This window comes from Harmonia axyridis, chromosome 5, assembly GCF_914767665.1.
Source record: "Harmonia axyridis chromosome 5, icHarAxyr1.1, whole genome shotgun sequence".
Taxonomy (NCBI): domain Eukaryota; kingdom Metazoa; phylum Arthropoda; class Insecta; order Coleoptera; family Coccinellidae; genus Harmonia; species Harmonia axyridis.
In genome coordinates, this window is record NC_059505.1 from 33541069 (window position 1) to 33655990 (window position 114922).

The following is a 114922-nucleotide window of genomic DNA, read 5'->3' on the forward strand; positions in this document are numbered from 1 at the left end:
CCTAGTGTCATAGGTTGTTTCACGTCGTTTGGCGCGCTTGAAGTTTGTTTTCTGAATTTCTGATATATTAAGGTATTTATTTAAATATATTTTGAGTGAATATAAAACGTTGATTCACTATAAAACATAAGAAGTGCATTATTTCTGGAGAAATGCGCGAATCGAGTGAAATATCGTATCTCTGATATGTTTTCATTTCCGCGCGCTTCATATCAGATTTGATAGTTCATGTTGGAGACAAAATTTGCTTACTGAAAATGACATATGCTCCCTCTATCTATGTTTATTACTCTGAGGATTGATTACAACCTGTTTATAATGAAGCTGAACTATCTGTTCATAATGAAGCTGAACTATCTGTTCATAATGAAGCTGAACTATCTATTCATATCGTACGTTCAGTTGGCGTATGCGCCAACTCGAGATTACATTTTTAAGAAATTATTCACTTTACAAGACTTTACTAGTGTACCAGGTGATTTTTTTAAGTTGAACCAATCAAAAATTTCGAAACGGAAACATTTTATGGAAATATGTTTGATTGTCCCAAATTTATTGTCTAGTGAGAGATCTCAGAATCCATTTGAGCTAGAAAAAAAATAATGGCACATTTTAGGACTTGATTTTCAAGAGAATTAATTAAGTGGAAACCGCAACCTCACAAATTCAACTGTTTTCATGCTATAACAGAAAATCTGAAAAGTTCTCATAACTTCTTTTTTACTGGTTCCATTAACATAAAACAAAAACATTTTACAGATACTTTTTTCAGTAGAATTCATTGATGTTATCATTTGTTTTTCATTGCAAGCAGCTTTGAATTTATAATGAAAACTTGTATCTTTTTGAATGTAAACCATAAAAATTTCTTCAAAATAAAATCCCTTATTATCCCTTTTCAAGAAGATATAACAAGATTTATTACTTTCTTATCAAATTATAGAAATCATCAAAAGTTTCAGTTTCACACGGCAAAAGTTCCTATCTATTATAACCTGTGAACTTCAGATAAATAAAATATTCGGTGGCCTCCAAGTTCCCCGGATTTAACACCTTCAGATGTAGTGCTGTAATTTCCCTCCATATTAAGATATCGTAACAAGAGTAAATGTTCAGACAATATGAGGCAACATAAGAGTGTTCGTAAACATTCTCGGCAATTAAGAGGGGTTACCACCAGGTGATTTTTTGGTACCCATTCATTTCCCCTCTGGCGCTCCTGCGATGACCAAACTTTGTGCGGTGTACGAAGTTGTATAGGGTGTTTTTTTCGAGGTATATAACTTTAAGTTGGCATTACTGTTCAAGATGGCGACCGATTCAACAGCTGTCAAATGATTTATTCTTAGTTTGGTTTGGCAATTCATCATGAATAGACTCACGCCTGAACAACGCTTGCAAATAGTGCAATTTCATTTCGAAAATAATGGTTCTGTGCGGAATACGTATCGCGCACTACGTCCATTAGCGATGAAGCGCACTTCTGGTTGAATGCCTACTTCAACAAACAAAACTGCCGCATTTGGAGTGAAGCTAATCCTCAAGTGTATGTCGAAACACCGTTAAATCCAGAAAAACTGACTGTTTGGTGCGCTTTATGGGTTGGTGGAATCATTGGTCCGTACTTATTCAAAAACCATGATGGCGTTCTCGCCATCATCGTTACAGTCAATGGTGATCGGTATAAAGTCATGATTACTAACTTTTTCATTCCTGAATTGAACAACCATGATGTCTAGGAGCTGTGGTTCCAACAAGACGGCGCAACATGTCACACAGCTCGTGCCACAATCGATTTATTGAAAGACACGTTTGGTGACCACCTAATTTCACGTTTTGGACCTGTGAATTAGCCTCCAAGATCTTGTGATTTAACACCGCTAGACTACTTTCTGTGGGGCTATGTAAAGTCATTGGTCTATGCGGATAAGCCACAAACCCTTGACCATTTGGAAGACAACATTCGCCGTGTTATTGCCGATATACGGCCACAAATGTTGGAAAAAGTCATCGAAAATTGGAAGTCCAGATTGGACTACATCCGAGCCAACCGTGGCGGTCATATGCCAGAAATCATATTTAAAATGTAATGCCACGAGATTTTCTCGCGGATAAATAAAATTCATGTCAATCGAATAATCCATAGTTGTTTTAATACAATTTAAAGTTCTATAGCTCTAAAAAGAACACCTTTACAGTTTACATTCACTGCATCTTCTTTCTTTTTTCGAAGCAAATAAGTAGTGGGCAGTACTGTACGACGACCTTCACGAAATAATAAGTTTACCTCTTTTGCAATGATCTTCAGTGAATTTTCCTTCACGAATACTCTATTTTTTTTTGCGCAAAACGATAAGTTACCAAAATTTTTATTTTTTTTTTCATTCGCATTTGAAAATTGAAAATATTGACCTTCCATAATGTAGATTATTGTTCAAAGAAATTTTGTGAAAACCCCATAAAAATCACTGGTTGTAATAAGAAAAAATCTCTAATTTCGTTTTGAACTGAGCAGTCACGTGGTGGTATTCCTTCTTGATGAGAAATATAGCTTGCAGGTAGAATCACTAGAACTAATAAAAAAGTCGAAGCAGGTGTAAAACAACGTTTACAACACTGGAGTCTACTACTCCCTCGATTCCTAAACTCTAAAAGTATCATAATGAAGTTTATATTTTATTATCTTCTTCTAACATTTAAAATTGGAATATCTTTATTCACATCGGCAATCTGATGGTACATCATCTATTTGTTTTTGGGGTTCAACACATGGTTTCACTTTAGGAGCTGAATTGTGACCTATAACATTGAATCGCTTATCAGGTGTAACTAGGTAAGTGGGATCAGTACAAGTAACGTGAATGGATAGATTCAAGGGATTATCTGGTTTAGAAGTATTATTGGCACATGGGGTTCTTATCTCTAACACCGTACAGAAATCTTTTCCTACATCCTTCCCTGCATCTTTCCTTTTAGCTGCTTCCTCATCTTCAAGACAAGAAGATTCCCCAGTAGCACAAGGAGCACAGTAACCTTCTTCTTCCTCGGGTGGTATAGTTACTGTCATATTTTCTGGTTCTGAACAAGGAGCACAGAAACCTTTTCCTTCCTGGGGTGGTATAGTTACTGTCATATTTGCTGGTCCTGCTTTATTTATAGTTCTTGTAGCGTTTATCCTAGAACTTTCAGCAGAAGGGTTAAGCATTATGTTGGGCACGTTAGGGTATGGGTTTTGTAAGTAGGTGTGGGTAGCATGAGCAGCGGGGATCCTGGTTGGCTTCTTGGTGCCGAGTATTTGTGTTGCGTTATAACGTGGAGGTACCTGGACATTCTTGGGAGAAGGAGTCATTTGCCTATAAGCGTTAAAGGAATCCATTCTTACCCCCTGAGTCCAACCAATTGAGCTATCAACGTAACTACCACTCACAGAGTTCATATCTTGTCCCCATACTGAGCTTATGCCAGTGCCGTCGTTTATCATGCCAGTCGTAGTAGGAGTACTATAAAATCTCGGTGCTTTCTTTCGGTGTGCTGCTACCTCTTTCACGTCTAGAATAGGCTGTTTATCGTTATAAGTTGAGTAATTTCTGGATGGGGGAGGTACAGCACTCCTAGGATACGTTTTATGGGCACTTGGTGCTATGTTTACCTTCTTCAGTTTCTTTGGAATGGCGAAATTCTTCCAAGGTCCTTGATCCGAGTACTCACCAGAGGTTAAAAAATCGGAACCTGATGTAGTTTCTGTTGGAAAGCTTGATGTTTTAGTGTAAGTACTGTTGAGTGGAGGTTGGTCATAAGTGGTGCCAAATTGGGAGAATTGTTCGAAACCCACAGGGGGGGTGACACAAGTATCATATCTCAGATCTCTCATATGGGGCGGGGTCACGTCTCTGGTAACATTGGGAGGTGATGGAATTGCAGATGACTGAAAATTGGGACTGAATGTAGTATCTTGCATGTTTCTCCTGCTAGCTACGAAAGTTCCACCCAAGTTTTGGGGACTAGTTCGTGTTCTTGGTGTACTCGGTGAGATACCTCTAAGGTCGTCCTGGCCTCGATACTTCCTCAGTGTTCCTAAAGTAGTTTGATCCATTGTACCATCAGGACAAGGGCAGGTCGATGGTACATTTTGCCTTAGTGGAGCTGTTGTTATTGTGCGATCTTTCAATCTTCTGTGAATGGGTGGGTCTTGGGGTTCACAGCAATCTGGATTATTATCTTCATCCATACTTATGGATGGAGGATGAATAACGATGGTTGGAGCATTCATGTTTCGAGGGTTATAGGGCGATGTTCCCTCCTTTGCTTCCCCACGGCTACGGGCAGTGAAAGTACAATAATCTGCCATTTTTGTTTGAAAGACTGGTACTATTCTCTGAATTGGCCTCTCGATGATCTATAAGAGAGATCGTTTCGGGATTTTAGGTGCATTCACAGGAATTTTTGATGAATTTTGAAGTATGCAGTGACATGTTTGGAAAATGACATAAAGTGAGGAGAAAAACACAGAATGATTTTACATTAGTCGAATTGAACGTACAATCGATGGAATCTAGTGAACCAATCGAAAAGTTCATTTACATTGCAACAAGCTCATTTGAAATTGGATGCAAACTGAGCAAAAACAATATTAATAGTTTTAAAAGAGATATTTTTTTCTTACAAATGATTCTTTGATATTACCTTACAAAATTCATGAATTTAATTCTCGAGCTGAAGCATCGTTGTACCATGCAGCCTATTTTTGTAAAGAGTTTTAGGTGAAGAACATTCATAGTTTTTTGTAGAAAAGCTCAAGTGGGTTGAATTTGTTTATTATTTCCTTTCAATATTGAAGCTGATGAAGAGTTTCATTTTGAAAAATATTTATATTATTTTGGCGAGTGTTTCTCGAGCCAAGTAACGAGGTGCGCCCTCTCCCAGGGGTTCAGTGTTTCGTCCCGAGATCACTAGCGGAGTTAGGCAATCCAGCAATACACCTTCTCACACCATCATCATGGAGAGGTGACTCTGTTGCAACGCGATGATACCTATAAATCCGTCGGGGCCAAAGTATGTGTGGTGCGAAAGCCCATAACGGCATCTGTGAGTAGACAGAGTCACTACATTATAAAAAAATAAAAACAACTGAAAACCTTTGAACGTACCTGAGAAAAATGTTTCCATAATACCTACCCCAGTTTCAGTATTGTCAAAAATTCAGTTCAAATCTTATGGTATAATGTGCATCCAATTTTTTGAAAAATCTGTGGAATGAAGTAAATAAAGCAAATTTTTGTAATTAAAATTTGAAGGGGTTCACTTTTTATTAAACTATTCCGAATATACGCAAATTATAAACCAAAGAGAAAGACGAACTCCGAGAACTTTTTTTTATGTATGTACATCATTGTTTGAAATGTTTGAATGAATGAAATTTTTGTGATACAGTTTTCAATTCTGACTACAGGAACTGGAACTAATAGCTTTGTAACCTTTATCAGGGGTAATAACTACTGATCTATCTGCACAAGAAACATTAATAGAAAGTACAAAAGGCATTCCATTAGTACTTCCAGGAGATCTGTGAGGAGTTCTGATCTCCAACAACGTATCCAGGGGTTCTTCTACATCACCTTGATCGCAACCTCCTCCACATTTGTCAGGTTGAGGTTCTGCAGATTGGCAACCTACATTTGACTTAGCTGGACACGTCTGAGTGTTACTAGAAACCAAGTTTTGTTTGCTGCACGTCCCATCATTGCAACCTTCAGCTTCTTTCGGTTTGCTTCTTTTACCGCAATGGTTATCTGAGCATCCAGTACTAGTTCCTGTTTTACGCCTGCAACAAGCAGGTAAATCGCTCTGACCAGTAGGTGCTACAGACGCCTCTGCTGTTTTAGGCCTGCAACAAGCAGGAAGTTCGCTCTGGCCAGTAGGTGCTACAGCCGAATGAGGACGTTCGTAAGGCGTTGATGTTTGTGGGTATCTTCTTTGGGCTGTTGGTATCGGAGTTGGTCGCCTCTCCCTTATTGATGACATTTCAGGGTCTGCAAGTCTTGATAATGGTGATTGAGGATATGCTCTTCGAGGGACGCTGGTTTGAGGGGCAGAAGCCTGTTTGTAAGAAGAAACATAGGGATTTTGAGCGTAGTTGAAAGTGTAGGGTTCTTGGACAGAAGGGTTTCTGTATGACCTTGGAATCATTCTCACATTTCTTGGAAGGGTTGTCGATTGCTTATTATAATTGTAAATATCTTGGGATTGTCTACTGGCCCTTGCATCATTGCTCCAACTTTGATACGCTGTTTGCTTCGGAGTGCTATAGTATTGTGGTTGAATGTTATCATAAGTATGATAATTTCTTGATGCACGTGGTACGTGTGTTCTTGTATAATGAGAAGTGTTATACAGTCTTGAATCTCTATCAGCACCAACCACAGAGTAATTTCCACCGCCTGTTGAGCGAAATGTATCGTTGAAAGAATTTGCAAATGATTTGGATGCTGCGTAACTTCCACCCCTTGTTGGTATAGGCGATGAGGTAATACTCGCATCTAAAATCTTTCTATCAATAGGCCTGACTTTGTTCATGCAACAAGCCGGCACTTTTTCCTCAGGTTCCACTAGGGTGTTATTTTGATCCAAAGAAGTCCTTCTTGCACTTAAAATTGTCGAGAAGGTGTTGTCCATCTCCTCACTTTCTTCATCCGTTAAGCTAGAAGCCTCATCTGTGTCCAGAAATGAGCTATTTGCTTGTGGTGTGAAATGTTTTTCGAAACTGCTATTTGCTTGTGGCGTGAAATGTTTTTCGAAACTGCTGTCTCCTTTGCTGCAACATGACGGCAAATTGTGTTTTCCTCCTTTTTTATTTCCCATGCTGGATGAATCATGAGGTGTTTTATCACTGGAATTTTAGGTACAAACTTGAAAATTTACATAACGATGTTTAAGTGAGGTTCCATATTTCAATGTACATACATTGAAATATGGACATGTCTTTTTCCTGTCATTATGGCTGCGTCAAGTAATTACCAATTTTATATTATTGAGTTTTATGGTCAGCGAAACATATAATTTTCGGTGTTATGCACCTGATGAATATTCAGTACAATTATTTATTTCGCTCTTCTGAAGGTCAACACTCACTTCTTCAGATTATCTGACGGTAGTTGGTCAATAATCAATGAAATGTGTTCTTTGGTTATATCATCTCGAATTGAGAACAAAATGATTTCATCATGTATCTATTGATTATTGATTAAATTCTGAGGTTTATAATGAATTAGTATATTGACCGATAAGTTTGAAGAAGCTTAGAGCAGGTATGATATGAAGTGTTAACTGGAGTCCAATAATTCTGAGATTTACAAAGAAATATTTATTGCTTTAGTTCTTATTTTGCCATTCATTTAATTGATTTCGTGCCAATGATATTCATATGAATCTCTTTACATGTATTTTATTTTTTAGGGAAATAATATTTAAAATACATAATTGTCAATAAATCGTGTTGATTGATTTTAATGTTAAATAAATTAATAGATAAGAAAAATTATTGAAATAAAAAATGCAATTTACATTTTAAAGCAATGATTCACATAGTATGAAACAACAGGGGAGGGGAATCAATGGAATTTAAATTCTGATGAACAAGTATTGATATTATTGTTGAATTAATGATTGAGTTTTTTGAGTTTTTGTTTGTGCCTATTACAATAACAGTGTTGTGACTCTGTGCTTGCCCGAGAGATGACGTTGTAGGCTGTGCACATTTCTCTAAATCGGCACCAAGATCTATTGTTAAATATATATAACTTCTATTTCATCTATTTTTTTCCAAAGTTTTCAATAACGAAATTTACGCCTTGTCACCAGTACTTGTACTGTATTAGAGGTCAAGAATAAAGAAGTAAATAAATAAATCCAATCTGGACGTCCAATTTTCGATGACTTTTTACAATATTTGTGGCCATATATCGGCAATAACACGGCGAATGTTGTCTTCCAAATGGTCAAGGGTTTGTGGCTTATCCGCATAGACCAATGACTTTACATAGCCCCACAGAAAGTAGTCTAGCGGTGTTGAATCACAAGATCTTGGAGGCCAATTCACAGGTACAAAACGTGAAATTAGGCGGTCACCAAACGTTTCTTTCAATAAATCGATTGTGGCACGAGCTGTGTGACATGTTGCGCCGTCTTGTTGGAACCACAGCTGATGGACATCATGGTTGTTCAATTCAGGAATGAAAAAGTTAGTAATCATGGCTCTATACCGATCACCATTGACTGTAACGTTCTGGCCATCATCGTTTTTGAAGAAGTACGGACCAATGATTCCACCAGCCCATAACGCGCACCAAACAGTGAGTTTTTCAGGATGTAACGGTGTTTCGACATACACTTGAGGATTAGCTTCACTCTAAATGCGGCAGTTTTGTTTGTAGCCATTCAACCAGAAGTGCGCTTCATCGCTAAGCATAGTAGTGCGCGATACGTATTCCGCACAGAACCATTATTTTCGAAATGAAAATTGCACTATTTGCAAGCGTTGTTCAGGCGTGAATCTATTCATGGTGACCTTGAAAGTTGTTGAATCGGTCGCCATCTTGAACAGTAATGCCAACTTAGAGTTATATATCTCGAAAAAAAAACACCCGTTATAAATAATAGATCTCAATTCTCAATTTATTGATACTGAGGACAAAATATTCTAAAAGAGTTTTTATTCGATATCAATTCTTCTTACTGAATAACAAAGTTGTCGAACTAAGAAGTAACTGTACTTCTTAACCTGATATTCGGTACATTAGAAACAACAGAAGTTCCTGGCAGTGTACGATATATTCCTTTCTGGGGATCTGAAATTTTCTTAGGTATATTTTGGAGCGTTTTCTGGTAATTTTCCATTCTTGCATTGGTGATAGCATTCCTATTTGGTGATACAGCTCTAACCATATTTGGAACGACACTTTGTGATTTTTGAGCAGCATCATTTGAGGATTCTATCTTTGATGTACTAGCAACGTTTGACGATGGAGTTTTAGGGTAGTTCCTCACTGGGTAGTATACATTTTGCATTTGATTGTTTCCAGCTGAAAGATTTGGGGTCTGATGGGCGGAATAGGATTGATTTGCCCTGGTAATGTTACTTCTTTTTGGAGTAACAGGGCTCCTTCTTGGTACACTGTACTGCTGATACATTCTAGCCTCCATTTGGGGAACATCAGATTGTGGTTCTCTATAATAATCATCGTAATAGTCTTGAGCATTTTCATAACTGTTACTAGGATTGTATTGCATATTCTGGTATGTTGCATCAGTCATGACATTGGCATAATTGCCAACATTCGTGGGCCAACTCATCCGTTTACTATATGAATCTTTTTGATACGTATTAGGATTCTGGTTATCATCCAAAACAGTTAAATCTGATACACCAAGTCTATTGAACTTCATCTGCTTTCTTTGAGAAGGAACTCTGGCTACCCTTCTTTGACCTGTGTTTTTATCCAGCAATTTATGCAACTCTGACTCAGTAAAACCAAGAGATTTGTAGTAATAATATTTTGCACTCTCTGAGATGTCCGGTAAGTTTGGATTCTCAGCTTGTTGGTAAGGCGCCGATTTAAACTCTTGCTTCACCATATAATTCTGGGGGTATGAGTAACGTACATCATCACTCAATTGATTTTGGTAGTTTTGGGGATCTTCTTCTTGATCCTGCTGGTAAAGGTACTGCTTCATGTACTCCTGGTTCAGCTGGGTTCTGGAATCTTTATCGTAAAAGTAATCAGATAGGCTTTTCAGGCTTCCCTTGGAGCTTTTGTCATCCAATATGTAGATGGCATTCTCGTCTTGGTCGTTTGAATCTATTGGGATTTCTAGTATGTAGTCCTGCTTGCCTGACACTGTGCCAGCAGGGATTATTATGCGTTTCATGTTCTAAGGTTTTTTTTAATACTGGAATTTAGATTAAATCTTGACAAATATATTATGTCATGTTTCAGATCTATGATTCAATCTTTGGGTGAATTGATGTTCATTTCTATAATCTCATGTAAATAATAAACGCTTGATAAAAAATTCAAGGTATGAATTTTCGTCACGCATTACCGTGTTACGCATGTGTAAGCTGATGATAAGCTGATTTTTTAAAAGCGAAGAACAAGGAAGCATAGCACCACGTTCATTAGAAGAGTTTTTTGTATTTTATGAAGATGCCTTATTTACATGGGTTTACGGAATATGATCAATTTTTTGTGCATTGTTTTATCTCCCACCTTAATCACAAAATCCCAATGTTCAACTTGTTTTACATGGTTCCTCGTTGACCGTTTCCAAGTAACTTGCAGTTTTTTGTTCTCAAATGCGTAAGCAAAATTTTTTGAGAAGATATTAATATGAATCAAATACATGAGCGAAATGCCAACTCGATAGGCTTGTAGAATAGATCATTAAAAACTATCTTGATTATTAATATTTAACTTTAACACGTTCGAGTTCAAATGTAATTACTCTAAAATTCATTGGAAGCACCGATGAGTAGCTTTTGTATACTCGTCCATTCCTGCGCCCTTGTAAAGCACAGAATTGTATACAGGGTGTTTCAAATTAAGTCGGTACCATTGCTAACTCCGTTATTATTGATGCTCCGATGTCCGTTAAATAGGCAAACTAGTAGCATTTTTAGTGGTCTTCCCGATGCCAAAAACAAAACAAAAATTGGCAGTCGCGTTGTCATAATATTTCATAAAATGATATTTTTTTCAATGGAACCCCCTTTATTTTTTCATGCATTTCTATTCGTAATAACATTCTCAACAACAAAGTTCATATCACCTTTCTTCCTAAAGTGGAAAATTAGCGACTTATTTTAAGCACTAAGCTATTTGATATTAATAGACAAAACGATAATTTCTATCTTAAAGCCATTCCGCTAGCCGCATTCATTTTGTGAATCAATAGTGTCAATAGATGGGCCCAAATATGTGTTCAACAAGAAGGCAGTGTTTTTGACCATTTACCTACTCGATATTTTATAGCGCTTTATCAAATCAGTTTGTCATAAATGTTTCCTATTAATACAACTGTCTTATTTTCACCTTAACGAAAAAAAGTCAACTGAGCTTTATTGTTGAGAATGTTATTACGAATCGAAATGCATAAAAAAATATAGAGTGTTCCATTGAAAAAATATCATTTTATAAAATATTGACACCGCGACTGTCAATTTTTGTTTTGTTTTCGGCATCGAGAAGACCACTAAAAATGGAACTAGTTTGCCCATTTAATCGACATCGTAGCATCAATAATAACGGAGTTAGCAATGGTGCCGACATAATTTGAAACAACCTGTATAGGTATAAATGGGGCATATTTTAGGCCGAAAGTTATCGTGTGTTACCGTGTTTACGTCCGGTCTGACGGACAGCATTGATTTTGGCTACATATTCGTGATCAGTGAGCCGAACTTCATGGTTTGAGAACTTTTCTGGCTCAACATTCAAAAAATAGATACATCGTGACGAAATCATTCTCTTAAACAATGCAGGACGTTTTTTGATGAAATCGACAAAACGTCCTTTGTTAAATTTGGTGATCTTAAATAGAAAAAAAACATTTTACATGAAATTTAAAAGATGCCTGAGAGGAATAACAGAAGTTCCTTCGAAGGAAATTCAGATAAATAAGGCAGACCAGAGCGGCAAATTTTATTTTGCTGGGGCGCCAAAATGTCAGGCGGTGACTCTAGTGCCACTTGCCCACATACCTCAACAATCGATTTAATGAAAACGAAATTTGGTAATGAAAATATCTGAAGAAATGATCTAGCTAATTATCCTTCGAGTGATTTTAACATTTGTGGTTTCTTTCTTTGGGGGTCAGAAGTTCATGCAGATAATCCCACAACAACTGGGCAATTAAAAATCAACATTTAACGTACTATTGATGAAATAAAGCGGACTTTATGTGACTTTTTCTCTGGTCTTAATTTCCACTAAACATAAACGCTCAATTTTGAAAACAGTATGGCAGCATCTGTCATCTGTCAGCAGTTTTTTCGAGTATAGGTACCCGCGGCAAATCTTGCAATGCTATTGCCGCCATGAAAAATTACAATACCTTCAATAAAAAGTAATTATATGGTGTGATGAAATGGTCTTGTCAAATACCATTCGGGCATTTAATTTTTCCTGGAAAAAAAATTGAAAAATACAAACAGTAATATTTTTTCAACAAGAAGCATTATTGCTACTAGCACTATGCTCCTTGTTAAAATATTAGTAAACAACGTGTTTTGCTAATATTTTTCGGAAAAATTACATGACAAAATTAGAAAAGTTGGTTGATGTCTGAAATTAATTGTAAAAGCATACTATTGTCTGTTAAGCCATCAAAATATTATGCTGTATGCTATCAAAAATTAGATGCCCTTATATTACTTACGAAAAGATGAACAATTATAGGTTGACAGAATGTAGTACGGAGAAGTTGTGTTGGTCATTAGAATGATGTTATTTTCTATAGAAAATGGCATAATGTAACCTTTCAAATAAAAAAAAAATCGGTTCACCGAATGATTTAAGGTTTTTTTTATTTAAATTGTAACATCGCTATAGGAAAATGCATCATATTACTGATCTGATGTTCATTATACTCGATGTAAAAAGAACTGCGTTGACGTTAGTTTCTCAGAATTGTCGTCACGAAAAAATTTGAAAAAAACGACTGGAAAAATATGAAACAGATGAACAAACATAAGTCGAGGTCCCAAGGGTTCATCCACATTTTTTTGAGGTTATTAGTTTAACACAGTTTTTATTCGATCCGATGTGAATTATTCATCAGTTTTTGCGCCTCAACTTTCATTAATACTTACCAATTACACTTTCCACAGATTCGCAATTAATCTATCTTCTTTTTTTGAGTTAATGGGTTTAGGTTGTGAAGCCTTGACGTGTAAAAAAATTGAGAGAATAATACGTACAGAGTCATAACGATGTTGTTCATCTTGTGTTTTATCTGCTGCTGTGTTCTATTGGGTCGATTAATCCGGAAGAAAAAATTGAACAAACTTCAACTGTACAATTACATTCTCCCATTGAACTTGTGCTCATCAGAGGCTATTACATTTTTATTATACTATTGAAAATATTTGCTCGATAAAAAAATTATATCTCGATTAATGTTATTATCGAATAAGGTTGAGTAGACTAGTCATAAAGCGTTGACGCAGCTTTGTATAGCACGTGTAATAAGCGTTTTTTTTCTTTCATTGGGAATTGTCGAAAAACTTGTGATAATTACTCACTTGTTTGTCAACAAGTTGTCTAGTGAATATTTTGATTCTACCCAGCATGTAAAATGTTCAATCTCAAGTCAAGTATTTATTTATCAAGTACTTGAATCATATGAAGCTACTTGATTTTTAGCAGTTTTATTGTGTATTGTTATTTATCAATAACAAAATGATGAAATGAGAAAGAACCTTGCAAAAAACACTTTTATTTATTAAACTTACTGTATAAAAAACCGAAAATATCAATTTTTATGAAATAGAAACATAAATTAAATCCCTATAAATCATTACAGCATAAAAAAATTAAAAACGTTTCTTGATATTGTGAAACCTCCATTCTTTGTTTGATTTCATAATTTTCCATTCAGGATCTAAGACACATAAGGCATTGTATAGATTTGTCGTCTAACCTATTGCGGGTTTTTGTAACTCTAAGAACAGCTCTGGAAAATTGTCTTTCAACAGGAGTTGAAGATGCTGGCGTTGATAAGAAACCATTGGCTATTTATTCCAAGTTTGGAAAGATATTTCTGAAACTACCAAAATCTACCAATAGATTTCATAGAAATGTGAGAAAACTACCAATAAAGTCACACTGGCGAATGCTTCAGTCTCTCGGTGCTCGAGGAATCCCCTTATTCAGTCTGAGCGCGCACGAAATTGCAGAAATATAAGCCGTGCGACGCGTGCATATCAAGCTCAAGTAATATCAAGTAGCTTGATGTCAAGTCAAGTAATAAATATCTAAAATCGAGTCAAGTTAAGCTCAAGTATCTAATTTTTCTCGAGCTTGATTTTCAAGTCAAGTAGTTGGTTAAAATGTCAAGCTACTCGGCTTGATGAATCTCTAGTTCTAAGCCGTAAAAACAAATTTCTTCCTGAAATTCGACTTTCTTCGTCAACTTCAAGAGCTACATTGCTACAGAATTTTCGAATAAAAGGATTCATTTAGAATAGCCCGCTATCGGAGATCAAATACTTGGGTATTACCATTGATCAAAATCTGAGATGGGATAAACATATCAACAACGTTGTTAAGAAACTAAGAGGCCTATTGTATAAATTCAGATATCTAAAAAAATATCTAGACATTCCCCACTTACGACAACTATACTTTTCGCTGGTGCAGTCTCAGTTAACATATGGTATAATAGGATGGGGAGGCGCGTATGACACCCACATGAATAAAGTCGAAACTCTGCAGAAGTGGATTTTGAAAATTATGTATGGTAAACCACTGATCTTCCCAAGCAATGAGATCTATCAATTATCAGGAATGCTGGAACCTTATCAATTATTCACAATGGAAATTCTTACAAACATTTTCAACGGAAAGCTTCCTGTTAATTTGAGGAACCATCCCTATTCAACAAGAGAAAAGACGTCACAGTTTGAGAGTTCCATAGCCTCTAAAAGAGTTGGCCAGCGAAGTGGTGCATACTTGGCTCCACGGATATATGCAACATTACCAGAGAACATCAGAAAAATAAAGAATTTTAGTACTTTCAAGAAGCAGACAAAGCAGTGGATATTCGAGACAGGCAGAGAAGTCAATTTCAGAATAATAAATAGCTCATAGACGAGATAGTGAAAAATGATGGAAATGGAAGAGACATAACACCGGATGTGACAGACATTACTCCCGACAGTGACACTTTACTCCCGATCAAGACGTTTAACCTGGCAATGAAGATTATTTAAGAAATTTAGAATGATTTTTGTTTTAGGTTGTAGGATTAGTACTAAGTTGAATCATCACGAACAGACATAATATGTCTCTGTGATTATTGTTTATTCAAAACCTAAGGTCGAATAAATTATTTTATTTATTTATTATTTATCAGGGTAGCTATCACTTTTGAAGCTGCCATCTTTTGATATTAGACACTTAAAAACTACGTCATTACTAAAAACGGAACGATACACGTTCAAACAATGCATTGAAATTGTTAAAATTCACTACAAAAATTTGAGCTCTTTGTGCATCGCTCGAGAACAACTGAGAATATTGCTGCTGTAGCTTGATGAGTTGACGAAAACCCAGGTTTATCAATTCCTGGTCTATCTTGGGAATGATGCATTTCACAAACGGCATTGCACCGTATTTTGCAAGAGACTTTTGTCTTAAGGCGTTTAAAGTTCAGAATACAAGAACGAGCTGGTCGATTACCAGCAACGTTGTATCTTCGCTGATTGTGGTCCTTGAAATGCATCAAAATGATTCGAATTTTCATCGAAAAAACATCTCAAGTGATACGACCCATTTCCACCTATAAATTTATAAGCAGAATTGTCGCTTTCGGTGCTCGGAAAATCCAAAGAAGATTATCAAAAAGCCCCTTCATCCTCAACTTGTCACTATTTGGTGCAGTTTCTTGGATTGGTGGTTTGATTACACCTTATTCTTTCGAAAATGAGGCTGGTATAGCTGTTACGGTGAATGGATTGAGCTATCGAGCTATGATAACTGATTTTTCATGAATTTAAAGATATATAGATGTAGATGAAATTTATTTTCAACAAGACGGCGCTAATTGCCACACAAGCAAGAGGTGATCATAATTGGCCACCAAGATCTTGTGATTTATCACCTTAAGACTTTTTCCTTTGAGGCCACGTGAAGGTTAAGATGTATGCCAATGTTTCACAATTGATTCAAGCCTTGAAGATGGAATTCTTGAAGTTATCGACTATATACTGCCGCAAATATGCGAATTGGCCATGAAAAATTTCATGAAAAAGACATGGTGCTATCATTTCATACCGTAAATGACATAGCTTCTTTTTTACAATGACATAACCATTCATTGATATTATTTTCTTTTTAATATCAAAGTGAAATATCTTATTGAAAAATCCTTTACAACTTCCCTCTAACTTTCCTTTTCTATAGACAAATTTGAAAGTGGACTATCTGCATTGACTACATGGGATTTGAAAATGTCTCAAATATAAACATTGCTGAATGGACTGCGTTTTTGAAGAAGAACCTTGAATCTGTATTCCCCAATAAATGATTTCTCTATTTTCGTAACGCAAGAAAGTATGTATGAATCATTTTATGTGTGTTTGTAATCTCTTCCATTCAGAATATTCGTATTTGTTACAATAATTCAGTAGACTGTGTCGTGTTCACAATAAATTAATTAAACTAACGAAAATAAAACTTGCGATTTCTGTTATATAAGTTAGATAGATAGATTTCTCAATTTATTCTCGGATGCCAAATGTGACCCAGTTTCATAAAAAAATATATTTCTTACGGTGGCTTTTCCGTTGAAAATTTTTCGAGGATTATCACCAAAATGATATCATTTTCATTTACTCATTTACTCCACCCACACATAGAAAAATATTGTTTTATTCTCTACTGATAGGATTGATTTTATATACAGGGTTAGAACTATTTAGAGGGACACTACAGGGATATCGAAAACCATTAGAATTACAGGGTGGCTTAAATTACAAAAAAGTTGCGTTATTTAGGGATTAGTGTGTAGGTGTAAACAGATCTGAAATATTCAATATAGAGATTCTAAAAGTGTCATCAGTTTTTTTCTTATGGACGTCATAATAAAAATTCTTCTAGTGGTTTCGGATTTGAGCCATTCAAAATTTTAAATTCTCAATAACTCGGAAAATACCGATGTAACTTCTAATTGAACTATTTAGAGGACCACTACTGGGATATCGAAAACCGTTAGAAAGGCAGGGTGGCTTAAACTATAAAAAAGTTGCGTTATTTGGGGATGAGTGTGTTGGTGTGAACAGATCCGAAATATCTGCATTGGTTCCCGTGATATCCCGAAAAAACTGAACATCGAGATTTTCTTTTTTTCTGCTTAACTCATTTGTTTGTGGAGATAGCTCCACGAAATTTGGTTTATAGCCATTATCCAATATAGAGACTCTAATGAAGTCGTCAGATTTTTCTGTTTTCCATTGTTTCAGAGACGCGATGGTCAAGTGATGATTTCACATAACAACTCTTCAACTTTGCGAACCTAGACTCGTTATTTTTGTAGAGTGTGATACATTATTGAATTCATAATTTCTTTCTATATCATCTCATAAGGAAAACTAATATGGCGTCCATTAAAAAAAATTGACTATCGCGTCTCTGAAACAATGGAAAACAGGAGAAATCTGACGGCACCATTAGAATCTCTGTATTGAATAACGACTTCAAACCGAATTTCTTGAAGTTATCTCCAGAAACAAATGAGTTATAAAGAAAAAAAAAATCTCGATTTTCAGTTTTTTCGAGATATCTCGGGAACCATTGGAGATATTTTGGATCTGTTAACACAAACACACTAATCTCTAAATAAAGCAACTTTTTTTTCTAATTCAAGCCATCCTGTATCTCTAACGGTTTTCGATATCCCTGTAGTGCCCCTCTAAATAGTTTAAACTCTGTATAGGTTAGTGTTTTGTACCTATGTATATGTATGTAAAATAACCAATCAAACGTTCAGTATATATTTCAAGAGGAACTAGGAGTTGTTGTAATGCAGAAGGTTTTTCAACTTAACTGACAATTTTTCTCGAAAGATATAAGCAATTGTTTTGATCCTGCGTCTGTATTTTGCTTGAATGTTCAATCTATTTATCTAATGTTATTCTTGAACTTTGTGATGTTTGAAAACTCATTGTAATTAAAGATATCAATTTTATTCACGAAATATTGATTCAGAAATGTTATTTACCAGAGATTCCAATAGTGCGTCAAGCACGAAACCTAAATCTTCCTAAATTTTTCGTACAGGAAATTACCGAATATTTTCCATCGAATCCTTCGTATTGGTTGCAATAACCCAGTGGAGTGCGTCGATCTTCACAATGAACCAATTAAACCAACGAAAACAAAACTTACGATGTCTATTACATAAGTACGAGTTGAGGAATTTCGATTTTGTTCTCGGACGCCAAATGTGACCCCGTTTTTGTGGACTGTCCTCAAATTCCTGCAGGCTCCCCTCTTTTCCGATCTGCACCTACCCGCCTAGGCAGGACGACGCACAGAAATATTACGCAAACCACGTTTTTTTCGAGTACGAAATTATCCGCAATTCTTCTCTTCAAATTGGTGGGGTTGGCTGTGGTTGAAGGTAGACTTTTGATCATTGAGAAAACACCACAGCAGGACTGTGCAATTTAGTGTAGTCGCAGGAACAGATCGGTCTCAGTTTGGCATTTACTGGCGAAACGGTCGGTCGCCAGTTTGATTGGTCAACGAGAATATCGGTAGAGTTATTCCTGCTGGGTGCATCCTGAGCAGTTGCTTGACTGTGGCTTCAGACCTTTAGTGATGGCTTTCGATTACGCCATGGATTCGGAGTTCGTGAGGGAGATCAGGATGGAGATATCCAGGATTAACAACACGGTAGGAGGAATTCTTTGGATGAATTTTTTTTTTTTGGATTTTGCAGGAATTTTTTTATATACAAGTTTGGAGTGTTTTAAGGCTAAGATTTTCATTGATTGTCAACGAAACTGACTACATTTTCAAAATTCATGATATCAGCAATAATATTGATGGTTTTTAAAAAAATTTAAGTTTTCGCAGGAATTGCAATGAAAGTTTCACTATCAGTTTTGAACGAGAAAGAAGCAAAATATTCGAGAAAATTCAAAATAAATGGAAAATCACCTTGTTTCACGAAAAATTCAGCTGGAACTTTTCCAGGAGATTCAAAGAAAATTCCCAAACAACTGTTTAGAATTATTTGAAGCTTTACTCTCATGAAACCATGACAGAATCATGGAATAAATAAAAATTTACTAAAAATTCAGATTACCTACAAGATTCTTGCAGGAATTGCCATGAAAATTTGATTTTTACTGCTTTGAACTACCTTGAGTTCTGTTTTCATGAAATCGTGACAATTCAGAAATTCTAGGAGTTATGAAATAAATCAGATAAAAATATTTTTGTCGGGATTGTGATGAAAATTTTGTGATAACTATTTCGAAGCACCTATATTTTGAATAATTGTGAGAACTTCAAGAAAATTCTTCGAAATTGAGGAATGAGTAAAAATGATGTAGAAATTATAAAGAAAATTGTTTCGATTGGTCTTAATTTTTATGAATTATCTATGAAATTAGTCAAAATTTAAAAAAAGCTGTCAGCTTCGCTGTCGGCAGTTTGAATTTCATTTTAAATGTTAGAATTTAACATAATTATAAGATAATTGAAAATAAATGAATTTTTCAATTAATAAACCTCTTTTGAAAAAAAAACTCAGTGAGCTCTAATTCGTCAATATTATCACTTTCTTTTGGCATTTGAAATTCAACAGAAAAATCGGTTTTTATAACTTATTGATAATAATAATATATAATAATATGCTTTATTTATCCCCTCATGAAATAATACAAAAAAAGTAATACACATGATTGCAATAATTTTCCAAAACCAAAATATTCCTTCATAAACAAAAATTTATACATTCTTTACAAAAATTGAATAATGTGATTTATTTCTGTTGGATAATAATAAAGACAATTTGGAACTAACTGTAATTATTTTATATTAATATTCCCTCTGTAACCATTTAAGACGAATCTTGTGAATGGTTATTTGACTTGAACCTTATAGTTTTAGAATCCAATCCATAAATTTTAAAACCTGAAATTCCAGCATTCGAATAAAAAACATTTCTTGAGAATTATAGCGATCTAAAAATTATGAAATTGATTATAAGATACGTATAATGATATTGAATGCATTTTTTATCGAAAAAGTCAGAAATTGTTCAACTCTGATTTTCTTCTAGTCGTAAAACCTTAAGAAGGTTTTAATTATTTAACAAATATAATTTCTTAGGTTTTAAGTAAAATTTTAAACCTAATCCGAGCTTGAGAAGTTCTTTATCGAATCGGAATAAAAATTTAATGAATACTAGAGATCTCTATAATGCGTTAAGAACGAAACTTCTAACGATTTGAAGTAATGAAAAAGTAAATATTTGCTTTCGCGTAGTTTTTTATGAATTTTTTATTTATATCTAAATAAATCATTTTTTTTATTCACCTTGGAAATCTTCTTATTCGAGTCGGAATAAATTTCAGATCATTTAGAACATTTAAAAAATTTTTACCCCTAAGTTACTGACGTAGTATTGTTTTGAATTCTAACTTAATACGTATAAATATCATGCATTCTGACTTCTTCAAGAATTTTTGCTTCCTAATACACGAATATTGTAGAGTTGCCGGAAAAAATAACTGAATTCTGAAATCAATTATAAATTCTTTCTAAGCCGCGAATTCTTCGTTATGTTTTTTTTTACTGCAAACTTCTGCCTCGAACTGATTGATACCTTCGTAATTCACCAAAAACACACATATTTTTTATTATTTTTTTCATTGGAATTTTTTAATTTTTATTCTTTCATAGTTATTTATTCTTTCAGTTCAAGCCAAGCATGAGCGCGAATAATTTTTTATGTTTTTTTAATCGGAACTTATTTATATCGAAGTGATAATATGAAAAAGAAAAAAGAGTCGCTCATGGTTAAATGAGGATTATATGTATAGTGATTATTTAATGAAAATCTTTCTGGTCAAAATCCAATTTTGTTATAAATTCGGATTTTTTTAATTATGTTACCTCTTCAGCACCTCGAAATTTCTTTATAATTAATTCTTATTATCCGAATAGAGAATTTCATCATCTGAAATGAATTGTATAATAACAATAATAGAATATAACGCGAAACACTAGCTTGAATTTCCTTCTCGCAAAAGCTATTAAAATTCATATTGATACTCAAATAATTTTTAAATCGGCTTAGAATTGTTCGAAAGCAGCTGATGTGATACCATTGATTGTGTTCATAGAATATCGCCTACATATCCATTGTAACTTTTCATGTGTCTTTGCTTAATGAATTGAGTTCGAATTTTCGAAATCATTGACGTTGGGAAACCGTCTGAAAATAATTTCGAAATGGAAATTATCGGAATGAATGATACTGACGCCTGTACAACATTATGATTTCCTTTGTTTTATTGAATGAAGAAAACTGATGATTTTCGTCATAGAAAATTAGTAAATTGGTTATCATCATAGACCATTTTATATCATTCAATGTATTAAGATCGGGAATCGAAGAAAACTTGATAGATTTTCGGGAGGAGGCAACTCTAGGAAAAACTTGCAGGGATGGATTACACCAAAAAGTTTCTTCGAAACTGTAATACTAATCATCTGATCACAGAATGTTGTCTTGGAATTGCAAGTCAATTATTACCTACTTTGATGCACCTGTTTTCAATAGATGGAAGACTTTTTTTTCAATGACCAATATTGTGTTAGATAGTTATTTGGGCTGTTTACATCATCTGTGCGGTTGGATGTTTCCGACGTTTCGGCAAGCATTCACCTGCCGTCCTCAGGGTGGTGGTCCTGAGAAGGACCGATTGGGTGGTTCTGAGACCAATATTGTTCTATATATTCTTCTTGGACGCTCGTCTCCAAACCGATTGATTTAACACTACACTCAATTAGTCTCGGGACCAACCAGTAAAAACACAGGTTTTTTTTTTAAATTTGACTTTATTCGCCAACAAGTCACATGTAGTGGATACATGTACTCCAACATCTTTTCTGTAGATAGATTCGCCAATGCTTCCGAAATAGTTGTCAACTCTAGCAATTACTTCTTCATTAGAGCCAATTTTTTTTTATCTGGAGCATCTTTGAATAATTGTTGTCGGTGGAGCAATGCCTGAATAACACTTATTGAGCTATTGCTTTACTTGCACCGTATTTTTTCATAAAAAGACAATGTTTTATCAATACACGAAATTCGTTTTTTCCATTTTTCAAACAACAACAAATGTAGCGTCATTTGAGCTTTGATATATCGATCAAGACTCAAGAGGGAACATCACCACGTGTCTGCTCAGAACAAAACGGAATTATGGATATTTCTTCTCACAAATCACCGATTTCCATGGAATTTTTACATAATTTCTCCAAACAATAATCTACACTGTAGTATTTCAATATTCTTAATTAGAAAATGAAAAAAAAATTATTGTCGTTTTTCGCAAAAGAATTGATGATATAATAACTAATAATAATAATAAGCTATACAAAGCACTAATGATTTCAAAAATATTCGTAAAAAATCCTACAAAAAATCATCACAATATAAGAAAAACTCTAATATTTTGAAAATATATAAGTAAAATACTTCCTTTCGACGAAAGTTGGACCTATTGTAATATTCCTAACTTCTACTAATCTTCCAAGCCTTCAGGCAACACCGCAAATGAGACTTTTTCAGGGGTCTCTAGCGTCAAAACTAGCCTATAGAAAAACTTTTGCCTATTCGTGTAAAGTTTCAGATCCATAGAATATTTAAACAAAACATCGGAAAAAACCTAATATTTCAGTGGCAACCGATCCCACCGAGTTGAAATTTTGCGTGTATTCGAAGACTAACAATTTCTAGTGTCTTCGACACTCAGACATGAGGTTATGCTCTTTTGAGCTTTTCATGCGCCAGATGTGCGCTCTCGGAGCCTGAAAACTCCTGACTTCACCTCAGTGCTTTACTAATATTAAAAAGATGGAAACTTAATGAGGTTAACATTAATTCCGATTTATTATTGAAACCAACAGAACGCTTGGGTAAATATTAGACAGTGCTGACATCTAGACAGATACCTCCCGGTATTTCACCACTATCAAACGGCCTTCTTGCACAACAAAACGAACATTTATTTTACATTCTTTACTGGATCGGCGTGAATCAGAAATACCGCTCGATTGAGAAAAGTATCCATAGCTTCAGGCAGTCTAAACTCTCTTATATAACGCTTTGAACTTGACCCTTCACAATCGTTGCGTTTCGAGGACTAGAATCTTGATATTCGGACCAATTTGACTTAACCAACGATTAGTAATAAGCCAATCTTTTATTATATAACTGCTAGAACGTAGAAAAGTGTATGCCTATCCGATGAATTCATTCATTATTCGATTCTACATATTTATAATAACTCATAACCTACATTTGTACGTTGCAAGATTTGGTATAATTTTTACCAGTTCTAGTGGCAAGAGGCTAATAGCGTTGTGAAATTTATTAGGAAACTGGTGGAAATTTATTGATGTTTTGCAATTTACAAGACAAACTTGCACAGCGTCTGTTATTCCATCTTATGGCGATTGATATCGCTCGTCTAACCGTCTGAGTTTTTGAATGCTCGTTCCCCGAACAGATGCTATATTAAGTCGTCACAATGTCTGGACTTTTCGAATTTTGAGGCGAAAATGGACCCAAACGATAAAAAAATAATGTGTTGTTGAAATGTTGGATTTAGATGCGAAATTTCATGTTGATCGAGTCACGAAAACAATGAAATATTCGAAAAGAATATCGAAAAAAAAACAACGAAGATTCATACAACATTTCAAGCTGATTACAATTAGAAAACTCTAAAAGAAGGGGTTTCAAATAGAAATGAAGATACAATTCAAAATGGTTATAATGCCAACACGGTGTATGATTTTTTGACATTCCTTATGTCATTTATGTTCAGTAGATTATGCCATTTAATCATGAATAGATACATGCTTCAACGACGTTTAGAAATTGTTTAATTGACGAATCTGTCCTCAAATTCGATTCTGTCCGTCCAGCCGTAACCAGTATAATTTCTGAACTAAGAGGCTCAGAAACTTGGTATTCCAAAAATATCTTCGGATCTCGAATACCGTGATTGAGTTCCGTAATTATGGCATTTGAACATTTCGTTTTTCTGTTACCTTCAAAACTGCACGTTCGATTGGAATGTAATAGTGTATTAAGATGTGAAAAGACAATTTCAAGCTTTATGCGAATATTTATGATGATCACTTCACCAGAATTAGAGAAAATTTTAAAAGAATATCGAAAAGAAATATTAAATATTCAACCACAAAACCAACAGAGTTGAGATTTTAGGTGTTGATATAAAATATCAATTTCATTATGTTGATCAAGTCACAAAAACCATAGAAAATTCATTAAGAATATCGTAAAAAAAATCACCCGATATTTCCGTGACCACAGAACTGAGGATATGATCTCTTTTCTGATCTCATTAGAACCATAGAAATTTCAAGAATATTGGAAAAGAAATACCCAATATTTTATGACAACAGATTTGATCGAGATTAAATTTTGCACGTATATCCACAATATGGATTTCAAACGTCGTGTCTTCAGAACCATAGAAAATTCAAGCAGAATATTGAAAAAACTTGATACTTGTGATATTGATATAACAGATTCCACTGAGTTGAGATTTTGCAAGTGAAAATTTGGTATTATAACATTTAGTGAATATTCAGACTAACAGTTCCAAGTTTCAAACTTTTTGAATCAGAATCATAAATAATTCAAGAATAACATATAAAAAAATGAGGAAAGCAAATTAGCGAATAAATGATGATCACTCAAAAGCTTTTGACTTCAAGTCAGTTTTATTAGAGTTGCAGTTGAATATCCTTTAAATTACAGGCTATAATACTTTGAAATTGAAGCAAAAACAATATTATCATATTCATTAATTGTCATATCTTCAATGATCGTAATAAAATATAACAGCATAATATATTATGGCTAACAGACAATTGATGATTTATTTCAAACATTAACAAATTTTTCTTATAAAAAATAACCTTATGCTGAAAGGAATAAAAGTGTAAATCATTCTAGAATTAGCGTGCAGTATTTCTTCAGAGTACTTGATATTCTGCCAAGGATCCATTTCCATTATTTTATTATTTAATCATCTTTAATCTTTTAGAGGTTGCTGAGAATAACAAAATATGAATCAGTCATTGTTTTTCAATATTTTGTTTGAATTTTCCATGGTTCCGACGCTGTCAACACGAAAGAAATGATTATTACCTCATAGTAATAAACAAAGATAGGGGAAGCATATGTCATTTTCAGTAAGCAAATTTTGTCCCCATCCCCAACATGAACTATCAAATTTGACATGAAGCGCTCGGAAATGAAAACATATCAGTGATACGATATTCCACTCAATTTGCGAGTTTCTCCACAAAGAACGAACTTCTTATGTCCCATAGTGAATCAACGTTTCATATCAACTCAAAATATATTGAAATAAATACTTAAATTTATCAGAAATTCAAAAAACAAACTTCAAGCGCTCCAAACGACGTGAAATAACCGATGACACTAGGAGAGCAAAAGTTGCCAAACCTTGGATTTCATCAGGTAGATACAGAAAATAATAAATATTCTGCATACTATAAATTCGACAATTAGGAAAAATATCGGATTTCAAATATTCAAATTTGCATATTTAATCGGAAATCACTCAAATGAATATATTTAATTCAATATAATATACATTCACAATGATATAGTAAAATTGTGGATTTGAAAATATATCACAATCCGACAATTTAATCTAACCATGTTGGGGACATGTAAAAATTGCGGATACTCGCTCTCTATAGTTATTTCTGTTTGATTATTACTTAGTTACTTCCAAAATTTCCACCCGATCGTATCTGTGATTTCAGAAATATTTTTCTCGAATTTTCTATCTGTAAGTCACACCCTATTGTTTGAGACCATTCCCGGCTCTTAATTCGAGAATAACAGACATTGTAAAGAGATGATCGATCTGTTCTATATTCTATATGGAGAGCGCTCAAAAATATCTCTGTATTTTTCTCACGAGTTATTTGTAATCATTCTGGGCTTGTAAATCTGTGTTTACGCCTTGAATAAGCTTGGCAGATTGGTTGGAAGATAAACCAATGATTCTTTGCTCATTTCTCATTGGCCATAGTATAACAAACATGACTAGAATTACGATTAAATTACGTGAGAGTAAATTGTTCTCATCGCATTGTTTTCAGCTATTATAATGAAGTCAACTTCCCTGAGTAATTCGTTGGTTGTAGAGAGATTGAGGTAGTACCATATTAATTTGTATTGTTTTCTTTGAAAGCTCTATTATCAATTTTAGTGAGATGGTCATTTTTTGGAGTATTAAACAATTTGTTGCATTATCTGAAACTTAAATTACTTGGAGTAATTGATATCACCTTGTTTGTTTTCATTAATATTATAAAAATTCACATACACAATCAAAAGTCTTGTGTAATGAGGCCGTAGAATATTTTTAGTGATTATTCCCAATAGTAAACCTTTGGAATCGTAAAAAATATTTCCCCAGAAATTTCAAATCGATTTATTATGTATTCTCAACGAATTGAAGGATACAATAATTTTGAAGTTTGGAATAATATGTATTGTTATGGCAATACTGAATATTTTTCTGCAATTAGTTGTAATACTTTCATAGTTATGAATACTAAAATTAATGAAAAAAGAGTGATACAGAAGGTTATGCTTTATAGTAATGGAAAGATAAACGCTTCAACAACGATCAGAGATTATTGCATTGTTTTATCAAAGTCAGTGCTCATTCTGTGAATACTGAGAGAAAAGAAATGGCAGTCGTCACCTAATGAAAAAATTGTCACCGGTTAATATTTCTGAATTTTACATATTTTGTAGAATATGACCTCCTTAACAAGAATGTCTATGGGTCCAACTCAATCATATGACTAGTTTTCGAGATACAGGGTGTCAAAGTTGGAAAATGGCATTTCTTGTAGGGAAACACCTTGAATGAAACACTTTTCAGCGACAAATATTGTGCACCCCTAGGGTAATATTTTAGATTGATTTTCAATAAAAATTATTGTTAGATTCGGGGTGAATTAAACCGTATTAAAAAAGTCGTCCAATTTTTTGTCATTACTCTTAGTTCGATTACACTATTATAATGTCAAAAAGTATTCGTTTTGCTATTACCAGTTTTTGAGATACACAAGGTAATTATCAAGAGGGCGGCCGTTATTACAAAAGTACTGAAAAAATTGTATTGTATGAAAATTTCATACAGAGTAACGACAAGAGAAACGTTGGCGTTTACTTATTAGCATTTTGTTGTTGTAAAATGAAATACATTGTACAGGGTATCCCAAATTCTATGCTCACTAAATGAGTAAAAGTGTTTCTTTCAAGATGTTTTCCTACGATAAATGTTACTTTAAGGAAATGCCATTTTCCAACTTTGACACCCAGTATCTTGGAATCTAGTCATAGGATTGAGTTAGAGGTCATATTACTATTTGTGTGAACCACATTCTTGAATTTTTGTGAAATCTGATTTTCAAAGTTAAAAATGTAGGAAACGAAAACTCGATATTTTAATGATTGAATATATTTCAGAGACTTGATATGAAAATTTGCGAACAGGATATTTTTCAATTCATGAAACAAGTTTAAAGGATATATCGAAAAAAAATTGAAATTTTATTGAAAATTGAATGAGAATATGCATTATTCAAAATACTACTGATGACTTTTATTGTTAATTTCCGTATAGATAATTCAACGCGGAGTTTTGATGAGGTGATTTCACAGATTAAACAAGAGTATTGGACCAAGTTTGTTCCATAGTGACCACATCTTTCTTTGGCAAAATATTGTTGGGTCATAACTGAAAGGTGAAATAACATTCACATTAATGACCTTGCCTTATAGGTATTGTTTTGCAAAACTTGCTTTACCTAACTTTCACCTAAGATGATGACCTGAAATTGAATAAGCTTTTGATTTCAGATGATGAGTAAGATGAAATATTTAATTATTTATGGTATTGCATTCAGAAAATTTCCGGTTTTATTAATCAATTCAGATGCATATAAAGTGTGCCGATTAGATTCGAGAAGCAGTTGAATATACAGGGTGTTTCCTAAACATGCGGCAAAAATTCAGGGGGTTGTTCCTTGGACTATTCTAAGAATATTTTGTCCTTTGATGATTTTTGAAAAACCTATTTGTTTCGAAGATATAGGGGAAACAAAATTTCAGATAATAACATTTCATTATGAAAAATTACATGAAAATTCAACTCAACCTACAAAAACTGTTGAAAATGACCACCTCTAGCCAGCATACAAGCATCCAATCTTCTCCTCATTGACTGCCGAACCCTTAATTGTTGTTGTTAATTGCTAATACATCACAAAACGAATTCAAATGAAAACCGTGTTTAATCTGTATTCCTTTACCATCTGCACTTATCAATTTTTAGTCAAAAAACTGGCCGTTTTTAGTAATTGGAATGTTGTTAAACAAATTTAAAAATAAATTGTACCTACTTAGTGAACACAGTGCGGTACGCATTTTTATTTAAACTATTATTAATTTTAAAAATATGAAAAATGTTGTTCGCCCTGTATCTTCGAAACAAAGAGGTTTTTCAAAAATCATCCAAGGACAAAACATGCTTAAAATAGTCCAAGGAACAACCCCCTGAATTTTTGCCGCATGTTTAGGAAACACCCTGTATATGTAGAAATCATTTGTGGCGATATCAAAAGAATACGGTGGAGGTGGTGAAGTTTCCGAGTAAAGAGATGGTTTGACCATTCTTTCAAACCTCACAATGGATAATTCCAGGTGCTGTTAACAAAAACGACAATATTTTTTTCGAATTCTAATGAAAAATAATTTCTGATAATATTCAATTGTCGGACGTAGATTTTTTTAATAGAGTACAAGAATTTTCCTTTGGCAGAAAAGTAGAGACTCAACAATTTTATTTCAATTTATTTTTTGATGAACATAACAGGTGTTTTTTTTTGAGGTATATAACTTTAAGTTGGTATTACTGTTCAAGATGGCGACCGATACAACAGCTGTCAAGTGATTTATTCTCAGTTCGGCAATTCATCATGAATAGACTCACTCCTGAACAACGCTTGCAAATAGTGCAATTTTATTTCGAAAATAATGGTTCTGTGCTGAATACGTTTCGCGCACTTCATCCATTTTATTTTGTTTAGCGATGAAGAGCACTTGAATGGTTGAATGGCTACGTCAACAAACAAAACTGCCGCATTTGGAGTGAAGCTTATCCTCAAGTGTATGTCGAAACACCGTTATATCCAGAAAAACTGACTGTTTGGTGCGCTTTAGGGGCTGGTGGAATCATTGGTCCGTACTTCTTCAAAAACGATGATGGCCAGAACGTTACAGTCAATGGTGATCGCTATAGAGCCATGATTACTAACTTTTTCATTCCTGAATTGAACAACCGTGATGTCCAGGAGCTGTGGTTCCAACAAGACGGCGCAACATGTCACACAGCGCGTGCCACATCGATTTATTGAAAGACACGTTTGGTGATCACGTTTTGGACCTGTGAATTGGCCTCCAAGATCTTGTGATTTAACACCGCTAGACTACTTTCTGTGGGGCTATGTAAAGTCATTGGTCTATGCGGATAAGCCACAAACCCTTGACCATTTGGAAGACAACATTCGCCGTGTTATTGCCGATATACGGCCACAAATGTTGGAAAAAGTCATCGAAAATTGGACGTCCAGATTGTACTACATCCGAGCCAGCCGTGGCGGTCATATGCCAGAAATCATATTTAAAATGTAATTCCACAAGATTATCTTGCGGATAAATAAAATTCATGTCAATCGAATAATCCATCGTTGTTTTATTGCAATTTAAAGTTCTATAGCTCTAAAAAAACACCCTTTATAATCCTTGACCATTCGCACTATTTTTTAAAGATTTTCTGTATGTTAATTTGTTGTTGATTTTGCTAAATCAAGAGGATGTTGTTATATTTTATCGACTTCGATATTCCAATTTTTTTTGATACCCTATGAAACTTCCGTGAAGTTGAAATTTAATATTTTCTTCAATTTTCCTGGAAGGCATTGTATTATGCCACTGTAAAGTCCTCATCTCCGACTCGGATTTTTGTTGGCACAAGTACATTTTTTTTATGAAATATTACTTAGCAACGTGTTTTTTCGTTTTTTTTTGGAGGAATTAGATGCCCTCATGATATTACTTACTTATTATTATTAAGAGCTTGGTACTGAAGAGAAATGACTAGACTTCTTGAATAACTTCTCAACTATTTTTGGCTTAATAAAGTATATCATATTTTGAGCTGTGTAATGGATCAGTTGATGGCAACCATTAATGGGATAGTTTAAAATTGGAGTAGGTACATTAACTACTTTTTATTTCAATGCTATCGAAATGTTTGATTCAATAAGCAAAAAATTGTATCTAATTGCTTACTATCAACCGGAAACCTTGACTTCCCATAATGATCTTAAATTATATACACGTACGTTTTGTTGAATTCTTCACTATGACGTTTCACATAAAAGAAACACATGATCCTATTGTCTGAATAGAAATCCTGACAAAATATCGTAAAAATCCACAGAAAAATTCGAAAATTGAACGATCCAAAGAACTTATGACTAAGTACTACGTTGTTTTGCGGACATTTTGACAATTTCATACACAGGACTTCTTGTTGTATTTGTATATAAATTTCTACCGTTGTTCATTTGGGAGAGTTTTTTCCCTTCTGAATGACACTATTTTCCTTGATTTGATTATTTGAAACAGGTATTTCCTCTTCTCTCTTTTTCTTGTTGGAATTTGAATTATCTTTTTTAATTCTCTATTCTCGTGCGCTTTTAACGTCTCTATTGTCTTTTTTATTTGTTTGTTCACTCTTTCCTCAATAGTTTCAATTTTTAATTCTTCTCTGATTTGTTGGTTGGTAAATGGTAATGTATCATGAGGCGCAAAACGCTGTTCTGATTACTTTATTTAGGGTAATTTGTAACTCAATTTTTTTATTGTCTTTCGTATTACACCAGGTTCCTCCTGCATTTATAATGCTTGGTAATAGCACTATATTTATTATCTGTTTTCTGAGGAAAGTTCACTTTTTGGGTTGAGCAGCAGGTAGAGTCTCCCGTGCAATTGCCTTGCCTTTTTTCTGTTTTCTTCTATCTGTTTGCTTCAGATAGTAGTAGATGAAAATTCTTTAGAATAATAGTAAATTATTTTGCTTAAATATTCTGGAAATCCCTTGTCTACGCTCATATTCTCGTTTGTGTTAAAATTCTTTAAATCGAATGAAATTTCAGAGAGTCCAGAATCTAGAGAAATACCGAAAAATCTAAGTTCATTAAGAATCTGCACATAAATAATAAATATTCCAGTAGGTCGGCGATTCTCAGAACTATTTTACGAGTTTTTTTTCCGCTATGTCAAATCAAGATTGTCGGCACACACTTTAATGAAAATGTTCAGATCGCGGTTTCCGCATGTGTCCTCAAAAGAATTTTCTGAGCAATCATCTTTTCATTTGTCAATAAATTCAAAATTACTCTGCAACATCCACCATGGCGTTTCATAATATTAATATTATCACCTTTATCGGATGATTCAGGAGATGATATTAACTTTTTAACTCTTTACTGGCCAGTAAAGATGTTGATGAGCGCCGAAACCAGTGGCCCGTGTAGGAATAATCTGAGGTATTCCGCTATTTTCTTTGGCAATCCTCCGAAAGTATTGGACGCGTAGAAAATTTGTTATTTCTGTAACTTATCAAAAAACGTTTATACATTTCTGCAGAACCATATACTTTTCAGAAATTTCCACAAAATCAATGGAAGAGTTTTCTTTGGATAGACGCTCTATTAACAAACATTTTAGTATTATTTAAAGATACCAAAATGATTGATCCCAAGTCCTGGCATCCTTTAAACTAAGCCACCCAAGCATTGCAAGGTTGCTAACTGAAACAATAGAAATTTATTTTTAATTAAATCACATTTTGTTCTTTATAGCCTTAGAGCTTCGCTCTCAGTGTATAATAGTTTCTAGACTTCAGAAAAAGTTAATTTTTAAGACTTATGGGACTTCGTTTTTCAATGTTAATTTGCAGAATATAGGTTGACGTCAGTTTGACAGCCATTATGTTGTCTGGGACCGTATTCTGGACAAGTGATCTTTCAAAACGTATACGTACTTTCAGTGCTCTGAACATTGAATGTAAGTATACGTTTTGAAAGATCATTTGTCGAGAATACGGTCCCTGCCACTCTGCCAATCATAGAATTGGTCCTGAGAATCTTTTCTGTATTCGAAAGAAGGTTATAATTTTAATATGCTCTGGGCTGTCGACATGAGTCTTGTGTATCATATTTCAATATTAGTTAAAGACTCGAAATGAAAATAAATGTAATGAAAATTAAAGAAAAATGCAAAGTTAATCTTCATATTTTCTAAATCAAAAGTATCATGGAAACGAAAGACTATTTTCTGATTGGATAACATCTGGTGGGCCAAATACTGAATTATTTATTGATAATACAGTTTTTACCACAAAAAAACCAAGTTTCAATTAAATCATAATTTTATTTTCATGAATAATGTTCAAATAACCTTTTTTCATCAACGATGTGAAAAACAGAATAACTTCAAATTCACTGTATATTCTCTCAGTATAAAGTCATTAGAATGGAATAAGAACACACTTCGTCTAAGAAATTTTTACCATTATTTATCAATTATAAACTTTTTGTTTATTATAATTGAATCAAAATTACCACAAAGACTAATAATTGCTACGCACGTGTCCACATACTATAATCTAACATTTACAAATCTTGATGATAATTTATCTCTACAAAGGAATAAATTGTTTACTTCCGACAGAAAGATCTGTAGCTTCGTTTTATTCATATGGGGGTAAACCCCATGACGTATCCAAACCCAAACAATAATTTCATGTATTTTGCTCGGAAAAAAATCTTGAAACGGAAGAAAATATAATTATTATGTATCATTTCTTATTATGACTCATTTAGAGGTACATTTCGCATTTTACCTGTCTAGTGAACTCGTGTTTTTGGTGAATCCCATTATATAATTAGGTATATATACCTACTGAAGTGTCATGGCCGAATATACAGAGTGTTTCTCATTTGAAATTTTTCTTAACAATATATTTGTTATAGAAGAATATAATTTTGTAAATTAGTATTTAGTATTATATTAACAAAATAAAATTTTCTGATTAATTTAATAACTGTGAAAGGTGAAGAAACTATGATGAAGGAATCTAATCCTACTTATTTTGTACGGTCTACAATATTCTTATTGAAGATCCAAACGAAGAAGACCAATTCTGATTATCAAATATTTCGTGCAATTTTTCTAATATTAATATCTGAGCGCTTTAAATTAAAAATACATAACAACCTATAAATTTCAAAATAATTTGAACTAACTCGTATATGTAATTGATATGGAATAGAGCAAGTTACGCAGAAATGTTGAATGATAATGTTTCATTTTTATTTTGTTAACAATTACTTATTACTTTTTATAATCACTTATTTGCAAAGCTGAAAAAATAGTTTATAGTGAGAGGTTTCAAAAACTTCTATCAATTCAAGGTCGACCTAAAATTCCTAAGATATGAATTCTCAAGCATTGACTTGAATTAGGGATTCACGGCTTGACTTGATTTTCAAGCTACTTTTTCAATCTCAAGTCAAGTATTTATTTATCAAGTACATTAATCATATCAAGCTACTTGATTTTTAGCAGTTTCATTGTGTTATGTCACATCAATAAAAAATTATAAAATGAGAAGGAACCTTGCGAAAAACACATTCATTTTAGTAAACTCATTGTGTAAAAGAACCGAAAATATCATTTTTTCGAAACAGAAACATAAATAGAATCATTATAAATCATAACAAAATAAAAAATAATAAAAAATAAAGTTTCTCAATATTGAGAAACCTCCAGGCTTTTTTTGATTACATAATTTTCCATCCAGGATCTAAAACACATGAGGCATCTTATAGATTTGTCGCCTAACCTATTGCGGGTTTTTGTAACTGTAAGAACAGCTCTGGAATTGTATTTCAACAGGAGCTGAAGATGCTGGCGTTGATAAAAACCCTTGTTCATTTTGGCCAAGTTTGGAAAGATATTTCTGGAACTACCAAAATCTACTAATAGATTTAATAGAATTGTGAGAAAACTATTAATAAAGTCACACTGGCGAATGCTTCAGTCTCTCGGCGCTCGAGGAATCCCCTTATTTAGTCTTAGCGCGCACGAGATTGCAGAAATATATGCCGTGCGACGCTTGCATATCAGCTCAAGTATTATCAAGTAGATTGATATTGAGTCAAGCAATAAATATCTAAAATCAAGTCAAGTCATATTCAGTAGGTATGTAGTTTTTCACGAGCTTGGTTTTCAAGTCAAGTAGTTGGCTAAAATGTCAAGCTACTTGGCTTGATGAATCCCTAACTTGAATGTATAGTCTCACCAGTATATTTATAGGAAATGAAGTTGGATCGGATCATAAAAATTTCATATATAATTTTATATAATATCGTGAAATTGATATGAAAGATATTAAATAACAAAACATGTTAACGATTCAATCTCTATTTTAAGATAAATCACAGATGAGTGCACCTAAAAAGGTTATTCACCGATAAATTCATGATGGTTTTCCAAATTATCAATTTGAGATTTCCAGTTATAAATTAAGAATTCTTAAGAACTGTAATTAGTTTCAGAATTCCCAAGAAAGGTACACAAAATCATCAATTTTTTACATTGATGGGTGATGATGCTTCGATTATTATTTTGGTAGACCTGTATGATGCATAGGAATTTATTTTTTTATGTTTTTTAAGAAAAAATAAATCATTACAATCATAAAAAATGTTTCCATCATTTTCATGAGAGAACTTGTTTCCAAATGTCTTCTTCCAATTCTACTTCAAACTCAGGTATTTATTCTACCAAACTCACCTTGAATTCCTATATTTGCTGTCTTTCGTAACAGCAAATAAATCTCTTTCGAATCTTTTCTTAGCTTCATTCACACCCAAACTCAGATTCAAACTGCGTAACCCACATTCAACCTCCAATTACAGGTAAATCACATTGAAGATACCCTTCTGAAATTTAGATAATCACAGGGTACATATATAACCTCCAATATCAATTAGTTTATTCAAATTGGCTGTGAAATATTTGAGCTTCTCAGTAAGAAGGTCAATTTCCGAACACCTCATTGATTTGTGCAATGCAGGAATTAACATAGATCCAACTGTTAAAAATGTTTAAATCCGGTTTGAATTGAAATATACATATAGTTTTCAGATCATTCCGATAACAAGAGACTTCATCGGGTATCCGTACTGATCGAAATTTATTCAAATTTGTCAATTTCTATTAACACTTTTTGTGTGAACAAGCAATATTATTTTATGGCATTGAAGAAGCGAGTTGAAGTGTTTGATTAGACGAAAAATATCGATGATCTTGGATTGTCCAAATAGCACTTCAATATCTTGTGTAGCAATCCATGATTTTTACAGATTCTTCTGATTTTTCTTCAACATATTACCTTGGCTTTTTTGTTTAGTTAGAAGACATCAAGCAAATGACATCTTTCAATGACCTCTTTAACTTCTGCACTTTCGCCAACGGATATAAAAAATCGCAAAACAATGTTTGAATACTTTTCCAAAAATCTCAATTGGAGTTAAATATAGTAGGTTAAACAAAAATCTTTGTTTTAGTTTTTAGGAAATCTCTTCTTGTGAAATTTGTAATATTTTACTCCAACCAAACTGAATTTTAAGAGCTTAAAATTTTTCTTCTTGAATATTCCAAAGTTCCATTTTAGGGTATAATAAAGCTGAGAATGTTTTTTTTTCAGGATATCCCTGGATTCGTGAATTTTGCTGTTGACAAATATCACACAATTCTTGGCAGGATAAGCGGTAAGTTTGCAAAATAAATTAATTAGTACTTATTTATAATAATACCGCATGATCAGCAGTGCATGCAAGTGGTTCTCGAAATTATAGACATTTGACATAACTGTTTGTAAAATTAGGATTCAATTATCCAGCCTCACATTGAACATTTAAAAAGATATTTCGTAGTCTGTCTTTTTGAGAGTTCTCTCCGAACAGATCATTTTAATAACAATAATCAGTTTATTGTTGAAAAATTAATAAATACACATAGTCTCGAACTCCAATATCTCAATAAAATACAGAAACTGTAGAAAAAAATAGTGAAAACAATTTAACAAATATTGAAAACTTAACAGCCTATAAAATTAAGCTAAATATGTACTGAAACAAAATCGTGACAATTTCTGTATTTTTAGAGTCCAGAAATTTTAGATTTTTGCTTCCATATAAAATAGCTATAAATTCTAAGCTTCGTGTAATTTTTTTAATAATCAAAATCAAAGAAAATTAAAGCAGATTACCAAAAAAAAAATGAGGAAAATAGTGATTTGGAGCCAACAGCTTTGTGCGCTTGTTTATTCATGTGCCTTTAAATACTACATAGACATATATAAAGTTCTGCGGAATAATCCTAAAGTGTATTAAAACAAAATACAAAAAAAGTTGATCTGAGTTTACAAATTACGATCTAATGAAGCAGGTACTCAATGTGAAATGGAATAACGAAGACGAGTGTTTTGAAGACCTTGGTATATAATAAATTAGTTTGATTATGGAGAAGTTCATTTGCGTTAGTTTTCCTTGATTTGAATCTTGACAGCATTCTACATCCCAAACATGTTTTTCATCTAAATTAATATATGTGTAGTAGATAAATGAATGAACACTGTTACAATTTTATGGTAATTGTATGGTCTGATGGTAATTCAAGGATACTTCACATATAGAAATAAAGAGGAAATCATATTCAATTTGAAAAAACTTTCCAACCAAGAAATCCAATAAGAAAAAGTAGCAATCGTTAAATATTTTTTTTGACCATTCTACAAAGCTGACTCAATCTAAGAGGTTTGAAAAAAACTTAATTTTTCTCCATATAAATTAGACAATTATGATTTCCAGATCCTAGGACATCTGACTGGCCACTAATGCAGAGTCCAATACCAACAGTCCTTATGGTTTTAACTTACATCTATGTGATATTATTCCTTGGACCAAAAATGATGGCAAATAGAAAACCTTACAAGCTGAGGGAAGTACTAATTTTATATAATGGAGCACAAGTACTCTACAGTGCCTTCATGTTGTATGAGGTGAGCTTTAGTTTTTTTCTTTTTAAGTTTATTCCAGAGGATGTTTGCGCCGTTTGAAAGCTAACCCTACGCAATTTTTACAAGTCCCCAACATGGTTAGATTACGTTGTCAGATTGTGATATATTTGCAAATCCACAATTTTAGTATATCATTATGAGTGTACCTATATTATATTGAAAGAAATATATTTATTTGAGTGATTCTCAATTAAATATGCACATTTGAATTTTTGGAATCTGAAATTTTTTCTAATTGTCGAATTTTTAATAAGCAAAATATTTTTTATTTTCTGTATCTACCTGCTGAAATCCAAAGTTTGACAACTTTTCCTCTCCTAGTGTTATAGATTGTTTCACGTCGTTTGGCGCGCTTGAAGTTTGTTTTCGGAATTTCTGATATATTTAGGTATTTATTTCATTATATTTCGATTTGATATGAAACGTTGTTATACTATGGGACATAAGAAGTGCGTTCTTTTTGGAGAAACTCGCGAATTGAGTGAAATATCGTATCACTGATATGGCAAATTTGATAGTTCATGTTGGGGACAAAATTTGCTTACTTAAAATGACAAATGCCTCTATCCTCTATCTATGTTTATTACTCTGAGGATTCTACTAATTTATTATCCCTTCCCCTCATAATAGTTACTATGTTGATGATAACGATTATTAACGTATCAATCGGTAATAAATTAATATAGGATCCCACCACTGGAGAGCTAATTTGAATTAACTAATTCCGGATATGAATGTCGACACAAAAATAATTTTTCAAATGACATTTTCATAGATTGAATACTTCGGCAATCGATCAATCATTGGCTTCGAATTCAAATGTTAAGGCTGCATTGATCTTGAACTAGACAAATCAGCGAACATTACCCACTGAATCGGATATAAAAAAATTCCTTCCGATTTTCGAGGTCGATTTCAAGAAACATGTAATGATATTATGATGGCAATATACGTCGTGCGTTCACCATTCCCATGAATATTTAATGAACATTGGAAATTGTTAATTGATCCAATTTAGGTGTAGGTGCTTACCGAAAAAGGATATTGCGTATTTTATCTTAATTACTCACTAATGGTACAATTGTTTTCGAAAAAACGAAGTGTATGTTGTCATCACAAATTTAATTTCATTGAACTATCATAATTTCATTTTCATATATTTGAATAAATTTACAAATTGAAATAGTTTCAGTAGAAATCTCACACTCATCTCGAACTCGAATTCTGATGCGACTTTTGAATTCCTAGAATTGCATATCAACTTTATAATTTCCCTTTTTTTTCGAATTCAGAAAAAGCTTTCTCTATTTCAGTATCGTGATGAGTTCATTACAGTTCTGAAAACAGTGCTGTAATGAACTCATTACAGCATCGTTTTCAGATATATTTTTCGTTTTCTGGTTATCTATACTGACTTCCAATCCTATCAAATTTCAACAAACGTCAAAAATTGTCAATATAATATACAATACAAAAGTCACTAGGATATATAATCTGAATTATTTATTGAATTTTGACAATATTTCACAAAACTTGAGTGAAATAGAGAAAATATCGTCTAATACTCGTTGCAGAAGGCAATTCCAACACAAGCTTTCGCATTCGTGTTGGAATAGGAGATCATTCTGCAACTTGTGTTAGAATATACTATTCTCTAATTCTGTGGTTATTCCGTTCATTCTTCCACATCTTGTAGAACAAAATCGTGCGAGAATATATCAGAAACGCACAGTTTTCATGGTTATATTTTATTATTCTATGTTGGCACTCCGAACTTTCCGCTACGGCTTTATCTGTCAATTCATCAATTTGCCTTGAAGAAATCAGTTCTGCCAACCAACATTTTTCAATGCAAAAATCACTAAATTATATTTATGGAAATATTTCATTAATTTCAATGAAAATGCAATGAATTAGAGAAAATAATGTATAATACTCGTACAGAAGGCTCATTCTACCACTCGTTCATTCAAAAACTCGCCACTTCGTGGCTCGTTTTTGAATTTTGAACTCGTGGAAGAATATCAATGCCTTCTGCACTTGTATTATAAATAACTATTCTCTATTTCAGTATAGTAATGAGTTCATTACAGTGCTAAAAACAGTACTGTAATGAACTCATTACAGCATAGTTTTGTGGTTGTCTATACTGACTTCCAAGCCTATCAAATTTTAACAATAATTGTCAAAATAATACAATTTGGATATAGTGAAATGATTTGAAACATTATTCGCAATTTCTCTTAATTCTGGTGGTGTTAAATCGATTTTGTCAGACATAATTCACGAATTTAACGTGTAATTGTAAATGATTTCAGAATTTGAAAAGTACAATTCATATTCAAATTCCGTAATTTGTCAATTTTCGTAACAGTCACATCAATTGCCAAGATACAATACAAAAGTCACTAGGATGAACAATCTGAATTTTTCATTAAATTTCGACAATATTTCATGAAACTTGACTGAAATAGAGAAAATATCGTCTAATACTCGTTGCAGAAGACAATTCCAACACTCATGCGTTCGAAAACTCGTTCCTTCGTCGCTTCTTTAGAAATTTCGCATTCGTGTTGGAATAGGAGGCCATTCTGTAACTTGTTTTAGAATATACTATTGCGGACCAATTATTGTAATATTTACAATTTATTGTATTCTTAACTTGTTCTATGCGTGACAACCAATCTAATGACTGTCAAACTAACAACGACGTATATTCTGCAAATTTTCATTAATTGCCAAAGTCTCATAACCTTTGAAACATTACCCGGATCAACAAAATGAAAAAAAATTAATACCGGAAATCCACTCCATATAACATATTTTAATGACGAATTAATTTCTCTTTATTTATTCAAGGAACAAAATACAACAATGTTTTCAAACAAATTAGTTATTTAAAAAAATCAGTGAAAAAATATGTACATCAAAATTAATTGAGCAGTTTATTGAACCGTAAATAGTGCTGTTAACCATGACAGGAGTATACTCATTCATTAATAAAAAATACAATAGATATTATACAACAATGTGGCGCGAGTTTCTGTCAATGATGTATCGTATACATATATTCATTGTAATGATCTCATGACACTACTGCGTCCTTGCGTCTGACCTTGTCTGAACGTAGATATTCGTCCTTGAATAGAAAGTTGTATGCGGAAGCTAAGAATCCATTAGATCTTGGTTATATAAGGAAGTAGTTGTTATGTATGACTTGCATTGATCTTGAAAAGTAGAGGAAGGTTATTTCAAGGTGATCTATATGGATTTTTTGAGAATTTAGTAGATTTTGAGTTAACGTTTATGATTTATCCATTGAAAAAATTGAAAAATCCTATACAATTGGCAATATGTTACACTGTATAATAAATTGACATCATTTGTCATATTAAAGGCTAGAAATTTAGGAGTTTTCCTCATAAATATGATCATGAATGTTCGTCAGAATAAGAAGTTTTCAATGTTTTTGAATCATATACGAATATTGAGGTCATATTTCCATTTCATTGTATTTTAACTTTCTTTCAAAAATTCTAATTCGAAATAATATTTTTTTTAGCATCTAATGAGTGGATGGTTTTGGGACTATAGTTACAAGTGTCAACCTGTGGATTATTCTAACAATGATAAAGCTCTCAGGGTAAGTAACTCAGATGCGTTCATTTGTAAGTCTGGAAATTTTAAAAATGTACCTACTGAAAACAGAACTGTCTAAGATAGTATCTAGTAGAATATGAGTTACATTTTTGAGTTGCAATATAAAGTTCCCTTTGAAAAGTACCTAAGATACTAATTTCTTCACAAAATAGAGTACCTTTATTGAGATAGTTTCTTCAAATGTAACTTATATATAAGAATGAATTTACTAAGACATTTTCTTCTGGCTCATTTATCTCTGAATTGTAGATAAATGAAACTTTCTTCAATATTTGTATCATACCTAACATAATTATATCAGGTGTACAACTTTGCTTCCGCCTTGCAATAGATGGCTGTATTGGTGAGTAGTAGTCGAAATGAATAGATCGTATATGTCATACAATAAGCTTAATATTTGTTAACATAACGGCATCGAAATATTAGTCGATTTGTGTCTGCATCATAAAGTTATTTACGATTAAACATGTTAGCTTACGAGCTTAACTCTTGTCACTTGCGGGAGGTTTTAATTTTCTGCTTCAATATTGTCAGTTTTTTACAACTATCTAACAACTCTAAGAAAAACTGTGAGTTATGAAGAAATTTGTGGTTCAGACCCATCGAATGCTCTCAAATACCTATGGTGAGACGGCTTTTAGTGGAAGAACATGCCAAAAGTGGTTTCAACGCTTTCAGAAAGGTGATTTTGACGTCGAAAGAGTGGAACGTGGAAGAGAGAAGGTTTTCGAAGATGCTGAATTGGAGGCATTACTTGATCAAGATTCGTGTCAAAAGCAACAAGAATTGGCAGGATCATTGGAAGTGACGCAACAAGCCATTTCAAAATGCCTGAAAGTGGGAATTATTCAGAAACAAGGAAATTGGGTGTCGTAAGAGTTGAAGCCGAAATATGTTGAACGGACTTGGTTTGCTTGTGAATAGCATTACGATAATCCCAAGCTCCAAAAATCATGGGGATATCCCGGCAATGCTCCCACGTCGACGGCCAAACCGAATATTCACGATTCCAAGCTCATGCTCAGTATTTGGTGGGACCAGCTCGGCGTAGTTTATTATGAGTTGTTAAAACCGACTGAAACAATTACAGGCGATCGTTATCGAACGCAATTAATGCGTTTGAGCCGAGCATTGAAAGACAAATGGCTGCAATACAACGAGAGACATGATAAAGTGATTTTACTGCATGACAATGCTCGACCGCATGTTGCGAAAGTTGTCAAGACATACTTGGAAACGTTGAAATGGGAAGTTCTACCCCACCCGCCGTATTCTCCAGACGTTGCTCCCTCGAACTATCACTTGTTTCGATCAACGGCACACAGCCTGGCTGACCAGCACTTCCGGTCTTATGAAGAAGGAGAAAATTGTATCGATTCGTGGATTGCTTCAAAAGATGACCAGTTTTTTCAACGCGGGATTCGTACGCTGCGCGAAAGATGTGGGAAAGTAGTAGCCAGTGATGGTCAATACTTTGAATCATAAATGTTTAATCATTTTTTTACAATAAAGCCTCGAAACTCGAAAGAAAACGGTGGAAGCAAAGTTGTACGCCTATGTGTATAATTTGATTTTTTTCTATTTTCTGAATATCTATCCGTTAAGTTTGAGCAATATTTACAAACATTTTTTTTTGTAGATGGCAACCTTATGTTGGTGGTATTACATTTCGAAACTATCGGAATTCGCAGACACGCTATTCTTCGTCTTGCGCAAAAAAGATAGCCAAATAACATTTCTCCACCTATATCATCACAGCCTGACGCCCTTGGAGACTTGGATTCTTGTGAAATTCGTCGCTGGTAAGTTTGAATTGTGTACTCAACCCGTTTATTACCTCTATTACCCAATATTCCATATATAAGAAACTTATGGAAGGTGAACTAATTGAAGAGAGTAACGTAAAAATTTCTTTCGCTTGTTGAAAACGAAATATCTGTACAAGTTTAATTGGTTGATCAATGTGGAACGACACAATGAAATTGAGCTGTTTCTTTTCTTTGAATTAATCGAATGTGTTGTCATTCTACAGTCTATTAACAATCTAACGAAAGACCAATCCGGGTTTCCCAATAAGATTCGAATAATTATCTCTGCATTTCCTGACGATTTGTGTGGTCTAGTCAACGAACTTTGTACAATGAATTATTATTATAAAGTGGGGTATAAATGTATACGATATTATTTATTTCCTTCTCATCAATCATCACTAAGTATTATTTCCAATCAATGAAAATTTTATTCCAAATTCAGTATGTTTCCGGTTTTAAATGGTTGATGTGAATCCTTATTTCATTTTTTGAAAGGCTAACATAATTATCTTCTCAAAGAAGAATGAATTTTTTCTCAATATACAAAAATCAACTCAAACCAGTCGCTGGTGAAGCAGAATCCTTTCGATATATTTTTCTGTAGATGTCGATTACGTAATTGAAATCCGAATAAGTCTGATAATGGGTATAAACCTATGCTGCCTTGTTCTAAACTACTAAAAAATCAGTCTTCCACAGTACCACATTACACAAGAGTCCCCACAAATTATCGCTAGTAAATACCACTTTGTCAAAATTTTGGGATATGACGGTGAGTCTGGATCGAGATGTTGAAGGTTGAGGTTATTTATTGTTGATTGAAAAAAAAACACTGTTTTTAATGGAAAAAAATACAGTGCAAGCGAAGTAATGGCTGAACAACAATGGTCAGAAGTTGCTGACTTCAAAATGGTAAAAGCACCACCGACGATGCTCTGGTCTCCCAAATTCAGTAATTTCAGAAAATTCCACAAAAGGAAGGAAAGAAATTTAGCTCTAATGAAAAACAGATTACCGAGGTTGAGTCCTTTTTCGAAAGCAAAGAAAAATCTTTCGTCAGAAAAAAGGTATTGAAAAGATAGAGTAGTTGAATCACCCTTAAAGGCGATTATGTTGACGAATATAATTGTAGAATTTGGGGAAAACGTGTTTTTATTTCATCAATAAGGCCCGGGATTCATAAGAGAAGTGTTTCTTTATTTTCGATGTTATAACAAGTATATTCTCTAGGTTTCAATTTACTCAAGCTCCACCTACACAGTAAATCTGGAATACCCGAGGGAATACCTACCAAAGGAACAATTTATGTCCAATTCCGAATATTGGTGTTTGTTTCGAGTTTGCGCATGATAGCACAAATTCCAAGAGAACTGGTTGAAATTCAATCGGAGTATCCATACCAAATTTCACTAAGATTCCGGGAATTTCACGTTTGCGCGTGCTCAACGTGCACATTGAAGAACTTATTTATTTATATTTATTTATTTATACGGACAAGCCATTTTACATAATATTAAAAAACCAATAAAAACAAATTCCAATAAAAAGAAACAGTGTTCAAAATATAATATCAAAAATAAACATGACTTTTTACAAGCTTTGAATTTTCATCTACCGATCAAGCCTTGGGACTCGAAGTATCGTTTTAGTGAAAAAATTGTTGTAGAGAATGGATCCATGTCACAACCATTCGCTGAACGAACTGCTCTATCGATTGGAACTGAAATTTGTATGGCACCATTTGTGATCCTGATAGGATATCTTACTAAATTTCATCAAAATCGAAAAATATTTGCGGAAGTTTGGGTGTTTAAAATATAGTCTCATAGTCTAGCTGCAGTCGAGGCACTGAGCTCATATATCATTGATTTTAAGAAGGTATTGGGGTGGCGAAGAAAACTCAACGAAATAGTCAAGAATATCAAGGTCTTTTCAGTCTGGGTTTCCGGCAACTCGGGAATAAGAGAGAATGAAGAGGCCAACACACTTGCCAAAAAAGGAGCAAAAACTCCGGCCCAGAACCTTTTTATAGCGTAGACAAATGTACCTACAAGAAAGAGTTTCAGGAGAAGGAAAAAACCGAAAGACAAACATTCTGGTGGAATCTTCCTGGTTTGGATCACTCCAAAGGGTTTAATCGAAAATTTGACACTGGGAGATCCAAGGAATATCTAGATCTTAGCAAAAATATACTGCACCTCCTCACTGAATTCCTCACAGGGCATTGTCGCTTCAGGAAGCACCTCGTGAGAAAATGACGAGTGCAGATTCTGTGGGGAGGAGGAATAAACTCGGGATCACCTGGTGACGGAATGTCTCGCCATCACTAGCCATCGCAAAATCTGCTTTAGACACGAAACTTGTAGATGTGAGAAATTAGCCTCGAAATTAACTTCCTGAATCCATCCCAGATACTGGAGTTCATTAGAACTCTGGAACTGGAAGGCGACCTATAGATCACGTTATGGAGAAAATAGCTCTGATGGGGTGCACAAAAAATCATTGAGTCCGGCAGACCCATATATTAAACCAAAGTTGATCAGGATGGTTTGGAATGTTTTTTGCTGTGATTAAATGTTTAAATCCCAGAGCTTTCTCTGCCTTTGGTACACTTGCAAGCAAAATGACAAATATCAAATAATGAAATCAAAATTCAAATGATAATAGTTGTAGACTTACACGTAAAAGTGATAACTTATGAAATAAGTTTCGGAAACGTAGTATGAGATAATAATCCATTTAATCGTCATCATTATATTCGATTCAACCTTGAAATGTTCGTTTTTGCTAGATATTCAAATCTAGGTATATGTAATGCCCTAATTCTTCTTGTTCCCACTACTCAATTAAAAAAATGTCTGTATACCTACATATAAAAAACACTCAACAATTTCATTGAAAGATTAATATATGATCATGTAGAATTATTATTTCACAACTAAAATTCATCCAAAAAATATAATAATTAACTTTTGGTCAGGTTGGCTGCATAATTTACATGGCGTTTGGCTCGAACTTGAGAAATATACAGGGTGCTCCATCTCAGACGAGCCAACCCGTATGTTTTTCATCCCATAGTGATTGGAAAAATTTCCCGAAACAAGTCGAATAATTTTGTTTGGGGGGACATCTTTTAACGTATATTTGGAGATTGAACGAGCAACCCCCTAAGGGGGGTGCATTAAAATTAGGTTTTCCATACACTGCTGTTAAGAGGCTTGCAAGACGTTTCAAACGAAGTATCACTCAACCTCTCTTACCTATTCAATTTTGAGGGGTTGAGGCGTCCCCTCTTATAAGAGGTTTCTCGTTCAAGCCTCAAATATACGTCAAAAGATGTCCCCCAAACAGAACCATTCGACGAGTTTCGGGAAATCTTTTCAATCACTATGGGATAAGACATACAGGGTGTTCTGATTTGTTTCCGACAAACTGAAATGGGTGATAGATCATATCATTTTAAGCAAAAAAGTTCCTATGAACATGGGTCCGGAAATGCTTCGTTTCCGAGATACAGGGTTTTAAAGTTGAAAAAATAATTCGCGTTTTCTTCAATATGTTTTGACTGCTTCGAAATGCTTTCATGAAATAATTCCTATTCAAATATTAAATTTAAATTCATGTTGAAAATTGAAGGCGAAATGCATGCGGATTTTCTATTGCCCACTAATAATAGAAGTGGTATGCTATGTAATTGTTGTTTTTAAGTTTTCTGAATATTCTGTTTCCTGAAATATTGCGTTGTTGGATGCTTTACGAATACTGAGTTTTTATTTTCTTCGAAGGTCTGTAAAATCCTATTTCTCTGTAGATGATTTCTTCTTTGTATGCTTCGTTCAGGCCTTTGGTAACCAATACCATTTTCCTGTATTTGTTGATAAGCTATTAACTTAGTTAACTATAATTATAATTAATGACATCTGAACCTAACACACTTTAAATCCGTCATTGTGTATAGTCATTTTAAATCTATTGCCGCAACAATTGTTGAATGTAAAACAATCAATCATTCGAAGATGTCATTTGTGCATTCAACAAAACGGTGGACATTTCGAACACCTTCTTTAAAAATTATTATGTTATTTTGTTTTGTTCTAAATTGTTACTTCTAAAAAATATTTAATTTAAAATTATTACAAATTTGTTTCTACATGTTTTAGAGATTACAAAAATATGGATTTGGCTTTAAATGCGTTTTTCTCTGAAACGGTCGCCCCTAGCAACTTAAATGAGTTATACCTTTTTTAACTAGAAAAGTCAGGGGAATTGATTTTTTTAGTCCAGAATGACGTACAGGGTAGCACAGAAAAGTTGGTACGGTTTAAAGAGGACGAAATTATTGCCTGTGGCGCCCTCTAGAAAATACAACCAAATCGACCACAAATTTGAATTTCTCACCTCAAAAAACCCTATGTACCAACTTTCATGCAATTATTTGGAATCAGTCGAAAGATATTTAAGAAAACGCGAATTTTTTTTTCAACTTTAACACCCTGTATCTCGGAAACGAAGCATTTCCGGACCCATGTTGATAGGAACTTTTTTGCTTAAAATGATGTGATCTATCACCCATTTCAGTTTGTCGGAAACAAATCAGAACACCCTGTATATGGGGTGGCTCGTCTGGGATGGAACACCATGGTATTCGTGTAACGTATGGCAACAATAGTTAAACGTGAAATCTCAATATTTATTCAACTTTAACTAGCGAAATGGCATTTGTAGTCAGACATCTCAAGCGGTTGTTGCAAACATCGAACAACCTTTGAGGCGCACAGAACTACGAGTGCAGATTGACGCAACCTCGTTTGGATTTTATCGCTTGGTTTTATGAAATCAAATAGTTAACCATGAATTCCCGCTTGCGACAATGCCCGGCTAAGAAAAGAATCTTACCATATAGCATGTAAACTTTCTAACTGGTTTCGAACGATTTAGTTCTTCAAGGAGATAAATAAACGTGAAATACGTTAGGAAATCTTTTCAAAACAAAATATCGGATCTGTTAAGAGATACCTGATGCGATGTTTAGCTACAGGAACAAACCGAAAACTCTGCCCATTTGAAGAAAAAAAGGTGCTGTTTCATCAAGACAATGCGCCGTGTTACAAATCAATGAAAAGAATGGCAAAATTGCATGAATTGGGCTTTGAATTGCTTCTGCATCCACCGTATTCGCCAGATCTGCTCCCCAGCGACTTTTTCCTGTCCTCAGACCACAAAAGAATGCTCGCTGGAAAGAAATTAAACATCAATGAAGAAGTAATCGCCGGAACTGTGGCCTATTTTGAAGCGAAAGACAAATCGTACGATAATCTATAATCACTAATTTCCCCTGGAAGGCAACTTTGTTGAATAAAAAAATCGAATTTTGCCAGAAAATGTCTTTTACTATGGTAGACCGGGGACTTCTCAATTGGCCTGTTACAGCCAAAATGAATTTTAATGTGTTTAATTGTTTTCGTTTTTATTAGTAATGACTGGATATTCCTTTCATTAAGACAAGCCGTGTAATTTCATAATGTGGTATTTGAATGTATTGTAATTTAGAGGTGCACATTGTAAATGAATAATAATAACAAAAACAAGAAAGATCGATTGGTCCAACTCAATCGTATGACTAGTTTCCGAGATACAGGGTGTCAAAGTTGCAAAATGACATTTCTCTTAGGAATCATCTTGAATGAAACACTTTTGCGCGACAAAAATTGCTACCCATAAGCATATAAGAGAAATTGAATTAAATATGTATGAATTTTGGACGAACAAAAATCTATAATAATTTTACTGTTAGTAAACTTCGACTGATTTCATTTTGGTTACAGGAGGACATGGAACATTTTCTAACCTTATCAACAATATGGTACATGTTATAATGTACTTTTATTACATGGTTTCCGCTATGGGTCCTGAGTACCAGAAATATTTGTGGTGGAAAAAGTACATCACCACCATTCAATTGGTAAGTATAAGGTTTTCCAATAAGAAAACTCTACGAAAAGGATATAATGGCAAAACTGTTTTTGACATTCCTTATGTTATTTGTGTTCAGCAGGTTATGCCATTTAATACGAGAAATATACACGCTAAAAAAATGTCAAAAATTGTGAAATTGTTTCATCAAAATCAGCGTTCGTTTGTAAATACTGAGAGAAAATTGAGAGGAATTCATGAATGACATTATTCAGTTGATCGACTCACCGTTAATCGTATTGTAGACAAATTTCAAATAGTCGACCAACTGAATAATGTCGTCCATGAATTCTTTCTAAATTTTTCTCATTATTCACAAATGAGCAATGATTTTGATAAAAGATAAAATAATATAATAATTTCTAAACATTGTTAAAGCGTGTGTCCTTCCATGATTAAAACACATAACGTTTTGAACACACTTGACATAAGAAATGTCAAAAAATAATACACAGTGTTGCCATTATCACCATCCTATACATATTGGCATACTTTAGGCATGATTCATTGCGAAAATGTGAAGTCAATTATCACTTGAGTCATTTCAAAAATGAAGAATTTCATCTCAAATTGAGTAGTGCAAAAGGAAATTATGTATTACATTTTTTCAAGCTTAATTTTCCAGTTTTTACTCATTTTCACATAACTCACGTGAATAAACACCTCAATTGATCATTAATTCTAATTTTCTCGCAGTCCCAATTCTTCTTGGTATTCATCCACTCAGCACAGCTACTGTGGTCAGACTGTGGATACCCTCGTCTGATTGGACCTTTACTATGTCTCCACTCAACGATATTTTTCGTTCTTTTCTCCAACTTCTACCGTCAGACCTATAAGAAGGCCGAACAGAAGAAAATGAAGAGCATCAATAACAATAAGAGCGACTAAATTAGTTAATTAATCTGTAATGAGGTTTTTTCAGAATATCCAAAGGGAATAGTTTTTAAGAAATGCTGACAGAAGGTAGAGATATGAAGACCTTCAGGGGGGGAAATATTATACAGCTTCCCACAAACCGCCATAAACAAAAATATCTATCTATTGTTCAAATTGTTTCTTTCCTCTTTCTTCAGGAGAAGAGTTTAGAAACAATCTCAAATTCAACCTTTTTTCAAATTTATTTTACAACTTTATGAATCAGTTGAGTTTCAATTTTGATCCAATGAAATGTTTTATAATGTAAAAATTTTCATTCATCTTAGCTGAAATGAAGGGGTAATTTCAAAAAGTTATCTTCATTTCAGTTTTCAAATATTTACGTTCATTATCTTTTCAATGATATAATACGGTGGTTTGTATATTTTTTTACGAAATATTCCTCTAAAGATATATTATGCATAAGTACAACAAGTGAGAGACTGTAGTTGTATGTATTGTAAATAATAGTTGTAAAATTATGTTTAAACCTAGTCATGTACCCTATGAATGTTAATGAGTTTGTACCAGTTATGAATTTAGTATCAAAACCGAAATTTCAAGCAGCGCAAAAGTAAAAACACAATGTTCAACATCGGGAAGAGATCAATCTATTTTTTGTCCATCTTAACAATTCTTCTGAAGTGAATATATATTTTCATTGATCTTTTTATCGATCTCCATGATATTTGCTCAAAAATGCATGAATGCATTCTCAATTCAATAACTATTAATTGTTTGATTCGATTTACCTACATATCAGTGAATCAGTGTTACTGGAAAAAATGTGGTTTTAGTTATTATATGTATAATGTTTTAGTATTCTTTTCCTATTTGTCATTTGAAAATGTTTCTAGATAAAGTTATGATGATAATTATTTTATGGGCCAAAATGCTTTATTTGAACAATAAACAATTCAAAACATTTTGTCGTATTCCAAAATAAAATAATTTCATTTTTCTGTTAATGGTACGTAGTGAAGTTTGATATAACATTTCTTTACTTTGTCTATTTTCTTTATAATTCTTTTATTAAATTAACACTTGGCGAATTCTATAGAGATTTGTTATTAAAGACACATTGTCTGCAATATTTGACTTAGTATAATTGTAAAATTATAACAATGATGGCCTGTAACTCATTCAAACCAAAATCAAGTATTTTTATACAGGGTTCCTATAAACATTTTCATCACTTAATTGTTTGGCAATAGTTTCATGCAAACATATTTTATCTGAACCAAATAAGGATTTTTATAATGTATTCTAACGAATAAATATGAATGAATGGTACTCTTTTTATTTATTTTTTCCATTGTCGTCTCGATTATCCAATAGAAAAATAAGGTATTTCAAGGTATATTTGATGATCTTTGAACAAAATACAACCTGAAACATAAACAGTATCTAGTTTACTATCTTCTCTCTAGAATTTCAGTGGCTTTGTTTTCAGGTATCAATAAGTATGTTCTAAATTTTTTTATAAAGAAGCTTTATCTTACAGTTTAATTTCCAATTTATATGTTGCTCATGCCTATGAAATAACAGCTTTTCCAATAAAAATGATACAATTTGAATAACTTATGATGGCAACACTGTGTATTATTTTTTGAAATTTCTTACGTCATTTGTGTTCAGTTGGTTAATTCATTTAATCATGGAAAGATACACACTTCAACAATATTTGGAAGTTGTTTTATCAAAGTCAGTGTTGATTTGTTAATACTGACTACTGAGAAGAATTTAAGAATATTTCATCAACAATAATATTCAGTTAATACACAAAAAGTTCGATAGCAAAAAGTTTTTTTTAAAGCTAGTTTTGGCGTTAGAGTCCCCTGAAAACACTCATTTGTTCTCCCTGGTTAAACAATACAAAACGTTGGATAATTACCATTACTATGAGTAATCAAGATGTGAACAGACATTAATATGAGAAACTATTAAAATCATTGTTCTTTGATGTTGTTACATTCAGTTCCTTTCAAAAGAAAGCGTAAGTTATATTCGAAATGTGCCAAATTGAAAAATATTTCAATCATAATAAGTGAAAAACTGTGGATAAATTACAAATCCTTTCTTTGAGAGAAACACTCCGTACATTTTTTCGAATGTGATGTAGAATAAGCTGTAGAAAAGTATTCATAAACATTTTTTGATTTATAGATCACTAAGGCGATTTGTAACCATTTTCGAATAATTGATCATCAAAAATTGGGCTGGAACACACTGTATAAAACATCAAATGTAATAACTCCAAAGAACAATGTTTTTACTAGTATCTCATAATAATGATTGTTCACAATTCGATTACTCAGAATTGTGAAAATTATCTAGGATAACGTTTTGTATTGTTTATCAATGAAGAACAAATGAGAGTTTTCAGGGGCCTCTAGCGTCAAAACTAGCCTATAGAAAACCTTTCGCCTATTGAACTTTTTGTTTGGAAAAATTATAACATCAAAAATTCAGCCAATTCGACAGGAGGCCATTTTCTCTCAATATTCAAAAACGAGCACTGATTTTGATAACACAATTCAATAATTTCTAAACCTTGTTGAAGCGATATCTTTCCATGGTTAATTGGTATAACCTATTGCTATTATATCCATTTTATATATTATTTTTTTTTAGTTTCCTTAGATTTCAATCCATTATTTTAAACGTCCTTATATTATTGATCAGAGTTCTATTTTCGTTTTTTTAGTGTATTTAAGGATACGACAGAGAGAGTGAAAAACGAACTAAAATTTAAATTAAATTTATTTTCATAGTATTTATAAAAGTATTTACAACAAATAATATTAACTGTCTATTTTCATATTTAACATTAAGTAAAATTGCATATCTAAAGCCTAATTTTTTCTAACAATTCATCAACCAATATAAACAGAAAATTTTTAACAGTAGCACCCGTGTGAAACAGTTCACTCCAATTGGTAAAATATATAACTTTGCTGAATGAAAATTATCCTATGGAATGATAGCGAGATAAATAATTTAAATGGAAGATTTAGTCATTACTTTTCAAATATCGAAAAATTATATATGGCAGTATCTATTCCTGCTGCAATCTACATATATAGATGTATTATCACATTCCGCTAATTCTCTTTCACAGGCTGTATAAAAAACTTCGTTCTATACTTTGATAGAGAGAATTAGCAATTAAAATTGGATTGACTAAGTAACTGTGATGTTTCCTTTTCGATTATTGAATGTCAATTGTCAAGAATCGACTACTGCTAACATTACTGCTTTCGATCTAATCCGACTTAAAATTACTATAAAAATTTTCACATGAATTTGTATGAATAATATTCGTGATTTGTTCGAGTGATGATGAATGGTCTTCTGCACCTCGATGATGCTTCTACGTATATAAATGGGACATTTTCAGCACTTATGTTAAGATTTTTGAAAAACCCGGACAATTCCTGAACCTTTATATTAATTGAGCAAATTCAATGTACTTGACTCATGTTTCATCTCAATCTAAGTATAAGGAGACCATATACTTTCAAATAAATAACAATTTTCTATCTTTCAATGTGACTTCATCCTGTGATGTATATCGGCAGTACCGTTAACGTAATATTCGCTAACAGTTTTTCCTACTTTACTTTGTTCTATGTGTCCATTTTCTTTCGGCCTTCCATTTTTCACGGGAGACTCGGCTTTGGCCCTTGAATTCTTGTAGGACTTGTTGTAGAATTCCTTGAAAAGGAAGAAGAACATAACTGCGTGTAATCCAATCCACCACACAAAAGCACGTGGATAATTGCAGTCAATAAAGAGTAACTGGAAGGCATGTACCATTATACCAACAAACTGGACCTGAAAAACGATGTTCATTTTAGTTCAAGAAATTCGTCTTGCAATTTCGATTCACAAAAAGAATGTTTGGCACAAGTTTCAACAAAATATTAGAAAAAAGTAATTTATTCAATTTACCATTTGAAGGGTAGTGAGATATTTCTTCCACCACAAATATTTCTGCATATGGGGTCCTATAGCGCTGACCATATAGTAAGAGTACATAATTACATGAACAAAAGTATTCAGAAGACCGAAGAATGTGCTATGTCCACCTGAAAAACACAAAGAAATTAAATAACATGAATGAATCTATCATTCTTGTTGTGTGTATAGATCAGATCAAATTGAATGTAGGTTGCACGACTCAATTGGCTAAAAAGTAGGACAAGTTTGATTTTCTGTTCTATAAACTGCTGAACATTTCTCAAGGAGATCGTTCACCATATTAGCAGATTTGCTTGTTGGTAGATTTACCAACGTCAATTTTCTTCACTTCTTGACGTTTTAGAATTAGCTTGTCCAGAGGGCTAGTTCTAGACATTTGCACAGTATGAGTTCAGCAGTGTTTGATCTGCAAAGTTTGCAAATCTCATCTGCTGACAGGATCATGCTCAGCTTGTGACAGTTGCACAAGTAGAGGTGTATATATCCAGCGAGATTATTATTCCTGAGCATCCCTTGGTGAACTGTTGACCTTTGGTGTTCTTTTCCAACCCCACAGGAGGGCTCCACAACTCATTCCAGTAGAAGGTAAGGCTTGTTCTTGCACAGTGCACAGTCACATACACACATACCAGACTCATGGAACCCCAATGGCGTACTTACATGATATAGCAAGTTTGTTAATCATTTTAGCACCATGGGTCATGAAGAACAAACTGAACATTTAGCCAGAAGGAGTTCTCTTCAACCTACATTCTGTGTGGCATTTGAAGGAAACCAGTATAGATCTGCCTTGCAGTTGTCTATATAAAAACGATCTTATCGATTTTTCAATATTGCAACTCACCTGGTGTGAATTTAACTCCAAACCAAACAGACATGGGCATAACACCATGATGGATCACGTGGAGTGTACTAACTTGATCATGCTTCTTTCTCATAACGAAGAAAAACTGAAAAATAAATGGAAAAGTAAGAAATACGTATCTACAATACTATGCATAAAAGGTATAAACGTTTTGAATCAAATGATATCTTAAAATACTACTTTCAGGGTATTAACTGTTATGAAACAATGTATACATAGAAAAGATTCATTTTCAACCAGGGTTTATCATTACTAATTGGCAATATTGCAAATATAGTCTCTTGAGCCCAAAATATGAAGATCTAACCCATATCAACCACATACAAATTGATTCTACGTTACTAGTTTTAGTGTACAGAGTACTTATAGTTTGAAAGTTTCGAAACAAAACACCCTGTATCTCAAATAGGAGGCATTTTATCTGGGTAATAAGGATTATATCTTCATATTCTGAGCTGAACATGAAATATTTCCAATTACTTCTGATACACCCTATATAATTGGAAAAAACCATTCGATATATCCTATAACTTGCAGTCGTAAATACGAATTTTCACAAATACATTTCAATTTTGTCATTTTATAAGGTGTTTTTTTTCGAGGTATATAACTTTAAGTTGGCATTACTGTTCAAGATGGCGACCGATTTGATAGCTGTCAAGTGATTTATTCTCAATTTGATTTGGCAATTCATCATGAATAGACTCACGCCTGAACAACGCTTGCAAATAGTGCAATTTTATTTCGAAAATAATGATTCTGTGCGGAATACGTATCGCGCACTACGTCCATTAGCGATGAAGCACACTTCTGGTTGAATGGCTACGTCAACAAACAAAACTTCCGCATTTGGATTGAAGCTAATCCTCAAGTGTATGTCGAAACACCGTTACATCCAGAAAAACTGACTTTGGTGCGCTTTATGGGCTGGTGGAATCATTGGTCCGTACTTCTTCAAAAACGATGATGGCCAGAACGTTACAGTCAATGGTGATCGGTATAGAGCCATGATTACTAACTTTTTCATTCCTGAATTGAACAACCATAATGTCCAGGAGCTGTGGATCCAACAAGACGGCGCAACATGTCACACAGCTCGTGCCACAATCGATTTATTGAAAGACACGTTTGGTGACCGCCTAATTTCACGTTTTGGACCTGTGAATTGGCCTCCAAGATCTTGTGATTTAACACCGCTAGACTGCTTTCTGTGGGGCTATGTAAAGTCTTTGTTCTATGCGGATTAGCCACAAACCCTTGAACATTTGGAAGACAACAATCGCCGTGTTATTGCCGATATACGGACACAAATGTTGGAAAAAGTCATCATGTAATGCCACAAGATTATCTTGCGGATAAATAAAATTCATGTCAATCGAATAATCCATCGTTGTTTTATTGCAATCTAAAAAAAAACACCCTTTATATCTCATTCTTTCAAGAAAAGAATGATCAATGTAAATATTTTCTTTCCTGCTAATTGAGATTTTCGGTCTTGTCGTTAATTATAATGATTAATTAATGACCAATTTGTATTGGATAATCGTTGTGAAGTAATATACTAATATTGATTGAAAAAAGAAACTTTCTAAACTTTTCTCTACTGACAATATCACAATTCACCTTTTAGTAAAAAATTAGAAAATTTAAAAAAAGCATGCCCACTGTTTAGTAAAATTCTTGTTTCAGAATTCTCAAATTATCTGGGGAGTTGACTTAACTAGCAAGAACTTCGATGTTTTAAAATTTTAGGAGGTTAAAATTTCCTTTCCTACTAACGACGCCAAAAATTTATCATCGACAATGATAACTGGAAAGCACTATAAGATATTCCCCACAAAACATACTATTTATCAAGTGAAAATGTGCTCTAAATTCAAAGTTAAAGTACTGCGAGGATCATTAAAAACAAATCAATCCCGATGAAATTCAATAAAACGATTCCATTATTCTTTGAAAATGGACTTCATACGTGACATACACAAAATAGTGGATAATTCCACTATTAGCTCAATGGAAGAATCGGTAAGTGCAGGAATATTTTCAAGAATCTATTTGAATTCAATGAATAATAGTTTTTTAATACTCCTATTGCCTTGGACAAAAAGTATTGAGATTACGAAAATCTGAAAAGTGATATTAGACATATACAATTTCCCTTCTTCTAGGAAGCTAACTTCAATTTAGTGCTAGGCCTCATTTCAAACACGATCGAAATTCTTTAACTCATAGGAAATATTTCGAATGAAATACTTACGGTGTCAAAAAATTCTGTGAATTTCGAGAAGTAATACCACCAGGACATGTGTACCATCTGAAAAAAAAAATTATAATTTTAGAGCATGAGTTGACGTGTGGAAGTGAACAAAACTCACCATTATTGTGCTAGGTTTATGTGTGTAGTCCACAGGTTGACATTTCCAATTGTATTCCCCTGTGAACCATCCATTGAAGCCAATCTATGAAAAAAGAGTCAGCAAGTGAGTTTTAACGCAGCTTTTTAAGCAGCTCAATTTTTTATTGACCAAAAAGCATCTAATGTTTCTTCAAATGGATTTATTTTATTATTATAACAAGTAAGCCAACTGAACTGACTTTTGGTTGTCTATCACCAGATAGAGTTTCTTGAATACCGATATAAAACTTTTCTTCTCAATATTCAGTTAACAACTAGAGTTTTTACATGAAACATTACCAATGTAGTTCAAACTTCTTTCAAAAAGAGCAATTGCGTAAAAGCAAACTTGAAAAATGAAAAAAGTCAGGAGCCTTTGATCGCTCATCGTTCATGTAACAATTGCACCTTTGGAGGCCACAGAACTGTCGGTATATAGTCGCTTCAGTAGTCAAAGAAAAATTAGTTAATTTCTGGAATTATAGGATATCTGTAGTTCTAGTTATGTTATCAACACACAATTCTAACGAAGACTGAAGTGGTTCTTCTTTATATACAGGCAAAAAAAAAAAAAAACATTCAGCCTTTCTTAAAATATTCTTCTAGAATTTTTTAAGGTTGTGACCTTGTGATTCATTTGAAATTTTGCAACTTGGTTGGAATTACTATTTCATCTGAACATTCAAAGTTTCAACACCGTCAAATGAGGTAATTTTATGTTATATTCTTCTTGAATTTTCTATAGCCATATTTACTGAACCCCTAGTCGGATTGAGCCTATTAACAAACTCAACCTCGACTTTCTAGGTTTAATAATACATCTATTTTAAACTTCATCGAAATAACACTAACAAATTGAATTCTGTACTCACCCCTAGGAACAAATATAAACTGAATATCACTTGTAGGAAATTATAAACTATCAAAACTTTTCTTAATTGGAAGGGTTTTCTGTTTTCCATTAGTTTAGGACCAAGAACCTGAAATAGGAACAATTATTATCTTTCTGAACAGAATCTCAACTATAAAATGTTTCAGAGAAAGAAAAAAATTAAGGTGGAGAAAAATATACGAACCTTTACTATGTAAACGTACGATAAACATATTCCTAGTGTATAAAAAGGACTTGACATGAACATCCAATCCGCTGTTCGTGGATCTGCAAAAAAACAAAATAAAGTATCCCTATAGTTCATTATTCATAGAACATTTTAACTGATTGAGAAGGAAGGTTTTTATAATTTTTTCAGGAAAATTATGATGAATTCTATTTTACTACTTAGGTTTTCAGATTTTTGCTTGATCGTATCTATGATTTTCAAAGTAACATTTCAGAAAACATAATATTCGAATATTTATTTTACAAAACGTAAACTCTCGAAATTTGAAAAGTGGTTTGAAAAAATGCATGTATTTTGAAAATAAATGGGGAAAAATCATCAGAATTTTTACAAAAATGTTATATAAAATATAACAGCATGGATAAGGCATTTTCTTGGAACCTAACACTAACCAATTCACAATATATTCGCTATGTACGTTATCGGTAATTAATAATAAATTAATACCCATTGTCTTATCGTCTAAAGTGTTAAGTGATAATTAGGAATACTCACCTTGGTATTTGTTCAGGAAATTGTTAACCATAGTAAACGGATTATAAGTTACAGCCATTTTGTCTTCTGTAACAATGCAAAAGAATAATTATTAGAAAGATAAATTTCTAATAAGACGTTGTCATGTATATTTATTGCACAGAAAATATCACAAATCGTCCAGAAAAGAGTGTACCTATTAATAATATGCATAGAATATATGTCTCTTATGATTGTTGTCAATTTCAGTTTATTCTATTGTGGTTCCAAAAATGTACTGAAATTGAACACAAAATAAATTTGAAATACACAATCATCACAGAACTTTATATTGATTTTTCGAATGTATGATACAATTCATTATCAATATTTTCTTTTATTTCTTTAAATCTATGGATTAATGATATGGGTATGAAAATTCATAAATTTTTCAGAAAAGTATCAACAGAGAATATTATGATTATTTTTATTCGTTCACATCACGAATAATTCAATAATTTCGCCTGTAATTCACGTGAAAATTGGACTGTATAATGCTGGAATGACAAAATGTAATTCATTCGCTATTCAAAAATCGGTTTCAATTGTAAGTTAATTCCATTGTAAATGTTTGCCTACGATTGATAAATCCTACGATTGATAAATCAGTTTGGGACAGGTGAATCAGGTAGAAATCACTGAGTTTTATTTGAAAAAATATATGCTGCCGATCATTCGATTTTTCAAAATGAATAAAATTCAAAAAACCTATGATGGATATGATTTGATAGAATAAAACTGCTGAAATTGAACAAATATATGAAAGTATTCATTATACGAGTGTTCAATATTTTATTCCAATGAAATGATTTTTTTTTATAAATGAAACATCTGAATAAAAATTATTCTACACGATAACTTTCGTAGGTAAAAACCAAGTGCTTGAAATTATCAGGAAAAGTTTGTATTAATTAATTCATAAATCCACCCAACTGTTTAGAAGTAAAGACATATAAAATTTCATTTTCCTGACAATTTATAAGCTACATGTGCGATCGAGTTGAAATTATTTGGATGAGGATGAGGTATTCCAGCTACAGCCAAAAATAATAGTCAAAGATGTAAAATAGCAATTTCAAGCTTTGTTAGAACCATAGAAAACTCAAGCACAATCAAGATAAAAAAGTTGAATTTTAGTTCGTATACCTACTACCACTAGAACATTCATGCAAATTTTCAAAAGGATTGTATCAGTACAAACATAGAATTATATACCAATCATCAAAACAGAAAAGATTCTGACTTTTTATGTTTTTTTTTCCACTTCTATTCCACAGTTTCAGTTGCCATTCAATTTTTCTAGAAATAAATGGGATCAAACAATTGAATTCTGAAATTCTTGCGGATAATCCTCATGGCCTACAAGAGAATATCTTGAAATTTGGGATAAAAATTATTTGATATTTAACATTGAGTTAAGTAATAAAGGAATCGAGTTTAAATTTCGGAAATAAGGTTATGAAACTACAAACATTCATAAAATCATGAAGAATTCGAAGGAAATTCAATACTATTGAAGAAAAATAAATAATATAGCGATCCAGATAGGATGCTCTGAACAGTAAATATGTAATATTTTTATTTCCTGAGAAAAAGAGAATATACTTTTTCCAGTCCAAATGAAGGAACTCACATAAAGAGGGATGAAATATTCTAATTTTTATCGTTCGGAATTTTGTACAAAATTGGTTGCTTTCAAACATTGATTCTGCATGAATTTTAGAAACGAAGAACAAAGAATTCGAGTTGAAATATCTAAAATAAGATTATAAAAGCACGAACATTCATAAGACCACAAAACGAAAATTCAAAGAGAACTGAATACTTTCTTGTAAAAAGAATAATATAGTGATTTTCCTAATAAAAATCAGGTAACAATTTTTTCATTTCCTGAGAAAAAGCCAGTACATTTTGTTGGGTCCAAATGAAGGAAACACACACATGCATAAAGAGGGGTGAATTTTTTTATTGATCGAAATTTCGAACTAAAACTGTTTGCTATCAAACATTGATCCTGCATGAATTATCTAAACTAAGAGCTGAAATTTCTAAATTAATAAGATTATAAAAGCACAAACATTTATAAGAACAACCCAAAAAATTCAAAAGAAACGAATATTTTCTAGTAAAATAAATTATATAGATCCAGAGAGGATGTTTCGAATATATAAACATTAATTTTTTGTTTGTTTGAAATAGTGAATTAATTTTTCTGAGAACAAATGAAGAAAAGACACAATATATAAAGAGGGATGAAAGATTTTAATTTTCATTGATCGAAATGTGGAACTGAAATTGGTTGTTATTAAACATTTATCCTGTATGAATTTTTGAACTAAAAACAAAGGAATCGAGTTGAAATTTCTTAAATAAAAAATTCAAAAGAAACTGAATATCTTCCGAATATACGAACCGTAAATATCTACGCAAAAAAAAAATTTCCAAAAAAAGGAGACAAAATTTTTTTGAATCCAAAGAAAACACACATACACAAAGAGGGATGAGAGGCTCTAGTATTTACCGATGCAAATCACTATCCGAAGCTTGTGTTTTGCCGAAAAAAATGTTTAACGTGAACTCACCAGAAATTGTATTCCCAAAAAGAAACAAAACTCCGAACAGTAGGCTTGGAACACCAGTCAATGAAAGAAAAAAAATTACAACTGACACCGAATATTGACTAAGTTCAAGAGCACACACCTGAAGGTGTACTCTACCGTATCTTGCGTCGGATTGATTCGAGAATACAATGGTCTAAACTTTAATACCTATAAATATGTTAAAACATCCAATTTTTTCGAATTCCTTCCGGTATTCTCTACAATCTAAATGTAATATAAATCAAGGTGAACGATACCGGTGCTCATTGCAATACTGACGCGATTTGGAATCATTTGAAATCGATTCTTTTTATATATTCATAATTGTTTCGGAATCTAGCCCGGGCGTTAGGAAGCCATGATAAGGAGCCTGTTCTAACTGAAGTCTGACGTTTAGATCTCCACATATCTCAATTCTCAAGGTGGAAATCCAATTTTTAACAAATTCTCGCTGAGATGAATAATTGATAGAGCGAAATGTTATTCGCATAGCCTGTTTTTGGAATCTCATCAGACGTGGAAGAAATTTTAGAGGCTGGCTCGAGGTGGATGCATATTTTGTTTTTCGTCATTTCTAATTATTTCCTCAAATTTCATGAAATATTCATATTCACAGATTTTAGTTCAATTACTTTGGCGTCGGGTAGAACAATATTTTTCATGAAAAAAAGTTCATATAAACATATATCCTAAAATGTTCTGTTTTCGAGGTAGAGGGTGTTGAAATTTAAAGAAAAAATCAGTTTTTTTTTCATATAACTCTAGTATTATTACATTCATTGTTTTAATTTTTAGCCTGTTCTAACTGAAATCCGATGTTTAGATCTCCACATAATATCTCACTTCTCAAGGTGGAAATCCAATTTTTAACAAATTCTCGCTGAGATGAATAATTGATAGAGCGAAATGTTATTCGCATAGCCTGTTTTTGGAATCTCATCAGACGTGGAAGAAATTTTAGAGGCTGGCTCGAGGTGGATGCATATTTTGTTTTTCGTCATTTCTAATTATTTCCTCAAATTTCATGAAATATTCATATTCACAGATTTTAGTTCAATTACTTTGGCGTCGGGTAGAACAATATTTTTCATGAAAAAAAGGTCATATAAATATATATCCTAGAATGTTCTGTTTTCGAGATACAAGGGTGTTGAAGTTTGAAGAAAAAATCAGTATTTTTTCATATAACTCTAGTATTTAATTATTTCCTCAAATTTCATGAAATATTCATATCCAAAGATTTTTGTTAAATTACTTTGGCGTCGGGTAGAACAATATTTTTTATGAAAAAAAGGTCATATAAACATATATCCTAGAATGTTCTGTTTTCGAGATATAGGGTGTTGAAGTTTGAAGAAAAAATCAGTTTTTTTTCATATAACTCTAGTATTATTACATTCATTGTTTCAATTTTTAGGTATTGAAGTCTAAATAATGTAGTGCTTCGAATTAGGTAACAATCTTCAGCTAAAATAATCCAGTGGCGTAGATACAGGGATGCAATGATCCTTATCCTATTGAAAATCTACGCAACTGTCTTTTTTTTCGAGAAAATTATTCCAATTCTGAAATCAACAGAGTTTTACTAAATAAAAAGATCAGTTGAATTTTTTCCATAGAATGTACCTTTTTCGAAATAATCGAATACAAATCAAACACTATCCTCAAAAATAAATTTTTAAATTTTCCCATTAGTGATCAAATTTGGCGTAATTATTATAACTATAATCATTATTTAAAGCTTTTAAATGGCATTCAATTGAAGATTTACAGAAATTGATCTGGGTGTACCGAAAATACGAGATATTTCACGGGAATTTTGGGTTGGATCTCACACACTCGTTCAATATTCTTTGTAAAACTCTGCTAATATTATGGAAATGCTTAAATTAGGTCTATGTAACTCTCCATGACTATCTATAGGGAAATTTGAATAATTCATTTGTGTAGATAGTGTTTTCTTTGTACTCGATTTTACCAAAAACTGTACATTCTATGAAAAAATTTCGAGATACCTTTTTTTCGAGTAAAACTCTGTTGATTGAAGAAATTGAAATGGAATGAGTTTTTCAAAAAACATACTGAGGCGTAGATTTTCAATAGGAAAAGGATTACCGCATCCCTTATCTACGCCACTGAATAATTTTGGCAAAAGATTATCACCTAAATCGAAACACTTATTACCTAGACTTCACTTCCTAAAAATTGAAACACTGAATTCACGGCTTGACTTAATTTTCAAGCTACTTGGCTTGAGCTTGACTTGATTTCAAGTCAAGCTGTTTTATTTTGTAGTGTCACAGTGTAAATAAAACAATGATGAAATGAGAAGAAACCATTCTTATTTTTTAAAATTATTATATAAAAGAACCCAATATATCGACTTTCTTGAAATAGAAACATAAATTAAATCACTATAAATCATAAGAGAGCAATAAAAAAATAAAGTTTCTTAATATTGAGAAACCTCCTGGCTTTGTTTGTTTTCATAATTTTCCATCCAGGACCTAAGACACATGAGGTACCTTATAGATTTGTCGCCTAACCTATTTCGGGTTTTTGTAACTGTAAGAGCTGCTCTGGAAAATTGTCTTTCAACAGAAGCTGAAGATGCTGGCGTTGATAAAAATTCCTTCGCCATTTTGGCCAAGTTAGGAAAGATATTTCTGAAACTACCAAAATCTACCATTAGATTACATAGAAATGTAAGAAAACTACTAATAAAGTCACACTGGCGAATGCTTCAGTCTCTCGGAGCTCGAGGAATCCACTTATTTAGTCTAAGCGCACACGAGATTGCAGAAATATATGCCGTGCGACGAGTGCATATCAAGATCAAGTAATATCAAGTAGCTTGATATCAAGTCAAGCAATAAATATCTAAAATCAAGTCAGGCTCAAGTAAGTAATTTTTCACGAGCTTGATTTTCAAGCCAAGTGGTTTATCATAATTTACTGGTAGACTATGGCCTATAGCACAGCTGTTATTAGCCAACACAACCCGTGCTAGAATATATGATGCTGTCGTTTCTATATTTCAAATTAAGTCCTCTACAAGAAAGTGGAAAATTCAGTAGAATTCGGCAATTAGTTTTATTGACATGGTTGTTCGATTAGATCCGAATTAATTGTATCAATTACAGTTGTTTTTAAGCGCAATTCAAAAAAGAAAAAGTTTCCCATTAAAATACGACACAATTTATAGAAATCAGAATGTAACCTTCATTTATTTATTGATGGTTATTCCTACTCGTATCTCTATTTCACTATATAATGATTAAAATGAGATTGATATGATGTTTAAATGCAATGTTGTTAGTTCATAATTTACAAAAGTTTGTTGTTGTTGATTGATTTTTGCGATAGTTTTGGTGACAGGATATACTTAAGTGAGAAAAAAAAAATGTCGAACAAATTTTTTTTTTCTACAATCGATATCCAAAGTAGACATTTGCGCGCGTATTTGTCAACGCAAACATCATTTTTTTCGAGGAATGTCAATTTGTCGTTTATACAGTGTGGTCCAACGAAAACTTAAAACCTCGATTTTCCGGTTTTAAAATGAAAATATGGAAAATCGCTCGGACCCTTCATTTTCTGATTCGAGGGAGAACAACTTTCTGCTCATTGCATCCCCGTAACTGTAACCCCCTAACAAGGGTGAGTACAACCCCTTGATTTTGAATAGGGATAAGGGGTATTGCGATACCACATTTTGAAGGTCTTATTGAGTACCATCTGATACTGAAATTTCGCTTCAAAATTTCTATCGATAACGAAATGACAAGTGAAATAGTGGAAGAGTATTAACTTTTGTGATAACTTTATTAAATAGTGGAAATAGACACTCTTCACTTCCTTGCAGTAATGTAAGGTACGTAAATCACTCAAGATTTCTAATGTAATTTAACGGCATTCATTAACGGTCCGAGATTTCAAATCATCCAGTGGCTCAGGCTGGGTAGCTAAATCTTGGATTTCAGGTGACCTAATAGAAAAAAGTCCACTGGAGCCAGATCTGGTGATCTGGACGGCCACTCAATATGCCCCCTCCTTCTAAGATCTAGGCGTGAGGAAAATTTTCATCTAAGAACTGACGCACCGGTTGAACGAAGTGAGGTGGTGCGCCATCTTGTTGGAAAGTGTTCGTTTGATGATCTTCTTATTATAGCGTTCTCCAAAGATATAAATAAATTTGGCCAGTGGGTTTACCTAGTATAAAAAGGAGCTGATTATGTGATTTCAATGAATACCCTCCAAAACATTTAATTTTTGGAGCAGCTGAGTATGAACCTCACAAAATAATCTTGGATTTTCATCTGACCAATACCGACAGTTATGCCGGTTTACAAAGCCGTTAAGGTAAAATGAACATTCGTCCGAAAATCAGATATCGAACATGTAGTTTTGATTACCGTTAATAATTGCACTGACCACTTCACAGAACTGGATTCGGCGATAGGGATCATCCTCATTCAATTCCTGAACTAATCGTATCTTATAAGGAAGGAATTTATGTTGTTTCAGGATTCTCATCATTGTTGTGCGTGAATCACCAGATGCATCGCAGAATTTCCAAGTACACAAGGTTGGGTCCATTACTACATGACCAAGTCAGCTGCGTCCCCCGCTTCGTCTCTTTCATGCACCCTCTTTTTGTTTCAGACTGAACCAGTAACGTCAAATTTGGCAACCAGTTGCACAATGTAAGAATTGTCCGTGACAAGAAATTAATACTTTTTTGGACAAAAAATTGACAACATAACTACTAAATACCTTTGAAATGTGTCAGATTAATTTTCACATTGCCTCTTTCGCTTTTTTCACTGTTGTTTCATTATCGATGGATATTTTGAAATAAATCGCGCAGTATGTATATGAATTTATCAGATAATAAATTATATACAAGTCACAGTTTTCGTCTCACGTCAGCTATTCTTTTATTTAATGGAGGAGGTGATATTATCCAACTGAGGTTGGAGGTTGGAAAAGTTCTTCTACAGCCGAAGGATAGGTAAATTGAAGAAAGTATCAATGATAAAGTTGAAACGGCACAGAAAATCTAGGGTGAAGGTGAATCATATGAAGAGCAAATTGTTGAACCAGTAACAATGACGGAACATACAATTTCAAACTTATCTAGACTTCCTTCAGCGTCTGGAATTATCATAAAAAATTGTAACAACTGTAATTTTAATTTTCATTCATCAAATTAAACACATTTTTGAAAATATGTAATCTACTTCGCCTTCGGGAAGTTTTGAGCCTATAGCGTCGTTGGAGACCACGGAATTGTGTGATATTTTTCTTATAATGTCATTGTTGTTCGTTAGATTATCTAGATGAAGAGTTTCTGACGATACGATCCACCTAAAATTCGGTATGAACATTTGGTGATCATTTTATTCTGATTTTACGGAAATATTGAGTAATTATTTTTTACATTCTGCTTGAATTTTTTACCGTTAGTTGGTGCGGTCAACACGAAGTCTTGCACAAGGCTTGAAACCATTATTTTATATCTTCACCTGAAATCTCAAATCCGTCGGTTTTGTGGTCACAAATATATTGGGTAATTTTTTTTCGATAATCTTCTCGAGTTTCCTCTAGTTCTGGTGACGCGATCAACAGGAAAATTTTCATGAAACTTGAAATTATATTTTACATCTAAATTTTATATTTCATTTCATTCGAATCATTAGTCTTGAGATAATCAGGAAAGTAACATTTTGAATAGCCATATTCACGGAACTCCTAGTCGGATTTTTTTCATTAGTGAACTCAACCGTGGCATTCGAGATCTGAACATACCTGGAAAATTTTAAATTCCTAGGATTTTCTGTTCGAGAGTTATCGTGGATGGATGGACAGAATCGAATTTGCCACCACGATCTAGTGATTTAACACCTTTAGACTCACTTTCTATTATAAGACTTTTAGCGGTTTGGACCAAGACTGTACAGGGTCAGAAGATCATGAACTTGGACAACTCAAATTCATTAAAACACAAGATTTTCAAATTAGGACCTATATTTTTTATTATTTCAGTCAATTCTACGTATAAAAAGGGGGGGTTACTTCAACATACCCTATACCTAAAATGAATACTTCAAGAGTTATCGAGAAAGTACTTTAAATGAGGAAAAACCGCTATTTCTAACTGTGTGGAGTAGTCTGTGACTTCCGGAAAAGACTGAAAGTAACTAAAATTCGATGTTTTGATAACTTAATTTGACACTTCATGAATTGTAATTGATTGTTCGTTGAGAATGTTGAGAAATCCATAAACCAATACAATTTTTAATTACGAATAATTGATTACAGTTCGTGAAATGTCCAATTTAGTTATCGAAACATTGAATTTCATTTACTTTCTGTGTTTTCCGGAAGTCACTGACTACTCCACACAGTTTGAAATTGCTGTTTCTTTTCGTTTAAAGCTTCCTTGATTACTTTCAAAGTATTCATTTTAGGTATAGGGCATGTTTAAGTAACCCTGTCCAACTTCATGATCTTCTGATAAACACCCTGTACATTTTTGGTCCAAACCGCAAACAGTCTTATAATAGAACGTATTTGCAGAATCGAAAATGAAAAAGGTTTTTTCGAAAAAACTTTTTCTGCAGAAATATTAAAAAAAATGTGAGTCCTCGTGGCCACCATTTTTTTCATTAACTCAAGAACCGTTGAGTTTATGCCTAAGGTATGGCATATTGCTGAAATTTTCATCAAATAAGCTATCTTATGATGGAATAATATACTGAGTGTGTCATATGAAGAAAGAAAGTACTAGTCTGTTTCCGGTAAAACCGGAAGAGATCTGAAAATATTTTAGGGAGAAAGATCATTGTCTCAAACCCCAACATGCAAATTTTCAGCACAAAGTTATGATTAGTTTTCCATAAACGTCTAATAGGCCATCGCGGTGAATCACCCTGTATATTCATCGCTGCTACCCCCAATCGTGATTAATATTTCTGCCATACTCACGTTGTCCAATTAGTCTGATATATATAGGAGATAAAATTTATTCAAGAATAAATTAATGAGAAGATTAAGTGTCTTGTTTGCAAATTTTATTGTCGAGGAAGGAATTTATACGAAACTTCGAGAAGTCTGGTTTATGGGAAAAATTATAGATGAGGAAATGAAAGATGATTACAAACAACATACATCACGAAACGTAGTTCTAATTTTCGAGTTTTCTGAACGCATTTTAAGCGTTCTGAACGAGATTACGCGACAGCATTCTACACCTGTATAAAATAAAAATAAAAAAACGGTTAAGCTTCCGCAATACGCTGAAATTGAGGAAGCTTGGACTTTGACATTGAATCTTCGAATTAAGAGAGATATGGACGATGAAAAGCAATGAAGTTGTCTCTCAAGTTATTCATTTCGGCAGTTTTGATAGTGTAGAGTTTAGTGTTCAAACGTGTACACAGAATAAATTTGTTTCGAGCTATCAATGTTAGCAGTTTTTGTGTAGTTTTCATGAATATTTGTCGAGGATTTTTAACAAGTACTATCAAGAGCTTTAAGGCACTTTCTGATCTGAAAATTTACACTTAAAACTGAAAATTTCAGATTTTTTGAGAAAGTTACATATCATGGCATGGTTTCAATTTTTGAAAATTGTGATCTTTCGTGATGAGGTTTCATCAGCTTGAAAATGACTGTTGTGTTCGTATTGACATTTGTGTGAATTAAGTTTATCATTATTTTTTCGCAGTGGGCCTTTAATTTTTGATACAATGTCAAAATTTGAGCAGATAAGGTCAAAGTAAAGAAGATTCCGAATAGAACAATAGCTTTATAGGAATAGAGAGATTGGTTCTCTAATTACTCATTCCTTACGACTTTTAACTAACAACAAGTTGGTTTTTCAGTAATAAAATTTTACATTTCTCAAATTCAAGATAGCTTAGATAACATGCCTAGGCATTTCAAGCTTAGGAAATGAATGTTTGTCAAATAATCTAATAGTCAATTGTAGATTACATTACAGTGACTTAATAAACCACAGTGGCGACACGCGTGGTCTCGTTTTTGATTGGTTACCGGTTTCTGAGCCTAAATATGGCGGCTGGTACCTTTTAAAACCACGAATATAAGGAACTTCTGTGTGGAATCAGTTTTTGGTATTACAGCTGGACAGAAACTACTCCTTAGATCGAGAAACAACTCTAAAAAATTTGCAAAAATAACAGAAGAATACGCCTTTAAAAAATCAAAGAATCCAGTGTGAGATCTTTATGGAACACCATTGACCATCGACCATTGACATTTGGTCGATACTTGTCCAATTTATAAATTTCATGGTTTCCAAGCTATCCATTCAGTTTCAGATTTCTTTAGAACTTTAATTCAATATAATGAAAACTATTACATTCATTACTCCTTTCTGGTCCCTTTTTTCATTTCAGATTTAATTATAATATAAATGTCGTCAACTTTTGGTGAAGAGGAAGGATGGAAAAGATTTTGTTTGGACGAGGAAGAAGCCCTTCAATATAAATATATCTGCACATCCTATAAACAAATACACAAACCAATCACTACACTTACACGGGGAGACAGAGTTTCTGCAGAGATTTTTATCTGTACTCTTGTATCATACGTTGAAATGTATGAAGCCTCGTTTACATTTCCTCTGCGTATACTGAGATCACCTACATCTACACATGTTTTTTTTTAAGTTGAAAATTTTTTGTATTGCTCTATCTCAAAATAATATATGTACAGAACACCACTGCACAGATGATTCGAGAGAGCTCTTTAAAGAATATGATAGAATGATCAATCTAACCCACGGCTTAATTATATAATTAGAGAATCAAAGTGCGAAAAGCTTCAAATTTCACCAGAGAAAGGAAAATCCAGTTCTAAAGCATTTTCTACTGAAGATTTTCTAAGAAAAGTCAACTATTACGATAAAGATAAGACAGATGGGTTCCAAAAGAAAGTTTTCCATATAGCTCCTTCAAATTGGCGTGGCAATGAGGCAGCTAATTGCTCAATTTATTACTCCCTAAGTCTTTCAAGACTTCTCAAGTGGATTCAAAAACTTATCGAATAATTAATGGTGAGTGAAAAATAGAGGGAATTTATTTTCATGTTCGCTGTTCGCTTATACCTTAAACTGATGGAAATAAAATCCAAATGTAACAACTGACTTTTTGACTACACATACAAATTGGGAAAGAGGAATTTGATACAAAAACATGCCTCTAAGGATAAATTCGATATCAAAATGGACAACATCTACGAAAAATATAAGAATGAGCACGAAAAAGTTCAAAATAACGAACCATTCCCATAGTGCATCTAAAATTTCAACACAGGCCAAAAAAAGGATTTATTGAAGAAGAGTTAATTGAAATTAAGGTGCATTCAGTGATCACTCCGTCTTAGAGGGGACAATGGTATATCTAATGCCAATCAATATTTTCAGGAATTATAATCAGGATGATAATAATTCGAGAGCAATAATAGTTAACAACTATTGTAATTTTAACTTCAAAAATTGATTAAAAATCAACAATTTTCAATTTAATACTATAAAACTCGATTTTTTTCTAGAACTTTCAATTCTCGGATTTCTCAAATTTATTATAGGTGTTATTTTTCGCCTGATTTTCTTGTGGAATAGTCATCTGGAATACTTATTTAAAGAATTTTGCTTATGGCATTTTTTTTGAGTCAAAAACAAACTTTCAGATTAAAATCGGAAAATTTTGGCGTCAAAATTTTATGTCAAGTGATAATTTACCACTAACATGGCCAACTCGAGTCCTAAAATATTGATTGATGTCAGAATAAGTAGGTACAATCATATTTCGAACATTTTGGGAAAACTCCCATCGATTGTTCTTGGACAATCGATGGCAAGGTATAGAATTAGGTTGACGTCAGTTGGGAATGGATAGGTCTACAAAAGTTCGAAGAAGGTAAAAATTATAATTTCGATATGAAAGTCTGCGATTTCGGCATTCAAAATAATAACTTACGTCATACATAAACATTATGTAAATTCATTTAAAAAAATGCAAATGGAGATTCGATTTTTGAAATCAATCACCTCACTGTGCGTCAAATTGTTTCAAACTCAAAAAGTAAAAGCACAATCGAAACCTGAAGTAAACAACTCTTGAACAAAATATTTTTATCTCTATTTCAGTATCGTTATTAGTTCATTACAGTACTGAAAACAGTGCTGCAATTACATTATTTTCAGTTATATGTTTCGTTTTGTGGTTGTCTACAATGACTTCCGATTTTATCAAATTTCAACACACTTCAATTGTCAATACAATATTATTTGGATATAGTGAAATTATTTGCAACTTTATTTGCAATTTCCCTTGATTCTGGTGGTGTTAAATCGATTTCGTCAGATATAATTCACGAATTTAATGCGTAATTATAAATTATTTCAGAATTCGAAATTAACGATTCAAATTCAAATTGCTTAATCTGTCAATTTTCATAACAGGCACACCAACTGCCAAGAAACAATACAAAAGTCACTAGGATGTATAATCTGAATTTTTAATTGAATTTCGACAATATTTCAAAAAACTTGACTGAAATAGAGAAAATATCGTCTAATACTCGTTGCAGAAGGCAATTCCAACACTCATGCGTTCGGCTTTCGCCTTCGTGTTGGAATAGGTGACCGTTCTGCACCTTGTTTTAAAATAAACTATTATTCAACATTTGTTGCACGATTCAACAACTGAGTGATCATTAGAAATCTTGATGAAAAATTCAATTAAGCACTAACAAAAGTTTTTAGGTATAATTTATTAGGATGACTTTGTTCTCGGTTAGTTTTCCTAGACGGGGGTTTTTGATATACATTCCACCTAAATTGCAGCATGCTCAGTCGAGTTATTTTATTTCAAATTTAGGTAAAGGATTTTCCAATAGTTATCATAAAATTCAAAATCGTTATAATGGCACTACAGTGTATTATTCTTTGACATTTCTTATGTCATTTGTGTTCAGTAGGTTATGCCTTCTATTTCCAGTAAAGAAAATTCCACGAAAAGTGAAGAAGTACTTGCTCCTCCAGAAATAAGGAAGATGGCAAAAAATATTGATTGTCAGAAAATATCGAATGTTTTTTCGCATTGAGAATAATCCCTTTGCAGGAAAAGTAATACTTTGCTGATTGATATGTGTCTGCAAAATCAATATTTGCTGTCAATCGGAGAAATTATTTTCATCAAAGACTCTTCATCATGTCCAGGAACAACTGCACAAAATGTTCGCGTCCATAGATATAATGGATTATTATTACTTCATAACACACATTCGTGTTTTCAATTATGTTTTCGAAAAACGAATGGCAGAATCAATTCTCTATTCACTTTGTCATTTCAATCATTCCACGTCATCGAAATGCTTCAATCCGCTCCACTCATCGTTTCGTATTAGAAAATTCAATTATTGTACATCCCCGTAAAATAATCTGCCTGTACAGGAAACGAGAGCTCTGCATTTGACAGTTGAAATGTGGTTTTTCGATTCATAATCTAATCAGTTGCTGAAAACGCACCTTTCAGTTCTACAGACTCACGCGATTGTACGGCATGTTTGAGGTTAATTCAATAATTTATTTGGAAATTCTGACACGCAACAAAAATTTTAATAATTCCTCTAGGGCCCAATTTAATCAACTGATAAGCTCCTCTGGTATTTTTGGGAGGTCGAAATACAATGTTAAAGACAGATAGGAGATCGATAAGACGAGTATTATAAAAATAACACAGCCAATTTTACAAAGGAGGAATTGTTATATTATTTTTCCTATCTCACGAAATAAATCAACTGCTAAAAATATTAAAAAAACCTTAAAAATAAAAGGTGTTTTGTATTCTTGAACATGAGAACACACAGTTGACCAACAACGATTTTTTTTTTTATTTTATAACTACCCACTTGAATTTTTTCAAATATTTCGATAGCGATTGTTTTATATTCTGAACGCCGTGAATTCAATTTGATATTTATTAATATACAGACGTGAAACCATTAGTTATTTATTGTTCTATATGAAATATATATGTGTAACTATTTTTCTATGTAAGCGGTAAGACTGAAAATATTTTTAATCGAAAGAGCAGTGGTTCCCAACTAAGACACCAAATTTTCAATAAAAAATACCTTCTGTTCTCCGCAACTGTCTAGGGTACCATCGACCGTGGCCCACCCTTATTTCAAGCAGAATAATTGAAATGAAAAAATGAATTTTCTCGTCAAAACTTCTGTCAATGCTTTCTTCATTTTTAAAATTAGATGATTTCAGATCAGGACGCTCAACTCAAACAGGTAAATTGGATTTTGTGGAATTTTTGTATAACAGTCTCGATGGGGGCTCATATGTTGCGGGATTGTTTTTTGATTTCATTTCAGTTCATATTGGACAAATGTTACAATCTGGGATTCAAAGGACTATCCTACGACTGGATCTGTAGCTATCTTGGTAGTAGAGTTGCCTCTGTGAAAATAAACAACTCTTTTTCCAGTGAACACAATGTGAAATTCGGGGTGTCTCAGGGCTCTATCTTTGGACCGCTCCTTTTCATCAACGATCTTCCAGAGAATTTGAGAAAGCTTTTCATCAAAAAATCCAATTATCGGAAAGCTGTTACCGAACTATTAAGAGCGATCTTATTCGCTGATAATTTCTCATTAGCTGGAGGAATTACAGAGTTTATACGATCTCTCAGTTCAAAGCTTTGTTCAATAGTGCAATTTTAATGCCATTATGATCAATGTGAATTGAATGTGCATATGTTTCTTATTGACTAATGATGATGAATAAGTTCATTAACTCGCCATTTCGATACTGTCATCTGATCACAGGAATGCATGAAATTACTTGGTATTCAAATCGATAGCTATTTGAAGTGGGACGCACATATTGATGCAGTTCGTAAAAAACTATATAGCTCATATTATGCACTAAGTCGAGTTAAAAGTTTCCTTCCTCTGTATTCTCTTATAAACATATATTAAAGTTTAGTATACAGCCACCTTTTGTATAACATCTTGCTTTGGGGAAATTCCTCCGATGTTGGTAGAGTCCTTATAATTCAAAAGAGGATTTTGTGTTTGACGTACAATTCGTGGTCCTCTTGTAGACGAATATTTTCAAAATAAAGCATTTCGAAATTGGCCTGTATTTTTATCTTCAGATCTTAATTTAGAAAGTGTTTGAATTATTTTTCATCTTATTTTCACTTGTTTTATATATACTTTGTTATGTCCCAAAGGATCGAAATTATTATTATTATTATATTATCTAGATGATTTGGCACATAATTAGGTACTTCACAACGTTGATAAAATGAAGAAAATTCCATAATTTCTAAGGAGAACTGATTTTTGCCGTTTTTTCCAGATGTTTAGTAAGATGTAAGAAGAAAAAGGGCGAAATTTTCAAGAGGTGTCAAGTTCATTGCTAGAATAAGCATTTATTCGTAAAAAAAAATTTCAAAAAAACCGAATTCATCAAAAATTTGAATACAAATTGTGCCTTTTAATAATGATTTAATATCGAAAGAAAAACAATCGAACCATGGAAGCATGCACTTATTATTTTATATGATTTTTGATTTCCTCGAAAAAGAAATGTTCCAATAAAATGATAAATGACATTGTGTTGAAAGTATTATGTAATTCTATGTTTTAATGGCATGCCACTTGGCAAGTTAGTTGAGAAATTGTAATTTCGTGAAAAATAACAATGAATACGAATTCAAACAACCAATTAATTTTGGACTTGACACATTTCATCACCATTATTATTTCGATATCACTCAATCTGCTCTTAATAAATCATTAATAATATCATTTTGCATATTCATTCGGTTGATATGTAAATACAAAACCTTTTCGCAAAATTTGCAAGGTTTACACTAAATTTTTGTATTCACGTTCCCCGAAATGGCTACTTTAAAATATGCAATTTCCTGTTGTTACTCTGAAGGTTTATGAGATTCTGGAACAGCCACTTCCACAATTTGCTATTATGTCAAAGTTATTAAAATTTTTTAATTGAAGAAAACTAGCTGTTGCATTGTTCATAACAAGCATAAAGCAAATTTGAAAGCAGCCACTAAATAGGGATCAATGAAAATATGAAATTTATGACAAACGAACTTTGATTTATCTCCCAGGAATATTATATCATTATGAGAAAAACGCAAAAATTGTTTACCAAGTTTAAGAAAACATAAATGGTGACCTGAGAAAGATAGATTGGTCATTTGACAGATTTTTCAAATCTATTTGAATACAATTTTACATAACTATCATTAAAAACATTGGGAGAAGGCACTGCCTTGAATTCAGGAGCTGCAGTTATGTAGTCATCAAAGGTGAAATTGGCACATGAATGATCGCGAACAAAAGTTCTTGGTATTCTCAATTTTTTTCATTTTATTTGAATTTTCCTTTTTTTACATTTTTGATGACGCGTCAACATAAAATTGAGAATGAAGCGTAAAGGATACCTCACACTTTATTAGGGAAACTGGCCTTCTGAGGAATTGGCTGAATTGTTTATGTTAGTCCAAGTCATTCCAAACAAAAAGTTCAATAGGCAAAAGTTTTTCTATAGGCTAGTTTTGACACTAGAGTGACTAGAGGCCCCTTAAAACTAACATTTGTTTTCTATTGTTAAACAATACAAAACGTTATCCTGGATAATCAACACAATTCTGAGTTATCAAGATGTGAACAGTCATTAATATAAGATTCTATTAGAAGCATTGTTCTCTGTTGTTGTTACATTTGGTCAATTATAGAGTGTGTCCCAGCTCAGCTACTTACAATTTTTAAAGTTCAATTATTCGAATATGGTTACAAATCGCCAAAGGGATCCACAATCAAAAAATTTTTATGAATCCAATTCTACATCACATTCGAATTTTAATTGTTTTTATGATGTGATCAGCTTGAAATTCTGCACGGATCTTGACACTATTATTTTATTTAAATGCCCGAAATCTGAATACCCTGATGTTAATTACGTTATATCGTTTACAATATTCTTCTCGAATTTTCTATGGTTCAGATGATGTGATTTGCAAGTATAGCTTGAAATTGTTATTTAAAAACAATCTCCCAAAATCGCAACACCGTTGGTTTTGTGTCAAGGAAATATTGGGAAATTTTGTACGATATTCTTCTTGAATTTTCTATGGTTCTGACGATGTGGTCACTTTGAAATTTCGCTCGGATCTAGAACTGGGTATTTCATATCAACACCTAAAATCTTCGCACCGGCGGTTTTAAAGTCACAGAAATATTTTTTGATGTTCTGATGCTCGCAATTACTTAGGTTCATTACACTTTACTATATAAATGTGTTCTTCAACATTTTCATTCCTCAACATTTTCCAATTTTGAAGCAACATTCTGGTTATGAGAAGTTTACAAAGTCTTTTTTCTCGATAACGATATATCCAATCGAAAAAAAGAGAAACATATGTTTTCTTCAGTATAATATTGGTTTTCAAAATGTTTCCTCGAAAGTGGGAAATAGTAAGGTACAAAAAAATTGAACCCCCAGTTTGAAACGCAGCTGATTGAAATTTTCATAGTATATTCATAGAATTCAGAGAAAATGAATGAAATCCATCTTATTTCGTATCTTTGAAAGGCGACTGTTTCGTCAAAAAATAAATTTCGAAAAATTTTTATTTCAACTTTCCCTAATATTTTCAATCGTAGGATAAAGTGGTGAATTAGTGATCAATAATTCTGCTACTGATATTCTTATATAGTGACTATTTGCTAGCCCGATAGATGGCGCCGTACGCTGAGTATACACTCAACCGTTTTACAACAGAGTCTCTGCTATCGAGGGTATATGGCAGAGTTGAAGTTGGTTGAGAGTAAATCGCCAAAATATATTTTTTTTCGGTTTAGTTATTAACTAATAGTTTAATTCAATGTGTAAATTGGTTTAGAATTGAAACTGCTATTTTGCATTGAAAAAGGTAAAACCTTGTTCTTCTAATTATTTAGTGAACAACCTTCACTAAAATGCTGAAAAAGATTTCTTAGGCCTGTTTCAAACTCATAACGGAACAACCTTGACCTTCAAGTTCTAGAATTTCTTAACTACCGCAAATTTAAATGATTCCACTTCAATCATTTATGAAGATTGGCCATCGAACTCTTCTGGAATTCCAAAGATGAAAATAAAACATTGATAATCAGCAATAAAGAAGCAAATTACCTCAATCCATAAACTGAACATGAAGTTGGTAATTTTTGAACGTATATCGCAATAAAACTTGCATATGGTAGATTAGTGTGCAATAAATGAGAGATTATAGCCGTATATTTTAGTGAATCCATTTTAAAATAATGTCATAAAATTTTGTGTGGAAGGATTCCTTCCTTCAAGGCAAGGAAACTGACGAATAGTAAAACAATGATTTCGAAAACGTTTTACAAAAACAAAAGATAGTTATTAAATTCTAAAGGAGCTGACTTATGTATTTCAAAATTGGAAAAAAAATTGAGAGCTTAAAAATGTAGAATTTTTCATACATATACTCACAATTTGTAATTTAAATGCAAAATTCCCAGGAATTGGTTGATATATCGCAGAACTGATAGCAGAAAAATCGAACATGCATACACTCGAATTTGATCACTTGAATGAATATTGTTGTACTATCATCTGAAATAGACCACACCAAAATGGTGCATGCGCTGCATTGTTACATACATCATATTATTCATATTATATTTTTCTATTCATTCAAATCTATCTAATTTCAAACTTCATAATCAATTATTCAAAAATATTTAACTCGTAATTTATGAGAACTGGCATTAACACTAATGAGGTAACCAGCAGAAAATCTCGGAAAAATCATAATATTCCTAAAATAAATACACTATACTAGAACGTGGGCAATTTTATGACATAATAATTTGTTGCACTATTTGTCTTGAAAATATGCATAATTGCAGTTATATTAAAACAGAAAAATATTATTTATGAAATCCACATATTTCCATAATTTTTGTTTGAGTTTCGCAAATACGGAAACGAAGCTTCTAAGAAAAGGAGAATTATCTTTCGTATTTTAAGGTCTAAAAATATCTACTTTTCAACGGTTAGAATGAAAAAACACACATAGAGAAGTTTGTGTACTTTCAATTGAAAAGGAGAGTAGTTAATGAATTGAAAGCATATTAATCGTTTTTGACTAAAAATATCGCAAAATGTTATCATCCTTAATACATTTTCATAATATTCACATTAATAAAGCGTTTACCAATATAAATTGTGTACCTAAAGAGTTTTTCAATAGATGATGATACCAATTTGAAATCATTTTAAAGGCAACACTGCCATTTTTTGACATTTTTAAAATTAGTATCCAATAGAATATGCCATTTAAGAAGAACATCGAAAAAAGATTATAAACGCGTTAGCGTGATGTCAGGAGCTTTTGAGCGCTTTTTCACTCATTCACCAATTGTACCTTTAGAGACTATACCGGGTGTAACAGGATCATGGTACACCCCCTGTATTAGACGGGTCAATTGGAATAAATCGGAACCATCATGGCACACTTGAATGGAAAACTAAAAATTAAATTATAAAAAATGTCGACGTTTGAACTGTCACTTATGTGGTATCATTTGATTCAGAAAATTATGCAGATTTCAGAAACGTAATAATATACAGGGTGTTCCATTTAAAAATTGAAAGTTGGTATCACTTCCGACGAAACCGGAAGTGGAAAAAAATCATTCATAGATCAAAAAGGCCGCTTATTATCTATATGGGATATCCCAAATTTCAATCTATTACGTTTGAAACTAATGGAAATACAGGGGGTGTACCATGATCCTGTTACACCTAGTATTCAGTTATGTGCACTCCAAGGAAACAATTCGCAAATGGATGTTTTTGGCTATATGTCAGTACTTTCCTCATTTTTTTTCTGAAGGTTCCCAAGACTGATACATAAAACTGTTCGAAATTAGCATAAATAAGGCAATCAGAAAAGTCACTATGAGAATATTGAATTCTTTTAGAAAATTTGATTATTCATTGTCACATATCCTAAAACGCACCATTTTTAAATGTTGAATGATGAAAAAATAAAATCAAAGAAAAATTCGACAGGTTACACCATTATGCACATCTTTTGAAGAATTTCCAAAACTAAAATTTCATATGGCTCAGTTGAAATACTCCTGTTTCAATTTTATGGAAATTCAATCTATTAAAAACACGTTTGCAGTATTGCATTGACTCCGTCTTTACTTTATATACATTTGATTGGATAAGAATCAAATTAGCTATAGCTTTTCTATTATTCTATTTTCACTTAATAATTATTCAAATAAAAAACACTGTAGCTTCTCAAGATCTTTCATTTTGAATGAAAGTTATTTAAAATTTAAAATATTGATGAATTTCAATGTCCAAAATAATCGACACAGTTAATGTTTCAATTGGTATGTTCCATAACGTGATTAAATAATGACAGCATTGTATGTTAAAACATACTTAATGATAGAATTGCATCTCAAATCTGAATAAAATTCATAAATACCGTCTCCTTAATAAATTCAATTAAAAAAGTGTTTGATTATTACGACAAAATGTAAACGAGTCCACATAGAAAAATGAACTTTTCCATTCAACAAATGGATACAATTTATCACTTGTTGATTATTCCCATAAACTACTCACCTAAGGCTACGTAGGTAAAAAAGGTAGGATCTGAAACAGAAAGAAAAGAAATGAAACGTATGAGTTCTCCTTGATTTGTAAAAAATACATCAATTCATTAAAAGTAATTTTCCCAACGTCAACATTTAATTGGAACGTTTAATTCTCGACTAGCAAAAAATTCATAGAATTTTAACAAGCAGGAAGTTTTCAGGATTCACAGAAGAAATTGCTAATTCGATTTTGTCATAACAATTGGAAACATTCAAATTTACTTAACACCTGAACCATTTGTATTGATACCTAAGAGATTATTCAATTAGTGGTTTTGGATTTTAATGTGATATACAAATTATGCTATCTGCAAACAAATATTCACTTCATTCGAAATAACAACAGTTGCAATTATGTTTCATGAATTTTATTGTTTGAATGTGTTCAACGACTTTGATGCTAAGTATCAACACTATTCACAACTTGGACATCTCTGAGGATACCCACCGTAGTTTGTGTGCGAAACATACAGTTCTGTGGTCTCCAATTGGATCAAGAATGACCGAGCGCCCATAAGTTTCTGACTTACGTCAGTGAGTGTTTTCCTCATTTTTTTATAATGCTGATGACGCTGCAAGACGAAATTTCATATAAAGCTTGAAAACGTTATTTTATATTTTTATATATATATTATATTTATATATTTTTAAATATTTACTTGCGAAAATTCAATGAAAAAGGATTATGTCGTAATGGAATTATTGGGAATTTTTTCAATATTCTGCTCAATTTTCTATAATGGTTCTAAAATGGTTATAATGACGCATGGTATGGCTTAAAATTATTATTTTATATACAGAGTGACTCAATAGCGCATAATCGGTCGAATGATTCAAATTAAAAAATAATTTAAATTATTTTTGACTCTACAGGCTGGTCTAAAAGTGGTGACAACAAAATATTCCCTTGTTTTTTTAATTTTTATTTCTTACTCATAATTTCCATGAAATACTTATTTCGAAATACCCCATATTTGTCATCATTCATCAGTAAGTAGTACTTTTTGACATAGACCACTTTTTTCGACAAATTTCTTGAATAAAGAATCATATCTTAAAAATCGTTTGAGATTGTACGAAATTTATAATTGAATTCACGAATAGTTTTCAAGTCTTCTACAAATCTACGGATCACTCTACAGGTGGTCCAAAAGACGCTGCAGTTCTAAAAAAATTATTTTTAAAAAATCACTCAAAACTATACCTATTTGATACAAGCGAATTAGGTTCCTTCGAAACTCAATGAAATTCAAATTACACCTAAGAAATCCCGTGTGTAGAAGTCATTAAATTAATATTTTAGGGGCATTGGCAAAGTCTCAGGAAATATTAAAAAAAGTGTTTATGAAAAAGTCAATTTTCCAAGATAATAGAAATATTTGATAAATTTCAAATAGATAGTTAAATATGTCATATAACACTCTGTTACGAAAAGAATATATAAACTATCAATTCTCAACTAACTTCGATAACTATGTAAATATATAAGATTATTATATTCTATAATAATATCACAGAAATGTGAATAACTAAGACCATCCTGTACATGAGACGAGTCGATAAAAATAGAGCATCTTATACCATAAAGCGCATTATTATTATTTTATTACATATTACATAAAATTGCATCTATTACATCGAAAATTTCTTGTATTTTGTATCTCTTTCATGATCGATGCAATGCTTGCAATCACAATGATGATTGCATCTTGCTTATACCAGAAATCAAATTATATTCGAACCAAAACGAGTTTGATCGAAAATTCGAAGCAATTTCAAGGTTTTAACTATTTTTTTTCAAACTTGAATGAGTTTAAACTGTGGATAGCGTACATACCAGGAAGTGATATTTGGAAAACTTATTCATTTATTTTAATTATGTTGCTTCTCAAATATATTTTGTGATTTCACAATTTATAACAATATCGAACATGAATAGAATCTATTTTGAATTTTGCATTACAAATGAAATTTTTGATCACGTGCAAAGATGATTCGAAAGTGAGCGTTTTGATAAGTTTATACTTATAATAATAGTCAGATAGAATAGTTTATTCTTATTGTGACATAAACATGAATCGCTGAGGCTGTACGCGATGATATACAATCAACATATAAACAACATTACAGTAGCCCCATTTGAAATAAAATCTTATTCTGAATCAAAAACTGAATAAACAAAGCAATTAATCGAATTATGTCAAAAATGGGGCTACCTTAAAGCGTCTAGAACTCAGTGATAACTCTGAAGTGTTGTGTAGAGTTCGTATATGCGGCAATCTATTTCATCTTGACCGAAATGAAGTTACTCCATAATAGAAACAACTGAAATTTCAAACAATTTTCATGAATCACCCTGTATCTCCAAAACTAACTGGTTAAGAATACACAACAATCTACTTTTCTGAAAAGCCTGGATGACCTGCATTTAGGATATGGTCAACCACTCATGTTAAACCCTGTATAACAAACTGTCATTATATTTTTATGCAGAGTTTCAGGCTAAAATTTGTTGCACTTATTCACTAACATATGGCCGGACGGACAGAATCGAAATTTGAGGGCGGATTCCTGATCAACTTCTCGTTTGAGACAATTTCCGGATCCAAATTTGAAAATTATATTATACTGTGAAAATTTTTTGACAGTTCAAACTTCAAAAATTCTATGTAAATGGAATGCAATTATCGAAAATTACAGCGATAATTGCATTGTAGGAAGCGAAATAGCACTGCGATAATTGTTCTGTTCATAGATGCATAGTTTCTATGAATCTTACACAGTTCGAATCTATGGCATCTATGGAATCTATGTCACTTTGACAAGTTAACAGTTTATTCGGGAAATATTCCCCCGAATTACACTCGTGCATCAAAATGACCGGATATTTTCGCATTCCAGCGTGTTTTCTTTGAAAAACTGCATTCGGTCATTTTCATTTTTGGAGAAAGAGAATGAACTCATGCAGTTTTTATGACAACACGCTGTCATGCAAAATTATCGGTAATTTTGATGCAGTTGTGCAATTACTCACGAATATTTCCCTCCTGTCAAAAATTCTATGTATCTGGAGAACAATTATCGAAAATTACAGCGATAATTGCATTGTAGGAAGCGAAACTGCACTGCGATAATTGTTCTGTTCATAGATGCTTAGTTTCTATGCATCTTACACAGTTCGAATCTATGGCAATTCCATTCTAAATCAGTTTGACAGGTAATGTAACAGTTTATTCGGGAAATATTCCCCCGAATTACACTCGTGCATCAAAATGACCGGATAATTTCGCATTCCAGCGTGTTTTCTTTGAAAAACTGCATTCGGTCATTTTCATTTTTGGAGAAAGAGCCCTCCACCTTCGGTGTCGGGCTCTTTCTCCAAAAATGAAAATGAACTCATGCAGTTTTTATGACAACACGCTGTCATGCAAAATTATCGGTAATTTTGATGCACTTGTGCAATTACTTACGATAATTGCATTCAGTGCAATTATCAATCACTATGACTACACGATTGAGTTTGACAACTTCATTTCAAATAAATTTCAAAACGTCGCGTTTTGTCAATGCGTATGTTCAACATATAACAATGTATAAATGGGCAAATCAAAGAAAAATTCCTAGAAATACAACAAACAGTCACTAATATATTTGGGGAATATTTATGGCTTTTTACTACGAACGAGAATATTTTATTTTTATTTATTTATTAGTTTGCCGCTTTCGAACTAGAATATGAATTGAATGAGCAGCTTAGAGGAATTTATGTTGATACTAAAAAATTGGGCGGTCAATAGAAGAAAGAAAGACGAGACCTTATATAAAGAAGCAACGGTTTAGACCATGCGGAACATTTTGTGCAAACTCTTCCAAAAAAGTACTATAATGACTATTGATTGACTCGTTTAACAATTAAGTATTTAAATCAGTCCAAGATGCTCACGGTAATAGATCATCTATAGAAGAGAACAGCAACGAATCTTATGTTTAGTTGAATTTTAATGAAGTCCTACGTTTTTTTGTCAAAAAATTTCCCGTCAAATATCCCTCGGGCATCAACAAATATCTCATAATTTTACGACAAATTATGACAAAGTAACGAGCTTTCGATTGTCATAAAATTATCTCGTCTATTATCAATGTCCTTGTCTTAATATGCACCAATCACAAATGCTCAATTTGGAATTGCAAATGGTTTTCAGATGGAAAAACTATATAACATCACCTATTAGCAGTTTTTTCGAGTGACCCGCGACAAAGCTTGACAGCTGTTGCCACCAAAAATTAAAACACCTTCAAAGAACAAGTAATTATGGTCTCATGACATCATCTCGTCAACTACCATTCGAGCATTTGATTTTTCCTGTGAAAACAATCGAAAAATCACAATGCAAAGTAATATTTTTTTAACAAAAAGCATTCATAAAGGTGCAAAAACCTTGTCTTCGACCCGGATTTTTGTTGCCTCCAGCAATCATGCTTCTTGTTAAAATATAACTTAGCAACGTGTTAGTAGCTCTTATAACATCACTTACAACAAAATCCTCAAAGAACTAACCTCCTCCAAAATCAGCCAACTAGATCAAGGACAGAACGACCGCACACACTTTGGTACAACGCACAAGACATCACCAACAACCCAGAGCACAATCAATCACAGAAGATGCTCACACACGAATCTCCGTACTTCATCAATCGAATCGAACAAGAACTGAACCATGAACAATACACTTCGATTACCAACAATGAGGCTTTCACTGTACGCTGAAGAAATGGCACCGATGAGGTAATCCGACGGTGCAGACGGAATGGCAAAAAGAAGTGCTTATATTGGAATTACATAAAAGGCGATGTGGATTCATTGACAAGCAGCGCGATCGTTGTAGTTAGCGGAATGTAAGTTTATCTCGTTTCGAAATTGGGAACGCATATTATTTTCGTTGCACGGCCTTTTAATGGGGACACCGTGTAGAGTTTTGGCCAGACGATGACGTGTGGGCCGAAGGAAAATACAAGTTGGCAAACTTGTGATCTAGACGAGATTTAAGTTTATGACGGGGAACGCCGATACTATTTCCGCGACATGTTTAAAAGTGCATATTCCATTTGAGATCGTTAATTTGCTGGTGTCAAACATATAAAACGAGGAGAGTCAGGTGCTTTTGCGCTCGTTCGTTATTCATGTGCCAATTCCGTCCTTGAAGAAAACAGAACTGTTTTCATGTATACTTGATCTCCAAGAGCAAAATTGGAGCATAACTGACGAGAGATCGAAAACTGCTGACTTTGTTGAAGTGCTTTCCTTATTCTGCTTGAATTTTCTATGATTCTGATGGCATAAACTTAGGTGCTTTTGCGCTCGTTCCTTCATGTGCCAATCTCGTCCTTGGAGAAAACAGAACTGTTTATATGTACACATGATCTCCAAGAGCGAAATCGAGGTATGAGAGATCAAAAACTCCTATCTTCGCTGAAGTGCTTTTCTTATTCTACTAAATTCTTTGATTCTGATGACGTAAAGTCAGGTGCTTTTGCACTCGTTCGTTCATGTGCTAATTCCGTCCTTGAAGAAAATAGAACTGTTTATATCTATACGAGAAATCAAAAACTCCTGAATTCGCTGAAGTGCTTTCCATATTCTGCTAGAATTTTCTATGATTCTGATGGCATAAAGTCAGGTGCTTTTGCGCTCGTTCCTTCATGTGCCAATCTCGTCCTTGGCGAAAACAGAACTGTTTATAAGTACACGTGATCTCCAAGAACGAAATCGAGGTATGACTGACGAGAGATCAAAAACTCCTATCTTCGCTGAAGTGCTTTTCTTATTCTACTAAATTCTTTGATTCTGATGACGTAAAGTCAGGTGCTTTTGTACTCGTTCGTTCATGTGCTGATTCCGTCCTTGAAGAAAACAGAACTGTTTATATCTATACGAGATCTCCAGGAGCGAAATCGGAGCATGACTGACGAGAGATCAAAAACTCCTGAGTTCGCTGAAGTGCTTTCCTTATTCTGCTTCAATTTTCTATGATTCTGATAACGTAAAGTCAGGTGCTTTTGCGCTCGTTGCTTCATATGCCGATTTCGTCCTTGAAGAAAATAGAACTGTTTATATATATACGTGATCTCCAAGAGCGAAATTGGAGCATCACTAACGAGAGATCAAAAACTCCTGACTTCGCTGAAGTGCTTTTCCCCATTCTGCTTGAATTTTCTATGATTTTGGTGATGCGATGAAAAAACATTTTTGCGTAAAGCTTGAAATAGTACTTCATTCAATAAATATATATATAATCGGTTTTAAAACGTCCGGCGACGTTGTCCGATGCCTAACTTCCACTCGTTCCTATCGTTCCATTGGTCCTCTCTTAGATTCCTATCACTCCTAGCCTTGGTTATTCCTTCCTTCCATGATTTCTTGGGTCTTCCTCGCTTCCTGCGGTTTGGTGATATCCAGTGCATGGTCATCCTTGGCAGTCTGTCCACATAAATATCTCTCAATAAATCCTAATCCTAAACAGTCAACACATTTTCTTTCTTAAAAATTTTACTCTGTTCAAGAATGAAACATTCACTCCAAAGCTATCTGATTTGTGATGAGGAACATTGATCTCCAAGAGCAAAATTGGAGCATAACTGACGAGAGATCGAAAACTGCTGACTTTGTTGAAGTGCTTTCCTTATTTTGCTTGCATTTTCTATGATTCTGATGGCATAAAGTCAGGTGCTTTTGCGCTCGTTCCTTCATGTGCCAATTCCGTCCTTGGAGAAAACAGAACTGTTTATATGTACACGTTGTCTACAAGAGCGAAATCGAGGTATGACTGACGAGAGATCAAAAACTCCTATCTTCGCTGAAGTGCTTTTCTTATTCTACTAAATTCTTTGATTCTGATGACTCAAAGTCAGGTGCTTTTGCGCTCGTGCCTTCATGTGCCAATTTCGTCCTTGAAGAAAACAAAACTGTTCATATGTATACGTGATCTCCAAGAGCGAAATTGGAGCATGACTGACGAGAGATCAAAACCTCTCGTCCTCGCTGAAGTGCTTTCCTTATTCTACTTGAATTTTCTATGAGTCTGATGATGTAAAGTCAGGTGCTTTTGCGCTCGTTCCTGCATGTTTCAATTTCGTCCTTGAGGAAAACAGAACTGTTTTTTATATATTCGTGATATCCAACAGCGAAATTGGAGCATGACTGACGAGAGATCAAAACTCCTGACTTCGACGTGGTGCTTTCCTTATTCTGCTTGACTTTTCTTTTCTGATGACGTAAAGTAAGGTACTTTTGCGCTCGTTTCTTCATATGCCAATTTCGTCCTTAAAGAAAAAACAACTATTCATATCTATACGTGATCTCCAGGAGCAAAATCGGAGCAATACTAGAAATCAAAAACTCCTGACTTCTCTGAAGTGCATTTCCCCATTCTGCTTGAATTTTCTATGATTCTGGTGATGCGATGAAGAAGCATTTTTGCGTAAAGCTTGAAATAATACTTCACTCAATAAATCCTAATCCTAAACAGTCAACACACTTTCTTTGTTAAGTCACCTTCACACAGTCACCTTCAAGAATGAAACATTCACTCCAACGCTCCTCTAACTTTTCTATACCATTTCTGTGGAAAGATTTATCTTTCGATCTGATTTGTGGTAAGGAGCATTGATTGCCTTGGTGAAAGAAAATTTTTGTTTGCATTTGAGTGCGTATTTTCTTCATTTCTGCGCACAATCGGTCCAATAACGTTATGCAATATTCACTGTTGCCGATCATAGCTCTATCAAGATAGTCAATGAACAATATGCCATGCACGTTCCAAAATACGGATGACATCATCTTGCCAGCTGATGTTCCACCCAACCAAAGCTCTCTTTGACTCAGGAGTGTAGTTTCATGTTTCATTCATTGTCAAATATCGATCAAATAAATGCTGTTCATTCCGCTAAAACAGCTCCAAACAACGTTCGGAAACGACGATGCGTTGTTTTGATCAGCAGAATGTATCTTTGATCTCGTAGAATATTGAAAATCATAGAAAAAAGCAGTTAACAAACGGAAAAAAATTGGAGTTTTGGGGATTCGAACCCAGGTGTACTGGGTCAAAACCCAGCATCTTACTGTATTTCTAATAAGTAAAATGGAGAATAACCTCTTTGTTTGACCTCTCTAGTGGATTTTACATTTTTTGCTCATCGGTTATTCCATTAATTTTTCAAAATTTCACAAAAAACAAAATATTTATTGATCGAACGGATAAATTGATATTTACTTTTGAATAACAATCTTTGAATTCCGATCGAACTTTCATATATGATATAATACTTCGTTTTTAATTTCGTCAATCTGTTGAGTCTATTCTTGAAGAGATGATTTTTTCAAAATTGGATTTCTTGATTTTTCTACTTCAAATTTCTGAGATCACGCTCTCGCACCAGTAGGATCAGTGCAGCATAACAAATGATTTTTTTACAATCTCCAGGAAATAAGTTTTTATAGTTTCCAAAAAAAAGTATTGAACTTTGGACAAAAGAATTATATTCAGATCTATTTTTGGATACCACTCATTCCAAAACAAACTGAAATTTTCAGGGGATTTGATTCAAGAAATTTTTTTATTCTTCACGATCTACATAAAATTCAGACCTGTTGAACTCCAACTGAATAGATATCATCAATCTTGAAATCATTTCATCGTAATTAACATCTCAATATTTTGTAGTAGGTTCTAACGGAACCATACGTTGGTTCCGTTATAGAAGATTAAAAAAATGGGAAGAATATAATTTCCTATGCCAAATTCAAGTGATTATAAGCATCGATAAAATCAATGCAAAATTTCCAACATTTATGATTAGGTATACGGAGTGAGCGCAAAATACGGTGCTACGTGATTGGGATTTCCACTCATATCGCCATATAATAATGACATGAAATAATTTACAATAAAGAATAAAAATTACATGCTAAATAACAGTTATTCATAGCCTCCCCTTGCCCTGTATAAGTTGTGAACAGTATATAGTTGGAAATAATTAGTACTTTTCAGTTAATTTCAGTAATTAAGTCTACAGAACGAATCCACAAGACCTCTTGAGAAATGTAAAATGATATTGTTTTTCAGAATTCTTCAAATGATGGTTGTTATTTCGAAATTGATTATAGTTGTTGCACTCTGTTTTCGAGGCTAATATCTTAATATCTTTCTTGTTCACTGCTTGTGCTTTATAACCATTCTCCATGTTCTGATACTGAAAACGATCTGTGATATTCAATGGATTGATCATACGTTATCAATTTTACGGAACCTTCACATAAAATTGAATGATTCTGAATATAAAACAGCATAGAATTAAAAAACAGACATCGTGATATTTATATAATTCTTGTAATAATCTGTGATATGTGAAGAAATAATAAACCAATTCTCTGAGATTTAAAAAAGAATTAAGGAACAACGTGATTCATGAGCCAATCGCACCCCTGAAGATCACATATTGAATATCCTATAAGGTTCTGATGACGATATGAATACGATCTTTCATACAAAGATAGCCTATATGTTGGAATTGTTGATTTGTATTTACTCGCGAAATCTTATCCCAATGTGATCTGTTGTCACTAAAATAATACCTTTTTTTTCGATATTCTGCTTGAATTTCTATGGTCCTGATGATGTTGTTGATACTAAATTCTGCATGATGCTTGAAATTGTTAGTCTTAATATACAGGCAATATGTCATGTAAATCGGATATGCTATCACGAAAATATGGGATATTCTTTCCAATATTCTTCTTGAATATTTAGTTCTGATATCCATTTCGATTTTGTTCTAGTTCTAGCCGATCAACATGAAATTCTGAACGAGAATTGTAATTTTACATCTGAATAGGATTTCAGTTGAAGAAAATTGCTAAACAATTCTGCCCAAATGTGTTTTCTCTGGTAGCATGAAACTGTTGAAGAATGTTACAGTAATAAAGGGTTATCAAAATCGCAAATTTGAAAGTTGTCATATGTTCAAGGTCACGTTCACTGTTTGCTTCTACTGTATCAATAGCGGAGTTCAAGTCTTCCTTTCAACTTGTCCAACGAGATTGTTGAGACTTTTTTGATCATTCGCATAAATCAAATCTCTAAAATCACAATATTTCAATAAAATCAGTTGAATACCCTTTCACAAACTTGTTTTTGCCAGATTTCGCTCCACGTGTCTTTTTTATTTACTTGATTAAAATAACTATTTTTCGTAGACATTATTTTGAGTCGATAGGAAGTGTCAACCAGATTTTGATTGAGAATGTATCATCGAAAATATTTAGGAGCTCTTGTAGAGTGGTTCATGTGCCAAACTTCTAAAAATAAATATCTGATAATTAGGCTAATTAATAAATTGGCAGATCTCAAAATAGCTGGCAGAGAATTATATTTTGACAACATATTCGAATTACCTCCAGACTTGTTATGAACTATGAGGAATTCCCAGTTAATATTACAGCTATTCTATAGATTATGTAGGTATTCAATAAAAAGCTTTGTTCAGGATAATAGATAGGAAATTATGGTTATTATTGAAATTAATCAGAGATTATCTGTCTAACATGATGAGCCATAGAGTCTGGTAATTCCTACTGGACTTAACTTATAATTACTTATGATTGATTAATAGACTTAACAATTGACGTAAAAATAAATAAGTATAGTCAATGATCTAGTAAAACACAGATTGCAGATCGTTGATTCCAGCACCAATAAGAGAAAAGTTGAGTAGGTACCGATCACGAGACAATGAAGGAGACGATAAAGTTTGAATTTCAACCAATGGTATAATAGTATTCATTACACGTCAATTTAGCCTTTTTTCCTAAAAAAGACAGAAGTTTCTGTAACCGTGTGCTCGTGTGCCTTTCAATGCTCTGCTGAAATGCATCGATTGCGTTCGATAACGATCACCTGTAATTGTTTTAACAACTGATAATACACTACACCTTGCAGGTTCCACCAAATACTCAGCATGACCTTGGAACCGTGAATATTCGGTTTGGCCATCGACGTGGAAGCATGGCCGGGATATCCTCGTGCTTCTCTGCGCTTAGGATTAAGGTATTGAACCAATTTTTTGTCCTCAGTCACAATGCGATGCAGAAATCCCTTCCGTCTTTGCCTTGCAAATAGCTGTTCACAAGAAAAACAAACGCCGTTCAACATCTCTCTGCTTCAACTCGTACGGCACCCAATTTCCTTGTTTCTGAATCATTCCCATGACTTTCAAGCGTTTTGAAATGGCTTGTTGCGTCATTTCCAATGATACTGCTAATTCTTGTTGCGTTTGACACGAGTCTTGATCAAGTAATGCCTCCAATTCTGCATCTTCGAAAACCTTTTCTCTTCCACCGCCATGTTGGTCTTCGTCCTCATAATAACCGTTCTTGATGCGTTGAAACTTGAAACCACTCTCGGTACGTTCTTTCACAGATAGCGGTATCACCATAGGTATTTGAGAGCATTTGATGATCATCAGCCGCAGATTTCTTCATATTGAAGCATAAAATTCGAACCTCCCGCGAATTACGAGAATTTGGCTCGTAAGCTGACATGTTCAATCGAGAATAACTTGATGATGCAGACACAAATCGACTAATGTTTCGATGGCGTTATGTTTACAAATACCTGAGCTTATTGTATGACATCTACGATTTATTTCGACTACCACTTACCGCTACAGCTATCTATTGCAAAACGGCGGAAGCAAAGTTGTACACGTAATATTGAAATAATATAATAATAATAATAAAAATTGCAGGAAATGAATGTAAAGAGAGACACGATGCAGTAGGAAAGATACTACACCAAGAAATGGCAACCAAATTAACAATAATTCATTCTGAAAAAGTGGCATACTACAAGTACTGACCGGAAACCATCCTGGAAAACGAACGCTATAAACTGTACTGGGATCGTACAGTTTTGACTGATAAAACAGTCCCTCACAACAGGCCAGATATACTGCTTGTTGATAAACATCAAAAGGCAGCAATACTCATCGACGTAGCAATACCTTATAACAACAACATGCGTCAAAAAGAGGTCGAAAAAATTTAAAAATATAGGGACCTCGAATTTCAGATAAAGCGCCAAGTGGAGAATGATATCAACGAGAACTATTCCAATTATAATGTCAACAACAGGAATAGTACCCAAAAATCTCAAGAGAAATATTAAGCAACTAGGACTTAGTGAGTATATACATAATATAATGCAAAAAGCTGTTCTTTTAGGCACTGCAAGGACGGTGAGAAAACTCCTAGGAAGCAAAGGACAGGTCCAAGGATCGCGTGTAAGAGGACCAGAAGTTCGACGAGAACCAGGGGGACCACAAGGACCGGACACGACCGAGCTCTACCCTTCTGATATTTTAAATATCTGGGATTGAGTGAATGTTCCTCTTAGGCCCAGTTTCACCAAACAGCACTTGATCCCAGATTGATTAAACTCCGCTTGTTACTAAAGCAGGCTTAACAGTGTTTTCTGTTTCACCATACATCAACCCGTCCGAAGATGATCGCGATTAACCAAATCGCGATTAAATAGTCAAACCATTTGGCAACGTTGTGAACAAACATTTATATAGTGTTCTGTATCGTATTAGCAGTGATGACCACCATTGGCGCTAGGTGTCAGGTGTCATTCATTCATAACTAAGATGCATCTTATTCATAACTCATAACATTTCAAATCATTTGTCATCTTGTAAACAAAAAACAAAGTTAATTTTTGCCGAAAATGTCGAGTGATGTGCTTCGAAATGTCGGAAACTTGCAGAAGTTAAAAAGGAATTATCCCATTTCACAAAACCACACATTCTGGAAAAAAAAACGATATAAGTAATTTTATTAACTTATTTATTTTTATTAACAAGTTTAACTGCTTCTTAAATAATATTTCAATCAAACATATCAATAAATTATTCTTTGCAATAAATTTCATAAAACACAAAAACAAAGTTTACGTGTATTTTAAATGGGAAATATTGAGCCTATACATATAGTCATATTTTGATAAAATTGACCCAAAAATTAGAAATTTCCGGAAAAATAATTACATAGACAAGAGTTCCATACTGATAAATAATTATTAATCTCAACTTGAAAGGTTATAATCCTCCAAAAATGGCCGATTAGTGCTAAATCGCGATTGGTAGATTAAATGGCGCTTTGGAGTGTGGTGAAACGCTACATTACATTAATCGTGATCTAAGGCCTCACTTAAGAGCCAAGTCAAGATTAAAGCATTTGGTGAAACTGGGCCTTAGCGAGGAGTGAGAAGCAGATGGCCAGGAGAAATCCTACGCGTATAGGCAAAAGTCGGGGATAATAATTATAAATAAATTGGAAAATTGCAAAGTGCAGAGCGCCGACTCCAACAGCAATAAGAAAAAAAGTTCCCATCAATGATATAATAGTAATTATTGGTTCAATATGGCGAATCACTCAAAACTATATTGTGGCGGCGTCAGTTGATGCACGTATCAGTGTCCCACTCCTATATTGCAGACGATTTCTCTCTGATGGTCTCTTCTGACAGTCACCCCTTGTATACTGCATTTAGTATACAAGGGGTAGTAACATGTGTAGCCTTTTTCCTTCAAAGAAGTTTTTCTAGCTGTGTGAGCTCTTACATGCACCATCTTGTTGGAAGGAGCTTTCAGTCAATTCATGTACACTTTCAGTTCAGAGTTTGGATCTGGTTACCATTAAATTTCGAACGAGGCTTAAAATTTGCATTCTACATCTAAATTTTCAACAAGATCAAATCTGCGATTTTGAAACTAACAGGAACATCCGAAATTATCCTGAAATTTTTTAATTTGAAATTTGAGTTTATTACGGATTATTTTTCCGAAACAGTAGACGCAATATTACGTATCACAGGAACGTACTTGAAAATCTATCATCTAGTCAATCGTGGGAGAACAACGACCCTCACTACTAGGCCAAACCGCCAATAAGCGAGTGAAAACAAAACGATTTATTCCACCACGACAAAACATCGCTCGAAGGTCGTCTGCCCATTTCTTCAGTCCGATTTTTGCTACAAATCGAGACATTCGCGGAACGGCCACAGTTTTAAAATATTAACCTTGAATTTCGAGTACAAACGACTTTGTGGGCGTGAGGACAAAACGAAGAGAAGCTTCCTGATACTTTTATGTGAAACAAGCCAAATAATCATAATACCATCGTGTATAAACACGCTGTTTTCGAGAAGGATTTTCGCCTCTAATCTAAATAATAAAACGATTGTCCTATGAATGTATCAGGAAATATCCATAAATCGAAGACGCATAGAGAATAAGGACGTCGAATTTGCATTGATGTCTTTCATCTGGGAATATTACCGGACCTGAATATTTACTGCCATATTCATGACGGTCTTCACGGCAAGTGGGAAAACCAATGAAGCCGTTTTTGGCCTTTCCTATAGTTAAACTTTGAAATCCACTTCATAATTTCAAAGTTATATTCCGGATGGTGACAACTAAGATGTGTAAAAATATGGTGTATGCACTCGTCAATTTTTGAATGCAATGACCAAATTGAGAGTAATAGTTTTATTTCGTGGCGGCGCCGCAATGTCATACTTGTCATTTCGATCTTTTTTCTTTGATTTTGATTGGATACATTAATTAAAACCTGATCCTGGCCAATCAAAAGCGTTGTGTAACCGAGTATGATCGTGCAAAATCGTGAAACAAAACGCAAAACGTTTACTAGAATGAATTCAAATATTTGAAATAGAGAGAGAGTTTATTGGTATTACACTTTCAAGAATTGCTTACACAGGTCATAATTATATGTAAATCTTTCATTAAAGATATACATATAGGTACATAGTGGCACAGAACTCATAAATAACAAGAATCTTAATTTGTTGATAGCGCTACCTACAGTTGACTTAACTAAACTTAACTAATATTCTCAAATTTGGCAAAACAAAATCTAATCAGTCTATACGCCAGGTTTTTAGACATCTTAGTGACAACTGACAACTGGATCATAGAACAACAAAAGAACGCGAATTGTATGCAGTATAATCGTAACAAATCGTGAACAAATTTTTTGCTCAATAGAACGACTTTTGTTAGTTACTGCTTTTGTTGCTAGATCGGTAGATTATTTACAATTACCGTATAGGAAATGAGAATGACTAAATATTCATTGAAATAATGAAATAATTCACAAACAATTCGAATTTAATTCATTTGATTCGTCGAACGAAATAAGCAAGCAATACTTTTTCATTGATTTGTAACAGGCCAATTGTAAAGTCCTCGGTCTACCATAGTAAAACACATTTTTTGGCAAAATTCGATTTTATTATTCAACATAGTTGCCTTCGAGGGCGATACAGCGATCTTCCAATTTTTCGATACCATTTTTTCAGAACGATTTGTCTTTCGCTTCAAAATAGGCCTCAGTTTCGGCGATTAATTCTTCATTGGCGCTAAATTTTTTTCCAGGGAGCATTCTTTTGAGGTCTGAGAACAGGAAAAGGTCGCTAGGGGCCAGATCTGGCAAATACGGTGAATGCAGAAGCAATTCGAAGAATTCATACAATTTTGCCATTGTTCTCATTGATTTGTGTCACGGAGCAATTCTCTGGATGAAACAACACCTTTTTTTTTCATATTGGGCCGTTTTTTCACGATTTTGTCCTTTAAACGATCGAATAATGCTATATAATAATCGCTGTTGATGGTCTGACCCTTTTGGAGGTAATCAATGAATATTATACCTTGCGCATACCAGAATACTGATGGCATAACCTTGCCAGCTGATTGATGTGTTTTTCCTCGCTTCGGATTCGGTTCATCGTGTGCAGTGTACTCAGCTGACTATCTTTTGGACTCCGGAGTGAAATGATGGAGCTATGTTTCATCCATTGTCACATATCGACGCAAAAATTCGATTTGTTGCACTTAATTAAAAAGCTTCAAACACTGCCCTGAATCATTAACACGTTGTACCTTTTGATCGATTGTGAGCTCGCGCGGCACCCATTTTGCACACAGTACAAATATTCGTGAATAATATTATGTACACGTTCAGATGATATCTTCACAATGTCTGCTATCTCGATCAACTTCACTTTACGGTTATTCAAAAGTATTTTGCGAACTTTTTTATTTTTTCGTCAGTGACAGCCTCTTTTGGGCGTTCACTGCGTTCGCTGTCTTCGGTGCTCATTTCACCACATTTAAACTTAGCATACCAATCAATGATGGTTGATTTTCCTGGTGCAGACCCCGGAAACTCTTCATCAAGCCAAGATTTTGCTTCAACTGTATTTTTTCTCTTCAAAAAGCAATATTTTATTAGCACAAGAAATTATTTTTTCCATCTTTTTTCAAATAACAAAAGTAGCTACACTCACAACGCAATATCTCACAAACTAGTGGCGGCCTGCTGTCAAATTTTGACATGTATCGTTTGAAGGTTGGTACTAACTAAAAATCTTATGAATTTAATACTAGCACCGCCGTCTGTGGATCAGACCGGGGACTTTTCAATTGGCCTAATACATCCTGCCTCTTTAAATAATATGTTGTTGTTTCTCCACTAATGAGTAATGAATGTCATCATCAAAAACCAAGCAACAATAAAGAACAAAGGAAAAAACTACAATATACAATAACTTTCACACTAAATAGAATATTCGATTAGAACAGAAACTTTCTCACATAAATTGGCAATGAATTATTCCTCGAACACACGTTTGGAAAACAAACAATAGCAAAGATTCGCTTCTACAGGCTCGTTGATTATATTGTTTATTGGAAGGCAATACCCACATAGCTACTTAATTTAACGATTTATACTATTTTTAATTTTCCATCACAAATCGGCGAATTATACCTTGAAATAAGGAATTATAATTCAACTGGAGATGAATTCTCATGGAACAACTTAATACTATGAAATTTATGTGGAAATAAAATGCCTCACCATAAATGCATTATCGAAGGTTTAACGATATAAATTGATTGCAAATAAATCGAATTTTTGCGCAAAAGGGCAGTTGTTTTGAATGCCGAAAAAACAAGGATTTCTCACTGGATCATGCACAAATAAAATTCACACCCTACTAAATTGCAGTTTCAAGAACTTCCACTTCCTATTGACCGGAAGTAATTTGAGAATCCAACAAAGAGTCAAGGAGGGATATAAATGAAGTGGCATTGAAACGAGAGAACCTAATAATTTCATCATTTTCATTTATTATTCCCTATGGGCAATAACAATGCGTTGTTTTTCGTGTATAGCGTATAACACACATCAAAGACAACTACATAACAAAAAAATTAATTGGAAATTGGTTTGTTTGAACCTCAGAGGAAAGAAAAGATAGAGGTGCCTTATAGCATTCGTTGACATCGCTATAACATCTTTGTTTACAAACACTTATAATGTACTGCGTTGCCATTCTGAGGAAGAAGTAATCTTTTCTCCGTTCTGTGGCATAGATGTTTTGCGAATATTCTGAGGATTTGGCAACACGGTTCTGTTGTTGTTATTGCACGTGTCAACTAGAGGTGCGTTAAGGGTTAACTGTTCATTTTAATTTCACGTTTGTAATTGGCGTTATTTCATACAAGTTTGTCAATTTTAAGTTACATATTGTTAATGTTAATCATGGTAAATACTCGAAAAACATGTATAGTTTGTAAAACATCGGAAATGAAAACCTAACCTATCATAGGTAAGTTCACGTTTTGAGTCCATAGGCGTAGAATATAATCTCGTCTATGGCGTAGTATTTGTGAGATATCGAGAACTTAATTCAATGCTAACATTTGTAGGTTTCCTGCAAATAGAGAATTTAGCAAAATATGGTGCCACGTATTAATATTGCAAATGAACAATTTGCCGAAATATGCATATGTTTGTTCCAAACATTTCAGCACCGAAAACTCAATAAGAGGCGGTAAGAGAACCATTGACTACGCCACTGAAATGTTTACCGCCCCTCTAGTTGTCAATTTTGCAGGTTTGTTGTTGTCCTATCTCACTTTATCATCATACTGTTGCAATTGACTACAATACAACGCTATTTACTTCTAAGGGCACCTCTATCTTTTCTTTCCTCTGAGGTTTGAACACTCATTAGCAGTTGTCTGTTGAACCAAAGTGTTTGGGACTTTTCTACTTAATGTAATGTAATGAATTCCTGTTTCCCTTGTTTTTCTGATGATAAAACCCTAAGGAAATTTCATTTTATAATAATTCGAAAAGAACAATAAACCCTTCCTTAGATAGTAAAATATACTGGGAATGATGAATCAAGAATAAAACTTTATTGCTCAAGTCAAGCCCTTCATAAAGAAGAGCGCAAAAATATTCTCCCTCATGCAGTTGCCGATAAAGAAGGAATCTTCCTCCGTTGACAATAAAACAATTCCCATTTTTATTCCCGAATTATAATTCTCTCCGCTCCTATCTCATTCGACTAGGGAATATTCATACTAAGGAATGAAGCGTATAGTCGGTTCTAACAGTCGCTCATAAACAAATAAATTTTAGAAATCTATTAATCTGACATTGAAGGGCAGGCTGCGCCCTCTACAACATTCGTTTTCATGTGTAGGGAAGATCATTGTAAACATACGTATTTCGGGTTCAACTGTGATATTTATTCAAGAAAAAATATGATGAACAATGAAAATAGTTTTCTTCTCAGTTCAACTGAATGTTTCAGATATCTTGAAGCAACTCCAAATAATAGAAATATAATATGGAAGGTCGGTTCGTTGTAATTTATGAATAATCGATAAGAAACAATCATCTTAGGAGAAGCAGTCTTGAAAGTCGCTCCAATTATTATGTACGGGAGTAGTAAGCGATTTATATTCAGCCCCCTAAGCAGGAACTTCGAAATTAGAGGAAAATAATAATTGATAAAGAATCTGCCACAATATCAGCTTTTAGCTGATCTTGGAAAGCTGGTTTTAGAGGAGAATGTGAATATATCACAGCTCTACTTCGAGAATTACATCGCACCAGGTTGTATAGTTTTTATTTCATGTCTGAATCAGGACTTGCAATGGAACAAAACACTATTGATTTTGAAACTTTAGGCCAGTAATCACTAATCACAATATTCAAATGCATATAAAACAAAAGCTGGAACTCTGGAACACAACTCTCATAACTCACCGAACACTAAAATATGGAAATCTGAGTAATTCAACTGTTAACGATTGTATAAATCTACGACAGCAAAGCTTTCGACCCTACGTATGAAATTGCAGTTTCCGCCGATAGGTGGAACTTCAACCGCTAATTTCATTTGAAGAGGATACGTATTCCTATTATGCAATACTTCCAAGACCAATACGCTATTCCTCAAATAGTAAAATTTATTGGATATACTGGACTGCTCAATTCACGTTCTGCATAACGAAAAACCAAAAATATTCTCCCTAATGAAGGAATCTTCCTCGTTCTCAATCCGTTGACAATAAAACAATTAAAATTTTTAGTCCTGAATTACAATTCTCTCCGTTCATCTCTCATCAGACTTGGGAATATTTATACCAAGGACTGAATTTAAGAAACATCTAGTTGACTCTGCCGGTCGAACAATCAAAGCAATAAATCGATACATCTGACATCAAGGTGAATGAATCAAACAATAATAATTATCATACAGAATTCCCTGAAAGGATTAACACTATAAAAGATTACAATAAGTAGTTAAAGGCGCTGTTTTGCAATGTGCTCACTACGAACGCGAAGCTATATTAATAAAATTTTGCTTGAAGTAGGTTAGACCCACTTTCAATTTCACAGATGACATTAGGTCAAGTATCCTTGAGTATTGCACACCACAACATACGCCATGCTGGTAGATTCATTGTACCCATAGTGTACGTAGCTATTATTGAGTGAGGATAAATATTCCAAAACTTTTTTCAACATAACATAATGTCAGATTTGTGCATCCACCAGATTTGGATCGTATCAAGTTGGAGGTAGAACCCTGAGTCACACCATTAGGTTTACGTACAAAAATTTGGTAGCAGGAGGTTTTAAGCTTTCATTCGTTCGAGCGCCTCTTGGAGACCACCGAATTGTTGGATGTATCATGTGAAATGTGATTGATATTGATTGATTTATCTAAATGAGGAATTCTGTTCACACGATCTTTCTGAAACTCGGCATGAACAGAACATTTGGGTGTTTGTTTTACATATTATAGAAACTAAATTTCAATCTATAGTCCAGTCAATATCTGTTTTTCACAGAAAAGTTTTGAGGTAGTTTTGATTTTCTCGATTTGTAATGTTTTTTGGGATGCTGAATCCAAATCTGAGGTTTGCCACCAAATTTTCTGACGGAACATTGAAAATAATGCAAAAAGAAATTAAAAATCTTGTTTCAATTTTTAGTGAATGAGTGTAGAGCATAAAGCAAAAAGAAGATCAAAAAGAATTTAGACGATCCTGGTACTATTTGTATTATCTGTAATTCAGTTCTCAATAATGTGTTTTCTTGATTCAATTTCTTTATTTTGATTTGGTGGTCCAAATTTATGGAATTGATTCACCTAATAGAAGAATTAATGCAGCACACAAATTGATTGGTAAAAGTTGTAATACATTTATTTTCATCTGGTTTCTCAATAACGTTAGGAAATTACTTGGATAGAAGAAATAATAATAAATCTTTGTTTTGAGTTTGCGATGTTTATTCAGTAGGTAGCTATATCGACTACTGTGAAAAATGCATGATACGCAAGTAGTTTGGAAGTATACAAATATCTAAAAGGAGGTGTGAGCTCATGAATATTTGGGTCCCATATAAGAATCATCTCAAGCTTAAGTCGATGAATTTCTTCAATTAGGTACGTATGATTGGCATGTTTCAAATTGCAATTTTAACATAACAATAATATGAATTCATTTAGAAGTAAATTCATATTATAGCTCTGAATTCAAGGATAACAATAACAATACTCTGTATTTCCAATAATATCGATTAAGTAAGAGATATTCATTCGAAAATGTCCCATGAAGTGCAAATTACACTCATCAGAATTCAAATTACATATTTGAATCATTGGGAAATAAAAAAATTCGAAAATTACAAAAAAAGGGCAAAAACTGACAGCGATAGTCAAAGTACTGTAACCTCTAAAAAATTACCTATCCTGACCTGATGGATTGATCACATCATTGAAAAACTATATTCCGAACAGAATTTCCTTCGATTTCATTCCATTTGGGAAATATTACTAAAAATTACATTTTTTTATGGATTTTCAACAGCCTGTATCTTTTCAACCGAGCCGAATAGGAAAAAAGTGTTTCCTTTGATCTCAGGAATCATCGTTTTAAATATATGTGCAAATCAAAGACTCACCCTGTATGTTCAGATCGGGAGGTGGTCTTTTTTTCTTGGCAATAATTCATGAAACATTTGTAACACATATTTTTTCCTGGATTTATTCGGCAACAAACTGAGCAACTTTTGTCCTTTGACATAACTCTAAACGAATCGATTGTCAAGGAAACGATTTCATAGGCAATGATATCTATTGTAATCAGAAATTGCTACTCATTAAAAAAAATCCTTAATTTATGATAATATTCATTTATTGCGATTTCAGAAAAAAATTTATGTAAATTTCATAGTAAAACATATTCCTGAACTTCAATCGATTTTGAAGGAAACGATTGCATAGACAATATGAAATTGCAATCGAAAATTGTTACTCGTTTAAAGGAATCTTCAATTTATGATATTGTTGATTTCGATTTCAGAAAAAAAAAGTTACATCATCGTCCTGGTAAGTATCACTTTTAGTATTACTAGGTACACAATTTACTTTTACGAAAATGTATATCTAAAGATGATCATAAGCCATTCATATTATTTAAGACATACCTAGCATAATATCCAGAAAAGTAAAAAATTATTAATGATTGATAATAAAAACTGAAACTTTTAATTCTTACTTTTCAAAGGTAAGAGAGCTCTGGCTAACAGTATCTCACAATATTTCTTCTTCTTATCTCACAAAATTTCTTCGAAACACAACCACAAACTTCAAAAAAAAATATTTACGCTTTGTAAAACCAACAACATATTTCTCGTACTTCCGAATATGTCAGATACCAAAATTAACGCACCTATCAACAAACTTATTCGTATGGTACTACTTTCAGAAATACCTTGTTAAAGCTAATCAGTTTTGACCCAGTATAAGGTGAATTCATATTTAAAACGTATAAATTAACTATACGTGGTAGTCGAAAGAGTAAACGGAGCAAAACCGACAAATATAAATCTGATACATTAAATCAGATAAATATCTCCATATTTTATCCGATAATTCATTCTCAAACTTAATACACAAAGTTTTGACTCCAAACTGCAATTAATTAATGACACCAAACACGAATATAAATGACAGATGAATCGTTATAAATGAAGAACTGTTTTTTGGTGCACTGCTGTCAGATATAATTGATTATTATTGCTTTCTATACCTACTTATTAGGCCAATCGAAAAGTCTCCGGTCTGATGCACAGATGGCAGTGCTAGTGTTAAATCCATATGATTTTTAGTTAGTGCCAACCTTCAAACGATACGTGTCAAAATTTGACTGCAGTCCGACTATTAGTTTGTGAGATATTAGTGAGTGTAGCTAGTTTTGTTATTTGAAAAAAGATGGAAAAAAGAATTTCGAGTGCTGATAAAATATTGCTTTTTGAAGGTAACAAATAGAGTTATCGCAAAATATTGACTTGATGAAGAGTTTCCGGGGTCTGCATCAGGAAAATCAACCATCATTGATTGGTATGCTAAGTTTAAACGTGGTGAAATGAGCACCGAAGAAAGCGAACGCAGTGAACGCCCAAAAGAAATGTCACCGACGAAAAATTAAAAAAAGGCACAAAATAATTTTGAATGACCGTAAAGTGAAGTTGATCGAGATAGCAGATATTGTGAAGATATCATCTGACTGTGTACATCATATCATTCACGAATATTTGTACATGAGAAAGCTGTGTGCAAACTGGTTGCCACGCGAGCTCAAAATTGCTCAACAGCAACAACGTGTTAATGATTCTGAGCAGTGTTTGAAGCTGGTGCAATAAACTTGAATTTTTGCGTCGATATGAGACAATGGATGAAATATGGCTCCATTATTTCACTCCGGAGTTCAATCGACAGTCAGCTGAGTGGACTGCACACGATGAACCGAATTCAAAGCGAGGAAAACACAACAGTCAGCTAGCAAGGTTATGGCATCAGTATTCTGGAATGCGCAAGGTATTGGCTCCAAAAGAGCCAGACCATCGACAGCGATGATTAGATAGCGTTATTGGATCGTTTGAAGGATGAAATCGTTAAAAACGCCCCTTTTGAAGAAAAAAAGGTACTGTTCCATCAAGACAATGCGCCGTGTCACAAATCAACGAAAACAATGGATAAATTGCAAGAATTGGGCTTTTAATTGCTTCTGCATCCACCGTATTCGCCAAATCTAACGCCCAGCGACTTTTTCCTGTTCTCAGACCTCAAAAGAATGCTCGCTGGAAAGAAATTTAGCGCCAAAGAAGAAGTTACTGATGCCTATTTTGAAGCCAAAGACAAATCGTACTACCAAAATGGTATCGAAAAGTTGGAAAATCGCTATAATCGCTGTATCGCCTTCGAAGACAACTATGTTGAATAATAAAATCGAATTTCGCCAAAAAAAACTTATTTTACTATGGTAGACCGGGAACTTTTCAATTTACCTGTTAGTTCTCGAAATGCTTTTAGTGCGAATCGAATTCGGGACACCCTGTACATATCTCAATCGTAAAATGCAGTACAAGACACGATTCACCTGATCATAGCTTCACGAGTACAAACGAAAGATCTGAATACACAAGTTGAAAGCTAGACACATATACGATTTAAATTCTATGTAAAATCTCTTCACAATACCACAAAGGTGTACAGTACAACACTCGACCTTGTTACTATAAATGACGATTTGCAATGAACTTACGTATACCGGGAAGCTTGCCTGTGACAGATAAATTGGATAATTATCTCATCAAATTAGAGCAGATTCCACGTTACGTCGTGGTGCACAATGAACTATTATGTATACACGAGGAGAAATTTGGCGATATAGTGCACATATCGATCGTTAAGTAAAAAACATAGTGAATTGCACACAATGGTTAATTATATCCTGAAAAATATCTCGAATCATTGGAAAGAGCGGTTTACGAAAAAAAAATCTCGGGTTTGGGAGGATTTGAACGTTGAACCAGAGTTCGTTGAATTATGTTTGACTCTATAGGCTGGTCCGAAAGAGGTAAAACACGATACTAACCTGTTTATTTTTAATGAGCATGCCCAATTTTTATATCATACTTATGATCTCCATGAAATTCTGATTTCGAAGTGCTCCACATTTGTCATCATTTATCTTTGTACTTTTTGACGTAGGCCACTTTTTTCCACAAATTTCATTGATCTGATGGTTTAAACTGAAAACCGTTCGAGATAATTGTACGATTTTTTTTTATTAAATTCCCGAAAAGTTTTCTAGTCTTCTGCAAATTTATCTGAAAGACACTGCAATTTTTAAAAAATGACGTTTGAAAGATGTCATTAATCCATTTATTCAAATGGCATTACCTGAAATTTTTGCCTGTCGGATACTCTAGTCTAGAGAGTAGTCTTCATTTTTTGTTCAGAGATGTTTTTCTAGAATGAATAGCTTTCAGCTCCGCAGTTCATATTTTGTACGAGGTTTGACAATATACTTTCCACGTAAATAGTTTCGAAGATAACAGTACTAAACTATACTTAATACCTACTTGTAGCCAAATCAAAGAAATTATCAAAAAATCACCTTCTCGGCCAGAAATAGTGAAACTGGTGGAAAAATTTGAGCTGTTAGTACAAGTTAGTGAGGTGAAGAATCGAAACCGTTTGCGTCACTCAAGAACAACTGAGAATATTGCTGCTGTAGCCTGTACTGTTGCGAAAAACCAGGTTTGTTGATATCTCGCCAATCTTGGGAATTCCACAAACAACATTATACCGTATTTTGCATAAAGACTTATAGGTGTAAGACTTTTTTCAACAAATCTGCGCGACGTGCCATACAAGTACGACATAATCGCAATTTTCCAAGAAGAGTTTTACAGTCCGATCTACGGTGTCGTTGAAGGAATTGGCTTATTTTCATAAATAAGAGTATTTGAGGAACAATTTCAGTATTAATTGATAGACAGAAGGAACGAGGTTAATACCAGTAAGTTTGAATCCTGTATCATTTCCCAGATTTTGTAAAAAGCCGTGTTTATTAGTTGAACTACAAGTTCGAACTTACTGGCATTAATCTCGTTCCTTCTGTCTATCAATTAATAGTAAAATCGTTCCTTAAATAATCTTATTTATCAAAATAAGCCAATTTCTTCAACGACAACGTACTAATTTGAATGACAATTTGTTTGTTTGTATTCCGAACACTGACAGGAGAACTAAACTGGCGGTGTGTAACGTCATCTCTAATAGAGCGTAGTGGTCACCGAGATCTTGTGATTTAACACTCTTAGACTTCTTTCTTTGGGGTCACGTGAGAGATAAGCTCTATGCCAATGCTCCACAATCGATTTTATATCTTAAAGATAGAATTCGTTATCGAGGACATACAGCCGCAAATGTGAAAATTGGTCATGGAAAATTTCATGAAAAGAATAAGTTGCTGCAATCGTTGCGGTAGCGACCACTTGCTTCATATTTTTCCATTGTTAATGACATACCGTGATCTTTATGATGAAATAATCATCCATTGATTTATCTTGAATTACACCCTCTTTTCATGCAATATCAAAATGAGACCTCTTAATTGAAATCCCTTCATATCGGAGCTACAATTAATATTCAAAAAATCCTTGCTCCGAAACTTCGAGGACAAATATCATCGTATAGCAACGCATGTTCTTAACCAGAATCAGAGAAATTCAGGAGAAATATCGAAAAAAATTACCCAATATTTCCGTTACCACTTAACCACGGAAAATTCAAGAAAAATATCTATTGAAAATGAAATCTTATATTTATCTGACGACATATCCAACAGAGTTGAGATTTTGTATGAACATCGTCACAATCATAGAAAATTCATGCATGAGTATCAAAAAACAATAAATCCTAATATTTCAGAGATAAATGATCCGATCAAGTTGAAAAACTAAGTGTAGATAAACAAAAACAATATCCAGCTTCATGCGAATTTTTGTGCTGATTGCTTCATCAAAGCCATAGAAAATTCAAGCAGAATATCGAAACAAATCATATAATTAATATTTCAGTGCCAACAGATACTACTAAATGGAAAAAGTACGTGCAGATGTACAAACAATTTCAAATTTCATTTGATGGCATTACCAGAACCATAGAAAATTCAAGCAGAATATCAAAAAAATCACCCAATATTTCTATAAACAACAGATACCACTAGTTTGAAATTCGAATGCCAAATTTTTGATTTTTAGACTTTAAAATTCCTGAACGGGATTTCTTTGTCATGGATTATAGTTAAGATTAACTTATTTGAAATTGTTCAAAAAATGTGATAGAAGATAGACATCCTTCATAGTATTTTCCCCAAGAAAAATTGTGCAAAAATCGGGCCACCCTGTATATCAGCAATTTCCAAGCATGTTGCGGTTTGCTAATCGAAAGTAGTTTCGGTCGCAAAAATGATAAGAAGTCCATTGTTATCGGTTCAATAACATTAGCATTGAAATTCATTCTAAATGTCATAAATAAATATTGGATAAAATCAAATAGCCGTGTAAAAGGTGAATTATCACATTATTTCACTTTTAAATTAGAATATCCTCTTATTGTTCTGAATCGCTCGATTGTTCTCGGAACTTTGTGAATTTTATACTGCCAAACTGCTGCAAAATTTTACAACGTTTCGTCATTTCTTCAGATAACACTTCACTCGCTAAACCAGTTGAAACACAGTTTCTTTAAAAAATTCGACTTTATTCTTCAACATAGTCACCTTCAAGAGTGATACATTTACTCCAACGGTTCTCTAACTTTTCAATACGTCTTCTGTAGAAAGTTTCGTCTTTGCTTGTGTAATAGGCTTCAATCCCTTCTTCATTAGAGCAAAATATTTTTCCCTGGACCACTCTTGTGAGGGTGGCAAGCATTTTAAGCGCAATTCGTACAATTTGGTTTTTATCGATTTGCGGCAACGAGCAGGTGAAGAAATTCTTTTCTCTAATTCTGTGGTTATTCCGTTCATTCTTCCACATCTTGTAGAACAAAATCGTGCGAGAATATATCAGAAACGCACAGTTTTCATGGTTATATTTTATTATTATATGTTGGTACTCCGAACTTTCCACCACGGCTTTATCTGTCAATTCATCGTCAATTTGCCTTGAAGAAATCAGTTCTGCCAACCAACATTTTGCAATGCCAAAATCACTAAATGATATTTATGGAAATATTCCATTAATTTCAATAAAAATACAATGAATTAGAGAAAATAATGTATAATACTCGTACAGAAGGCTTATTCTACCACTCGTTCATTCAAAAACTTGCCACTTCGTGGCTCGTTTTTGAATTTTGAACTCGTGGAAGAATATCAATGCCTTCTGCACTTGTATTATAAATAACTATTCTTTAGCATTTGAAGACAACTTTGCTTTCACCGATTTGCAATAGATGGCTGTAGCGGTAAGTGATAGTCGAAATAAATTGATCATAGACGTCATACAATAAGCATAGGTATTTGTAAACATAACGCCATCGAAATATTAGTCGATTTGTGTTTGCATCAAAAAGTTGTTCTCGATTAAACTTGTCAGCTTACAAGCTGAATCATCGTCATTTGCGGGAAGTTTTAATTTTCTGCTTGAATATAAAAAATCTGCGGCTGAGGCTCATGGAATGCTCGCAAATATCTAGGATGAGGCCGCTTTTATAGAAAGAACGTGCCGAGAGTGATTTCAACGCTTCATGAACTGTGATTTTCACGTCGAAGACCAGCAAGGCGGTGGAAGAGAGAAGGTTTTCCAAGATACAGAATTGGATGCATTACTTGATCAAGACTCGTGTCAAACGCAATAAGAATTGGCAGAATCATTGGGAGTGACGCAACATGTCATCTCAAAGCACCTGAAAGTCACGGAAATGATTCAAAAAGAAGAAAATTGGGTGCCGCACGAGTTTAAGCCGCGAGATGTTGAACGGTGTTAGTTTGCTTGTGAACAGCTGCTTGCAAGGCAAAGATGGAGGGATTTCTGCATCGTATTGTGACTGGAGACGAAAAATGGGTTCATTACGATAATCCCAAGCACAGAAAATCATGGGGGATATCCCGGCCATGCTTCCACGTCGACGGCCAAACTGAATATTCACGGTCCAAGGTCATGCTCAGTATTTAGGAAAGGCAAACGTTTTTGAAAGTGGTCAAGACCTCGGTCAAGATATACCCGTCGAATTCTCCATACGTTGCTTCCTCGGACTATCACTTGTTTCAATCAATGGTACCTACACGATCTGGCTGACCAGCACTTTCGGTCTGATGAGGATTGCATCGATTTGATTGGATCGCTTCAAAAGATGACCAGTTTTTTAAACGCGGGATTCGTACGATGGCCGAAAGATGGGAGAAATTACCTAATGGCTAGCGATGGACAATACTTTGAATCATAAATGTATAACCTGTTTTTTACAATAAGTCTCGAATTTTGGAAAAAACGGGAGAAGCAAAGTTGTACGCCTACGTAATATTCGCTGTTGATGGTTTTACCTATGTCACAATTGCCTGACTGGTACACAATATGCACAATAGATCTTTAGGTCAAGGTGCTTGCGAGGTCGAATGATCTTCCTCCCCTCCTCTAATCTAATCTAATCTAATGTCAAGATAGTCAATAAACAATATGGCATGCAGGTCCCAAAACACAATACCAATGATACCATAATCTTGCCAGACGATGTTTGAGATTTTAGTAGCTTTGGACGACAGCTGTCGCTTTCCTTGAAATCACTGCCTTCTAATATCTTCAATTCCATCGCTATCTTACGTAACTGAAACCCATTTCCAGGATTTTAATAATGTTTTCTGAAGCACCTTCTGGATTCGGGCTACCAGAGCGATCAGCATCTTCGGTGATTCTTGGACCACGTTTAGTGTCATCATACGACCTTTTAGCCGTTGTTGTCGATGGAGAAGAGTCTGAATAGCACTTATCAAGCCATTGCTTTGTTGACACAGTATATTTTACCATAAGAAACAGTGTTTTGCAATTCATGAAATCCTTTCTTCAAAATCTGGATCCAGACTCAACTCTATGTTCCGAAACGTAACGAGAAAAAAGTGATATGGGAGTAGCAGTTCTATCTGTACAGCAGGCATGAGATTTATTGAGTGATTTGGTGAATATTTTGGAGAAATGTTAACTTTGTTGTTGGGTCTTGAACCTGAAATCTTGTGTTTATATATCTTTTTCATAAAACTATTTATTTTTAGCTCTATTTGGATCATTGTTTGTTATTTGCAAATTCAGAAAAAAAAATTGGATTCAGAAATAAACTACCCATGAGTAGTTCTGACAATGAATTTACATACCTTAATATTGAAGATATCAATTAAATTTTGTTTATTAAGTTCAGGGTTGACTTAAGGTGTGTAAACGCACCCATCAAGTGTGATAATGAACCAAAACCGGAAATGGTTTGGATTATACAGGACGTCTCGACTGAAACTTTCCTACTGAATTTTTCGTTGAAGGCAAGGTTTTGAAGCAATTTCATTAACATATAGAAGAATTAAGTAATTTATATCGTTAGTTATTTTAAGGCTGTAACTCATTCGTAGATTTTTTTGGGATGTCCTAAACAATGCGACTGTAGAATATTGACTAATTTCATAAAACACTCTCTATAAGAAATAACTCACTGGACGTTTATGCATTTCCCGATCTCAAACCAGTTGCTCCGCCTCCAATATTCGATGGATCAAGTTAAATTTACTGTCCCACTTATAATTAAAATTAAATAAAATACAAGCCCACCTTCATAATTGGTTTTTACGAAAGATCCACATCCTCTTTAGCGCGAAGGTCCTATCAAAAATAACATCTGAATTATCTATAAATAATAAAGATCTCTAGAGGCTTCTCTTAGCTCTTAGCAGAATTCCCTATGATTCAATAATTATGTTATTGTTATTTTAATTTCGGACGAAGAGATGACCTTGCGGTTTTCAACTTCGCTTAAGAGTATTGCAGGTAGGCTGAGATATTCGTGAGAATTGACGCAATGCATAAAATAGCGATTTAAAAAAAATTCCACTCCTTCAGGGTAGGATATATTCCTTGTTTGTGAGCAGATGGATTTTCCAAAGTGTGTAGGTTACTGCTAATTCGAAGACATTTTATCTGTTTGTCGAATCTTTCCAATGTCAGTAATAACATACTACAGACAAATCTCTTTCGAATACAGAAGACATTAGTTATAGAGGGTTTACCAAAAGGAATCATACAATTTAAAATGGTTTTAATTGTTTTGTTATTGATGAAAAGAAAAGATTTCGTGTGCTGATAAAACATTGCTTTTTGAAGGGAAAAAATACAGTTGAAGCAACATCTTGACTTGATAAAGAGTTTCCGGGGTCGGCACCAGGACCATAAACCATCATTGATTGGTATGCTAAGTTTAAACGTAGTGAAATGAGCACCGAAAACGGCGAACGCAGTGGACGCCGAAAAGAGGCTGTCACCGACGAAAAAATCAAAAAAGTTCTCAAAATAATTTTGAATGACCGTAAAGTGAAGTTGATCGAGATAGCAAACATTGTGAAGATATCATCTGAACGTGTATATCATATCATTCACGAATATTTGTACGTGATAAAGTTCTGTGCAAAATGGATGCCACGCGAGCTCACAATTGATCAAAAGCAACAACGTGTTAATGATCCTGAGCAGTGTTTGAAGCTGTTTAAGTGCAATAAACCTGAATTTTTGCGTCAATATGTGACAATGGATGAAACTAAGCTCCATCATTTAATTCCGGAGTCCAATTGACAGTCAGCCGAGTGGACTGCAGACGATGAACCGAATCCAAATCAAGAAAAAACACAACAGTCAGCTGGCAAGGTTATAGCATCACTATTATGGGATGCGCAAGGTATAATATTCATTGATTACCTCCAAAAGGGCCAGACCAACAACAGCGATTTCTATATAGCGTTATTGGATCGTTTAAAGGATGAGATCGTTGAAAAACGGCCCCATTTGAAGAAAAAAGGAGCTGTTTCATCAAGACAATGCGCCGTGTCTTAAATCAATGACAACAATAGCAAAATTGCATGAAGTGGGCTTCGATTTGCTTCTGCATCCACCGTATTCGCCAGATCTGGCCACCAGCGACTTTTTCCTGTTCTCAGACCTCAAGAGAATGCTCGCTCGATAGAAATTTAGCGCCAATGAAGAAGTAATCGCCGAAACTATGAGGTCTATTTTGAAGCAAAAGACAAATCGTACTACAAAAATGGTATCGAAATGTTGGAAGATCGCTATAATCGCTGTATCGCCTTAGAAGGCAACTATGTTGAATAATAAAATCGAAATTTGCCAAAAAAATGTGTTTTACTATGGTAGACCGGGGACTTTTCAATAGGCTTGTTATACATATATTGAAATTTTTCGAGAGTCAGACATTTTTGTACGTTTTTCTCCGTAATGCAAAATTTGCTTCTGAATTCCGACCTGGATATGTAAAGGTTAACTATGTATGTTAATTAGCCATTAAAAATTTAACATCTCAGCTCACGGAATGTTTCCTAATTCTTGTTACCAATTACGGAATTGTAATGAAAGTATTCACACCATGTAAAATGTATGTTTACACTATACGAAATAGATCCTTCTGAAGGATTAATCTGATTTAATTCTGAATTTGTATTCAGTCAATCAAAAACCAACAATATTTTTTTGGTTTATATCTTTTACGAACTTTCAATTAAATAGTAGGTATTCATACGTATGAAATGCACATTTTAAAAGAACTAATGTCTCGATTATGATATGAATCACTCAAATATAAATATATCCAAATAATATTTTTTGTTTTTATTATTAACTAGCATTTTCAAACTTTACTCTATGGTTCATTATATTATTCTGTGAAAGGTCACAGATATCTCAATTGTTCTTTTTTTTTATATTCACATAGTATATATTACAACACTATCTAATTTTTTTTACTCATTAATGTCATTACCTTGCAATTGTTCACCCCAGGATTAATTGTTGGGATTTTAAAACTTTCATTGTATTTTTGTTAGGAATATCACTCAGATACGTAAAGATAAGAACCTTGATTCGATTTCTTTTCACTTTTTAGTTCTCACTTCGAATATAGAATTGAAAATTTATAGGTGTAATAGAGATAATTAGGGTATAGATTGTGTAATCAGGAAAGGTAATGTATAACACAATCTCGTCCATTATCTTTTTTAATTTTTCCCTCAATACTCATTTCTTAACTGAAAATCTATATGATAGATTGGATGAACAAGCTGTTTGAAGTATAAAGCTCTTTTGTATTGTCATCGTTAACTACAATTGACAGCAATCAATATCAACGTAAAATTGAACTGGCCAAAAAAACAAAATCTGGATAGGTAGTATGTATATTTTAATTCAACAAGGTCGAGAACCATAAAAAATTAAGGACCACACTTAATTTCACAATTGGTACAATTTTTAAATTTAATGAACGTGTTGTCATTAGTTCAACATGATAAATGTTTCAATTTCAAAGCCTCAGAGTCGAGCTCAGAGTGCAATTTGTAATGCAATCTAATGAGATTACCTTTATTCATGAAGATTTTCATTAGGAAATACTCTGGATGAATCAAGGAAACTACTAGAGAAGATAAGTGAATTTCCATGTTGCAATTTGATATTAGTTTATTCGAAGGGTATCATTTACGAAACTTCATTCAAATTTGACTCATTAAATCACATAGGAATCATATTCATTATATCCGTGTTAGATAAACCACAACTTTTTGTGGTAAACATAGAAGACAACAATTTTTCAAAAAATTTTAGGTATTATGTGAGAAAAATTGAATCATGTTGCAATTTGATAGATTCTTTATTTGATCATAATATTCCATACATTCAAAAGTGAAGCTTAATTTTTTCTTATCGAAACAAACCTTTTTTCAATATTTTCGTTATTCGAATATTACTAATCATCATACCCATTCATGCTTAGAATAAGGAAATAAACACTATATAAACAGGAAATATTCATGGAATACCAACAATTATATTTCCATGAACAATATAATTTCTACAACAGTACACAAAAAGAAATTTAAATCAAGGTAAGTACAGGTTGCAAGCAAGATTTATCGAAATTAGGTCAAATTCAACATCAATTATCTGAATCTAGTATCAAGGATGTAAAGAGCACGCGAATTCATTGTTTACACTGGATAATCAATAATTCAACGGTGGATTAGAGCGCCAAATTCGATAATTTTTTTATCGCAACCTTTGGATCCAAATCAGGTAACATACCTATCGATTGAAAAATTCACAACCCCTCCGATGTTTGACGCTACGAAAAAATAATAAACCCGACATAACCTCAAATTAGTTATGAGGTTAGGCTTGTCAGTTTTCCTGGTATTTCACACTTTCACTACGAACAAAATACGGTTTTGATGCGGGTCCTACAAATTCAGTTTGGTATTCCATCGACTGCAAATGTAAAGTGGAATCTGAAGAACTATAACACTTTCTTTGTTCGAAACGAGGAAGCCCTACGTGAAAAACATAATCCTTAGAACTTACCGGTTATTATGTAAGTAAGCGAATTATATTCTATTTAATCACAGACGAGAATCACCACCACAGAACAAGAATGACTTAGCATACACTCCACGCTTGTTCACTGTGTGTAGGGAACTGACGGCAAAGATTAGAGGAAAGATTGGTTACTCTGTGGTAAAATATAGGAGTGTGGGATTGATCACATGACCGGCGGCGTGGATTTGGAAGGAAGTATTGAGTCCAGGAACAGGTGGATTAATGGAAATGAAGGTAAAACATATCGAAAATAGTTTTCAGTTCGGATATCCTAACTTTTGTATTTACTCCATATCACGTTTTCCAGTTTTATCGTTAGCGATTGCCCATAGGCTCGATTTATCTATGGAATAATCAGGGAATTTCCTAATATCTGTGGATCTGTTCTTTTCCATCTACCTGTACTCATTTGCATTGACTGAACGCGCTGCTAAGTGGATATTCGAAAATTCTAATTAGGATGGTTCTTTTCTTCAGATGAGAAGAATTTATTAAAATTCCTCTTGAAGAACTCCTTCTTGTATCAAGATGAGCAGGAATTATTAAAAGGAATCTGAGTGAAATGAATGAGATAATACTTAATCAAAAAGGTTGTATAAATTCTTCTTTCTGATCATGGAACTTCATAAAATTTTTATTGTTTCCGTTTGAAATAAGTATTTGTTATTTAGATTTTAGGTACAAGATTTCATTGTAGTATAACCATGTATAAATAACCAATTAATATATAAATTAACCAATTTTTCGAAATATACCTTGACACTACTACCTACAACTTATATGTAAAAAGTGAAACGTAGGTTAATAACACAATTATGAAGAATCAAATCTATTAACATAAAATTTTAACACCAGAAGTAAAAGATAACACTGAAAACAGAGATATCATCAATTACACAGATGAAGAAGAAGAATCACTGAACGGTTTGAAGAACTAAGGATTTTCTCCATGAAGAAGGCCTTCAGGTTATGCTTTTGCCATCCTGTTCACCGGATTGCACTCCCATTGTTCAGAGACACAAAGTAGATACA

General features: G+C 33.4%; 3 protein-coding genes across 5 annotated transcripts; 1 reads left to right on the forward strand and 2 right to left on the reverse strand.

Moving 5' to 3' along the window:
* Positions 1-2655: 2655 nt before the first annotated feature.
* LOC123681305 lies at positions 2656-4495 on the reverse strand. Its single transcript, XM_045619631.1, has 2 exons — positions 4139-4495; positions 2656-4060 (listed from the first exon to the last, which is right to left on the reverse strand). The coding sequence occupies exons 1-2, from the start codon at positions 4346-4348 to the stop codon at positions 2714-2716; spliced, it is 1557 nt and encodes a 518-aa protein (XP_045475587.1). The 5' UTR covers positions 4349-4495; the 3' UTR covers positions 2656-2713.
* Positions 4496-18394: 13899 nt separating this feature from the next.
* Positions 18395-50982, forward strand: LOC123681306 (elongation of very long chain fatty acids protein AAEL008004-like). The gene is made up of 7 exons (XM_045619632.1): positions 18395-18671; positions 35954-36017; positions 37119-37309; positions 40890-40970; positions 42627-42789; positions 48624-48760; positions 49468-50982. The coding sequence occupies exons 1-7, from the start codon at positions 18597-18599 to the stop codon at positions 49660-49662; spliced, it is 906 nt and encodes a 301-aa protein (XP_045475588.1). The 5' UTR covers positions 18395-18596; the 3' UTR covers positions 49663-50982.
* A 1452-nt stretch (positions 50983-52434) lies between these two features.
* LOC123681307 (elongation of very long chain fatty acids protein AAEL008004-like) lies at positions 52435-114009 on the reverse strand. 3 transcript variants are annotated; one of them, XM_045619634.1, is made up of 10 exons: positions 113876-114009; positions 79913-79942; positions 58550-58615; positions 58010-58092; positions 57806-57913; positions 56914-56997; positions 56796-56852; positions 54518-54623; positions 53644-53780; positions 52435-53526 (listed from the first exon to the last, which is right to left on the reverse strand). In XM_045619634.1, the coding sequence occupies exons 3-10, from the start codon at positions 58605-58607 to the stop codon at positions 53236-53238; spliced, it is 924 nt and encodes a 307-aa protein (XP_045475590.1). In that variant the 5' UTR covers positions 58608-58615; positions 79913-79942; positions 113876-114009; the 3' UTR covers positions 52435-53235. The 3 variants fall into 3 exon arrangements, with proteins under 3 accessions (XP_045475590.1, XP_045475591.1, XP_045475589.1); XM_045619635.1 differs by lacking the exon at positions 113876-114009 and adding an exon at positions 101366-101390; XM_045619633.1 differs by lacking the exons at positions 79913-79942; positions 113876-114009 and adding an exon at positions 61150-61318.
* Positions 114010-114922: the final 913 nt, after the last annotated feature.

Bases quoted from the DNA above. Each gene is read 5' to 3' on its own strand.
- LOC123681305 (XM_045619631.1), bottom strand. From the start codon at position 4,348: ATGGCAGATTATTGTACTTTCACTGCCCGTAGCCGTGGGGAAGCAAAG. The intron at 4,061-4,138 runs CTAAGGCAAAAT...ACACTGAGGAAG, and splicing joins GCACAATAACAACAGCTCCA to TATCGAGGCCAGGACGACCT.
- LOC123681306 (XM_045619632.1), top strand. From the start codon at position 18,597: ATGGCTTTCGATTACGCCATGGATTCGGAGTTCGTGAGGGAGATCAGG. The intron at 36,018-37,118 runs GTAAGTTTGCAA...TATGATTTCCAG, and splicing joins AATTCTTGGCAGGATAAGCG to ATCCTAGGACATCTGACTGG. The intron at 48,761-49,467 runs GTAAGTATAAGG...ATTTTCTCGCAG, and splicing joins ACATCACCACCATTCAATTG to TCCCAATTCTTCTTGGTATT.
- LOC123681307 (XM_045619634.1), bottom strand. From the start codon at position 58,607: ATGGCTGTAACTTATAATCCGTTTACTATGGTTAACAATTTCCTGAAC. The intron at 56,998-57,805 runs GTGAGTACAGAA...CTTTTTTCATAG, and splicing joins GTTTATATTTGTTCCTAGGG to ATTGGCTTCAATGGATGGTT. The intron at 54,624-56,795 runs GTAAGTATTTCA...TTTATTTTTCAG, and splicing joins TCACAGAATTTTTTGACACC to TTTTTCTTCGTTATGAGAAA.